General features: G+C 39.6%; 8 protein-coding genes, 1 long non-coding RNA gene and 1 other non-coding gene across 18 annotated transcripts; 5 read left to right on the top strand and 5 right to left on the bottom strand.

Annotated features, from left to right (window-relative positions):
* The first annotated feature begins 3,364 nt into the window (after nucleotides 1-3,364).
* Nucleotides 3,365-8,294, top strand: LOC101171785. 2 transcript variants are annotated; one of them, XM_020713204.1, is made up of 11 exons: nucleotides 3,365-3,696; nucleotides 3,798-3,826; nucleotides 4,190-4,266; nucleotides 4,351-4,412; nucleotides 4,514-4,536; nucleotides 4,670-4,701; nucleotides 4,780-4,832; nucleotides 4,992-5,124; nucleotides 5,654-6,022; nucleotides 6,089-6,160; nucleotides 7,584-8,294. In XM_020713204.1, the coding sequence occupies exons 3-11, from the start codon at nucleotides 4,242-4,244 to the stop codon at nucleotides 7,655-7,657; spliced, it is 843 nt and encodes a 280-aa protein (XP_020568863.1). In that variant the 5' UTR covers nucleotides 3,365-3,696; nucleotides 3,798-3,826; nucleotides 4,190-4,241; the 3' UTR covers nucleotides 7,658-8,294. The 2 variants fall into 2 exon arrangements, with proteins under 2 accessions (XP_020568863.1, XP_011487653.1); XM_011489351.2 differs by having other exon boundaries at nucleotides 4,667-4,701.
* A 1,103-nt stretch (nucleotides 8,295-9,397) lies between these two features.
* Nucleotides 9,398-21,254, bottom strand: rcbtb1 (RCC1 and BTB domain containing protein 1). Of its 2 annotated transcripts, none has more exons than XM_011489350.3 (12): nucleotides 21,121-21,254; nucleotides 19,670-19,904; nucleotides 17,834-17,984; nucleotides 17,593-17,759; nucleotides 16,673-16,831; nucleotides 16,492-16,599; nucleotides 13,520-13,662; nucleotides 13,259-13,449; nucleotides 12,368-12,494; nucleotides 12,126-12,277; nucleotides 11,920-12,050; nucleotides 9,398-10,868 (listed from the first exon to the last, which is right to left on the bottom strand). In XM_011489350.3, the coding sequence occupies exons 2-12, from the start codon at nucleotides 19,793-19,795 to the stop codon at nucleotides 10,728-10,730; spliced, it is 1,596 nt and encodes a 531-aa protein (XP_011487652.1). In that variant the 5' UTR covers nucleotides 19,796-19,904; nucleotides 21,121-21,254; the 3' UTR covers nucleotides 9,398-10,727. The 2 variants fall into 2 exon arrangements, with proteins under 2 accessions (XP_011487652.1, XP_004081521.1); XM_004081473.4 differs by lacking the exon at nucleotides 21,121-21,254 and adding an exon at nucleotides 20,816-20,976.
* A 1,349-nt stretch (nucleotides 21,255-22,603) lies between these two features.
* Nucleotides 22,604-39,979, bottom strand: kpna3 (karyopherin subunit alpha 3). Its single transcript, XM_023951134.1, has 17 exons — nucleotides 39,791-39,979; nucleotides 36,236-36,280; nucleotides 34,764-34,853; nucleotides 33,897-33,926; nucleotides 33,741-33,793; nucleotides 33,546-33,641; nucleotides 32,429-32,514; nucleotides 31,289-31,375; nucleotides 31,034-31,203; nucleotides 30,837-30,881; nucleotides 30,628-30,759; nucleotides 28,322-28,450; nucleotides 28,012-28,116; nucleotides 27,774-27,845; nucleotides 27,335-27,497; nucleotides 25,331-25,425; nucleotides 22,604-25,236 (listed from the first exon to the last, which is right to left on the bottom strand). The coding sequence occupies exons 1-17, from the start codon at nucleotides 39,857-39,859 to the stop codon at nucleotides 25,138-25,140; spliced, it is 1,566 nt and encodes a 521-aa protein (XP_023806902.1). The 5' UTR covers nucleotides 39,860-39,979; the 3' UTR covers nucleotides 22,604-25,137.
* Nucleotides 39,980-44,693: 4,714 nt separating this feature from the next.
* On the bottom strand, nucleotides 44,694-79,088 carry spryd7 (SPRY domain containing 7). Of its 2 annotated transcripts, none has more exons than XM_020713141.1 (5): nucleotides 78,977-79,088; nucleotides 50,007-50,123; nucleotides 49,580-49,746; nucleotides 47,187-47,289; nucleotides 44,694-45,686 (listed from the first exon to the last, which is right to left on the bottom strand). In XM_020713141.1, the coding sequence occupies exons 1-5, from the start codon at nucleotides 79,071-79,073 to the stop codon at nucleotides 45,589-45,591; spliced, it is 582 nt and encodes a 193-aa protein (XP_020568800.1). In that variant the 5' UTR covers nucleotides 79,074-79,088; the 3' UTR covers nucleotides 44,694-45,588. The 2 variants fall into 2 exon arrangements, with proteins under 2 accessions (XP_020568800.1, XP_004081518.1); XM_004081470.4 differs by lacking the exon at nucleotides 78,977-79,088 and adding an exon at nucleotides 54,211-54,428.
* trim13 (tripartite motif containing 13) lies at nucleotides 54,389-57,192 on the top strand. 3 transcript variants are annotated; one of them, XM_020713140.2, is made up of 2 exons: nucleotides 54,389-54,517; nucleotides 55,794-57,192. In XM_020713140.2, the coding sequence occupies exons 1-2, from the start codon at nucleotides 54,488-54,490 to the stop codon at nucleotides 56,967-56,969; spliced, it is 1,206 nt and encodes a 401-aa protein (XP_020568799.1). In that variant the 5' UTR covers nucleotides 54,389-54,487; the 3' UTR covers nucleotides 56,970-57,192. The 3 variants fall into 3 exon arrangements, with proteins under 3 accessions (XP_020568799.1, XP_011487650.1, XP_004081623.1); XM_011489348.2 differs by lacking the exon at nucleotides 54,389-54,517 and adding an exon at nucleotides 55,030-55,204; XM_004081575.4 differs by lacking the exon at nucleotides 54,389-54,517 and adding an exon at nucleotides 55,230-55,714 and having other exon boundaries at nucleotides 55,794-57,190.
* On the bottom strand, nucleotides 59,523-59,626 carry mir15a (microRNA 15a). Its single transcript, NR_107198.1, has one exon. It is a non-coding gene; the product is annotated as a microRNA 15a (primary transcript).
* A 660-nt stretch (nucleotides 79,089-79,748) lies between the features above and the next one.
* On the top strand, nucleotides 79,749-91,051 carry LOC110017391. Of its 2 annotated transcripts, XR_002292773.2 has the most exons (5): nucleotides 79,749-80,220; nucleotides 82,513-82,606; nucleotides 84,763-84,925; nucleotides 86,753-86,933; nucleotides 89,305-91,051. It is a non-coding gene; the product is annotated as an uncharacterized LOC110017391 (long non-coding RNA). The 2 variants fall into 2 exon arrangements; XR_002292771.2 differs by having other exon boundaries at nucleotides 82,513-84,925.
* An 18,632-nt stretch (nucleotides 91,052-109,683) lies between these two features.
* Nucleotides 109,684-123,108, top strand: rnaseh2b (ribonuclease H2 subunit B). 3 transcript variants are annotated; one of them, XM_023951001.1, is made up of 11 exons: nucleotides 109,685-109,930; nucleotides 110,174-110,242; nucleotides 111,976-112,083; nucleotides 117,079-117,155; nucleotides 120,558-120,663; nucleotides 120,737-120,801; nucleotides 120,874-120,979; nucleotides 121,165-121,243; nucleotides 121,321-121,366; nucleotides 122,649-122,726; nucleotides 122,951-123,108. In XM_023951001.1, the coding sequence occupies exons 1-11, from the start codon at nucleotides 109,867-109,869 to the stop codon at nucleotides 123,047-123,049; spliced, it is 897 nt and encodes a 298-aa protein (XP_023806769.1). In that variant the 5' UTR covers nucleotides 109,685-109,866; the 3' UTR covers nucleotides 123,050-123,108. The 3 variants fall into 3 exon arrangements, with proteins under 3 accessions (XP_011487648.1, XP_023806769.1, XP_004081517.1); XM_004081469.4 differs by having other exon boundaries at nucleotides 109,689-109,930; nucleotides 121,162-121,243; XM_011489346.3 differs by lacking the exon at nucleotides 122,649-122,726 and having other exon boundaries at nucleotides 109,684-109,930; nucleotides 121,162-121,243.
* A 328-nt stretch (nucleotides 123,109-123,436) lies between these two features.
* Nucleotides 123,437-127,208, bottom strand: LOC105356763. Its single transcript, XM_011489343.3, has 3 exons — nucleotides 126,490-127,208; nucleotides 126,272-126,416; nucleotides 123,437-124,851 (listed from the first exon to the last, which is right to left on the bottom strand). The coding sequence occupies exons 1-3, from the start codon at nucleotides 126,889-126,891 to the stop codon at nucleotides 124,607-124,609; spliced, it is 792 nt and encodes a 263-aa protein (XP_011487645.1). The 5' UTR covers nucleotides 126,892-127,208; the 3' UTR covers nucleotides 123,437-124,606.
* A 4,772-nt stretch (nucleotides 127,209-131,980) lies between these two features.
* c21hxorf21 (chromosome 21 CXorf21 homolog) lies at nucleotides 131,981-134,531 on the top strand. Its single transcript, XM_004081574.3, has 2 exons — nucleotides 131,981-132,085; nucleotides 132,966-134,531. The coding sequence occupies exon 2, from the start codon at nucleotides 132,968-132,970 to the stop codon at nucleotides 133,913-133,915; it is 948 nt and encodes a 315-aa protein (XP_004081622.3). The 5' UTR covers nucleotides 131,981-132,085; nucleotides 132,966-132,967; the 3' UTR covers nucleotides 133,916-134,531.
* Nucleotides 134,532-136,114: the final 1,583 nt, after the last annotated feature.

The raw sequence follows: 136,114 nt of genomic DNA, 5'->3' as shown, positions 1-136,114 counted from the left end.
AATGGAGCAGAGCAGGGAGCTCATGGTAGGGGCTTTTACATCCCACCATTAAGCTTTTTCTAACTGTAATGTTTTGTCTGCATCCGACCTACATCATTTTGAACAAAGAAATACTAAGAAATGCGGTTTTATTCTTAATATTCTTATACATGTCCTCTACGGTCCTCTCATGAGAAAAATACAGTCACAAATGCAGGCACGAGACATTCTCAGCGCTAAACCGAAAGGTGAATCTCAGGAGAAGAACCTGGCAACTTGGACAGAACCAATGATTGGCCAAACCGACCTTAAACGAACTCTTTAGCGTAACAACCTGGCAGAATTATTTCATAGAATTAGGTCGTTCTCCTGTGACCTCGTGACTAGAAATGAATAAAGTTGCTTGTATTTTGTGTCGGCGGTCTGAAGAAACGGAGGTGACCGGAGCCTTATCGACGAAACAGCTCAAGATCTCGACGAAACACCAAGACACGGTCATGATAGACACCACAGCGCATCAGAACTGTTTGGTAAATAAAAGCCATGTTTGTTTCCCTTTGGATTCGGGTTGTGCCCATGCGCAGATCGCTGCTAACAGCAAAGCGATGTTCGCGTGTTTCAGTGAAGCACTGAGAGACAACAACCTCAATGGTAGCCACTCTACCATTATACCATCGAGTTGACGTGTTCTCCCTACCATGACAAAGGTGGATAAAGGTGGAAAGATTTCATGTAATCCATGGACACCAGTGAAGATCACAAATCATTGAAGAAAAAAGGTTCAGAGCACTGTCTAGTGGGTCTAGATGACCCAACTCCCAACATTAAAGTGCCTAGGATAGCACAAGGGTTACGCTGACATTCACCCCGGAACAACGCTGGTGCCGGTTATTTCCCAGAATGCAACAGTAATAACACATACGACCACTGTCTGTGTAATATAATATAAGTTTATTTTTCTATTTGGATGTCCATCTCCCGTGAACTAGCGAGCAATCACGGTTTATATGCCTTATAAGGTAAACCCATTAAATCCAGGCTTCCGTTTGTTTCACTTTGGGGTAAGTAATTAATTAAGTAATCGGGTTACTTTGGTAACTTTGGTAAATCTGATTAGTAAAAAGGAGTTTACTTGAGTATACTTAGTCCATACTAAAAGCGAGGCAGTACACTTAAAGTTTACTTTTTATATATATTATCTATATGATATCAGTGTGATATTTCAACTTAAAATATGCCAATTTAGTCTGAAGAGGTACTTCCTACATATACTACACGTACATGGTCTACAGTATACTCAAGTATAAACTTTAAGTTTACTACTTTTTGTTTATATATATATATATATATATATATATATATATATATATATATATATATATATATATATATATATATATATATATATATATATATATATATATTCAACTTTTCTAAAACCAGGTTACCAAAGTAACTGTTGCAATAGTACTTTTACTGCAACATTTTTTTTACTTAAAGACCCAATCAGATGGAAATGGTGTTTTATCATGTTCTTGTAGCATTTTTCAAAAATGGAAGACATACATTAGGAAAATTGAAATTAAAGTCGCATTTTTGAGTATTTCTTTATTCAGATTGTTGTAAATCAAAAGCAGATGAAAAATAACACATCTGGTCTATTTTTTTTTGTTTGTTGCATGCAACATTGGTAAAATTGATTCAAATTATCAGTGAAAACTTGCTTATCACAAAAAAAATCTTTTTTTATCTTTTGTTTACCGGCTTCCTCATTGAAACAATCTGAACACAATACAAGAACAGGGTTTAGAAAACATTGATTTATGATGATCAAATGAGTTATAACAGTCATAATGGATTTCAGTTTTTTTTTTTTTTCATTTTTTATGTGGAGCCTTGAGATGACATCAGTTTTGAATTGGAGCTTTAAAAAATCCAGGGGTGCCAAACCAGTGGATTTATCTGTCCTTTTTACTCTGTACATTTGTGATAGAGTACTTCTGAAGTGTTCTCACTTCACAGCAAGAAGGCTCTGGTTCAAATCCAGGCTGGGTCCCATATCTGTGTGGAGTTTGCATGTTCTCATGCAAATGTGTGTTTATTCTGGCCATTCAGACTTCCTCCCACAGTCCAAAAACACGCTGCATCGGTTAACTGGTGAATCTAAATTTCCCCTGGGGTTGCATGTGTTCGTGCATGAGTGTGTGTCCCTGCAACAGAATGGGGACCTGTTCAGGCTGGACCCCACCTTGGCTCTACAGCAGGGGTCGGGAACCTTTTTGGCCGAGAGAGCCATAAACACCACATATTTTTAAATGGAATTTCGAAAGAGCCATACAATATTGTAGCATCCCTTTCCCCCACTGAGGCACGGAGACTTAACCTTCTTTAAGGTTCTTTATTGTGGTTACTGCAGGCCGTAACCAGCACCGTTCAACTTGTTCAGCAACTCCTCAATCTCTCCCGCCCAGAGCGCTTCCCCCAACTTTTTATTCCCTCACTGCAACTGCTGCAACAGCCCTCCTATTTCCCTTATTCAGTCCATAGCTGAACCCCATTGGTCCAAACTCCCCAATGACAGGCTGAGAGCCAATCACCATCACTGCTTGATGCGTTCAATGAACTCCGGAACTTAGAGCGCAACCCAACAGCCACCCAATCCACTAAAATATGTTTAAAAGTAAAAATACAAGTGAATGTGTGCATTTAATGTAATTTCAACACTTTTAAAGTAGAATAAGTCTGTGGATTCTTTTTTTAAAACATTGTTATGCTGTTGCTAATAAATGATGAGTATTTCTTACCAATATTAGGACTACTGGTGCTAATGTTTTTAGATGTGAGAAAGACTGCTCACATGCAGACGTGGACACACACTCACACGCTGCAGTATGTCACGGGCAGCGTGTTTTAAGTTTTGACAATCCATGCGCGATTCACCTTGCTGCCTGTGCCCACTACCCCCCCCCCCTTTCTTCCTCACACATCCCGTCCCTGCAGCTGCAGGCACGGCAATTCACAGGTTTCAGGCTGTTACAAACTCTGTGATAACAGATAATAGTGATCTGATTGTGGCATAGGTTTTTTCTCTCCAAGCGCCGCTACTACTGCGCGCCCCCCTGGCATCGCATCGCGCCCGAGAAGGACTGGTCTAATGAAAAAAAAAAATTATAATTAAAGATTTGTCTGCGAGCCACATGTGACCATCAAAAGGACCATAGGTTCCCGACCCCTGCTCTACAGTAACTGGGATAGGCTCCAGCAACTACAGGACCCCAAAAGGGATTCTGTGTGTTGGATGGAGGATCTTCTTTTCCCTTTATCTTAGTGCACAGTCCATTCAGTCCATTTAAGAAACCAATGACTTGTTTTCTTGTCTTTTAGTTATATTCCTCTGGCATTTTTTGCAAGAATTCGCCGGAGTTTGACGACCTGTTTGGTTTCGCGGTGAATGATGTCTTGGAGGAAGTCCAGAGAGGACAGAGACTGGTAAAGCCCCCTGAAGGCGGCGCTGACTGCACAGGCTGAATCCACTGAGTGCATGCTGGGTTTTGACGTGGACCGCGCCGCTGTCTTCCTTTAGAAATGTCCCCACTGTAGGAAGAGAGGCGCCACTGCAGGCTGTGAAATCAAAAAGTGCAAGAAGTCCTTCCATTACCCCTGTGCTGTTGAGCATGGAGCTAAGGTTGTTGAGGATCAAGTAGATGGCAAATATGGGTTAGTGTGACAGAAGAATAACTCTGCATGTGAAAACATTTATATTAAATGCTTTTTGAAGAAAAAATCTGCATGAAAATGTTCTCTGTTTTATGCGACAGGATATACTGCCCAAGTCACAGTGAGTTGGGTAAGTATTTGTGGAAATATAGTTCTATGTTTAGTGCAAAAGTGGATTCAATTAAATGTTTTATAAACAGTAAATGGAGAGTCCATCAATGGAGTCGAGAACATCTGTGTGTCATCAGCATAAAGATGAGACCCCAAAACAGAACACTGTGGACACCAGTGTTGAGGCAGTGGGAGTTCACCCTAATAGGGAGGATTGGAGCAGGTTGACAGGGAGGCTACACAGAGGGAACGCTGATCCACTGCCTCTGATAGTTTTTTATGTTTTATAGTCGGTGTGGGATCGAGATCGATAAATAAAAAGTTTCCAATAACTTTCTTCTGTATTTATTCATTGTTACTATGCATGAATTCTTTGTTACAGAGAAGAAGAAGAAGTGAATCTCTCCCAAGTGAAGCGTAAAAGTTTAAGAATAATGACAGATGATTCCTCGGAGTCAGGTAAAGCCCTTCGCTCAGAAGACAAAGAATCCCTCTTTGAAGATTTTGTCACTAACTTAAGCTGTGACACCCATTTTCCTGCAGGTGATGGACTCATCGCACCAGTCGGATCGGATGAAAGCCTAAACTCTTCTCCAGAGCAGCAGGTAAGTTCGACCGTCAGTGGTTTCATCATTATGACGGACTGAAGACGTGTCATTGAACGCTGTGTGTTTGTTTTTTTCGATTGAACCTCCTCACCTGTCAGTCACGTGTGCCGCAGCCCTCCAGGTATGACATGTTGTTTTAAAACCGTTAACTTCCTGATAGTGCTGTATGGTATTCAAGTTGAATCAGTTTCAGATTTTTAAAGGTTATTTCAGAAGAATAGAGGATAACTTTTCCTGGTGTTCCGTCACAGCAGCGAGCCACAGAAGTCGTCGTCTGTTGAAACAGGTGAGCTCTCAGGACAACGCCACGGCTAAAACCCAAACCAAGACATCGATTAACCGGCTTTATTCAATCTTCTCTTAGAAGATCGCGTTGATAAAGAAGGATGTGATGAAGACGATGATAAAACCATATCGGTACGTTTTCTAATACACTTTCAACACACTAGAACCCCCCCCAGCTGTTTATGCTGGAATAAAAGGAGGTTATTCTGTGAACTGACCCAACTCCAGGCAGTTTCACTGAAATCCAGCCTCAAACAGGGAGTGGTTGTGATGCAATGCTTTCCCTTTCAGGATGCCGAGTCAGAGAGTTTGCTGAACCATGCGAGGGCTTCCTGCAGCCGTCAGTCCAGCTCAGAAACAAATGAAGCCGCTGAAAACGCCAGATTCAGCGTGGCGGTTCAGACCATCAAGAAGGAATGTGAGGGTGAGGCAGTCTATCACATACGTGTTTAAAGCGCTGCGTAGAAACAGCATCATACTGGCAGTTGATATTTACTTGTTGTGCTACCGAGGCTTAAAATGTTCGTTTACCTACATTTTGCAAAGGTGGATTTAAAACATTAGAAATTCGTCTCTGAATTGTGGACGGCGCCGTTGGCACAGAGCAGTCTGCAGGGGGAGAGTTTGCAGTTCCTAAAGCTGTAGCAGAGGAGGGAAAGAGCTGGAGCTCCTGCTGCCGTCTCTGTGAAAGCAGTTAGGTCCTGGAGAAGAGGTAGTCACCGTGTGCTGACCACACTACAAAGTTTTCTCAGAGAACAGCAGAGCTGCCTCTGGCTCCCCCAATGACGATCAAATGCAGCCCTCCACTAGTGCTGCCTTTAAGACCAGAGATCGTTCAATTCGTAGAAAGGGTTCACAACAGGCTTTGGGATAAACAGGAGTCACCCAGTGAGAACGTCGCAAGATGATGGATTTGTAAACTCATCTGACCCTAGTACGACTTCTGCTTTTAGAGTTCAGTATCCAGGCCAACCATTTTCCTGAAGAAGAGGACGTCAACGGCTCCTTCCTGCAGGAGAGCTGCACTGAGCACGCTCCATCTCCACGTCACTCCAGTCCTAAGCGCTCTTCCGGCGCCGACCTGACCGTTAACCTGAATGGGGTGGCTCCGTCTGAACCCATGAATGTGACCGTCGACATCTATTCGGCCCCTTCCCCTCCTTTGTTTCCACCGCCCCCCCATGAGGATCCTGCAAACGACTCAGCCGGCTTTTGGAGAAAATGCAACGCGGCCAAATGCACGCAGGTCCTCTTCAGTGACTTCATCAGATGGATAACCATTCTCTCCAGGAGAATTCAGGCGGATGAGGCCAGTCAGGAGGGTAAGAGAACACGCTGTAGCCAAGATCTGAATCAAAAGGTGAAGTGTCAATCATTTTCCTGCACAGATTATGAGCGTGCCCTGTCAGTGATGAAGGCTTCAGGTCAGCTGGAGAACATCGTTGTCGCTCAGCAAAAAGGTAACATTTTTAAAGTGGAAGGCTTCTTCTCCATTCACAGCATTGATTGTATGTGAGAACTGGACAGAGCAGGAGTGACGTCACTCACAGGAAAGGGTTTACTTTCTGGTTCCAACAATGTAAAGTCACTTCAGTCGCCTTTTTGTCCCAATATGTTGGAACCACATGAGAGTAAGCAGTGACTGGTCCAAAACCAGTCAAACGTTTATAACTTTGGACGGGGGGGGGGGGGGGGGGGGGGGGGGCAACCTTTTACTCAGGCATCTGATTGGACAATTTATAACTTGAATAACTTGCATTACAGGAGAAAAAAAGTAGGATTAGCAAAAAATGTATCAGAGAAAGAATTAGCAAGAATTCTGATAAATAGAATGAATAAGTCATAGCTTTTTATTTCTCTGTAGAAGTCTATGGGATGTGGACTTTATGGAAGCAGCGGGTATTTCCTGTAAAGAAGGCAGGGGGAGGGGTCGCTCAGTCCAGTTTTCATATACAGTCAACGATTCACAGCCATGTTACGCTAAATAAAGGCTTTATTTGCCTCCTATGTGCTAAATCAACTTCAACACTTGGGTTTGAAATTTGCTCTGTGATTTATTTTCAGTTCCATGTAAAATCCACACATTTTACTCCATTTGTTAGTCTAATATTTTTACACTGAAGGTAAAAGACAAACCCCAGTTTGGCAGTGTAATGCTACGTTCACACCGCCCTCAGCAACGTGCGTTCAAGTGATCACTTTCAGTGAAAAGTCTATCTCAACAAAAAAACAAAACAAAAAAGAGCATTTTGGGCTTCCGAACTCAAAACTGTCATTCACGCATCGCTATGCAAGTTTCTACGACCATTTTCAGGCTCTACGTACAAACTGAATATCAAACATTAAACCCGTTCAACTTTGACCAGTCAGGAATTCAGAAGTGCCGACCGTTTGAAAATTGATCATGGAGGACAAACTAATAATTGCAGTTTGTGCCCAGCGAGAATCCTGACATCAAGTCTTTTAATAGAGGTGTGAAAGAAAAAGCCTGGAGCAAGATTCACCCGATTTGCACCACTTTGACATTTCACAACAAGCCCTTTCCAACTGTAGGTGGCAGACCTGCACTAGTTTTAAGTCCAGTGTGAACGCCATACACTTAAAAAAAGTATTTTCAAGAATGCCCGTTTAGCGCATCCTTGTGAACGTAGCTTAACACTGTACCGGTAAGGGTATAGCAGCTGACATTATTGTTCAGTCAGCAAAGATTTAAGTCAAGTTTTTGTGCAGAAAATGAGCAAAGCCTACAGAAAAGTGATCGCATCTTCTGTTCTAAAAAGCAGGAGATGCACCTTTATCTCAGATACACTTCATGTTAAAAGAAAAACCAACTTGTTTGTAAACTGTGGGAGCTGATTGCAGGTCTGATCACTCTGGTTCCAGACTTACAAAGACGGCTAACAGAGCTGCAAACAGCAGCTGCAGCCATGGAGGAGGTGGTTTCAGCTCTGAGATGAGGCCATCAGCTGCAGTCTTCTTCTTCTTTGCCTGTCAGCTGCTCCCTTTAGGGGGTTGCCACAGCCAATCAACTGCCTCCTTCCAACCCTCTCTTCTGCATCCTTCTGGCTAACACCAACAACTCATCTCCTTCATCAAACCTCCTCTTTGGTCTTCCTCCATGCCTTCTACGGCTAAAAGCAGCAGTCATCTTTCAGGTCTCCAGGAGAAAATGCATGATAATTGGCGCTACAGATAGACTGCCACTGGTGTGAAAGTAAAAAAAAATGAAAATGGACACAAAATTTGTCACAACTGCCTTGCAAACTTGAAATTTTAAGATTGTAGACAACCGGGTGAGCCCGTAGAGCAGCTTATGGCCACTTGAGTAACACCTGCACACCTGGTGCGTGCAGCATTTGTTCAGTAAGGACAGGCACCTTACGAATGACTGGAGTGCGCCATCATTTGTGCATGCAACTTGCATTGTCCATACAAATACATCACGATACACTTACCACACGCATGACAATCATACTTTCTACTTTCATGATGCCTCTTAACCCTTGTGCTATCCTATGACCCCACTCTTCCATTGACGTGTTCTCCCTACCATGACAAAGGTGGATAAAGGTGGAAAGATTTCATGTAATCCATGGACACCAGGGAGGTTCACAAATCATTAAAGAAAAAAGGTTCAGCGCACTGTCTAATGTTGGGAGTTGGGTCATCTAGACCCACTAAAGTGCCTAGGATAGCACAAGGGTTACGGTGGTCGCATTGAACTGGCACTAAAGGGAACTGCAAGACACACCTGTGCTCCCTTAAGATGCGGCCCCTCCTCTCTACCGGCCCAGACAACCCAAAAGCCCGCAGCACGGCACCCGAAACGCTCTCGGACCCTTCTTTGGAGGTGCCCATGGTTTGTTTCCAGTCGTACTGAGCTCCGGTTCGCTCTGAGATTCCTCAGTCTGAACACAATCCATTCCCGGAGCGGAACAACTGAACCAAAACGGCCACCGTAGCCGGTGGTCACGTGATGTAAACACAGTCAGGATGAAGCAACATTTGAGCTGCGGACAAATATAAAGCCTTGATTGTCGTGTGATCATCCAGAAAAAAGGGTCCACATGTTAACTTGTTAGAACGTTTATTTTAATACCGCTGAAAACTCTTCTTATGTGCTTATCTGTGTCTCGTCATGCCACACGCGCCCAGCGCTGCTGTGATGTCATCCTAAAAGCTGCCTTAAAGATCCTTAACAGAATTCTCTTAAAATAATGCCATAACACTACAATGATGAGACAGCACCTCCCTGAAAGGTAGTTGGAACAAACTATTTTCCCCAGTCTGAATACATCCTGAGATGCTATGCTCATTTGCGTTTACAGTCATTGTGGCTATAAGGTCAAGAATATCAGGGAGACTCACTGGCAGAAAAGGATCTCATCGTCCATCTGTGGTTTTAGAAGATTTAAAAGATCTTCTGAAATGTTTTAGATGACTGAACTGAAAAAGGAAGCCCTCACAGAATGTTTGGAATTTGTGCAAGAAAAGCTCAGGTTTGTCATGTTGTCATTATCAATAACATTTAGAATGTACACCTGTTTTTTTACAATGTGCTATTAAATAATTATGTTTTTTTATGACTACATCTTTTGTAACATTTATTTATTCTCTTAATGTTTAGAGTAGAAACCCAGAACATCCAGGAACTGCAGCCAATGAGATTTGAAAACAATAAAAAAAAGATTCTGAAGAAAAGTTTAAATCTTTATTCCTTCAAATGCAAAAGTTACAAAATTGAACTGGCACTCCATAATCCTCAGTACAATAGAGACTATTAACTTATGTATTGTTTGACAGAATAGTTGAATAATACTTTTGTTTGAAAAGTCATACAAGTAGTGCAGATAAAAAATACCTGAAGGTCCAGGCAGCTAAGACGTCTCCAACCTCCATTAACACTTTGTCAACACTTTAATGTTTATTATGTAAAAACTCTACTGTAAAAAACTCATTTCATCTTTAATTTAATGCCCAAAGTGAAACAAAATGAACTATTAACATCAAGGTTTTAAGACAGAAATACATTTGTATTTTTTCACTTCTGCAATTTAAGAATTTGAATTCAGCTTAGACTGCTGCAGGTTCCAAACCCATAAGTGTTCAAATTCTTAGAATTCCAACATCCGAATGTGCAAAGAGGCTCGTTTGGATCCTCAAACCCTGGAGGTACGCGGTGCAATGTTTTCAGGATGTTTTTCATCATAAACAAAAGTGCAAACTTAAGAATTTCTGGAATGACTGAAAAATACCACAAAATTCTAAACCTGAAAGAGCAAATCCCCGTGTAACACCAACATTTCAATAGAAAATATATTTAGCTTTTTAGATTTGGAATAATTAGTTTACATTCCTAATTTCTTTACTTTCTGCCCTAATCTAATTTTTTTTATATTTCTTCAGTTACTTTGTCTCACTTTTTTAGAAGCTCTTTTTGGCTGCCAAGGCAAAAGTTTTGAGATGCCAGCTGGCCTACAAAGGAAAAAAAATCCTCAACTTTACTCTCAGAAAGAAGGGGAGAAAAGAAAAAACATGTTTTCAATTTTAAAAACTAGCAGGCAAATGAGAAAATAAAAAGCTTTGTTTTTTCCTTAAAATGTAGTTTTCATTTTTCTTTGGTTTCCTAAACTTTACAGTTTTATTATTGTGTGGAATTCCAATAATTCCAAAGTAAAGTAACCCAGTCACTACAAATAAACTAAACTATTTAAAAAATATTTATAGGAAGCAACTGGCAAGTAATTTTGCTTTGTTACAAAGACCTAACTTGCTTAAAAAGAAAACTTTAAAGGAAAATCTTTTGTTTCTTTTTCAAACCATAAATGTGTTCTTAGAGGCACAGAGTAAAACCGTTGAGGATCAGCCTTTCATTCCAGAAAGTACATCCGAGTCTATCCAGAACTGGAATTCAAACCAAACCTGATTGAAGTGTTGAACATCGTAAGAGTTTCTGCTGATAGTCGACTTGAGGCGATGACGCAGTCGAATTGACCTCTGGAGTCCAACAGTTGTCCCATCCTCACCTCAGTTCCTGAAGGCTCCACAGCGGCTGGCTCTACATATAAAATCTTTAAGCAGATTTCCATCAATCTGCCAGAAGGCAGCCGTCTGGGTCACCTCAGTCATGTGGTTCACGCAGAACTTGAAGCAGAACTCCTCCAAATCCTGGAAGGCACAACAGAACAGCGAAAGAAACGATTCATTTAATGTCATTTGGGTAAAAGCATGTCACTCTTAGATGAGGTTTACTTTTCATTCCAAACCAGCTTTTGTCAAACAAATAACTACCTTCTTCCAACAAAAATAATAATAATAAATAAACTTATCTTTAAAAAGATAAAAATCACAAAGTGCTTCACAGTAAAACACAGAATATAAAAAGAATTATGAAAAAGTAATTATAAAAAAATATATATATATATATATATAGGTTTTTAGCTGCTTTTTAAAAGAAAACAGTCTACAGATCTGAGGCTGAGAGGAAGGAGTTCCAGAGAGATGGAGTCACTGCTGCAAAGACTCTGTCACCCTTAGTTTTTAACCGGGTTCTCTTAACAACCAGCAGACCATCGTCACATGATCTCAGGGACCTGCTAGGAGTGTACGGCTGCACAAGGTATTTTATATAGACTGGTGCTTGGTCATTAAGAGTTCTGTATGGATTTTAAAATGCACTAGTAGCAGATGGGGAGCCAGTGCAGCTGGATTAACAATGGCGTAACGTGTGAAAACTTGGGTAAATTAGTTAAAAGCCTTGCAGCAGCCTTCTGGACAACCTGGAGTCCTTCTAGAGATTTCTTACTTACGTCATGTAAATACAGTGTTCTCTTGTTTATCGCTGGAGTTACGTTCTAAAAATGAGAAATCTATAAAGTAGTCAGCTTTCTTTTTTTTATAATCCTTCTATATCTTAAGGTTGTAAAACTCCTCAATGCACATTTTTTACTTTTCTCATACAGACATGAACATTTTAACACTTTTCCATCTTGTTAAAACTCTCAAAGTTTAAACCTTCATAGAAAATTAAGTCCAGGAGATTGACAAAGTCAACAGCCAATCAGGACGCAGAACACCGTGTTGTTCCAGTAAGAAAAAAGAAAGAAAACATGCAGAAATTCCCAAAACAGCAAGACCACGATGTAGTGAGGGAACACAGTATACAGAACTTATAAAAAAAAGCGTCCAATCACTCCTGCAAAATAAAGCAAAGACTGACCTCGGCATCGTAGCGCACGGCGGCAGACAGCAGGGAAAAGGCGTTCTCCACGGTGATTCCTCTCTTGATTATGTGCTGACACAGACGTTTCAGACGATTCTCGCAGTACGAGGTGGCCAGATCCAGCAGCCCTGAGGAAACACGAACACACCATCACAGAGGAGACCTCAGCAGAAATCCGGCCGACAGGTGTGTGCCAATCAGACCAATGGCATCTTCAGGAGGCAACTCCACGTGGTCCGTGTAGAGGAACTCCAAGAAGGATCGGTAGACTGGATAGGAGAACTGGTCTACTTCAATCACCTCCTTCATGTCTTCGGTCCAGTGAGACTGGAACATTGACCTGAAGTGTTCGCATCTACAAAGCAGAGGGACAGAATCTAAATGCATGCACCCGTTAATGCAGGCGAGGAGTTTTGAATTCGAGGTCAAGGCGGTGAATTTGAACCTGATTTTGAGGACCGCTTTGTGGACGTAGATGTACTTCCCATCAATGCAGAACTTGAGGTCAGCCGTCTCTGGGTTGTCAAACTCTTTCTTCAGAGACTGAGCCACCGTCAAGAAGTCATCGTGCTCTGGTAGGAAAAACAAGCGCAAATATTCTTTCACCGCTATTGAGACTCATTTCTGCAAACCCTCCCCCACTGACACATTAGCCCTTCAGCTAACTACAAGCAAAGAAACGGCATTCTTCTGCATTCAAGTCGATCAAATGTTCACAAAACATTCCAGTCCTTTAAAGACTCAATCCAATTTTTTTAAGTGTTTTGGGTGTTTCAACAACTTCTTGTAGCATTTTTATGATGATGGAGGACATATGTCAATTAGTTTAAGATTAAAACTGCATTTTTGAGTATTTCTCAGTTGCGATGAACCAGGATCAGATGGAAAAAAAACAATGCAATTAGGGGGGAAATGTAGGTGTGATGTAAAAACTACAACAGCAGGCGACAAGCTCTCTGCTCCACTCCTTAGGGGTTTGAGGGCTTCTGCAGAAACTATGTCTTCGTTTTTAGATTTTGGCTAAAAACGGCACAATCATAATTAAAACACCACAAAAGATCAAAAGCTGATTGGAGTGGGACTTTAAGAAGTGAGTGATAATGCACTTTAATGAACAGCTGCTTTTCTGAGAACAGACCTGAATGTTGTTTTTTTTCTTACACAGAGGAACAAGGCAGTAATGAGCAACACGCCTCTCCTCAGTCTCATTGTGCAAGACCTGTTCACGAGGTCGTGACTGGATTCAGCCTCCAGGAAAGAGTTGGCACACTTTGATATTTAAAAAAAACAAAATTTTTAAATGAGCAATGGCTGAAATTCCGGTTTAGTCTCGTACCCACAGACAGAAGCCGCCACATCACTGAGGGAGTGGCGAAGCACGCAAAGACGTCATCGGTGCAGGAGAAGTGGGTGAGATGCGGTAGAACTATGGACTGGCCCCGGCACTGGCCCCACATGTACACCTGCCCACTCTGAGTCTTTGCAGCTGATGTGTGCGTGGAGTGACAGGCGGCGACCTCCACGATTCTGCAGAAAGGGGCAGAATAAGCTGCTGCAGCGCTGCTGCTGCTGCGGGGAAAGGACGGTCGGCTCTCACCTCTCCTTCTCGGACATGATCTGGACCGGACTCAGCTGGTTGCTCTTGTTGCCCGTGCCCAGTTGTCCGTAAGTGTTGGAACCCCAAGCATAGAGCACCCCTTCATCCGACAGAGCCAGGCAGTGGGCGTACCCACAGACAATCTAGAGAGAAACACAATTCTATGTGAAACTATGCAAAAATAAAAACCTTTATCCTGAAATGTCACTTTGTGCCGACTAGCAAAGGGTTTCATCTAAAAATATAATTTCTGACTGAATTTAGTTTTTGTTATTGCAGCTTTACAAATACTTTTTTTTACATATTCCATACATGTTCCCTAATATTTTATACCTAACATGAACAAAAATACATTTAACAAGCTATTAAGTATTTCCTGTCTGCTGTTCCAGAAGAAAAAAAGCATTAAAACCTTTTGAGAACCATCACCAACTCAAAATGTGAATTTTTATTTCTCTTAATGTCTAAAATGGGGGTAAATTGCTAAAGAAAGTCCCTGGACAGACACAAGAATTCCTCTAAATTAAGAAAAAAAAAAAAACTACAATATTTTGAATATTTGTAACAAATGAATGCACTAAAATATTAAAGCAAAACAAAGAAAACCCCTAAAACGGGAGCAGTTTGTAGCATAGTGAGCGCTAAAAAGCGTGATTGTTGTTGAGCTCTTCTCTGAGCTACACCTTAAAGTTACTGCACATGCTCAGATGAAGCAGTGGGAGAACACTTCCTTTTGGAAGCAGCTCCAACAAATAAAACTGTTGGGACCACTTGTCACGGAGGGTGGAACCAAGCCCCCTGTTTTCTGCACCCAGCAGCTCTTGGTATCAAACAAAGCCACTAAACAAGGTTATGTAATCCAACATGTTTAAATGTTTATGTTCGGGATTAGAACAGTTTATGCAGTAAACGGACAGGTTTTAGACAGAAATAGCTTGAGAAGAATTTAAAAATGTGGTTTTCCTTCTTTTATAAATCAATCTATATTTTTATTGTTTGAGTTGCATCCTAAAGACTGAATTTATTTTCATGACAGAAATTCTATACATGACTTACATGTTGAGTCACAAGCTGCACCCTTTGCCCGATAAACATTTGGGTTGACTCTAGAAATTCAGTTTCTAAGTGAAGACCTTTTTCCATGATTTATTTAACTTTAGAAAACAGTTTTAAACAAGTTGTGATATTCTCCTGATACACACTGCAGTACCATCTGCATACATTTGGATAAAAACACTTCAATATACGTTAACAATGAAGGACCTAAACTTTGGGATGGATGTCTGTTGATAAACTGGCTATGTGCAATTTTTTTAAGATAAAAAAAGTTGACTTCATTAGATCAGTAAACTTCAATGAAACCATTATTCACTCACTGTCCACTTTGTCAGGCATATCTGACCAACTGCTCGTTAACGCAAATGTCTAATCAGCCAATCCCAAGGGATTAACCATGTAGACCTGGTTAAGACGCTTAAACTGAGCATCAGAATGGGGAAGAAAGGAGATGTTGAACGTGCCATGGTTGTTGGTGCCAGACGGACTGGTCTGAGGATTTCAGAAACTGCTGATCTACTGGGATTTTCACCCACAACCATCTCAAGGGCTTACAGAGAATGGATTGAAAAAGAGAAAATATCCAGCGAGAGGCAGTTCTGTGGGGCAGAAATACCTTGTTGATAACAGAGTTCAGAGAACAGCCAGACTGGTTCCAGCTGATAGAAAGGTGACAGTAACTCAAATAATCACTGGTTACAACTGAAGTCTGCAGAAGAACATCACTGAACACACAACATGTCGGACCTTGAGGCAGATGGGCTACGGCAGCAGAAGACCACAGCGGGTGCCACTCCTGTCAGCTAAGAACAGGAAACTGAGGCTACAGTTCACACAGACTCACCAAAACTGGACAATAGTAGATTGGAAAAACCTTGTCTGGTCTGATGAGTCTCCATTTCTGCTGCCACATTCAGATGGCAGGGTCTAAATTTGACATCAGCAACATGAAAGCATGGATCCCTCCTGCCTTGTATCAATACTTAAGGCTGGTGGTGGTAATAACGGAATTGGATTTTTCTGTACTTTTCCAGACGCTCAAAGCGCTTACAGTGAGTCCATTGTTCAATCACTCCTCATTCATACTTGGTGATGGTAAGCTACTGATGTGGCCACAGCTGCCCTGGGGCAGACTGAGAGGCGTGGCTGCCAGTACAAGCCTACAGCCCCTCTGACCATCACCGGGACATTCATACGCATTTACACACCGGTGGAGCCACACTGGAGGCAGGGAGGGTGAAGTGCCTTGCCAGAGGACACGCCAATCATCGAACCAGCAATCATTGGCCAACCTGCTCAACTACCTGAGCCATGGTGGTGTAGTAATGGTGTAAACACCTTTGGGATGTGGTGGAACGGGAGATTGGCATCATGGATGTGCAGCCAACATTTCTGCAGCAACTGTGTGATGCTGTCATGTCAATATGGACCAAAGTCTCTGAGGAAGGTTTCCAGTAGCTTGTAGAATCTATTTCACCAAGGATTAAGGCAGTTAATTCTGAGGGAAAAAAGGAGTCCAAGCCGCTACTAGTAAGGTGTACCTAATAAACGTGGCCAGTGAGTCAATTTTGCAGTCGTAAAAATAGTAACATTTTCACTTTGACACTCAGAATTCTACCTGAGGCCTCTTCAGATTCTACAATCACATCTCAGTAGTTTATAGTTTAAAATATTCCAACTGTTCTTAAATATTATTAGCACTGTTAGTATTATTATTATTTTTCTTTTTCTTACATATAAATATCACATCAGCTATATATGTTACTATATTTCTCTATTTTATGAAATAATATATTTAAAAATAGTAACATTTTATACAGGGAACTTGTTTATTTAAAATTTTAAAAAAGAGAAGTTGTTGAATTTATTTCTTTTTAACCGGCTTCCCTTTCCAACTAGAAAGTGGCACCTCCTACCTGAAGCACACATAAGCCCTGCAGGGCTACAAGCCTGCAGGGAGTGAGCTGGTTCCCATTATTCCCAAGTCCAAGTTGACCGTTCCCGTTGTAACCCCAACCGTACACCTGCGGACAGACAAAGGCGCTGTGAAGGGCGTGGCCGTCAGAGTCGAGTTCCAGTGTCTGAATGAGTCCTTACCTCTCCATTGTCAACAACCGCCAACGAAGACGTCTGACCACAGACGATACCGACAGCCACTTTGTTCTGCAGGCAGCTGGACACTCGGCGAGGCGTGGGCTGGTTGGCTGTGGAGCCTGAGCCCACCTGACCGCAGTTGTTGTATCCCCACGCATACACCTAACAGACGGAAATGTAACCCAAATCTTAGTTTCAATCTTCCAAGTGAAGCGCCCCTTAAACGGGTTTTTCAAAAAAGGGACTCTTATTCTTCAACTGTATTTAAAGCAATCATGGAGCCAATTAAATTGTTGGTGGTCCAACAGCAGCAACCCACAGGGCAATGAAATACAAGAACTCATTCACAAATTTGAAAAAAAAGGGAGTAATCAGCTTTTAAGTTGATTTAATGCAACCAAAAAGCATTAAATCAAATTAAAAATGGGACCTCAGGTCAAACACGAAAAGATTTTCTGAAACCTGTAAAAAAAAAAAAAAAAATGTGGTTCAGTTTTTGGTTCAGTAATGACTTTTTCTGCTGAGCTGGTCTGTTTAACATTCCTAACAAATCAGGTTTAAGTAAATCCAGTTTGAGAAATATAGAGTAAAAACCTATTTGTACCAAGTCTGCTAAAATGCTGCGGAATGCTTCAGATAATGGTGGGAATTTAGATAAATACAGATTTTTTTAATTTATTTTGGACACTTCACGTAGAATCCCTTTTTCCAAGAAGCACAATCGACTCCTTTGTACTCCGATTTGTTGCGTTTTTCTTTTGACATTTCAGCTCAAATGGATCAGCTGCAGATCTGATTGTACTTTGACTCCTGCTAGATTCAGAATGATTAGGTAATACCTCTGGGTCATGCCATTAGAGGATTTCACACTGGTTTTCTTCTGTGGGCATTGTTTTTGTTTTTATAAACCTCTAGAGACCTACCTCTCCTGAGTCCGTCAGAGCCATGGAGTGGTGAGACCCACAGGCCACCTCCACCACCTTCTTATTGAGCATGTTTGCAGACACAAGCACTGGAGCCACGCCTTGATTGGTTGTCCCATTCCCGAGCTGGCTGTAGCCATTATGGCCCCAGGCAAACAGCTCTCCATCTGAACCACAAAGAGATCAGTCATTCTCCTGCATCGTTTGCTCCAACTGTGAGGAAGATCGTTTTTGTGCATACCTTCTGTAGCCATCAGGACGTGAGGTCCACTACCATAGCTGAGGCTCACAATCTTCCTCCCATTTAGGAAATCCAGCTTTTTGGGAACAATGGTGCTCTGGCTGTCCCCCGTTCCCAGGCAGTTACTGCAGTTCAGTCCGAGAACAAACACCTATAGGAGGAGCGAGCACGGACAAGAGAGAGGAAGAGCATCAGGAAAAGACCAATGACAAGAGTCTGTAGACTGCTTAAGGCATGACAGTGTGATTACATGCTGTGTTTCTGCCTAAAGACTCACTCCAATCAACTTTTGATCTATATTCAGAGTGTTCCCAGTGGTTTTTAAATATGATCATTTTGTTTTTAGCATTTTTTTAAAAACATGCAATTTTCTAGGACATAGTTTCTGCAGAGCAGCAGAAGTTCATCAGAAATTCACCACCGAGTTGTGGGCGGGACTGTTGGTGCAGAGAAACCCCGCCCCTCCTTTCCCTGCCCGTTGCTTAGCGCTCGGAGCAGGGAGCTCGTGTCCCACCCAACGTATTTTTCAACATCAGGTATACGATCTTTTTCAATAGCATTTTTTTCGTCTGCTCCCGATTCACAACAGTTTGAAAAAAAGAAATCCTCAAATGTAAATTTAAGCCTAACTTTCTTAATATATGTCCTCCATCAGAAAAAGAATGTTAAAAACACCATTTTCCTCAGAGAGGGTCTTTATATGAGAGTGGAAAACATCAACAGCTCAATTTTTCCTAAGCAGAAGTCCTGTTTTTCCTCCCCACACAGACTCATGGGGGTTGATATCAACAACCAGGTTGACTTTGCAGAAAACATTTCTGCTACTGCATCACTGTTGCCTCGCTTCCACTAAGCGGCCCGGTCCAGTTTAGAATGGTCCTGGCAATTCAGGAGAGTGTTTCCACTCAAAGTTGGACCTTCATGGTGCATACAGGGTGAAGACCAACTGTGTAGCTTGGCGTCCTAGTAGTGCAATCGAGAATAAACCAAATTATCGACAACAACTATGGAGGTGATCCAGCTCTGGTTTTTTAGGAATGGCTTTTGGTACTCCGCATATACAAAGCATTTGATGTTGTTTGAGAAAAGATTGCAGACGGCAAACGTTGGCATTGGTTTTGGCGCCTTCTATTTTTGTAACCTTCCACCAATCAACAGGTGTGACTCTCCAGCAGCTTCCAACGTATGTCAAAATACATCAAAAATGTCAATTCTATCTTACTCATAACCGTACGTACAGCTGAAACATTCTACTAGCAATCCTACATTTACAAATTGTTAGGTTACTCTATTCAGTTGCTTTAGAAAAAAAAGCATTTCCTGTTTAATAAAATATAAATTTGCCGTCAAATCTTAAAATCATTTTAAATTCCAGCTTTATAAAATATCTGAAATTGTAATGCAGTTTAATACAAATATTACCCAAATTTTCTCTAAGTTGAACTGTCCTAAGACTCAGACTAAGCTTCATGAAGCCTGAGATTTGTTTGACCACAGTAACTACTTCAGAAAATGTAAACTCGCCATTAAACTAAAGAACCCTTAATATCAGAGAGCCTGAAAGGATTTTAGATAAAAAGGAATTATCTTTAAATTGTAATTTTCTCATATTCCCATGCTACATGCTGTGCAAAAGTTGCATTTTTTGTTTTTGGCCATTTTCTCAATTTAAAAAAGCTCTAGAGTGAACGTTTAGGTAGTGACATTCACATAAACGACACAACCAACAGTCCAAAAAGCAGCATGACTGAAGAGCTCTTCTTCCTGAAACAACACAAAGCATTTCCTCCTCCCCTGGTGAAGCATGGACCACTCTTCCTCCTCCTTTCCTCTCACCTCGTCATCGTGGGTCACGTAAACGGCCTCGTTAGCAGACGAGCCGAACACACAAGCTTTCCGAATCATGGAGAGTTCTTCCAGCCCCATCAGGCTGAAAATGGGCCACTTGGTCACGTCCACCATGATGATGCGGTGAAAACGGCGAGTTGGAGTGGAGTTCAGAAATGATAGAGGTCCGGGGGCGGGGCCAGGAGGGCAGGCTCCACAGACAACGCCGCCAGCGCTACCACCACTGTGGAGTCAGAGAGTACCAAACATGAAATCGTTAAAGTAAAAGTCATGGAGACCTGGATAAAATAAAAATATATACTTTAAAAACATTCATATCATAAACCTTTCACATTTATATGGAGCAAAAATTTTTGATATAATAAAAGTTGATAAAAATGAAAATTGCTCATTATATTTAGCCAGACTTGTATTTACATCCATCCTCACCACAAATTCTCATCAGGAACTTTTTTTTTAAAACCCACTCCGACAAAAAATGTGTTTTTAACATGATTTCGTAGCATATTTCTAATGATAGAGGACGTTTATAAAGAAGATTTAGCTTAAAATTGCATTTCTGAGTATTTCTACATTCAGATTATTGAGAATCAGGACTTATAGAGTCCCAGAGATGACATTAAAACTTTTTAAATAAATTAAATCTTCCCTGAAATTAACATTTTGTGGCCACAAATTAGCAGTTGGCTATAAAGATACTTAAATACTAATTTGTGTGCACAAAATGCTAATTTGTGCTAATTTATATACACAAAATGATCATAAAACACTCATTTGTGATGACGAAAAACTAAATTGTGGCCACAAATTTTTTATTTGAGGGGAAAACTGCTTCTGAAAAAGAGCGCATTCGTGACGTAGAAAATACGTTGTGGGCGGGCGACAAGCTCCCTGCACTGCTCCGTTCTAAACCACGATAATGAATAGAAATAAAAAGAAATAAGAGATAAATTAAAAGGACTTGAATTTTTGACTGAAGGCCGCTCAGCTCTTTTCCTAAGTTTCCTGTCCTCTGAAGCAGAAGGAGCTTCCGCTTCATAGTTGAGCGTTTACAGTCTAACCAAATTCTATTTTTGGAGAAACAATAGATTAACCTCAGTGACGTCGCTGTACTGACAAAGTTTGACCAAATACCCTAGGTTGGTGTCGTCTCAACGTGGTGAAGCCCTCCCGCTACATCACGAGTGGACTCCAACCTGCAAACCCCGCTGTTACCGCAGCACGAACGCCGTTAACTCGCTGAATCACGTTTGCTTTTGTTCCAGACGCCTTTTTCTGCTGACTGTCCCGCGAGAGACAGCACAACCCAATCGAAATCCGAGCTACATCAACACTGATCCGTTCCAGAATCTTAGCTAATCTGAGCTAACTGCGTTCCACTGTCGTGTCTTAAATGGGTTCTTGTTACTTAGCATCGTACCAGTAGCCGTTTCTCTTACCTGTCTCGACAAACCTGTCGGGGATAGCGCTAACAGTTGTTTCTGCGCGCGACCACAGGTGAGCTAGAAGAACCACTGCTTGGACCGTCGAGTCGATTTACCAGAGGGGAGCGCGTCACGTGATCACAAGACCTAAACAATCGAATCTGCTGATAAGATCAGAGAGCCAAAAATATGGGTCATTCTTCCTTAAAGGAACACTCAGTCGGGTTTGATTTTACAGTGAAAATCGATATTTTTAAGCTTTTTTTTCTTCCCCCTAAAAATGTAAAATAAAAATCTAAATGCAACCTGGAAAAACGCTGAGTTGACGAATCTTTTTCACTGAAATAGGAAGGATTTTCTGATTTTGAATAAACATTACTGGAAAATATTGTTTAATGGGAGAAGCTGCACACCAGAAAATTATATGAATTAGTAAAAATATGATAAAATAAAACATACCCCTTGGAACATTTTTTTTTAATTTATGAATCCCTTAACCACAAAAAAAAACCTTTTCCGACAGAGGCAATTCAAAGCGCTTTACACTGACAGCCATGGGGGAAAAAATATTTTTATAAGAGCCACATATCTCTCATTCAGAGATTTTTTGTTTTTTGCTACTGCAGATTAAATGTGCCAGTTTTTTTTTTTTTTGCCTGATTCCACTAATAGGATCATCGATTAGGAAATACATATAATTTAAAACAAATAATTAATCAGCAAACACCCACCAACGGCTACATCTTTGTATAACTATTTCAAAGATGTTATATTAACATTTCTTTTTTTTTTTTTTTTTTACATTTTTTACAAATCTTAACAACCCTTTGAAACGCAATTAGGATAACATGTTTTAGTACCACAAATCTTGTAAACCAAAAATGCACATTTTTATGTAAAATAAATAAGGTAAAATTGAAATGCAAAGAATGGAGGCTTTCTGAACTCAAAGGATTTTACGATTACCGTAAAAAAAAAAAAATACTAAATCCATCTTAAGTCTCTAAAGGACTTCCAAAAAAGAAGTACTCTGGGTCAAACCACTGCAAGTTTGTTGTAGGTACAATGGAAATGTGGTGCCTTCCAATTCTTTAGAATGAGCCGGAATTTGTTCTGCAGATTCTTGCTCTCAAAATCACATAAAGCTACAGAATTGGCATCGCTTGTGATCCGTAGGATTGCCTCCTTCATGGAGATTGTTAAAAAAAAAACTGATTTGGGAGAACTTTAGACCTGTAGAGAATCCTTTTCAGCAATTTTTGTATAAAATAAGCCTTTTGAACTAGAATTAGAAAACTAGAATTGCAATTTAAACACTTATCAGGTTAACAATAATGTCAGAAATCTTGGATGTGGGGTAAGGAAATCTGTGTTTCACCTAAAGGCATATTCCATTGACTTTTTAGTGCCTCACGAAACCCCTTATTATCTAAGACATTTGGAGATATCTGCACCATAAAGTTTCTAAAACAAGCTCAGAGTCAACAAAATACAGATATTCAATCCAACAGCTAAACAGCAAGTTTATTTTGATCAAGATTAGAGACACAGATGATGTCCTGAGGGTAACATGAAAGGAAATCCCCACATCCCGCCACCATGGGAAGGATGACTTCTGGTACTGAGGATGATGGGAAGGACGGGTGGGGCAAAAATGGCAAATGTACATAGTTCAGGTACTGACCACGTTCATGGCTCATTTCCCAACAGACTCACGTCACACCTCCCTCCTATCCGTGGAGATTTTGCCATTTCAATAAAACTTTGTTTAAATTGAAATGAAAAACAAAAGGCACAATGATTTTCAACTCATTCTCGTCTTTAATATGCACAGGAGTTGAAAACATCAATGAGCCACCTTAAAGAGAAGAATTCAATCTAAAATTTATAAAAAGATATAAACAATCAGAGGCCAAAATGCTGTCTGTTGCTTTTCTTCTATTTTATTTAAAACAACTTTTTATTAGCAAGTAAAAATCTTGCAACAAACAAGCTTGTATCTAAGATCAGACACAAGGCAACAAAATTGTAAATCTTTAAAGTGGCTCGGTCTGGTCTGCTAGTTCATGACTGTACACCCTCAAAAGTTTTGTTTGGAAATAGAATTTGAAAAAAAAGCTAGTCCCATGAGAAAGCCTGGGCTGCTCTCGACAACCCTAATCCATAATTAAAGCCTCTTCGTGACCCCCCCCCGCTCCCAAACCCCTGCAAGTCATTAGCAGCCAAACGAAGGGGCGGCAGATCGGCGAGGACGGCGCGGGGTGTTGCAGGCGAGCTAACGCCTTTAACTCGAACCCCAAAACGGCAACTGAAACACAAGACGGTACATTTTTAACAGCCCGTCACCACAAAGAGGGGAGGCTAAGTCTGTTCCAACTTTTAGAGTGCCACTATATCATATATGCATTTATATGTATACGTCAACCCAAAATAAAATTTTAAAACAAACATTTCTATTAAAAAAGAAAACACCCTGCTAATCATGACAGTTATTGTCCATCTAATGACTGTCAGCTGCAGCAGCTTTGTACAGGCTTTATGTCAAATATATGTTCATTAGATGGCAAAGAGAAACATTGTTTTTACAATTCTTCAAACCGAGCGGTGACATCTGACCTCACTGAAAGCAAAGGATTAAGTTCTTTAAAGATCAGGACCTGTACACCCCCTTACACGAGCTTTCCGTGAGCGTAGGTCCCTTTCTGCAGGCAGGTAAGAGCGTGCCCGTCAGACGTGTGCATAAGACTGAAGAAAAAGTTGAATAAAAAGAATTTCCACAGACTTAACCGGAAAAAAAACCAGGAAACTGAAAGTTGTAGAAAAGAAGATGCTTTCTTTGAGGGTTAAAAAAAAATAATAAAAAAGTCCTCCGTCTGATAACTTCTCTGGGTGTGACTTTTGCGTGAAGGTTTAAGTGGATTGCTCCTTCAAAGTTTCACATTATAGGGGAAGTCCGTTCACTGGATGTGACCAAATGCAGGAAAAGTTTAAAAAAAATAAAAAGCAAACCCAAAATGTCCTGTGGAGGAAACGAACGCTACAGTTGATGTGCTCCTCCTCTTGAGTCTCTGCGACCCGTCCACACGCCGCCGCCTGTTATTTACATTTAATACCAACCAAAAAAAGTCGTCGCCATCAGAAGCAAACAGCTGGCAGGTCCTACAATTACATTATCAAAAACAAAAAAATGGCATTTTTCTTCACATTTCTGATGATTTTTCTAAAATAAAACATCTTGATTATCCAACAGAGGTCACCTTTAAAACTCTGGGGCCAAGTCCGTCACTTTGCCAGAGTCCTCTTTTTTTGTTTGTTTGTTTTTACCTTAGAGCCCTTTCCCCCCTCCACCTGTCCTACGGGAAGGCAGCGAGGGTCTGTGGTTATTCATGGCTTAGCTCTGGGGGAAAAACTCTAAACTAGACAGAGGGGTGCCATAGTTGTGTATACTTTGTTCACATCTCTGTACGTATTTATGCGAACCAAAGTCAAAGGGAAAATCCAGGAAGGGGAAAAGCACAAACAAAAAAGCAACATTTCATCCCCGTTAGTGACAGTCTAATAGATGAATGCAGGGCCTTCTAAAGTGTAAAGAAAAAAATGGTGTCCACTCATCGTACAAATACGTGTGGTGATCACAATGGTGTCATAACATGTGCTTGGATTTTGTCTTTGTGAAGACTTGACATTTGGCAAAATCTTGCCCAGAAGGCAAATTCTTCCTTTCGTTTTTACCTTGGAGTTAACATTAGGACATGGAAGGAGAGGCCGAGGCCTCCTCTTGGTGTTCATGGTGTCTCTTATATAAGCAGGACTCCTGTGAAGGGTTACAATCTTCCGTAAAAGACGGCAATGAAGAAAAAAAAAGAAGAAGAAAAAAAACACCCCACAGTGCAGGAGTAGGTGTGGGTGAATCCTTAAGTGGTGAGTTTGGATGCTGACATGAAAATCCTTCGGACCAAAAGGTGCCAGGTTGTGGGATGGATGGGTTCGTGTCTGTGATGGGGAGCTGGGTGGAACCCCACATCCTGGCTTTTAGAAGTTAAACTTCTTTGTTTGCATGTTAGAAGCCGGGTCAAAATTAAAGGTTCCTCCTTGGGTGGTTTCGGGAATCAAGTTGGGATCTTCATCAAACTGGAAGGCAAAGAACAAAGTAGTAAATTTAGTGTTGGACCAGTATGCAAGAAATGAAAAATCTACAAAAAATGAAAATGATAAATAAACTTACAATATCTCCTGAAAAGTATTGATCAATAATCTCAAAAGCTAATTTGTAGATGTCTTCATTTTCATGCTGCTGCAGCTGTTCTATCTTCTCCAAACCTTAAAAAAGATTCAAAATTCACAATAGTAAGAATGCTTTTCATTTTTTAAGGATGCTACTAAGATCTGTTTCAAGTCCCACTAAAATCAGTTTTTTCATCTCTTGTCAAAGTGTTGTGGGTGAGCAGAGTTGTGGGTGGAACTGTTGGAGTTGAGCAATCCTGCCCCCGTCCCATCATCCATCTGTTTATGTGCTTAAACCCCCTCACACTCCAAACCTCACATTACCGGTGCACCAAAAATAGTGAGCAATTGGCGAGCTATCCAGCTGTACAGTTTTAATCCAGATACCAGCTTAGACACAGAAAACAAAGATGTTCATGGATCTATTCGTCTACAAGTGGATGCATCAGAATGGAGCAGAGCAGGGAGCTTGTAGTGATGTGAAGATGGCTGCATTTTACAGGGCCCTGGGGGGTATTCCAGAAAGCAGATTATGTGAGTTACCACGGTAAGTTTGAGGCTAAGGAAGCGGATAACCTCAGCTTTCTGTTCCAAAAACTGAGGTATGTTTCAGGGTATGTCAAGTTGCCATGGCAACTCATGCTCTGAACATAACCTGGTCTGGAGCAGGTTTAGTTGAAGGTTAGTCTGTTTTCAGAGAGGTGAAGCAGCATGGCGTGTCCATTTGAAGATGATTTAGTGGATGAAGAAGCTCAGATAATACTTTTTCCACCGTGAGAGGGTGATAAGACCACATATGGATGTTGGAAAAATAAACTTTTTACATTAATCTAACTTAATTATTTGCTTCAGTTAAGATAAATAATTTTATGAGTTCAGTCAACTTAAAAATAACACATAGTTATCATAAATTTATTTTACTTTTATTCAGATTAATTCAATTAAGTAGGTGTAACTTTGGTGCTGCTGTTAGATTGGCAGTGCAAGGAATTGTGGGATACCATTCCCCTTGCCAGTCTGGAAGGATTTGGGTTTAAGTGTGGATTTTTGACCAAATGGGTTTAGTTGTCTAGCTGTTTTACTGTGTTTTGTGTAGTTATTTTGTCCTGTTGTGTTTTATTCTCTCTGCACCATGAGTGAAAGGAAGGGAGAGTATGAGTTTATTTAGCACCACTAGTGCTGATTATTGTTGCAACAACTGAAGTTAAAGTCAGTCATGTTAGCTGAGTGTATGTTATATATTGCAAATCCAAACTGCATTTTAATGTTATAAAAATGAGAATATCTGGGGCATCACACTTAGACATTCTCTTTTTTTCTCCACGTGTTTCCATGGTGACTCTGGAAATCGGCGATCCATTGAGAATGTCTTTATGTACCTGCTGTGCACCGGGAATTAACCCAGGGTTACCAAGTCGAGCGTAATTACACCAACTCATATCCGGTCTATTGGAACCGACATACCCAGAGTAAGAAAGTTCAGGTGGATTTCAGCCAGAGTTCAGGGTTTAAAAGTGCCTTCTGGAATACCCCCCTAGATATGGCATTGGACATAAATAAATAAATAGTTTCCCCTTAAATTAATCATTTGTGACCATGCATAGGTATTCAGTGTGCACAAATTAGCATTTGGTGGTCACAATTTACCATTTCATCTCAACAAATTAGCATTTTGTGCACAAAAAAAAAAAAAAGACTAATTTGTGCTACAAAACACTGCCAAAATGCTAATTTGTGGCTACAAATTATTCATTTCAGATTAAAAAAGAATTACTGATTTGTCTTGAATGTCTTGTCCAGGGCTTTGTAGCTTCTGATACAATAAATCCTTGATTAAATATGCTCTTTTCCCAAAGGTATTTTTTCATCTGCTTCTGATTACCGTAATGTCCTTAATATGCAAGTCCATCAATAGAAAAATGCCACAAATGCATGTTTGAAACACACACACAAAAAAAACTTTTTTTTGTTTGTTGGAGTGGGTGTTTAATATAAAGCTGCTAACCTCCACACTCCTCTATGATCTCAGCAATAGTGCTGGCTTCCTGCCCCGCCATGATGAGGATGTTCTTCAGGCCGTCCAGGACGACCTGAACCACTTGAGAGTCCTTCACCGACAGCAGGCTGCAGAACGGAGGGATGACGTTGTGCTCCACCAAGAACTCCACCTACACAAACGCATACACACGCGCCACATTCAGGCCTGGTTACAGCACAGGTACACCGTTCCAAGGGTGGAGGACATACATGCAAATCACCTTGTTACACATTTTCGAACCAAGAATCATCTCATCATTGCAAATCTTACTTGTTAATAAAAAATAAAAGGCAATCAAAGATGTTCTGAAAGATTTAAATATGAATTCTGATCAAATCAAAAATATGTTTATTCCAGCAAATACAAGTAAAACATGCCTGTATTGTCGGTAAAAAGAAAAACAAACCTGATCTTTTCTGCCACTGATGGTGAGGTTGCTGATGGCCCAAGCTGCCTCCTTCTGAGTACCAAAATCCCCCTGCAGAGAGCCAAGCTGTTACTGAGATGTACTACCACACCCTTGCTGTTAGGGAATAGAGGACACATCCCAGTAATTTTCAGTAAAACCCTTTTGGAGTTTTTTTCTGGAGGGGGTGATCCCTCCATACAAGTGAGAAAAATCTGCTCCTCCAGGATCCACAAACCTTAGCAAGCTGATGAATGATCATAGGAATCAGTCCAGCATCAATCACCGCTTGGACCTGCTGCTGGTTCCCAGCTGTGATGTTGGACAAAAACCAGACCGCTTCCTGCAGACAGAATATAGAATATACCCGATTGGAAACAGTCATGAAGAAATAAATGTTCTTCAGCGCACAAACCAGAACTGGCTATAGTGTCAGCGGCACAGAAAGCAAGTCAAATGCATAAAACAAGCAAATCTTTCATGATTTCTAAATTCTTAGCAGTGAATTTGAACCTATAAACCCAACTAACAAAAGGTAGCTGTGTTACCTTGTTGATCTTTTCTTTGGGGTGTGAGAGCAGGTTAGGGAAATGTAGGAGGACGTCGCAGTTGAGAACGACCTGCGTCTGTTCGTCTGTGCCCGTTACTATGTTCCCAACAGCCCTCAGAGCTGCCGTCTGGGTGACGGGAGAGAACAGAAACACGTCAGACTAGTAGTCCCCAACAGTTGGTAGTGAGCCGCAGAAAAAACAAGCAAAAAAAATTCATTTTATTTCCATTAATTTATAATCTGTTACTGAAAAAAGTTTTATTTTGAAAAACTACTGGATTGTCTCCACCACCTCTGACTCAGGATAGACTCATGTCACGTCACTCTGTCTCATGTTCCTACAATCGTTAAATTGAAACCCCCACCCAAAGTTTTTAAAAAAATAATACAGGTATTTGGAACGTTAAAGAGCCGGGGAGGAAACAGAGGAAGAAGAGTCTTCAACTTCAAAATAAAAAAAACTGCATTTAACAAACAAAAACCAAATATGTACAAATTCCCACCCTAATCCCTAACTACTAAAAACAATATATAATGCAGGACTATGTAGTGCCCTTGATTTTAAAAGCAATCCAGAGATCACACTCACTACATTTTCTTTTTTGTTTAACCTGACGTTACCAACATCATCTAATTTAATAAATTTGAGTGTTCTATAACTATTTATGAATCCACTCTGTTCTCTAGAGCAGTGTTTTTCAACCAGTGTGCCGCGGCACACTAGTGTGCCGTGGGAGATGGTCAAGTGTGCCGTGGGAAATTGTCCTCATTAACTGATCTAAAAACATTTCCCATCTCCAGGATTTCAGCTCTCTGTTCATCCAAACAGGCCCTGATAAAACACTGAGGAGTTAGGAATATAAAAGATGTAAAATACATTTTCTTTGCGTTTATTTTATTTTATTAAAGACATTTTGATAAGAATGACTGTACAGTACCGCGATTCAGCTGCACCTTCGGCTGTATTTTGGAAAAGTCCCGTCCCTTTAACTGTCTCCACCAATCATTCTTGGGGAGCTTAATCACATGTCATCGGTCTGACCAATCAGAAGCGGTTAAAGTCTTCACTTCCTTGTCCCGATTTAGCTCGTAAAGTCGCTCAGTTCTAACAAAAATAGCAGCTAAAGCTCGTCTTTAGCGGTGTAGCTTTCCACAGAATCCGGTATCAGACCGTGGAACACGTGAACAAAACACTGAAGCTCCGAAAACCGATCTCCAGCCGTTTTATGCACTACATCTCCCATGATGCATTGGGTCATGAGATTGACAGCGCACAAGGAGATCTGTTGTTAAACGTCTTGAAACAACGAACACACATCAATCTGTTTTTAAATCTTCTAACTTAACTTTTATTGCATTTTTTAGGAAAAAAAACAGCTGCAGTTTCCAGCTTTTTCTGACACAATTATATCAAAAATGCATGTGAGATTGTGTAGGGACTGTAGATCAATACAGACCATGAGTTTCTCCTTTTTTTTTTTTTTCTGGATGCTGGTGTGCCGCGGGATTTTTTTTTAAGGTTAAAGTGTGCTGTGGCTCAGAAAAGGTTGAAAAACACTGCTCTAGATAACAACGTTGATATCTAATCTAAAAAATACATTTAAATACTTTTTTTTCTCCCCACAATAATTGTTCAAACGCAATGCATTGTGGTCTGTATTTGCCAATTTAGTGAGCAGCGTTGCACCCTGGTTTTTGGCTAAGACTTCTGGGAAATTTCTAGGGCACTCGATTTTGGAATTGTAGATTGGGACAGCACTACAAAATGGCATCATAACATTAATTATGTGTCATATTCAGGCACTGGCTGTCTAATGAAACGAAGATTCCCATTTATCTATAAAATGTCAGTTTTAGTGACCGCTTTGTTTTGTATTTATCTGTCGCAAGGCTGAGGTTGGCGTCTGATTATTTAGCTTCCACTATGACAGTTTTGGGTTAATTCAGTTCAGTTCATTTCAGTTTTATTTATATAGCCCAATATTACAACACAGTTGTCTCAACGGGCTTCACTAATGGAAAATCTATATCACATTTGAATGGTTCCTATATGTAATCTCGAGGAAAGGTTTAAACCAGCTGCAGATATTTTACAGAGTATGAAGATAAACTTTACCCTCAAAAGTTAAGGGAAACTGAAAGCTTTAAAAACAGAAAATTGGACTTCAGCCTTATACAGGAAAGTCTGGGAAATTAAATTATTATTAACCCGGTCCTTGGCCTATAAAAGGTTAGAGAGCCCTCTTTTTGACCACTTCATGTACATAATGGCTGATCGACACCTTCGACAAAATTTCATCTCACCTGAACTTTCACCTCCTGATGGCTGAGGAGAGGCACGAGAAATGGAACGACCCCAGAATCTATAACCATCTGGATCTGCTCGTTGCCTCCATCCGTCAGATAAGACAGAGCCCACACTGTGTCTACGAGGATCTAAAACCAGCAAGTTTGTGTTACAAAGGTGACTGATTAAACCAGGAAATGAGCAGCGATGCCAATTGGATACTCACATTTAAGTCAGTGTGATATATGAGCATACAGAGTGCCGGCAGAATCTGTAGGAAAAAACAAGAACGAAAGATCTCGAGTAGATGAGTTGTAGCCATCTCATTAGATGAACAAACAGGCCTTCAAAGTAAAAGACTTTCTAAGGTGATGAGGCTGATTTGAAGCACAAAAGCATGTAATCAGGTCCAGACACACCCACCTCTTGCACAGTCTCCATTGGTGGGGGAGGATCCTTGTTGCGACAGAGGTTAACAATAACCCAGGTAACATTACGGAGGAAAGTAATGGGGATTGATGGACTGATGAAAGAGAGCAGCGGCTTCACCACACCCAAGGAGATGACATAATCCCTGCACTGTGGCCCATCGCCTGACCATACGACAGGTGGCATGTCAACATTGCGCTGGACAATGTCAAATGTTGGTACACACCTTTACCACAGGAAAGCACTTACCTATAATATTTCCTAGAGCCCATACTGCCTGTTCACACACGTTCTGGTGAGGAGAGTGTAGAAGGCGCAGGAACAGCGGCACTGCATCTGGGTCAGCAAGCGTCAACGATCAAAAAACCTAATATGACGTGACGTTACCAACACATGAAGATAAAGCTGCTGCGTTGGTGGAGCAGCTTAACACCCCGCACAGGCAGTAGCATCAAGAAACACCTTTGATTTCACTTTAAAGTGGAAAGTTGATGAAAAGAATGCCAGTAAAGCAGTCCACCTGGTTTCCTTTGATGCCCAAGTGCTGACCAGCGTCATGGTGTTCACATTTAAAGATTATTCTTCTGTTTCCCCCCCCAAAAAAAAGAAGAAGCTAAACAATTAATCAAATCTATTCAGGTCTTTGCCTCAATTGTGTCTGCATTTATAGTTTTTTACAGCATGGATTTTGCTATCCCGAGCATTCATCCATTTGTGACTTCATGTCTTTTTTGTGTCGGAATTCAGTTTTAGACATGATATTAATGTATCCACAATTTAAGTTTCACAAATAAAAATAAAGGTTCTGGTCAACAAATGGTTGATAGATGACTTATTTTCATCAATAAGTTAACAGGTAAAAAAGAAAATGCTATTTTTATTTACTTATTACAACAACATCAAATGTAAGTGAACTTTGAGACAAACAAAATAAGATGAAAGATGAATTGCTTAACAGTAAGTCAATACATTTGTTTTTTGCATCCTAAAGAGCTGTCATCACTAAACAAAAGTAGTCTGTTTAAGTGTACTACAAGTATACGTAGTCTGTATTAAAAGTGAGGTAGTATACTTGAAGTTTTCTTAATATACACTATTTATATATTGTAAACTTAAAATGTTCCAATTTAGTCGGAATAAGTATTCAGTGAGTATACTTCCTACACTACATATACTTAAATTCAAGAATACATCATAAAATAAACTTCAAGTATACTACTTCTTGCTAAAGGCCTAAACAGTACGGTAGTCTATAGTCTAGTGCAAAATGAGACACTGAAGAATAGCTGACTGGGATTTGCTGAACTAGTAGAAGACGACCATGCAGACGGCGTCCAGACCCAGACAGACGGGGAAGCATGTGGAGGACGGCGTATGGGGTCGACTTACTGGATTTAACCACAGCTTGAGTCTGTGCCGACGTCCCAGAGGCGATGTTGGTCAGAGCCCAAGCTGCCTCGAACTGTAAAGAAGGGCTACGTGGTGAAAGAGAAAGAAAACAAATCAGCACGAGAAATGAAAACACTGGTTTCCATGACAACAAACAAACGAAGCAAAAATATGTCAAACTAGAAAAGATAAAAATGGCGTCCACCATGTTAAAAACTGATTAGGCTCAGTTTTGTCTCCTACTTTTATTTTCTGACAATTTTATGCTGATTTTGAATTTTTAAAAAAAGCATAAAATGTTTCAAATCAATGTGTACTATAAAAGGATTCATGTGTTCAACAAAGTCACACATTTGCAGATGCTGTTCCTTAAAAAGGCATAAAGATAATAGTCTGATGTAGAACAGTTAGCCATCATTTACATCGTCTGTCAATTCAGTTTACAAGGTCCTCTACCTTTTATCATTATTTGGTCATACATTTCAGAGTGTACGTCTAAACCTTTCATGAAAAACACTCAAAGTTACCGGTAAATATGAATTCCCCTTTAAAATTAAACTCTAAAACCCCAAATTGAGAATTGTTAAGACAGTTTAGCCTGGATGTCACACAACAGTTAAAATAAATAAATAAATAAAAGACTGCTAACCTATGTGGTTTTCTGTTTTCAACATTGCTAGAAATTCTGTTTTTTTTTTATTCCTTTTTAACCATATAATGTTCCATTTAAAGTTCTTTCTTTCTTTACAGAACAGATCTGACAGATTTCTTGTCTAAATTCTAGATGTTCAAAACAAGAACTAGCTCCTTTCAAGAAAATCATCAACTTCTAAAGGATGCCATCGTCAATAAAAGCCCAACCATTTCTTCCATAAAAGCAGCCCAAGCTTTTCAGTCTGTGGCCCTCGGTGAACCCAAGGTCCTGGGAATTCAGTGAAATGTAGGAGAGAGGAATGCCGATCTATTTGGATTGGCTGAAGCTAAGAGAAGCAGCCAGCTGCTCTGCATGCCACCGCACACGCTCACATGTGGACTTGCAGGATAAACCAAGTAATGCACACGAAGCCACTGCAGCAGAAGCAAAAGATGCATGTAAAAGACACACGGGCAGACTCACTTGTCATCCCTTTCCAGGCATTTGACTAAAATAGGAAGAATCCCAGACTTTATCAAGTCATCGATAGGAGGGTTTCTGTCACTGGACAGCAATTTCCTAAAACACACAGGCAGAGACGAAGAAGAATTCAGCCGATGGCTAAATCAGTTAAACTTTAACTACACAAAGACAGGCTGACGTGGAATTAAATGTTACCTTGCTGCCTGAACAGCACTGAGCTGTACCACTGCATTGTCACTTGTAGCATTCTAAAGGAAAAAAATAGATATTTATAAGAATTTAAGGATCCAGTTGATTGCATATGTTTAAAAAGAAAAGGCAACAGAAATTTAAGAATATATAATGTCATACCTGTAAAATGTCGTCAAGCGTTACATTTTGCTGAAAGGAAAAAAAGTAAATTAATAATTCATTTGCATTAAACACAGCACATAATTGGGGTTTAAATGCAGTAATTTATTTTTATTTGTAAGTATTTTATCAAATAAAATTATTTATATATAACAGGAGATACAAATAATGCTAAACAATGATGTAAATAAAACGAAACTTGAAAAAATGATGGCATTTTTGTAGAATAAATATAGTTTTACTTTATCAAACTGATTTTATTGTTCTAGGTTGGGGGAGTGAGGAGCTGTTCACTAGCAGGGTAGCGTATAAACAGATAGCGCTCAGTTATGGGCGATGGGAAGAGTCTCAGTCCCGCCCACAATTCAAGAAGTGAATTTCAAATGAACTCCTGCCGTTCTGCGGAAAGTAGTCCTGGAAAATGACAGATTTTTTTAGATACTAGCCTAAAATGGTATCATCATAATTAAAAGAGCACTGCGAATGCTTTTCTGATCAGAGTGGGTCTTTAAAGTCATTCGGCTCAGCTGTCAGGAACACGCCGTGGCTCTGCAAACGGTTTTGGAAAAGGCGTCTACAGCACCTACGACATTCATCACTGAAGGGACTTTACAGAGGTCGACTGTAAAAAATAAACTACTTTCAGGTAAGTTTTCCTTCAACAGTTGTGCAAAAGCAAACTGCCATTCACCTCCACATCTTTCTCACAAACATACATCATTATGTGTTTTGTTTGTTTTATAGAATTCTGTCAAAAAGGTTTTTTTTTTTTTTAAGACTCTGGTTAAATGTGATTTTTTCATACAATTTTTTTCTTCTGACAGACAACCTCAGTGCTGTTGAGCAGAAACCCCTCCCCACACTTACTCCTTTAAAGTCTGAGTCGACATCAGAGTCTTCTAGACTCTCCTCCTGAGGGACATTTCTCTTCTTGAGTAGATGTTCGTCCCGTTTGTTCTGACACACACACAAAAAAAAAAAACAACAACGATCGAGTTAGAAGACAAACTACTATTGAACATTTTCAGAATTTCTCCGTCTTCAGCACATTAGCAATCGAAAATTGCATTTACCACATTCATATTTGAGAGTTACTGAACCCCAAAGTGTGTCACACCCCCCCCAACATAAAGCACCTCCCTGAGAAGCACATGTTCATTCATGGAGCTTTGAGGCATGTGAGTCAGCGGTAGGAGGAGATTCCCATGCCCTACATTCCAGCGCATCATGCTGATGTGCGTCATTGATGAGTAATCAGCCGGTGCCGAGCTTCTTGCTGCACTGATCCAGATAGCTGTCCAACAGCAAAACCATCTACAGCACTTTCACTGTTTGGGGGTCATTTTATATAAATACTGTATCTGTCTTTAGGAAAACTCACTATTTTACTGCTACAAGAACTACGGCTCAGTTTTGTCCTGTAGACGGCATCCAAAAAGCAAACAAGGGGATTATTTGGAAGGAATCCTACTTGACCTCTTACCTTCATCAGATAAGTCTAGACTCTTAAACCACATTTGCACGAGGACGCAAAAAACCTCCCGACCCAGGAGGAGAAGGATTGTGATGGTAAAAGCCAAATTCAGCCTCCAACTGAGCTAAAGTTCAAACACTTTTTCTTCAGCTTTATCAAAACCAATGAGAATTAACCTCAATACAGAGAAGCAACCAAACACAGAAGATCAACCAAAGCATTTTTGAAAAAAAGTGATAGACATATTTGGTGGTGAAGGATACAAAATATGTGACAAATACAAATATTTGTTTGTCAAGCACTCTCACAGGATTGTATAAAAATTGTGTTAAATGTAACACAATGAACAAAAATGACAGTCTAATACGTCTATATACATACACAAAAAATAGATGGCCTCTGATCATATCAAAGGAAATTCTACTTTGTAAATCATTTCAGTTGAAATTTAAAGCAAGAAAGTCCATGAATTCAATACATTAAAATGTATTTTCTTTATGATGTTGTATATGTTTGTGATATAAAACCGTAGCCTGCAAATCCTACATTTTTTATCTTTTCAGTGATGTGAGTTTTTCCATGTTTCACTTGTATTTTTGTCTGTACTGAAGTTTACTTCAAACAGGACAATCAGGTTCACCACAAGGTTCAGTGATTTCCTCCAGACTGACCTCACAAACAGGTGTCATTCAGAAAATAAAATGTTGTGCAAGTTCTATCTAAATATCAAATGGCTCCTTCATGCCTTTATAAGAGAATGTCCTTTTTGGAGCAGCTGAACTAGTCAGGAATCTGATGCTGGGAGCAGGAGTGTCCGATATCACCTGGTGTGATTGGCGTCTTAAGAAAAGGAGAGGTTTCTTACCTTTCTTAACTCCACTGTCACTTCATTTCGATGTCTTCTCATAGTCTGAAAGGAACAAAAATATATGTTTTTAATACGTTTAACCATTTCATGGCTGTGTAATTGAGACAATAAAGCTTGCAAAGCTGGAATAACATAAGATGTGAATTTAACAAACAATAATTTGGGGATTTACACAGAATGATCCAAACATGAACTAAACAAAAGTACTCAGTGGTTAGTGAATTACCAGCTGACTTTTAATCAAGGACAATTATATCCTTAATATCAAAGATTAGGCAACATTTTAGTAGAAGAGGTTTCCCAAAATCCTAAACTAAATCTATCACAACAAAACTAAAAGGAAAAATGAGATAAATATTTGTGTCCATTTTTGTTTCCCAGTAACAGAAACTGCAAATAATCTTCAAAAGAAGCTGAGGGCATTTGGTGTGGTTTTGGAGACAGGGTATACATTCACGGAAACACCAGGTGGTTTTCCGATTTTTACAGAGGAAAGCGGCAAAGTGGGGCATCTCAAAGGACATTCTTCGAAACCGTGCAGAAGAGACTCTTCAAGGTGATGCTTTCCATGTAAGACAATGCAAAACCAGATTCAGCACCTCTAATGCCTTCGTCACAACTACCCTTATACTGGCTGAAAAATGGGCATACCTGCAGGTGGCCCGCGAAGCTGTAGACCTTGTGGTATCTTGTGGGGTCAAAATGACCCCACCCTGACATTGACCTGTTATTCCTACTCTGACAAAGGTGGAAAAAGGTGAAGAGGATTTCATGTAATCCATGGACACCAGTAAAGATCACATATCATTAAAAGAAAGAAGGTTCAGAGCACTGTCTTAAAAATTCTAACAAAAATGAAAAGTTACCCAAAAACCTGTTTGGCAGAATACCAAGACTTTTTTTTTTTTAAAAAGCTGTAATATTAATAAATCAAACGATTGCCAGTCTTCTTGATTAAATTTGCCACCCCCATGTTTGCATGGATGTTTACAGCTAAACGAATTCCTATCAGCAACACGTGTACATTCATATGGCTGACCTGCAGCTGCCTGCATTTTATTAATTTGTATTTTTTGCAGTCTTTGCCTTTGACCACGAACACTTAGATTATGTGCTCTGCTATGCAAATACTGGAAACTAGCCAAGCATAAACTGCAATTTAAAAAAGCAATGCATTCCTTTTTCAAAATCATTATCACCAGGGTGAATTAGAGTCGTACTACAAGCAAATGTGACATGACTGTACTCTGCAGCAGTGTTTTTAAAGAATCAGGGAGGTCAGCATCAAATAAAGCAAATGTTTAAATCATATTCTTATAGGAAGCATAATGTCTGGAGTGAAGGACTTTACAGCAAACATGACAGAACATGATTTAGGAGTCACATGAAGGACTACAAATGGAGCCGGTACAATTAATTAACAAATAAATCTACAAAGAAATAAGACATTTCTCATACACAACAAACACACCACTATGCGGTTTGTTTAACTTGTTTCATGTAAATTTTTTATGGAAGGTTGGTGTGTGACTCCATACAGTTTTCCATACCAAGGCCTTGAAGTTTGGAGTGCTGTAAGGCTTCATGAGGCTTCATTCACTCATCACCTTTTTTCCTACACAATGTTTCCGTTCGTCAGACACTGTTGGTCTCACTTTTCTGCATAATTTTGTTTCTTTTTTGTCTCATTTCCTAAATTTCGCTCATCGTACAAAAATCCCATGGTATTCACTTAAAACAGAATCTTACTTACATTCACTCCTGCAGTTTAGTCTGTTAGGATACAGACAGGAGCCTGAAGGTCATATTTTCAGTTATACCAAAGTGATGCCGCATATTCCCACAGAAAGCACCTAACAGGGAACCACACGGATCTATTAACAGGTTTCCTGTTGTTTATCCAAAACACGGAGATGTCCTAAGATCTTGTGATGCTTAAAAAACAGGTTCATGTTTCCTTCTTAAATAGCCACTCACGTAATCAGGAACTGTTATAAATAAGAGGGCAGTGGAGAAGAGAGGAGCCTCCCAATCACTGCAAACATACAATAAAATACAATACTTCTTAGCTTTTCTCTACTTCTCCTGTATTAGTGACAAGAACAAAGAATACATCCAGGATGGCTGACTTAAAAGCAAACAAGCTCAAATGGACATGTCTCTCCCTGATGCAGTATGGGTCACCCACTGAAAAGTCCAGTTCATGCTGGGGCTTTAAGAGGCCCAGGGTCAGACATCCGAGATTCCTGAAATAGCATCAGGAATGCAGCAGGCACCGTCTGTGTGTCATGGTAGCCATGTGCTTGTCAGCCTGACCCAACTTTCAAAACAACAACCTGTGTTGGTGTGTTCAGTTGGGGTACTCCAAACACTGAGGTGGATTTTTCAGACACACTTTTGTTTAGGGATTATCTCAGGATTAGACATAGATCACAATAACCCAGGCACAAGTGTGTCATTGTTATTAAAACCTTTGGCCTAGAGCGCTTTGATAAACATCTTGTGGAAAAAAAAGTTTCAAAAATATGCGTTTAATGAAATAATCTTTTGTTTTCTTACCTAACCTAACATCAATTAATCCAGACTGTTGCCTCATCATGCAGGCCTAATGCAAACAAGAATTCAGAAGGATTTGTCCTCCTAATTTCACTTGTTATGAGAATGATGCAGCAACAAACTTGATTAGATGGTACAGTAGCCTGTGAGGCCCAAAAACAACAGACTGTCTACCACTAAACCCGACAGAATCAAACACTTGTGTGAAAGTACAATTCTGAAATCTGGAATTCCAAACAGTCAATACTATGTTAACCAAACTGTTAGGTAGATTAAAAAAACTAATAATTGAAGAGTTATTACGTTTAGAATTTATTTGTTTGTACAATTTGAAACTAAAAGATAACACGAAAACAGTAAACGGATTGTAATTGTTGATCTGGGTTTATTTCCTTGTAGCCTGGTTTACCTGAACCACCTGGAAATTAATGCAAGCTTGATGAGGTTAGCAAGCTAACGATCAGCCAGGACAGGAGGAGGTAAAAATGTGACCTAGACCGGAAATTGATTACAACATTTACAACTGTTACACAAGGTATGGTGACCGTGTGTGCCGCAGGTAACAGTGACGCAGACTACTGGTGGTTCACTAATATACGGTATATATAACGCTGATGAAGCCGGCCAGGCCCAGCCCCGCCTGCGACCGGTATCCATCCAACCAGCTAGCTAGCTAGCTAGTTAGCCGGTAGTGACAGCTTCGTCGCCTACCGTTAATCAGACTGACTCTGTGAGAGATTGCTGTTCACAGCTACTCATGGACTAAAGTAACACACATTGTGTTAACCAATACCCAATCACAACACTTTGAATACAAAATATTATTACACACAATCGAACAGATTGACAGATTTCATAGCGAATTCTTCCTGATGGCTTGCTAGCTGACTTGTAAGCAAACTGTTTCAGTAGGGGCCAGGGCAAACGAGGCCCTTTTAATACCTGAAAATGGTTCCGTTCGTGGTGTTTAAAAACCACGGGTTTGTCTAAGCTCACCTCGACATCACGCCCTTTATTTTTGAAGCTCTTGATGCGGTGGTTTTCCAAGCCGGCGTTCTCTGCCATGGCTGTGCGGGCTTTAGCTAATATACTCCCGTTTTAGTGGATCTCCTCCGTCAAAGACTAGGCACGGCTCTTCTTGTGCTGCTGCTGTTGCCGTTGGCCCCACAGAGGAGGAGGGGGAGGAGTGATCGTAGCAGATCGCGGAGGGGTGGGAGGAGTCAGAGCATACCGCCCACCACTTACCCCTCCCATCCCGATGGGCTGTCCCTGGTATCCAAGGCTCCCAGGATGCAGCACAGTTGGAATAAAAACCTGCTTTTGGACTAACATGTTCTTGTAGCATTTTTCTGATGATGGTGGACAGAAAATTGAGCTTGAGACAGATAGATCAATATACGTCTTTGTTTTCCTCGTCTGAGCTGACATCTTGATCAAAACTGTACACCTGGATAGCTCCAGTATTGCTCACTATTTTTGTTGCACCGGTAATGTAAGGTGGGGCATCTAAGGGACTGTAAGCTAGTGGGAGAGGATGTTGACAGATGTATAATGGGAATAAAAACAAAACCGTAACTGCAGCCGCACAAGACCCAGTACGATCATCTTTTAAGCTATTTGCAAAACGTTCAGAGTGATCTTTTTATATTGATTATGCCGTTTTTATCCAGCCGTACAGTTTCAAGCCAGATTCTGGCTTGAAACCCTCTCGGGGCCCCCGGTCGCTCTGGGTGTCACCCGCTTCGGCTGCGGGGTCTGGGGTGGGGTGGGGTGGGGGGCTTGTCGGCCCTGTCCTGTGGGGGGGCGTTCTGGGGGGAGGGGGGGCCCATTATTAGTACGGGTCGGGGGGGCTAGCGGGTCGGGGTCTCCGCTGAGGCAATCAGTGGTTGCCTCGGCCGGTTGGCCTCCTCGGTCCCGTCGAGGCCTGACCAGAGCTCTTCTAGGGCCGGCGTCTGGGGGTGGGGGCCTGGGCTTGCTCCGGGGGGGGGCGACGCTTTCTGGCTCCTCTCTCTCTGTGTGGGGTGGGTGGTGCCGGGCCTGGGGTGTCGGCGCCTCCGGGGGTGGGCCCCTGGGCTGGGTGGCCCTGGCCCCTTTGCTGGGGGTGGGCTGGGGGACGGCTGTTTGACCACCGGGGGACAGTCTACCAGCTGTCCCCAACTTACCCCCTTCCTTATATAACCTCATATTAGGGTGAGGGGGTGGGGGGTCTAGCCTGCGATGCGCCTTGGGGGGGGGCTACTTGGGAGTGGCCCCCCTCCTATGGTTGCCGTATGGAGTGGGCCCCCCCTCTTTCGGTTTTATTTGCACCTTAGACATGTAGGGTCCTTGGTAGGGGGGGTGCTTGGACATCACTGCAAGCAAGCAGCAGATGTCCTCCTGGCACCCTACCCGCCAATTTTAACCGCACCTTAGACATTTAGGGCCCCTTGGTGTGGAGGGTGAGGGGACATCACTGTGAGTAATCAGGAGATGTCCCCTTAGTGCCCTACTCGCCAATTTTAACTGCACCCCCCTTAGTACACACACCCCTCCCCCTTCAATATATACATTCAAACATAAACACACACACATGCACACAAACACCCTCTCAAACACCCATACACGCACACACATTTTACAAGGAAGGTGGGACCTGGGTCCATCTGTCCCCTAGCCCTTCCCTGGTGGGGGGTGCGGGCCCCTTGGCGATGGCGGCCGTGTCCCTTGGGTGCCGGCTCCCTGGGCCCGGCGGTGCTCTCTCCGCACGGTGGGGGGGTTCATATTACACCTGAGCCGGGGGTGTTCGTGTCCCTGGGGGGTGGGTCCTGGTCCTTGCCCCTGGGCGCTGGGCCCCGCCAAACTTCCAACATGGCCGAGCCTGGTCGGGCCATATTTATAACATCCCTTGTGGGCCGCCCTTTTTTCCCCGGGGTTCCCCCCTCCTGTGGGGGGGCGGCGGGCCCCTGCCTTGCTCCTACCTGGACCAACCGTGGGCCGGGTGGGTGGCTGCCTGGAGTGCGGAGCGGGTCTCCCTTGGGGGGTCCTGGCTCGTACCTGGGGTCGGGGCGGGGGGATGCCCGGAACTCCTGGGTGGTGGTGGGGTGCTCGTCTGGGGCTGTGGGCGTCCCTCTCCGGTGGGGCCCTGCGTTGGGCTCTTCCGGCGCGGCGGGGGGCTGCTTTCCTGGCTGGGCTGGGGCGGCGCTCTCTTTCCCTCTGCGCCTCCCTGCTCTCTGGCTCTGGGGGCCTCGCGGCGGTCCTGCTGGCCCTGGCCTGGGTTGCGGTCTTGGTCGCCCGGGGGGCGGTTGTTCCCTGCCTGTTCCCGTGTGGCGTTGGGGGAGCTCCGGCTGCCGCTGCTGCTGCGGCGGGGGTGTGGGTGTGGGGGTGGCTGGGCGCTCCTCCTCCTTCTTTTCACATTCCACCATCCATTTTAGAAGAACATAAACACTCACCTGAGCACAGGTGTTAGCTCACCTTTGCACTAATAGTTTGCATGATTGAATGAATGAAAGATTTCACACTAGTTGGTTTAAAGGCATAGGTATGCGTTCGTGAACACTATCTGTTTTGTGTGCATGTTGACATGTGGACATTTTTGCGGCTAGCAGGTGTGTTGATAATATTTGAGTGTGTGTGAACAGGCCCCGCCCTTTTTGTACTACATTTGAACCGTACCGTAACGATAAACAACCAGTAAACCTGTCTGCTCTATGCTGCTTCATGGTCTTACCCCCCTTCCCCTCCTATTATCACCCTCCTACCCCCCCCTCTCTCTAACGTCCCTCTCTCTTCTTCCCCTCTTTCCTTTTCCGTCCGGTCCAACACCAAAGATTTTCAAACATGATTGAAATTAATAAAGTTTGGCCTCAATTACAAAAGGGGTTTATTCAGACATACCTTTGGTTTGTCTGAAGATGAATAACCCCTCTTGTTAAAATAAAATATGTCCAACACAAGAGGCCCTCAGCTCTCATCTGTTTGCCTAGCTGTTGGACAGGACAAGTTAAAAAAAAAAAAAAAAAAAGCCAGATTCTGGCTCAGACATGAAAACCAAAGACGTTCGTGGATCTATTAGTCTGCAAGTGGATGCATCAGAAGGAAGCGGTACATGAGCTTCATGATCATTTCTACGTCATATATATATGTATACAGCATATGTATACAGCAAACCAAAAGTTTGGACACACCTTTTCATTCAAAGAGTTTTCTTTATTTTCATGAATATGAGAGTTGTAGAGTCACACTGAAGGCATGAAAACTATGAATGAACACATGTGGAATTATATACATAACAAAAAAGTGTGAAACAACTGACATGTCATATTGTACGTTCTTCATAGTAGTTACCTTTTGCTTTGATTACTGCTTTGCACACTCTTGGCATTCTCTTGATGACCTTCAAGAGGTAGTCACCTGAAATGGTCTTTCAACAGTCTTGAAGGAGTTCCCACAGATGCTTAGCACTTGTTGGCCCTTTTGCCTTCACTCTGCGGTCCAGCTCACCCCAAACCATCTCCATTGGGTTCAGGTCTGGTGACTGTGGAGGTCAGGTCATCTGGTGCAGCACCACATCCCTCTCCTTCTTGGTCAAATAGCCCTTACATAGCCTGGAGGTGTGTTTGGGGTCATTGTCCTGTTGAAAAATAAATGATGGTCCGACTAAACCCAAACCGGACTGAATAGCAAGACACTGTGGTAGCCATGCTGGTTCAGTATGCCTTCAATTTGGAATAAATCCCCAAGTGTCACCAGCAAAGCAACCCCCACACCATCACACCTCCTCCTCCATGCTTCACAGTGGGTACCAGGCATGTAGAGTCCATCTGTTCACCTTCTGCGTCGCACAAAGACACGGTGGTTGGAATCAAAAATCTCCAATTTGGACTCATCAGACCAAAGCACAGATTTCCACTGGTCTAATGTCCGTTCCTTGTGTTCTTTAGCTCAAACAAGTCTCTTCTGCTTGTTGCCTTTCTTCAGCAGTGGTTTCCTAGCAGATATTCTAGCATGAAGGCCTGATTCACACAGTCTCCTTTGAACAGTTGTTGTAGATGTGTCTGCTGCTAGAACTCTGTGTGCCATTGACCTGCTCTCTAATCTGAGCTGCTGTTAACCTGCTATTTCTGAGGCTGGTGACTCGGATGAACTTATCCTCTGCAGCAGAGGTGACTCTTGGTCTTCCTTTCCTGGGGCGGTCCGCATGTGAGCCAGTTTCTTTGTAGCGCTTGATGCTTTTTTGTGGCTGCACTTGGGGAGACTTTCAAAGTTTTCCCAAGTTTTCAGACTGACTGTCCTTCATTTCTTAAAGTAATGATGGCCACTAATTTTTCTGTACTTAGCTGCTTTTTTCTTGCCATAATACAAATTCTAACAGTCTATTCAGTAGGACTATCAGCTGTGTATCCACCTGACTTCTGCACAACACAACTGATGGTCCCAACCCCATTTATAAGGCAAGAAATCCCACTTATTAAACCTGACAGGGCACACCTGTGAAGTGAAAAACATTTCAGGTGACTACCTCTTGTAGCTCATCTAGAGAATGCCTAGAGTGTGCAAAGCAGTAATCAAAACAAAAGGTAACTACTATGAAGAACGTACAATATGACATGTCAGTTGTTTCACACTTTTTTGTTATGTATATAATTCCACGTTAATTTACAGTTTTGATGCCTTCAGTGTGAATCTACAATTTTCAGTTAAGAAAAGAAAGAAACCTCTCTCTCTCCCTCCCTCCCACCCTAGAAATGTAATTTTTTTTTTAAATATGCCCATCAGAAAAATTCTACAAGATAATGTTAAAAACGCCGAAAACACAATTTTCATCAGTGGGTTTTTAAAAGCACAAAATAAGAGTAAAAAGATAATATTCTATAACCTTCAGGTTTGAAGACTTGTGTTTTTTGTCAAATGATTAAAATAATGAAGCCTTCAAACAAGTATTTATTAATAATTCAACAATAACTGGATTTGAACAGGATCATCAGTAGTGCAAACAAAAAAACAAAAGAGAAGCAGTTTAAATATTTTCACCCTTCAGCAGCAGATACACACTGCCAGTAGAACACAACAGGTTGACAATAATATATATATACTTCCAATCGGACACTGAGAAAATGCTGACAGAAAAAAACAACCAACTGCCAGAAAGGTGAATTAACAAGTAGTTTTTATACACATGTTTTTCCATTTAAGAAGTATTTTACTCTGTAAACGACTTCTCTGCACTCTCCGACAACAGAAGGTGGACTGATTTGCTCAGCCTTACATTTCCTCCCTATGATCTAAAATACTAACAAGGCAGTAAAACGCAGGTGACTTTATATGTATTCACTCAACTCCAAGAATATTGCTAGATACCCACCCAACAAAAGCATTTGAAAAGGAGTTTTTCCTTTGATATGGACCCAAAATAAATATATGAATTAGAAGAATGCACTCTGAGCTAGCAGTATATTAATGAAGGCGGGGTACAATGTGAAAGTAACTCTGAATGACTAGAAGAAAACAGCTTTTGATTGTGAACACGTGTCATCATTGTTTGGCATCCACATACTGATGGATGAAAGCAGCAGCTGACAGTTGTTCCGAGAACAGCTCGGTTCCCCCTGACACAAGGCCATCGTTTTACAGAATTCTATCAGTACACACCTCCACAGCTTTGCCAGAGCAGCATTTAACAAGAGACACAGAGGAGGACAAAAGGAAACAGAAATGAAGAAATGCACTATAGTCACACATGATTGGCTGAAAGTCACTTTAGTGTCACAGAGGTCGCAGGGAAATTCAGCGGTGAACATAGAGGCTGATGCGCTTGTTCAGAAGATTTGTTGCTCAAAGAGGATCTTCTCAAACCCTTGGGGAGCTGTGTGGTAGAAGTCGCTGAACTGACAGTCTAAGATGGCGCTGTCATCCACTGGAATGAGAGGAGGACAAGGCACATCGTCACACACAGTCTGGATAAACTCTGCTGTTGCATTTTGGATTCTAGGAGGACAATAGATTCTTGCTGCAACAAGAAGCAACTTTCTCAGGTTGCTAAACTATTTTCATTATCTTCTTTCTTTAAAAAAAAAAAAAAAAAAAAAAATCTGTTTATGACGAAATCAAAACAAAACCAAAAAACAAATAATTGCTTTAAAAGTGTCAACGTAAATTTTTAAAATTCTTTAAAAATCAGACAATGTGCTTTTCTGGATTTTATTTTTCATTTTGTCTCTCCTAGCTGAGCTCTACCTATGAGGAAAATTACAGGCCCTATGTCATCTTTGTAAGGCGGAGAATTTGCACAAATGGCGGCGGACTAAATACTTTTTGAAAAAGGCCGTATTTGTGATGTAGAAAATATGCTGGGCTGGCCACAAGCTCCCTCCTCTGCTCCATTCCTCGTCCACTGGGAACACTTTTACAAAAAAGCAAAATATGACCGGCGAGGGTCTTTAAATGTTTACCGCTAAATAACCTTTTACTTCTTCTGGATTTGAACTGATGCTAAGAATTCCAGTTTCCACTTGAAATACAGACTTCGCCAAATTACAAACACCCATTGAGCTGTATGACAATGCAGCACTTCCGACACATGACTGCAGCCTGAACTGCTTTAGCACATTAGCTCATGTGCAAGGATCTCGCCAAAATAAAATGCTGGAATTCAAAAAAGATAAAAATGTGCTGTTTTTAAATCCAATTAAGATCATGGATTATTTTAGATTTACTGAAAAGTTTTAAAATAAATAACACTTGACGTGTGTAAGTGGTATTGAATTAATAAAACAGAATAAGTTGTGGACAGTTTTTTGTTCGTCTGCTTGCAGGATTACTAATATGACAAGAGGAGGTTATTTAAATTTTGCCAAAAAAGGTAGCAAGACCTGATCCAATTATTACATGCAATTCATTCTGGGCTTTGAACTTTATTCTAATAAAAAATGTGAATAGTTTTTTAACAAATTATTTTCTTACAGTAATATAATACACAAAAATAAAAGAAAAAAAAGTGTTTCAGAACCTATGTTTGACATAATATGGTAATCTAATTTTTTTAGATCAAACTTTTAACTGATGTATGGAATAGATATTAACCAAAAATTTATGTATTAAAATTAACTATTTAAAAAATTTTTTAAAGAAAAAGAAAACAATAAAAAGTCTATATTGCCCCCTAGTGGAGCACAAACATAACTGAAAAAATGTGTTCAATACTCCAGCCCTCAGCAAACAAAACTAAAAACTTAACAGGTTATTTTTCTTCATGTCACATTTTTATTATAATTAGTATTTATCTTTTTGGTAAGCAATCTTGTTTATCAAATAAAAAATACACTACAATTTACTCGATAGTAAAAAAAAAAAAATCATATTGATTTAAGCTTTTGTTTATTTTGATAAACTGCCTCCTTTCAACATGAAATCTTACCATAAACAACGGGGTAGACTGTACCACGGATCCCTGAGGCCGGACAATGCATATTCTTTCCATTAAGATATAAATTCATCTCCACATGGTCATATGTGATGCCCTGAAGGACACAAGTAGACACATTATTGCATCAAATACCCTGGTGAACCCAACAGGTTGTGCATGCACATCAACACATTCTGTGTTCTTCTTCTACATCGTTTCCTTTGTTTCAAGTAGATAAGATGAGCTGCTGAGAATTAAATACGTCCCGCATAAAAAATGCTTCTAAATCAGAACTTCAAAAAAGTTTAGAAAGAGTTAGTTAGCATAGTTCATAAGTAGTAATAGAAGTTATTTATGGCATGCAAGGCGAGTTATAAAATTCCTCAGAAGTATTTCAGAAAGACTAGAAATTGCAAATATACCTTAAATAATTAGTTAAGAAGAAGAAATACTTGGGCTAACATGTAGCATGACTTCACAGCATTGACTATCAGGGGTGAGTGGGCTCAACAAAGTACGGCATTATAACTTAATTAAAACGTGAATAAAAAGACCAAGTACTGAGGACCTCAATGAATTGTAGGATTTCTTGGATTGATCAGACAGGCAACAAAAACAAAAAAAGGTACATACAGCAGATAAAGAGTAGCATTTTTTCTTCACAGATCTACAGTGATACCTGATTTCTCTCTTTATTTGCTAGTGTGAGTATTGTAAAAAGAAACATTACAGATTATTTCCATTTTTCACATCATAAGGAGGACAGACTAAGGTGAAAGACCCACTCTGATGAAGCTTTTTTATTTAGGCAAAAACGACATGATCATAGTTAAACGGCCACTGGGAACTCTTTTAGCAGAGATGATCGGAGTGGGACTTTAAAAAGACAAATACTGTTGCTGTTTACCTGCAGAACAGTGAGTGTTTATTTTGTTTGTGCTTAATCGACTGTTCTTACTGAAGAACCTCTAACAGAGCAGAAGACTGTTAAAAAATACTAATCAGCTGCGTTTACGTGGGCAAAAGTAATCGTAAAGAATGCCTGATCGGAAGGAAAATGTGTTATGTAAACACGCCGTTCGGAATAGTCTGCCCCGATCAGACTCGATCGGATCAACATTTCTTTCCGATCGAGATCGGAAAGAAATGTCGAGATAGGTGTAAACGGTTCATTCCGATCGTGTGTCACTACTGCTCTGGTTTAAAGTCACGCATAGACGCTGCGGTGCTTCAGAGAAAGCTTTGGAGCTCAAACAGGACTGACCGGCTGCTCTGCGGAGACCGCCGCTCCCCTTTCTTACACCCCTCACGAGGGGGGTGCGGGGGAAGAGCGCTTCGTGCCCCGTGACGTCTGGACCCTGCGTGGTCCGGGTTCGGGTGCCGGTGGACCGAGCGAACTGTTATGTGTGGGATAAGTCAAATCAGACTACGATCCGTCCCGCCGCTCTGGGTTAGCAGCTGCCGGATTCAGGAGAACCGTGTGTCCGGACCCCCAGCTCACATAGCGGCTTTGGGGCGGTGTTTGAGCTTTTCAAAGCAGAAATGTCGCTCAGTCCTTAGAAACCATTCAAACAATCACATGGATTTGTGTTTCCAGTCGTGTCCCGACAAAATAAAGGCTGATGTTATTCCCACATATTTACGTGCAGCCAAGATGCAGATTGCAGCATTTCCACATGGATTTTATGTTCATCAAACAAGGCTAATGTTGTTTGCGTGTGTTAGCCTCTCCTGGGAGCTCCGTTCTTCCACAAAAAAAGCACTGACCACACGAATTAAAAATAAAATGATGAACGAACAGGCGCTTCATAATAACCGTAACATTAATAAAAGCACGTTTGGAAGATTGTCTCATATATTACCGAGCTACTGCAGGAATGTAGGTTTGTTTACTGTGGGACTCATTTCCTCTTCCGGTATTTCAAACACTACTGCCCAAATGATTTATTCTGACCAAAAGTGAGACCATGTGAACGTTTGTTATAATCGGAAAAGGTTTTTCTGTGCCCATATGCACGGTTGGATTTTAATCCGACCATTGATCCGATCAAGATAATTTGCGCATGTAACCGTGGCTAGTTAAAACTGCTGCATTTTTACCAACAACATAATACTTTTCTAATAATAACTGCATACACTATGTGCTTCCCTTAGTCTGTTTGCTGCCTCTGCTTTGGCTCCCTTTTCACACACAGGATCTAAATAGTTAAAGAAATTTGTATTTTTTTCTCCCAAATTCCGTTACAGTTGGAATCCGTTTTTAATATGGAATCAATTTTCAGTCCAAACAGTGATCAATTCATAGATTCATACATGAAAGACTAAGAAATTGTTCTCCTTTTCTGCCTGAAGGACCAAACAAAACAAAAAAAGCTAAAATATGTAACAGGAAGTGGGAAACTTACTATGACATCACCTTCCTGGGGAAGGCTGTTTGCAGGCAGGCGATTTTTCTCTTCATTGTTGTGATAAACAGATCCATCGTGCCTCAGGACCAGGCTGTTTGTGTCTCTGCCCAAAGGCACTTGGTTGAGATTCACTTTCTGAGTGGCCACACCGACTCCCCACACACCTGAACACACAGACAAGAGTAAAGTAACACGTGGAAGAAGAAAAAACAACCAAACAAAATGAGATTCCCCATTAAATTCAAATAATAGTAAATGTGGAGTTACAGATATGCTAAAACGATCAATCTTTTCAGAATAAAGTTCAACGTACTACTAATATTTTACCAATTGAGAGGATTCTCACCAAAAAAGCTCTAATTTATTTTTCTCATTCAACTGGTGTATTTGAAGGGAGAAAAGCAAGGATAAAAATAGTCCTTACCTGTGGATTGGATTTTAAACTCAAAATAACTTTTATTTTGGTGTAAAGGAGCATTAGCAAGGCAGCCTCCTGTGCCACATATTCTTCTGCCACTCTTTACAATGACAACATCAGTGCCTGCAAAACAAATAGCAATGTAGACGTCAGTTTTTTATGTGCTCAAAAAAAAAAAACTAACTAAAATATAAAGTAATAAGTATATTGTCATGGTCTCCCCACCTACAGTTGTTATTATTAACATGTTTTTGACAGAATACGACTTTTTATTTTTACACGTCATGAGTGCAGTGTCATGCCTTCTGCCAAATTTTGGACTATTTTCCACCACTTCTGGGTCTGCGGGGGCATTGTTTACATGATCGCTTGGCAACAACAAAAGGCTGCCGGAGAAGCGACTAGGTCACATGAGAGGCTGAGGAGACTGGAATCCTTCACGGTTTGCAGAAATGGGAACTGCTGGGGAGTCAGATGAAGTGACAGGAACCGGAGGAGGATCGACAAACTGGTGCAGAGTTCCAGCCCCCGTTCTGGGATGTTCCTTAGAATCAGTGACTGAAGTGGGTGAGAGGAGGAGGTTAGAGAAACTGGAATCCATCGTGGACAATCCTCGTCATCATCATCCTCTGCATAAGACCGTGGGTGCACTGAGAAACTCCTTCACTCAGAGACTTGAACGCCTAACTGCAAGAAGGAGATCTTTTGGTTTTTGTACCTGACAAAATGCTCTATTTAATTCATTAATTAGAAATTTTTCTTATAGATTTTGAGTTTGTTTTAAATCAACTTTAAAATAATATAATCTGCACGGTGGCGCAGTGGTTAGCGCTCTTGCCTCACAGCAAGAAGGCCCCCGGTTCAAGTCCCAGCTGGGGGACGTGAAAAACAGAACATCAGTGGGGGACCTTTCTGTGTGGAGTTTGCATGTTCTCCCCGTGTATGCGTGGGTTCTCTCCGGGGTCTCCGGCTTCCTCCCACCATCCAAAAACATGCTTCATAGGTTAAATGGCAACTCTAAATTGACCATAGGTGTGAGTGCGGGAGTGAATGGGTGTGTGAGTGAGGACATTCTACCCTGCAACAAACTGGCGACTTGTTCAGGGTGTCCCCCCTGCCTTCGCCCACAAGTGGCCGGGATAGGCTCCGGCAGCCCCGTGACCCCGAAAGGGATAAAACGGTTAAGAAAATGAATGAATGAATGAATGAATAATATAAAATAGCTTAAAATTTTAGGAAACACAAAATGAACAAAGCCAGAAGCGTTTGTGAGAGCTTAACGTTTCTGGTCCCTGAATAGTTGAAAAGAGTTGAAATGCCTGAGATTTTGTGTGACCAAAAAAATGGACAGAATTTAGAAGATGTTAAGAATGCATTTAGAGCAGAGGTCTGCGACCTACATTGTGGCTCTCCAGTTAAAACAAATTAAATTGTTTCTTATTTTAAAAAGCATTGCGTTTCTGGAACTACAAAGCACATCAAGCAAAACTAAACAGTCAGATAATTCAAACTTTATTCAGCTCATTCACACACAGCTAAAGCACAGTATGTATCACTCCACCAGACCATAATGCTCCAATAATCCATCAAGCCGTGTGGCTTCATTCTTTCCTTAAGATGTGCTAAAACATTTAAACATATTTTTCAACCCCGTGTACCACAGAAAATCAATGGGAAGTCGGTGTACGAAACCGGATATGAATCCGATTTCCTGTTTTTGAACCAACTCAAGAATTTTACGTCTGCCATGTGGACCGAAAAGTCCAGTAAGGGTCCCTTACTTAGCTCTGATTGAATGAGTTTGATTGCGTAATGCGATCTAACTATTGTTCTGTTTTCTTCTGTATGTTTTTGTCCGCGAAAATCTTTTGCATACGTCATTCAATTTCTGCCATTAAAGCATCAAAATGTTCTGCAAGTTAAGGACATTATTGCTCTTTTTCAGCAGTTAGTTCTTCTGCAATTCAACAAAAGGAAGTTTTTACTTCACTGTTTTTAAAATGTACCTCTTACTATTTTTGACCTAGAGACCCATTTCAACTTTTAAAATCGAATGGACGGATTACTGGTATTACTTTTCTTTGGGATATGTCAAATAGTTTCCGAACAAACTGCTGTAACTCAACCACTGAAAAACAGTGACACGAGTTTTTCAGCAAAAAGTAGGAAAATGCCTTTAGTTTTGGTAAATGTGACCCTCAAACCTGTGGGGGCAAACGCTTTTGCCTCTACAGGCCCTAGACTGCGCTAACATAACTTAAATTTTCTATACCCGCCCATATTACAATTTCTTGGCAGCTTCTTATAGCAAGTTACGTTTTGAACCTGCGGTTGAGAGAACATACTAGAACCTAAAGACATTAAGCTTTAACAAATTGTAGCCCAAAGCCTTGTGATTCCTACAAGGGTTCAACATGTTTAATAAGTGGAAGAGTTTTGAAGATAGGAACATGGTAACCTGTTACCATGGAGATGGCAGTCTCTTTAACACACAGAGACACTGAGAGAGGCTTTGCAGAATTCCAGGGGACCATTGACGCTTTCAATGACACATGCATGTTTTTTTATTCACTCTTTGCTGTAAATCCAAAAGAGTTCCACTTCAATTCAATTTAATTGTATTTATACTCCTGGACGCCTCCCTGGGGAAGGTGTTCCTGGCCTGTCCCACTGGCCGGAGGCCCCGGGGAAGACCCAGAACACGTTGGAGAGACTGTCTGTCTGTCGGCTGGCCTGGGAACGCCTCGGGGTCCCCCCGGATGAGCGGAGGAAGATGGATGGATGGATGGATATATTTATATTGCCCAATACATCAACAATAGTTGTCTCAATGGGCTACATAACAGTAATTGTATGATAAAAATGAAGTCATAAAGAACATGAAGTCAGAGAATTCAATAGGTAATGACTAAACTAAACAGACTAAACTAAACTGGGTTTTCCTGCCCTTAGACTTTCCTTCAGTACACAGGTTTGGAATAAATACAGTTTGTATGATTGTTTTTATCTAGATTAGCATTAAGCCTTTATAAAACCATCATGCTAGCTTTATGTGCTTATTTGGACAAACCTTTACATGTTTATGCTGATTTTTTATGTAACCATTATATTTACATTATGCTAGCTGACTTAGCTAATTTGGCATTTTCTGAGTTTTTTTAAAGCTAATTTGGCATTTAGCTAAAAAAGTTTGACATGTTTTCTTAAGAAAATTTAAATTCCAAAGCAACTTTTTAGATACATTTCCTCTTTCAGTATACCTTTTCTGCCATTTATGCACAATTTATCTTACTACTGCATTTACTTCTGTAACTCGTGTTTTCTCTGCAACTTGTGTTTTTTCTGCAAGGTAACAGAATTACAATGAAAACGTTTTTCTGCAGCTTTACACTTATAGCTCTAAAAACATCTGCAATCTTTTTGCTAACAGCTTCAGCATTGTATTCAACAGTTTTCCTTTCAATAAACTAACTTTTACAGCTAAAACTTATGCAATTAGGCAATCAAAAGCAACCACCTTCAGCAATTGCGCAATCAAACATATTTCCTCAGGAAATGCTACTTTTTTAATTTAAGTTGGATTTTCACATTTCTGGCTAAGATTAAACAAAAGAGTAAAATAAACTGTCTATATCGCTTTTTTTAAAATCACTCCTGACGTTACACTACCTACTACTATATTTATATAGGATCATCGGATTATAATTTGAAAAGAAGTCAAGTGAACCCCCGTCAAAAGTTAAAGACTATTCAATATTTAGGGGGGGGGGGGGGGGGGCAGCTATTTTTATCTTCAAAACAGCTATTTTTATCTGCATAATATGTCTTGTTTATGCCAAAAAAATCATTCATATTTAGTAATAGAAACACAAACACAAATCAGTGCATTTATCCAATAATGATCACGACCTAAGTGGCTTAATTAGGTTGTGGTCATTGAGGAATCTACCCTAATGACTCTTGAAGTGTTGAAGGTTAAAGATCCCCTGGTTTAGACAGTTGTGTAAGCTTTAACCACAAAAATAAGGACTTGAGACTGAGATGGATTCGTAACCAGACAAATGGATGCAGTTAACCTAAAAGCTAGCATAACTCAGCTAACTAGCTATTTTCACGGCAGACGAGGCTAAGCTAACCATCATGATGTAGCACAGAAAACCCACTCTGTATATCAATAAAATGTACATCAACTATCGCGAGAGGCGCTTACCCATGTGATGAGTGTCCAACTGAACCGTGGGCATCTCTTTGAGGGGAACATGCCCTGAACCTCCTTCTCCGCAGCATCCAAAACAACAAGTAAACATCGAAGCCATTCTCGATCCGAGCTAAGCTTCCGGGAGGAAATACGTCACTACCCGACCAACCAATGATCGGTGTCACAGTGCAGACCACAGCGACACCACGCGGCGGACACCGGAACAAGCTAAGCCTCCGGTACCGTTACAGCACCCAATCACAGCGGGAACGATAGGCTGCTGCTCCTGATGGCATGGAAACAACGGAAGAAAATCAAGGTCAATGTTTTGTACGTCACTAAGGAACATTGGGGTGTCGATGTTACATAACTACGAATCACCAAAAAGTGGAATATAACGTCCTTATTGAATTAATTTAATATATTGCGAACTTTCAAACATAAAGGATGCGACAGAGTGTGTCCTAGTCATGCGTAAAACAATTTTAGTAAAAATCTTTAATTTATAAACAGTGTTTTGATAGAGTTTACATTGACAATAATGGTTCATTTTGTGATTATGAGGACTGGTGCTTGTTTTTTGTCAGCTATATCACTTTAAAAAAAGTCCAGAACACTTAAGAAGTAGTCAGCACCAGAACATGTGATGTCAGGAGACTCTGAAAGCCAGTTGACAGTTTTTCCACGCTGTAGTGTTTTGCATAGCAACAGCCCCTCCCCCATCCAACCGTTAGGGATCCTCTGCAAATTACGCGCACTGACAAAACCGTCAATGTGGTGCATTTTTCAAACACCCTTTCAAAATAAATCTTGACTTTGCATCGATGTCTGCATCAAAACCCGTGGTACAAGTGGCGTAGTTTACATTTGTGTAAAAACAGGGGGACACAGATGGCCTAATTTTCCGCGCGTGGCTGAAACAGTTAACCGTAGACCCGGAAAACAAGGCGAAGTCTGCACAGCAACAAGCGCCATGATTGCGTTGCGCTGAGCGCCTCAGCAGCTGGTGAGTGAATCTCCTGGTCCAGTAGTTGCATGTTACTATGCGCTTGCTAAATCTGTCACAGCCTGCCTTCGGTACCTTGCCAACAGGACCAGCGCGCGCGCAAATCCTGCTGTCGATAACTTGTCGCATTTGATTCATGCAGGAAGGAAGCTTGAAATTTGGGCTCCCCCCACCTTTTTTTTTGCGAGTGATCCAAGAAAGACAGAATAGCTGTTTTTGCGATTATATTTAAAAGTTATTGACGAGCATATTCACTTTAAAAATCGTTCTGCGTGGTTACTTTTACGCGCAAGAACGTCTTTTATAACGAGGATGTGGTCCAGCGGTGAACGCATGATTAGAGCTCTTGGCAGTGCTGGCGCCGTCTTTTTACGCGGTCTTCAGTTTCACTTTCAGGATGTGAGCTCCCGGGACACATCTGGAACATGACAACAAATCTGTATCCTTTGGCGAATATCTATTGTTTTGATGTGATTTGTTTGCTGAAGGATGGCATCCATGTAAATGCGGGTGCGTATCAGCCCCCTAAATTCATTGGGATCCGAGGTCTTGTTTCATAATTTGACGCACTGTTTTGATGTCTTTGCAGGGAGCCATGGAGGGGCTGGAAGAGGAGCTTACATGCCCGATCTGCTGCAGTCTGTTCGAGGACCCACGGGTGCTGCTCTGCTCCCACAGCTTTTGCAAGAAGTGTTTGGAGGCTCTAGTGGAGGGGAACCGAGGTGTAGTGTTCAGAAATCCCCTTAAATGCCCCACATGCCGCAAAGAGACCCCTCACAACGGCGCAAATTCCCTGCAGGTTAACTACTCCCTCCGCGGAATAGTTGAGAAGTACAGCAAGTTAAAGGTTAAGCCTAGAAACTCTGTCTGCAAGCAGCACTGCAGCCATCCTCTTAACATATTTTGCGCAACCGATTCAAAGCTCATTTGCGGGATTTGCGCAACATCGGGCGACCACAAAGGGCACAAATTCAGCTCCTTGGAGGATGCCTATGAGCAGGAGAACGGGGCGTTTGAAGAGATGTTGCGCGGAGCGGAGAGCTGGCAGAGCGCAGACATTCTCTCCTGCCTGCAAACACTCCAAGCCAATAAGAAGAAGGCGCTCCAGTCTGTCACCAAGGACGCGGAAAAAGTGGCGGAATATTTCGACAAACTCATCGGTGCCCTGGAATGCAAAAAAAGCGAGATGCTGTCCGATTTTGAGACTCTGAAGCTGGTGGTGATGCAGGCGTACGACCCGCAGATCGACAGGCTCAGCGCCGCGCTGGAAGACCAGAGGCGCGCGCTCGGCATGGCAGAGCATTTCAAGAGCGTCACTGACCCCCTGTGCTTTCTGCAGCAGATGCAGGAGTTCCGAGAAAAGCTAAAGGTCCTCAAAGAGACGCCCCTGCCCTCCCGGAAAGATATCAACATCGACCCCTGTGTCCGAAATTTCGATGTGAAAAAGTGGGATTCCCTTAGACTGAGTGAAGTCGACAAGATTTCAGTCCCCCACGAGAATGGCTCTTACCGAACCGGAGGCTCACGGATGCCAGGAGCCAGGCGGGTCGTTTCCTCCCTGATTCTCCTCCTGCTGCTGCCGTTAATCCTGCATGCACTAATGCCTCACATTTTAGTGGCGGACGTGGCCTCGACGTTGGATCACTTCATTAAAGCGCTCGTCTCTCAGACCTCCGCGATTTTGCAGAAAACAACTGATTTGTTCAAAAGTTTCATGGATGCAGACCAGGAGTACATCAACTGGCCAAACATTTGGCAACTGTAAGTTGTCATATAGACTCTAAAATCCCACTAAGTAACTCACGAGATCTGTGAGGTGCGTAAAGCACATTTTGAAACACTTGTTTAACACTTTTTTTTACCTCAGTGAAGCAGTCAAACTAAACCAGTGTCCTTAGGGTGTGCAATCTGTTCAATTTTTACACTAAAGGTTCTTTTTATTTTGTCAAAAGTGATCCTGACAAATAAACTCAAACTGAGCCCCTTTATATGGCTGTTTTCATTCAGGACTGGAGCACTGATGCGCAGTCAGAGGAGTACAGTGCGATCGATGGCTCCCCCCTTTGAGTGCGTGTGAACCAGTGATGCTGCAACCTCCTCAAGGTTACAGGAGTTATGTAACCAGGCCTGCTTGAATATTCAGCACACTCAGAAACGCACTTCGTGTTTTTATGGAAGCTGCGCACATTTCCTCTTGAATCCAGCGAACCTGGTTTTAGAGCATCCGATATGTGCGCATAAATCCGTTTTTGCCCTCATTTCAGATCTTTATTGAATCTCTATAAAGCAGGAACCTTTATAAATAATAATCATTTGGTTTTAGGAAGCTGTCACAGGAAGGAGGTGGGGGTAAAAGATCCTTAAATCGTAAGACGAAGTAAATCCGTGATGTCAGAACCGATAATTAAGGATGGAGCCGCGTCATGACGCGCCTGTACATATATAGCCCTCTGTTACCAGGGAAATATAGGATGAGACTGAGAAGGCCAACCCAAACGTTTAAGCTGAGACTCAAACATAAATGCAAACATAATCAATATTTTAAAGTTCAAACCCACTCTAATGTTACAAAAATGACAAATGTACACACTATTTGTTAACAGTAGACAATTACGCACAACAATGTTAGAAAACGGGACACATTTACGCACTAAAATCTTTAAAAAACCGGACACATTTAAGCATTATAATCTTTGAAAACAAGACACATTCACGCATCAAAAACGTAAAGAAACATGATACATTTACGCCCTGAAATCCAGAAGTGCGTTATTTCAGTTTTTTAAAAATCCTATATGGGCCACACACAAAAAATCCCAACTTTTGAGTTGTCTTTCATCAAACCACGGTCAATATATAAAGAAAAATAAAAAAAATCTTATTTTGATTTATCTAGTGCCCGAGTGTCATGCGCAAATGGACTCTAAAGACGCGCAGATGTCATTTTGTTTTGAGGCGACAAAAGACGGAACCAGTTTTTTTCAAAAGACAAAGCCTTTTCTAATAACCAGACATCGTTTTGAGACTTTTTTTGCTTTAAATACTAAAAATAAATGCGAGCAGAAAAATAAAAATAATTACTCTAATCGTAATCGTTCATGTTATATATAATCATTGTGGCGTAAAAAGAATCTCCAACCAGTATGACGAAATATCAAATTATCAACGTGACCCGCACCGAAATAACATTAATTGCATGAGTTAAAAAGAGTTATTGTAATTGCTTTTTTATGAATAATACTAAAAAGGATTAAAATAAAGCTTTGGAATCCGAATAGCTTTTTTTAAGGGGTGATTTTCTCAGAATCGCCTGATTTTATTTATATTTTAATCTAAATGCAGAACATTTGATGTTTTAACAAGGTCACCTTCTACACGTTATCCTGTCTTTTGTTAAAAATGTATTGTTGAAATGAAATAAACTAAAAACGAACAAAAATGCTGGATTTTTCCCCAATCTAAAGGAAGAATTCAGGGCCTGGGCTTCAAATTAAAACTACTGGCCTGCCAGCGGGAAAGATATAAAAAGCCAATATTTTTACAGAAAAACGGCGCTATTTTGAAGTAAAGAGAATTATTTTTATATAACTATATAAGACTATAACGAGTCTGACTGAAATAATATACTAAATGTCTTTTTAGTTCATGGCCGCTTTGGACACGACGCATGCACAGCGAATGAAAAAAAAAACGTCAGAAAATGAGTTTGTAAAAAAGCCATATTATTTAAAAATGTTTTATAAAGTAAAATAAATGTGCGTGAGCCTGTATGAATGACTGATCCCACTGGAACTGCGCACTCCGAGCTGCAGGCCCGCAGCGCTGCGGCGCAGAGGCTGCGCGCAGGCCGGGATGAACGCTCGTTCCTCCGGAGGTGCAGCCACCAACACGTCGCTGACAATGCGGATCATTTGAAATGGCAGCAGTTATCAGATCATAACACGCATGTTAAATTCTGATTGAACAAATTACATTGAACACAACGGTGACAAAGAAAGTTGAAACTTTTATTGAAGAAAATGGACATTGATGACAGAGAATGGTCCTGAAAATACAGAAAGGCAGAAAATAAGTGCAAGCAAACGAGCAGGATTTGGATAAAAAGGGTTGTAGCATCACCAAGTCAGCTGTGATGGTGAATGGTCAGCTTTGCTTCAGCAGCACGATCAATACTGGAGACTTCAGTTTGTTGACCTCCAATATTTACGTGCTGCTATAGTAAAGCGACCAGGCAATGTAAGTCCCAAACATCCAAATACCCTTCATCATCATCAGAAAATAATGTGAGGTTCACAGACAAAGTGAAATAAGCTGTTGTGTTGTGTAATCGGGCATTACTGCGGCAGCACGGCATGGCCTGCATCTCACAATAACCCACAAACCATTCCGTGCTGCTACAGCATCACCAGAGCTCCGGTCAGCTGCAGCGTGTTTCCCCCCTGCATCCTCTGTAGGTCTTCTTTTGAATGCGTATTTACAGACGACGAATTTCAACAAGCATCTGTACAAATAGTGTGATGAACGATTTAGAGTGTCCACCCTCTTCTGAATACTTCGGAGGATCTCCATCTGGAAAACAGAAAGGAAAGAAAGTTTAATGAAAGTATATCAGGCCATCAGAAAGCAACAGAGAAAAGGTTGATGGAAGCATCCCACCCTCAGAGTTACACCACTTTGAAAACAGTGGCACTCAGCCCTCCTCCTCCCTCCAGCTTAAGTTTGGAATATGTGTTGAAATCGGATCAGAGTTGATTCATATTTGCAGTTGTAAACACAAAATCACTGAATACACCGCCTGTAAGGAGCTCCAAATAGAAACGTAAAGCTAGAACATTTTTTTTTTCTCTAAATACCCGGCTATAGACAAATGACAGACTGATATCATATCTTTTTCATAATTGTGATGTGGAGTCTGCTATCAGCGGGAACTGGAACAACGTTCACAGCAGTGCAGCACGTGCGGTTTATTCCAAAACCACATTAAGCTGAAAAGAATTGACTGTAGTGCAAATTATTCAAAGATGTTAGAAAATGGTGATGCGTTTTAAAGCTAAAGACCAAAGAGTGTGGCTATCCGCATGCTTCATTTCAATGCGAAAAGGCTTTTTGCTGCATAGGATCATGAGGTTTTAATCGTTGTGCGGTTAGCCTGCTTTTAATGACAAAACAATGGTGTCCATAAAGTTACAGCTCAACACAAAGGAGCAATGTGATGTAAAACATGGGTCTCAGTTGCTATTTACACACAGTATTAATGCAGGCACACCACTGACCACTATGTATCAAGATTCCCCATTAAATGGAACAAAGCTGGGAAAGTGGTAGTTATTTTATAGTTTATTTAGTTTTAGAGGAAAATTTAATCAACACTTTATATATATATGTATATATAGTCAAATTTGACACAATCTGAAACGTGCTGCTGCCAGTTCATATCTATTATAAAACATTAGTAATGTTTTAGACAAAAGGTTGTTTTTAAAACTTTCACACCACTTACGAAAGGCTGGTTATGGAAAACATTACCCATCAGCAATGGATATTAAGTGGTACAAAAAGAGGAATTTCCATTTTCAGTGACAAATATTTCGACAGTTTTCCTTGCTGAAAGCTTGATCAAATAAGCTGCTTTGTTCTGCAGAAACCAGGATGATGTGCACACTATAGGGATGCCGCAGTTCTCGGTTTGAAACCCAATCTTATTCCACACCATTGAGCGGAATCATTGGGAAAGTGGATCGCTGCATCCCTCCTGCATAACAGCGTCTTGTACTAAATTTTAGAATTTTTTTTTATCCATTACACCAAGGTTAGTATAAGCTAAATTAAAAAGGTTGTTATTTGCTAATTAAAAAAGGTTTTTCAGATTTTTAGTTGGTAGTTTGACGTACAAAAAATTTGAGGTTTGGGCCGAATGGTGGGGGAAGTGAATTGTTGCATCCCTAGTGTACACACGGTGACATTTACTGAAAAAATTGTATTAAACGCTAAAATGCAGCAAAAAATGTAAAGAATCTGAAGTAAGGTAATTCAAAGCAACTTGGAGTGGATTTCAACACATTTGCTATGTGGTGAGAAAGCAGAGACACTAATGCTCACTTAAGTCAGGCCTGCTGTTTCACATTTGACCTCGAGAGGGAAAAAACAACCACAAGATTTTATAAAAGAGCCATAACATAAAAGATTTGAACTTTTGCAGTTCCTTTAATCTTAAGAAATTGTATGTAACAATTGCACTGCCACTAGAGGTCTCAATGGACCAATAATTATAGCCGTAGACTGAAATGGACCTGAAAGCCAGAATCTAATAATATATCCAACACACTTCCCCTCTAACAAGCCCTGATAAGTCATGTAGTTCTTTATTTTCCAATCTCTCTCACACACCAGCTCTGTCCTGGCTTAGATGATTCATTTTACTCAAAAGAATCTACATTTTTTGGGATTAGTTAATTTTTTGTTATCTAAATTAAACCGCTCAAATAAAAAAACTCATTAGGAACAGAAGACGAAGAGTTTCTTCGTCTTTTCTAACAAACACAGAAATCGTTTTCTTTGCAACAGTTCAACATAACTCAAAATAACCTGGTCCACAGATTTAACTATTTACAGAATAAAAAACATTAGCAGGAACAAGGAAAGGCATCAGTTTAATCTACAAATCAGATTTTGGCAATAAATAAATAAAGGCACCAGAAATGATAAAGACAGTCATAAATATTATGTTGCACAAAACCTATGTCTAAAAAGAGTAAACATGTGAAATTTATAAATGGTAAAAAAATACATGTTTTCCAAAAAATATTACAGATCACAAATCATTAATATAAAAAAAAGGAGGAATTAGCATTAGTTAAAACTTTCAGTTTTATCTAAACAGAAATATCGGCAGGTGAAATTTGTTGGGTCAGAGAAAATAGAAAACTGGTGTGAGAGCACAGCTCAAAGTGGCAGAGTCAGACACAGCAAGAACAAGCCACGATGCATCTTAATTAAAAAAAAGGTTGATAAGGATGTTTAAGGCTGACCTCACAAAACAAAAATCAACAAAATAACTTGATTTAATTTTTTTTTTTTAAGTTACTCAGGAACACAATAGCAGGTAGGCTGCACCATTCCCTTCTCAATTCATTAATCCATTACAAGTCAAGTTGAAAACTGTTGACATCTGGGGTTCTAACCTCTCTATTTTTCTTCTTCTCTTTTAAGAAAGCATGTCCAGACATGCCACCTTCTCCGTGCAGGCTTTTTAACCCGTTCCTGACACTTGCTCCACAAAAAATGCCCTCAAAGAGTCACCTGACCTTGAGGTTGAAAGGTCAAGTAACCTCTTACATCCTGCCGAGTTCAGGGACGTGGACATGACAGCCCATCGCCTCCCCAGATCAAGCCGTCTAGGCTTCAGTGTTTTACAGATTGTACTTGTGTTGCACGAACAAAATGACACATTTCTATTGACATCATTCACTTTGGGGGAAATTTGAAGAAAAAAAAAAAACAAAAAAACATAAAAATGTGACAAAATATTTGTACTTGTATAAAGATTAGTGTTCAAAAAACTAAACAATTTTCTTCAGAAAACCTCTAAATTCAGATTTCCAAGTACACACTGCTAACAGTTACAGTTAAAAAAATGTAAATAAATGTTTTTTCTTCAAGTGGAAGAACATTTTATTAATGCATTCCTCCTATCTTTGTGTCAAATACATTAACTGGATATCATTCAAAAGAGAATGTGAATGTGTGTGTGTATGAAAGATGATGTTGGCATCTATAAGCAGTTTAAGTGATGTGAAGTGCGCGGGGATGCTACCAATGTGAAACATCAGAACAAAACGCAGGTGCTCTGATGGCATGTGTTAATCCAAGAGAAGCGGGCTACATTTACACACCCAGTTAAACAAGCACAGCATTGGAACAGGCAGGGAGGGGTTCACAGATTCTCTGGGAGCTGCCGCCAAACTTTTGTCAGATGAACTGAGATACATCTGACAAAGCTGAAGATAGGAAGCCAAATGTGCAGATGATCCACAAGTAAGTTCACACAAACACACACCAGCTTTTCCAAGAAGGGTAAACAATGGAACACTTCAGGATCATCAGATATACCATGAAATTTCAATTTAACTGAAAATGAGAGACTAACCTTAAGATAATTTGGGGGGAAATAAAACTAATTTGACAAAATACGTATTTTAATTTAATTACTGTTTGCATATGTAACAGCTACTAGGATGACGGTTCGTTATGTATATTCATAATATTTTATTTAAAAAAAAAATTTATGCACTTGTAGGACATCCTCAAAGCTCAGCCATGTTTGTTCCCTTCAACACCCCCAATGTGTTTATTATCTAAAAGTTTTACCAAAAACAATCAAATATTGTGCCTGAATCCACAATAGTGTATTTTTTTAAGTAGAAATACTCATTGCCATCATTTTTTGTCTACTTCACTTCAGACAAACAGAACTTCCTCAAAATCAGTTTATACGCGACATTTTAAAATGATAAAAATTTGTATTTAAACATTTTTGTCAAATATTGCCACAAAACAGCCAGCAAATGAATGAAATGTGTGTTGGTGTCTGTTGCAAATACGTGTTTACATGCATAACGGGCAAAAGAAGAAGCAGGGTGGGAAATTGAGAAATGGAACACAAGAATATACACTTGTGAATCAGTTACTGGAAGCCACAGACAAAAATTTATTTTTGTAACAATTACAACTTAAATTCCTCATTCACCCTATAAAGCGTGTTTACCACAGACAACTGGGACGAATGATAATACGATTAAAGACATGGTAGATTTTGTAGAACAGAATTTACTGTATTTTTTTAATAATGTCAAACACACACACACACACAAAAACACAGGTAATTCACAAGAGAAAAAAACTAGTCTTGTCAAAAAAAAGGAATTACGTGATTATTAAAATATATTTTTCCCCTGTTTTTTTAATCCTTTTTTGTGTTATACAATTGTTAATATTTGTATAGTGAAAAGTAGAAATGATTCAAATGATTCAACTCATTGATCTTACTGCTGGAAATGAACCAAATGATTTTGAAAGGATGTGATGATTTAAAAAAAAATCCTCTGTCAAAACAAAACGTTTCTATTTTTTTGCGCCTGCTTAAAATAAATAGGTCAATAAACAAAATAAAAAACCCACCAAAATCTGTAGGTCATCGTTCACTAAAAACCAATATCAAAAAAAAAAAAATAAGATACTTAAAAATATGTTTACCTAATGTAAAAATAAATAAATAAAGGTATATAGTGAAGAGAAATCTGGTTGCCATTTGGGGAAGGTATCCAACTGTCAGGAAGCACTCCTTAAAATGTAATTTATGAAGGATGTGCGCCAGCACCGGCACACAAACTGACATGTAGTTACATATGCAACAACCTTCAATTATTTACTCTATAACTACAATCACCTGTAACCACCAAAAGTCAATTAGCATCTACACACACACACATTAAAATGACTACAAAAAAAGCAAAACAAATCCTATAAGGAAGCATGAAAGAACCTGGTACTCTCATTTGCTGCTCGGCTGCCATTACTGAAATTACCCTAAACTAACTTTAGGGTAAGACCCATCATACAAAAACAGACTTTTTTACCCGCCCCCAAGATAACATCCAAATCTGAGGCTTAACGGACCACTATCCAAATGATTGCAGAACTTGAATAATGTGTACAGGGAAGCTAACTGATTATTTAACAGCTTCTGTTTGAAGCTGCACAGACAGCGAACTGACTCACGATTCTACACCTGGAAAACAAGCAGCAAGACTCATGAAAACCTGTTTCTATCACAGCAAATTTGAATACTATAGTTTGTGCTGAGTGGTGCAAAAAGGAGGAAGAGAAGGGTGGGGTGGGGGGTGTCTCTGCAGTCTGGCTACAACACATGTAAGCAAGTACATGAAGAGAGGCACAGTTTCACCAGGAAATGGGGGTGGGAGCCCATTTTGCCAGAGGGGTCTGAGAAGACAGAATGATGAGTCACAGAATGTCATGTGGACAATCTGAAACAGCACAACGTTGCATTATGACGAGACTTCAAGGTAAATACTCAAGAATGGAGGAGAGACATGAACCTGTAGCTTATAAAGTACACAACCAGGAATACTCTGTGTGTACTAAAATCTTCTTAAAAATCCACAAAAAATTAATTTGTGTTTTTATTTATATTTTCTTTCTATTGCACTTTTTTTTTTAAATAATTAAAATTAATTGCAGCTATTTAGGCTGGAGTAAGTACACATTACAGGAGTTGGTCAGACATCAAAGTACCCGTGTGAAAACTACTTATAAAAAGTACTTATAACACATCTACATTTTTTTTTCCAAAATCAGAAGCAATACATGGCATTACTGCAACTGACAAATTAAAAATAATTTTAAAAGATCACTAAAACAGTCGAAAGCATATAATAATTTAATCAAAAATATTTCATAATGCATGTATATTTCAAGAAAAAAACAACAATAATAAAAAAGTTTCAATTTTTATTTTATGATAAATTGCTCCCCATTTAATTTTTTAATATTCAGACTTCCATAAAAAAGTAAACTGAGCTGACACGACTGTGTGTGACGAGGTCCTTCTGAGTTTTAGCTCAGAAAAGCATATTTAAGCTCATTAGTTCCCATCGATCAAAAACAATGAGTAGCTATCACAAAGAAAGCAAACAATAATGTAAGCAAGGCACAAGTGTGCACCACATTACCAAAAATGAAGTACACTTAATTTTCAAACACACACTATACTATTTATTTCACTACAAATCAATAAACTATGATTATCACTAAACAACTAAATTAGAAAAAAATAACAAAAAGCGTACAAACAATTACATGTAGAAACAGGGCAAGAAAATGTGACCCTTGAAGTAAAATGGAAGCCTGGTGCAAGTGTATCTTGATCATACACTTTACACCAAACATGTTTTTTCCACCCATAAGCAAATAATCACATGCATGACACATTTTATGGTTCTAATATAATAATTTGAAGCCTTTAAAAACACTACCCACAAGTTTACTTGTCAGAACCACCAAATATAATTGTACTGTAATCTCCCACTTTAGTATAATACTACTTTTGATATTTGTCTGTAAAAGGTCTTTTCATCATGCCAGAGTAGGTTACATCTTACTCAGCTAAACGCCCGCAAAGATAAAAATAATATTACTAAATGAGCTGGACAAGTTTCACAATGTCGTGCCATATAGTTTACATTTTTGCATCAAGAGCACAACCTGCAAGTCCACTAAAACACTCATCTGCCATTTTTGGAGAATTTTTCTCCAGTACACAATAATTAGAAAAAATAAAAAAGCGCAACTCCTGACAATGACACTGAAAAACATACGCAGAAAAAAAAAAATCCAAGGAAAAAAAAAACATGAGAAATTGTCATGTGTCAAATTAAAGCTTTGAAGTGGCAGTTAGAGCAAAGAAATTGTTTGAGTTCCTAATTTAACCCGAAAAATATTTTTCAAAATAACATTTCTAGATTTTACTTATGTGTTAGAACAACAGGAAAAAGTAGAAGATGGGAAGGCCTCGCATTATGTAACACATTAAACCGATCCCCTCTTACAAGGAAGTAGAAGGGGCGGATTTAGACATTATTATATGGAACCTATCTTTTTCTCTTATAAGCTACATTAGTCTAGTAGTCTTGTTCGTACTAAAAAGTCTAGAAAAATGCGCATTTTTCCCCCTCAGCAAGCATAATTTTTAGCACCAGCTCTTACTTTGAAATGTGCCTTCGTCATACGCTGAACTTCAATTTAATCTCAAGGCACAGAAATGGCAACATGGGCAAAAAGGGGGGGAGAAGCCAGAAAAGCCTGAAAGTGTTCTGCATCAAACAGCGTTAGAGAAAGAAAAAAAAAATCCAACGTCACACTGAGCCAAAAGCAGCGCCAAAAACTAGGTTCGATTTTTTTTTTCTTTACCAACAAACTTCTTCACTAATGTCGTTTAAGGCTATGACAGCTTCTCGCCTACATCTTTAGACAGCTTTTTTGAAAGTGAAGCTGTTTGAAGTTAGCGATTGTAGTGACTTGGCAGGGAGCCACATCGATCATCTAACGGTCATCTGTTCGCATCTTTATCACCTCGAAACCCTCCGGAACGCTGGAAAAAAAAGAAATGATTAATTCCGGCACCAACGGCTGCCTTCAGCGAGAGCAACTTCAAAACACGGGTATGATCGTCAGGGGGGAACAACCTCCTTCTCTATCAACGAGAATTTCACGTTAATGCCAAAATAAGAATTTTTAAAAAATAATAAAAATTATCAACGAGCTTTGTCAAATGCATTTGCCCCTCAAAGGCACCGTGCGCGTCCCGGTGTCTTATTTAATTTTTTTCCCCTCTTCCCTCCTAAGCCACTGTAGGTGCCGTGTGCATTTGTTGACACTGCCGTTTCTCCTGCGCTCGAGCCCGGCTGCTTTGCTGCTCCCGCTCAAAACCGGGCTCCAAATGCCAACTAAAAAAAACCTCCACCATACTTTAACTTTGACACAGTACATTAAAGTTCCCAGTTTTCTTATGTGGCACAATCTTATATAAATATACGTATAGTCTAGCCCCCCGCACTCCGCTCCCCTCCCCCCGAAACACCCTGCTGTATGAGCGATTTTTTTCCTCTCGCGCACCAAAGTCAGAAATCCCTGTTAGCCCGCTAAATTAGCATGCTAGTAGCTATGAGTAGTAGAGCCTGCCAAAGCTGGCCAAATGGCTAACGTCTCCCGCCACAGTGGGTCTCTTCTGTTTACCACCTATTCCTCTTGTCGGTCGGTCCGTTTGAAATGAGCGCACCGGCGCACGTCCGCGATTACCTGAGTCTTCGCTGGAAATGAAAGCTGTCCCCCCTCCTCGTGTCTTTTAAAAGCGCAGTTTTATCTCTTGGTCTCTCTCAGCCCCCCTCCTCCGTCTCAGCAGCAGCTCTCTACATTCGCAGCATCCTCTCCCCGCAGCTGTTGAGGCAATCGCTGCTCACTCGAAAATGGCGCCGAAAGATACACTCCTCATTCAAATTCGATAGAGCCTCCCATTCTCCTTATTGGCTCGATGCGAAGGGGATTCGGCGCCGCTGATTGGACGCTGAGAATGCACTCGCAGCCCACCGCAGCTATCAACCGGGAGACAAGTTAACCCCTTCAGGCCCGCGGCGACGCAAGCGGGAGTAACTGACACGTAACTGATACAACTTATTTCAAACCAAGGCTTCGATCAAGCACGAATAACTTCGCTAACACCATAGTCAAGTCAAAACAACTTTTATTTGAATAACTGTAAAGATTATAATGAGAAATTTGTTGCCAATGTGGCCTTACTAAGAAAAAGACAGGCTTTTCTACATGCCTCAAATTGTGTTTTTGAGCTTTTTAACATGTACTTGAGGCATTTTTCTCATTATGGAGGACATTTATTAAGCAAGTAATCTCAAAATTAAATTATTAGTATTTCTTCATTCATTCAAATTGTTGTGAATCCGAGGCAGAAAATGAAGCTGGAAAACTCTAGTAGATGTGATGTAAAATTTACAAGCAACAAGCTCCCTGCTCCGCTCCATTCTGATGCATTCACTTGCAGACAAATAGATCCACGTACATCCTTGTTTTCCTGGTCTGAGCTGGTATCTGGCTCAGAACTGCTTGATAGCTCTAGTATTGCTCGCCATTTCTGTTGCACTTATAATGTTCGGTCAGAGTTATGAGGGGCTGTAAGCTAGCAGGAGAGCGTGTAAACAAAGGGGGAAATGATGGGAAATAAGCACAGGCTTACGTGTGAATTGTAGCACCCACAGAGGTGAACTTCTAATGAACTCCTGCCGCTCTGCAGAAACTATGTCCTAAAAAAACCAACACAGGTTTTTGTTTTTGGCTAAAAACAGCGTAATCGTAATTGAAAGACCACTGGGAACGCTTTGAAAATGGATCAAAAGATGATTGGAACGGCCTTTATCATGTTTTTCTTAAGCTTTTCAGATTAAACCATTTCCATATATATATGATAACATGTTACCCTTTGGCACATTAAAGAACGGCTATTTATGAAAAATGATTTTTCTTTAGGAAAATGAATTGCAAAAATAACTCATATTTCATACACAGCAAGACTTGACAAAACTCTCTAACTTCCACACTAGAAATTTGAGGAAGATATTAAGAATTTTCTGGCCCCGAAAGATCTCTAATGAAGATTTATTGTCCCGCAGCAATCAAGAAGATTTGTCAACAATTATCATCAAAAGACGCTGGACATGGATTGGATATGTACTCAGTGAAGAAAAAAGACAGCTACAAACTGGACGCCGGATGGAAAAAGAAAAAGAGGACGGATGACTGAAGATCCCCTGGCGCTGAACAGTAGAAGCCGTGCTGAAAGAATTTGGACACACCTGGGGAACCATCTTCACCTTCACCCATCAGAAATGGAAAGATTTTGTTGCTGCCCTAAGTGTCTCAAGGTCAGTAAGAAGAAGAAGAATCCTCCTATGCAGATGTAAGACAACTCAATCTCTGAGGCACCAGCCTGCTCCTTGAGGGTGACTCTCATTTCATGACATCAACCTAAAGCCAGCCTTGGCAGCGTCTGCGTTTGCCCACGAAAACAAACAACAACCGAACTTTTGCAAAAGTGGATGTGCAAATTGTGCAAATACAATGAAAGCGTTTTTGCAGATTGCCGCAAACTCAGCGGAGAAAGGGGCTGCATAGACTACAAAAAAAATGGACGAATCGAGGTGTGATGTCACCCATAGCTTCCTGCGCCGCCCTGTTGAAACCAGTTGACAATGATTGGTCCAAATACTTTGGGGGGACTGGTGCTCAGAGCACAGATTTTTAAATGTGTGAACGGATCAAAATACCACTTTTAGGTTGTTTTTTATGTCAAATTAACATCATAATACACATAAAAGCTAAAATCATAATACAGGCCCTTTAATCTAAGGTCCAACCATGTGTTTGTGCTGTCAACTGCCTTGATTTTAAATAACCCATAAAAACATATAAAATAAACAAACTACAAGTTCTCTTGTGAGAGCGTTTCATGTGTGGTGTGCTTTAAGAGTAATCAACAACAAAACAGCAGTGTGCTGGTTTCATTCTCAAGGTTGCAGCTCTCTGCGCTTCACCACGATGACACCAATTAGTCATCAGTATGCCACTTCACTGCCACTCGCTGAATATTATTCTCTTTTTTTAAATGTGTAGGAGAACCTTTCCAAATGGACAAAACCTTTTTGGGGCCAGCACACAATCTGTGTTGAAAGATAGAAACAGCACACCAAGGAAAGGAGATTACAAAACTCCTGGTGTTGTACATGACTTGCCTAAACTTTTCATACAGGCCAAAATGTACATTCATTTCCCAAAATCCTCTACAAACCTAATTCTTCTTTCACTTTCTCCCATCAGGGGTTGCCACAGCAAAACAACCCTTCCTTGAGGATGAGTCGTGTGGTTAACTTGGCAAAGTTTTTACGCCGGATGCCCTTCCTGACGCAACCCTCTCAATCCAATCGGGCTTGGGACTGGCACAGCAGCAGAGAAGGGAATAGGGAGCAGCCCGGATTCAAACCCTGGTTTCACGGACGGCAGGCGCTGCAAACCAGCACGAGCTAAACCCCCTCTACAAACCTAACTAAATGCACAAAAATGTATAACTTAAAGACCCACTCTACTGAAAATCTGTTTTTGGTGTTTTTAACATTTTCTTGTGGCATTTTCCTGATAATGGAGGACATAAATAAAAAAAATGAAATGCATTATCAAATTGCATATCTGAGTATTTCTTTATTCAAATCATTGTGTATCAGGAACAGATGAAAAAATGCAGTTTGAATAAGGTTGTTTTGTTTGGTTTGTTTGAGCTGGCATCTGGCTCAAAACTGTACAGCTGGATAGCTCCAATATTGCTCGCCGTTTTTGTTCTACCAGTTATGTTAAGTTGGGGATATTAGGGGCTGTAAGCTAGCGGGAGAGTATGTATAAGTATGTCTAACAGAGAGATTTCGGTGACGAGGAGGGGAAGTGGGGTTTCTGTGCACCAACAGTCCTGCCTACAACTCAGAGGTGAAATTCTACTGAACTCCTGCCAATCTGCAGAAACTATGACACAGTTTTTTGATTTAGGCTAAAATGGCATAATTAAAAGACCACTAGGAACACTTTTAAAATTAATCAAAAGATGATCAAAGTGGGTCTTTCAGTATCTGATAGGTGCATTAGAGGAAATATGGAGTTCAATCTCACAAAAAAGATGCTTCGACCAACAACAGGCAAGAAAAGACTTGTAGTCGCATTGTGGGCAGTTTACACCACCGACAGAAGTACTGAAATGTATTCCTTGTATGAGAAATAAACTGCTATTTTTTACTTTGTTTACAGTTGGCTCAACAAAGCTTGTCTTGGGTGAGGCCGGCCTATCAAAGGACAGCTCGCGTAGCATAACATCTGCTGCATATACAGTAATCAGGCCATAATGTAAAATTCTGAAGCCATAGATGCAAACTGAATGATGCTGAAAGAGAGAAAACAACAAAAAAAGAGTGTGGTTAGTGAGGCAGAAAGGGGATAGTAAACACAGCCTCCCTTTTGGTCATAGTTTTCTGTCTTATTTTTCCTGCTTTGCACAAGAACATTGATTTCTCAAATTGCGCCAGCGTCGCATTGCCTTTTCTGGTATTAATTACATTTTCTTTTCTGATGCATCATGTTTTTAAAATATTTTATCAGTTGGCTATGCTTGCCTTGTGCAGGAATTTAGGTATAGCTTCTGTGAGTGCTTTCCTTATGAACAAATCATTTGAAATCATCCTGACAAAAACAGACATGGAGAAGTCCCAGTACACATGCAGGCCAGTGCATGCCACTAATTTTATAACTGCATGTCTTTTAAAATAAATCTTTGCACAATTTCAGACCTCAGATGTCTTTTTTCCCTGGTGGCGATGTGTTTTTTTTGTGCGTGTCTCGTAAACTTGTGAGCAAGAGGAACTTTTTCTAGACTGCTGAAAATACATGTAAGACTTTCAGATTCTGAAGCACACAGGCAGGCTGAGAGAGAGAGGGCGCCCATTGTATATGCATTCTGGTGTGGTGTGGACAATAGGGTGGAGAGGAAAAAAACACATTTGTTTACAGATAAACTGGTTTGGACAGGAAGCTCCCAAGGAGGAGCTCCTTGTTGTTAAAAAGGCATGTGGAGAGGCAGAGATGAGCCAGCAAAAACTCAGCAATGAGCAGGAGAAGATTATGATGTGGGCATCAAACACTAGAATATGAAAATAAAATAAAAATCTCAAAGTTTTGATAGTTTACCACAAAAAAAAAAGTGTTGACATACATGTACGTGTGCCAGAAACTAGCAGGATCGCAACGATTTAGAAAAAAAGAAGAGAAGCATATGGGTACTAAATAGCTGAGCCAAAACAGTAGCCAACCTGAGCTGAGTGAATACTATACAGTTCATCCTGCATTGTGTCACCGTCACATGAGCACACACTGCCTTCCATTAGGCAGGAGATCCTTATGACTCACGAAAACACAAGTCACATGTTACTACACAAATGAACCATGCTACTCAGACGGCCCTGCAATCCCACAGGTTTTCTTTTCTTTCCACAGCTAAATGAAATAACATCATAATGCATCTCTTCATGAGGTTGGACAAGACCAGCATGGCCTTTCCCTTGTCTTCTGGTGGACGAACAAGAGCCACAGTGTCGCTTATCAAGATGTTTCAGCCACAGCTTGGCCAATATGGTGTAGTTTTATTCTCAGTGTAATTTGATTTCAAGTTCGATGACTTGCCCACATATTTGGCTGTTAGGGCTCTGCTACTTCTACACTTTTTCTGGGGTTCTCCCTCTCCTTTCGTCAACGGTCCTTCACAAGACCCCGAGCTGGTTAACATCAGGCAAAACTGAGCATCAGAAACAGCAAGAAAATGTTTTAGGGTATCTTTCCACTCTCACATGATTCGACACTAATATCTCAATAAAAATTGATCCATCAAAGAGTTAACTAACTTTGTGGTGATACGATCCACTCCAATTCTTTTACCTAAACAGGTACAATCTAGATATATATTATTTATTTGGCATTTAAAAGTATAAATGAGAATGCCTTTTAAAAAAAATAAACATTTTTTCTTACTGGTACTCTTTATTTTAGGCAACAAAGCAAAATGTCTTTAACATAACAGCTTCATACATTACAACCTCACATTTTGGGTCTCTTAGACTGCTTTGTTCTTTGTAGTTAAAAAAAAAGTGTCATTTTGATTTATTCAGGTATTGTTTAGTGCACACAACACACAAATGTGTAAATGACCCGACGTAGTAAAAGCAAGCTTGTAAGTTAACGTCTTTTTGCTTGCATCACGTGAACATAAAAAGGCAGACAGCAGAGACACTTCAGGGAGAGAAACTAACAGTTTGCCAGAAACCGATTCTTCACTTCCCAATCGATTTTATACCTTTTCACCAACATTATCTTGTCCGTATCTATGGTTTCAAACCTATACTGCTGTCACTCCCTGTGCTCAATTAATTTTTTCGATTTGTACAGTACAGACCAAACGTTTGGACACACCTTCTCATTCAAATGAATGAGAAGGTGTGTCAAAACCTTTGGTCTGTACTGTATCTCTTAGGGGTGAATAGAATCGTTTTAACAATGATTAGATTCATATCATAATTTGTGATTGATGATACAATTACAATCGATATTGGTTCATTTTGAACAACCTGATTCGCTAACCTAAAATCCATCCAGGACATCTTTAGTCCAAAAACCCAGATTTCTTGTGTTTCCTGCAAGATAATCAAGTGTAAATCAAATATGTGCACAAACAAACAATTAAACAAGAATGCATGTCAAATCCATTCACATTTTAGTTCTATAAAGTTCAGCCCACTGTTGTTTTTCCACATCCAAATAATCCAAAAGGAACATTATTCTAGCACCCTTTATGGTCACGTGTCTTTGCTGAATTCAAAGTCTACACATTGGACTGGAATGATGGACTGGTCATTTTTTACTGACATCACGTGTTGTCCGCTGTGATGACACTGTCGTTTTTATGTTGTAGTAAAATCAACCTGCCAGGCCTCAATCCATTAATCATGGTATTTTCCCAATATAGGTATGATCGTTTTTTTCATTTTGAACCGATTTTATAATGGTATAGTCGATTCGATTTACAACTTCCCTCAGACACATCGATCTGGTTGGATCGTAAGAATAGAAATAGGTTCATCCATTCAGCGGATTAATTGTCAAACCCCTATTTGTCTCTTTTACATTCCTAAAATATTAGCAAAAGGCAGACTGAAATCACCAAACTTTTCTAAATAAGGTCAAAGTTAAAATAAACAGTGTGCAGTTTTTATGTTAACCTTAGGACCAGCAGATGCTCCTTAAAAGTGTTTGTCCCCATGCCACATCACAAAGTTATGAAATGTCATTTTTGTCATGCTTTATGTCCATGCACAGCAGAGTTCTCCGTTGTTCACAAACACTCTGGAGAGACGGATCACTTTTTCACCAAGTCCGTCTTTTGAATGTCAGCCCTTGTGACTTTTAGGAACATTAGACACTTTGCAGCAAAAGTCAAATCCCTCTGAGCTCCACTCCGAGTATAAAAGACTACGAGCTTACTTTATTAACACGGCGTATTCCTTAGTCTCGGTCTCTGGAGAATACAATAAGCCCCAAAGAGAACTCCACACTGCAGAGGCTCTCCATTGACGTCTCCGCAGCTCCCCTCCCCCTCTTAGACATCTGTAGCAGCTGCCCCCTTGTGCTCCTGTCAGCAGGGCAGAGTGTGTGCGTTTGTGTGTGTGTACACTGGTCGAGGTGGGGTCGGCTGGGACGTTAGCGTGGGGCGTGTTGTGACACCTCCCCCTTTGGAGGGGTCCAGCCCGCACACTTGTGGGACATCACATTTATCAATGGCTAATAGTCACTAGCAGGTCATCCTGAAAACGCAACACAGACCTCTGACCTCTTTGTACCAGAAGAGCTGCAAGGTGGTCACATTAACCCCTGGCTGCTATAAAACACACGCACACATGCCGCTTGCTTCTTCACATGTAAATTTGCTATGTGTGTGTGTGTGTGTGTCCACTGAAACGTTGCCTTTCGTTTCGAACAGACATTGCCTTAAAAGAAGTCCCATGACCAGCAAAATGTCTGGCAGAAGCGTATAACAGACTTCTACTGCTCGAGTGTCACATGTTGCAGCAGCAAATTTCACGGTTAAAGAAGCCCCCCCCCCCTTTGGTTTGCCTCTGTACACTCCCATGCAGATTTTCACACAGCAATCAAATTAAGTGGGCATAATTCATAGAGCGGCCTAATGGGGGTCAATTATGGAGAGAAAAAGTCTGGAGAGTCCACTGGCGAAAAGAACTGATGAGAATGAGCGTTTTGTAAGAACAAAGAAAAGTGTTCTTTTGGCCTTTTCACGTGTTGTAAAACTTCAGAAAGGAGTGACAAAACATAGTAGAAACATTTCTTATAGAATGCAGTTCTGTTATAACACCTTTTTCAAAATAAATATCAGGTATTCTGCCAAGACGCTGAAGGGTGTGAAGCAGAAGCATAGACTGTAAAAACAGTTTTTACAGTCTATGTGCACAAGGCCTAAAAGGTCTGAATAATAACCTCAGTGATGTGAGTTTTTGCATCCTGTGTAAAACAGCTTCCATTCTGACTCCAATCTTAAGGAAAGATACTCCAGGACACGTTTAAGTCTCACTAGCAAAACACGAGTCGTGATGTTTTCCTGCTGTTGTAGTACTTTTTCCATAACCGAATTATTCACCAAACTCTCCATAAGGACACACATACAAACAAGAACCAGTTCATTGCCACCCAGTAACGGTAATTTGGAAAGGAAGTTTTGGTTAGGTCAAAAGTAACCCCCCCCAACTGAAATACAACATTTTTTGATGAAATGATTAACCATTTCAAGAAATTTTACTTGAATTGTCACTTTAGCTTACTCTAAAAACTGGCAGAAAATACAAGAGAAAGTTAATTGATTTGAATATAGGATGTGTCATCTAATATTGTGCAACGACGACAAAAAAATGCTTAACCCCTAGTGCCTACATTTATTTCCAGTTATGAAAAAAATAAGATCACTTATGTTTTTGCCTTCAATGAGATGCGATATTAGGGCAATTTGGGGCCAAAAGGGTTGCATCCACATTTGCATCAATAGGCGTCAAGGGACTAAGAAATAATCAAGAGGCCGAACAGATTCAGTGTATAGAGTAGTTTTAGGATAAGCCACATAGAGAAATGTCACAAAGACCAAACAAAATACAGGCTCACTCCACAGGTCAAATCCACTGGACTCAGGCAAAAGAAAATGTCTGCACTGCATCCTTTTTCTTTGCAAGGCGTTCTCTGCTGTTTGGGGAGAAACATTGAATTTTCTAAAAATCAGGAGTTTTTTTCCAATCATAAAAGTTGCATTTTGTAAAATATTGACAAATTTGGTCAAATATATCTTGTAAATATTCATTGTTATCTCAATGTAACAATGCCAGAGGTTAAGTTAGGACTATATGGAATAAATTGTCCATACAGACTACAAAGTGCTTTGCTTGTTGTGGAAATGTGCTTCGAGTGAAAGTGCAGGTCTTCATTCTTCAACCCATTTTCACATTCACGCTTCACTTCGTGTTTGGAGCTAAACTTTTCTATCTACTTGAGCCGTCAAAGTATAAACATACATATTGTCAAATAATTAATTCATCATCATAGGCACACCAAAATTTTTGCTCTTTTATTTTACAGTCTTGATAAATATTTGATATTTGATATAGATATATATGACATAGTTTTGAAAGCCTAATTAGAATAAAAACAGATCATTGTGAAAAAAGTTTATCCAAATTGTAGCAAGTCAGATCACACTACCTCATTATGAAGTTTCTGCTATCTTCTTTTCTAAGTATGGAAGAAAATATTTATTTGAATCAAGCGACAGTTTAGTTCTTCAACACTCAGCGCTTACTGTACACAACTTCAAGACACAGAGCACGTTGCCAACAATAGAGATTTTGACTAAAGTAGAAGCACAAAAAATTTAGCTTCAACATGTAAATTTGTGACAGGTATCTCTTAAGTCAATGTTATAATAAACTAAACACAGCATGAATTGAGGGGGGGGATCTTATTTGCAGGCATTACAGAGTTTTAGCATATTAGATCATTTTTAATTAATAAAGTAGGATTTTTTGTATTTTGTGCACACAAATTAGCATTTTTGGGGGACAAACTGGCATTTTGTGGGCACAAGCTAGCAAGTTGTGTGCACAATGTAGTATACTGTGCACTAAAACTAGTATTTTGTTGGGAACATATTAGCATTTTGTACACACAAATTTGCAGTAAAAAATGAAAACACTAAAATACTCATTTGTGGCCACAAAATACTTGTTTCTGTGCACAAAATGCTAATTTGGGCACACAAAAGGCAAATTTTTGGCCTCAAAATGTGCACAAAATACTTATTTATTGCCACAAATGATTAATTTGAGGAAACAATACTTTTTTAAATTTGGGGATAATTTAGTTTTTTTTAAATGTCATGTCTATGGGTTTGTACCAACACAAACTCATCTGGAAACATTATGGCTGCTGTATCACACCATCTATTTTACATTGTGTCATTGCCGCTGTTATTTGTGCAGTTGCAATGAAATGTAACAGCTCAGCTGATTTGGAGTCATTGAAAACAGCTTCCTCCTCAAAAGGATATTCTTATAACATTATTTCTTTTCTTTTGACAGTCCAGAATTTTATTTGATTAAGTGTTACCCAATGCTTAATTTATTCAACAGAGGAAAACTTGTTTGTTAAAAAAAGTGTGAGTAAAACAAACAAGTCCAGCTAATTCAGAGAATTATTAAATCATCAATAAAAGTCTTCTAACACATCACTGTTGTGTGCATTGTCCTGTTTCTGGACTACAAATTGAGATTTACTGCGGAAGTCCCACCTTAAGCACTCCTCTGTTGTGCCTCGATGATGTAACCCCCTTCCAAATATAGCGTGTTGCTGTTGGCCGGGCGACGCTCTGATTGGCCGAGGTCGCTGTCAGTCGTGGTGACGTCACGACTATCGTGTTATTATTGTAAACAGCCCGCCTGCCCTCCACCGACGCTCCGTGCCGAGTCGAGTACTTCATCCAGCCCTTTGTTCGGTGCCGTAAAAACACCGAGGCGACAAAAGCCGAGTGAGCGCGCGCCCCGAACTCCGCATCAAACCGCAAAGTTGCGCTCTTCACCTCAAGCCGTGACGTCGCGTTGACGAAAGTCTCGTTTAAAACGACTTGGTTTAATTCACCGGGTTTGTCTCGGAGCCGGCGACTGAATGTACTGCTGTTGATGATGTACTATCATTCACCCACACTCCCAATTTACACCAAACCAAACATGTCTGCATAAAGCGACATAAAAGCATTTGCGCACGCGACAGTTTACTCATCAATGGTTTAAACGCACTTCAAACGTGTCATATGCATAATAATAACATGCTTAATAATAAACAGGCTTCGTTTATCCACACACGATTCAGGCTGGAAAATAAAACTTTATTCCGCTGCACAAAATCGTTGAGCCTTTGCGGGGTTTGACCCAGCCGCTCACCTCGTCGAGAGGTTACAAAAGTCTAAATGACTCCGGTGAATGTTTTCGTGGCACTTACTTGGCTGCAGATTGGGTGCGTTCCGAAGTGATCGCCCGCACGCATCTCCCTCGCTGGAAGCCGGTGACACCCTGCGCGCGTCGACGTTTCCATCCATGCCGGGAAGTTTAACAGCACGCTTCCATTCTCTGACAAAGTGCAGTTTCAGCAAAGCTTCAAGGAAGTTGTTTCTTTTGTTCCAGTATGTTTGGTTGCGTCAATGTTGCGGGGGGCGGGGGGGGGGGGCGGAGCGGTGGCAGCACAGAGCGACCGAGAGAGGGAGGGAGAGAGAAAAAAAAGACAAACAACAACATCTGAGCGCACTTTAACCGCCTAGATCTCCGGCGCGCAGTGAAGCCCCTCATCCAAATCGCGCGTGTTTGAGTGGTTTCATCCGCGCGGCTCACGTGTTCGGGGCGCCCAGCATCCTTTCAAAGTGAAAAAGACCGCGCAGGACGTAGAGCCAGGTCCCGATGTGATCGGTGCGTCCGAGCGCGCGCGCGCGTATGGAGCTGAGGCATCAACGGCGCCGATTTCTATCCACTGGCTCACACTCCGCGGCGCCTGCATGCATGCATGCGCGCGCCTCCTGTCTTAAAACTCTACGGGATTCTAAGGCGTGCAGTGCAGCAATGAAAACTTCCCCCAGAAGAGCTAAGGGGCACGCGCGAGTGTCCGTTTGTAGCGCAGTTCGGTAAATGTGACTTTTATCCATGCCCCACAAACTAAAAGTCCTCAGGGAGACAAATAAGAGAAAAAAATGCGCAAATTTAACTTGGTTACTCACTGATTTGTGGAATTTCTCAGTTGAAAGCAAATGTAACAAGGTCCAAAATAATTGGAAAATACACAACTACATAAGCAAGAATAGTCTCATTGACGGACAGACAAGTGTTCCCGAGCAGAGGGCAGGGACGTCTGAGACGGCTTACTATGCAGAAATAGGATCATGAAGGTTCATCGGATGAAAGGTGAACACCCTGTTTCCCCGCTCTGTTACAGTGGCGTTGCGTCAGGAAGTCGTTCGTATCAGTGAAGTCACTATCACCACCCACCCCCAGAGTCTTTGCGCGCGCTTACGAGCCTTCAGACAATTTCTAAAGTCACTGCCAGTCTTCTTCCTTCCACTGTTCATCATTTTGACCTCAGAGCGCAGACAGGATTCTTGATGACACGAAGGCCGAGTGAAGAGACAGCGTGTACCTGCAAAAGGGAAGTGAGTTTCAGAGGCCGAGATGAAACTATGGAGGCACGTCTGCTTAACGGTGCGTCTCCAAATGTCTTTAAACCATATTTATTTTCAAAGAAACGGGTCCTTATATAAGTAATGCTTTGCAAAAAGCATTTGAATATATTAAATGTGCTGTTTGACAGCAACTCAAACATGAAAAAAGTATAGGTCCCCAAAGTCTGCACGCGCTTTTAAGTCAACTTTGAGCAGAAGTTCAGGGTGTAAAACACTCTGTACCCGTTAAGCTGCGAAACATAACGGCGCAGAGCTATTCAAACAAGTGTTCAGATGAAATGCACTACTTAAATTCTTTCCCAAAAGATATTTACCGGCATTATTAGGAAGAGGTCAACGCATCAATTGCCCCAAAATTGGGGACTGACAAAACAAGAGGGATAGTTTGACACGCAGAGGCCTTTTTTCAGATGGATTCTCGTTTTTACTGAGAAGGAAACACACGCACAACTGTCAATAACGACACTTCATGCTCAATAAAACAGGAGAAAGGGTAACCAGAGTTTATAAACTCACACTGCTTTAAGTATGGCACGTGGACTGATATAAACGTTTTCTCTGTGACAAAAAAGTTAAGAAAATTAGGTTGAAGCACTACTTCCTGTTGCGCCAAACATTGTTTCTCATAAAATGTATTCCAAATGTGCTTACTTTAACTGCACGAGGACATTTAAAGAAGATGCATTATAATGTTTAAACAGACGGAATGACCCGTTTCCTTATTTAAAACTGGAAATGTGTCATTTTTCCCAGGATTTTTTAAAATTCAAAATTATAAGCAGAAACTGCATTTTTTCAGAATTTTCATCTCCACATTAGAAATATTTTGCGTGGACAAATGGGTTAGGGGATATTTTTTTATTTATCTCAATCTTTATTAAATATCTAGCCTGAAGAAAGCCAAACAAACTGCAAATTTTAGAAACGAGGCGTCACGGGCTCATTTTACTCACTTTGATTATGAGCTTCTTGGCTTGAGCAGTTGTGCAAATGAACACTGAATGACCTGAACACAAACGAGGTTTGTGTCCTGTTTCTGATGGTGTCACGCATTTAGCGGGATTTGAATATTTGCGCGGTGTGTGGGAGTCAGGATGCAAAGAAGAGACAGTGATCAGGCGCAATTATGTGATGGGGCTGCAGTTCTCAGCCTAAATGTCACCGATGAGTAAGATTGCTAAATAGTCATGGATAGATTTTAAAATCCAGACACCCGTTTATTAATTTTGTTGTCATTTAGATATCTGTCCATCATCAGTGGGCGAGAACACATTAAAATGAAAACGTAAATAAAAAAACTCTACTCAAACTCATATGACGCTTTGTATAGCATTCATGAAAGTTTGTGTGGGTTTGTATGCTTGTAATATTATGTCTCCTTGTGTTTCATAATAGAAGTGTGGTCGCCCAAACACTTTTCGACTTACTGAAAACGCGAGACGCACATGCGCAATAACGCGTCCGCGTAAACCGAAAGATGAATTTCTTGTTGAATGAAAATCTCTTGACGGGGAGTTTGTTCTGTAAATTCTTACAATTTTTCCATATATATTAAAAAGAACCTTTAATATTTCGGGTTTGGGATAAAAACAGATAAAAAAATGAAGTTATATTGTTCAAAATGTCCCACATTTCCTTCCTGTAGACGTAGCTGCCTAAAAGCACAAAAGTTGATGCTTCTATTTATCTAAATAAAACTTTACCACCAAAGAGCGCATTTAGTTGTGCAGGAGTTTAGTCTCACCCAATTTGGATATTAAAAATACGAAAAGCCTCTGAAAGGTCATATTGTGTGGGAAGAATCTGTATGAGTCAAAAGAAAAAAAACGCACAAACCCACGTGTCTTTTTGTGTGTTATTGTGGTGTGTTCTTGCATTTTAATTGTCTCAGTCGGTTTCCACGCAGAGAAAATATTTTTTTCTTTTTTTAAAGATCTGAGCTACCTGTTTGAAATAAAAGACATTCTAACTTCAGTTAATGACATTTTGGAAGCAAATGACAAATAATTCCAGCTCAGATTTGAGTGGAAGAAGTGCCCTGCCGGCACCAAAATGAGGGAACATTTCTCAAAGTGAATGCAACACATGTGTCACAACTACCCCATAGTTTACACTCAAGTCATTTTGGATGAAAATACTCGACCAGCTGCAAACAACTGCATTCAGTCAATGCTATCCTTGTCAGCTGGGGACACATAAAAGATCAATGATGTGCACTCAATTAACCTGATGGATAAAATGCCAATGAAGTTATGGATGAGAATGCCTTTAGCTTTTTCTCTGACCGCTTCTGTCCTTCTCTGTCTCTCAGTGACCGTGTTTAAATCCAAAGCATCTATCGGGACCAGAGAGGAGACTTTGGGTGAGGCCTGTCTCTTCTACAGCTTCCTGTGTCCACTGCAGAAGTAGGTCAACAGAGACGGCTGGTTGATGAGTTGGAACAGGGAAAAAAAGGAGGGGAAAAAGTTCATGCCTTAATCCGTTGAGGGGATAATTAGAGACAGTTTCATATGTAACTTTAAAGAGTCTTTTTCCCCTTTTTTGTTGAAGAACAGTAGAGATCTTGAGCTTCTCCAATGACACTTTATGGACTAAACATTTCTGCTTAAGTTACAAGCGTGTCATTCAGAGATATTCAGTTTGCAGCTGCAGCAAGTTACAGTACAGTAAGCACCAATAAAGCCTCCACCTTCTGAATTGTTGGACTCATTCAGGGTTTTTGTGCTTCACAAAACAGAACCTAAAGCTTGTTATGTAGTATTACTTTTACACTGATAAAGAAGATCTATCACCATGTAAAACGCCTGAAGCAATCTCTGCCTTTTTACATATGAGAGTTCAGAAAAAAAACTTTAACGCATTATTGCAAAAACGTTATTAACAGGTTTACATTCTGATAATTTAGAAATTTTATTTTGTTAAAGGCTTGTTTGCAAAAAAAAAAACCAAAACGCATATTTTTTTATATATTCCTAAAGATCCTTTTAAAACCATAGGACACATAAAAACTATTCAAATACGGGTGCTGTTATATTGATTCTTATGTAAATTCATGATCACTTATGCTGGTTTAATAAGAATGTCTTCTCTCCTGTAAATAAGACAGATAGCAGAACCTGAAACAAGTTGACAGGAAGTCAAACATGCATAGAACCTCAATACTCATTGACTTTGCACAAAAGATGCCATATATACAGAGTTTGAGTCCCTGGGGACACCAGGTTTGTTCTGTGAACATTTTTTGTCCTGCCCTGCTTTGTCAAGCAACACAATAGTAATCAACAGGTAACCTTGTGACCCAAGCCAAACAATTTTCAGAGAAAATGTTGACTCAATGACTTACGCCAGGGCCTCCTTTCTGTACATCTACAAAAGGTTCACCTTAATTTATGTGAAAGACATCACACAGTTTGAGTAAACATAGTTTTTCTCTTTCTTTTTCCTGCGATTTTGACAACGTCCCCGGGTCTCAGGCTGCTAAATGACCACTAAAACCCCCCCGCTCCATCTTTTTAAGCACTCAAAACTAAAATGACATGAAAGTTTTCACTTGTAAATCTAAGTTTTCATCTTTTTGGACTGCATCACTGTATGCTTTTTACAGTCAGCAACATACAGCAACCATTTTAATCCCATATGCATTTAGATATACAAGCATTTCTTAGACCCCTATCTCAATAGCATGATCCAAATGTTCCTTGTATATAACTTGGTCCATGTTTTCTGGCCTGTAGTTAATCAGCATTCCACTAGGGGCAGTAGAAAGGCTTTTCCTACTCATTTCAAAATGGCTGCTTCGGTGAAATCTCCAAAACACATTTGGTGGGAAAATTTAGCTTATTTTCCAAACTCTATGGTGAAAATAACTCATCAAATGGTATACATATTTTAAATGACAACTTGCTGCATTAAAATCAAACAATATCTGTTGATAATTAACTCAATATACAAGTAAATTATGTTAAAAAAGTGTGGATCAAATTTGAGACTGCAGGTAAATAAGGTGATAATATTTTTTCGTCTTAAACTAACATTTTAGTGAGCAAAAACTTAAGAAATCGCCAAATGTTTAATCAGTGATGCTGTCTGTGTCTAATAGAAAATGGCATTGACATCTGTTTTCATCAAAGGGTTTAATAAACACTCCTAATTCCGTAAAAAATAAAATTCTGTCTGTTCTTTGATCTACTGGGCTTGACAGTGTTATTACTGAATGAATTCATTACTAATGTTTGCAAAAATAGAATTCACTTTATTGCTCTATAGTTAATTTTTGAACATCATCAAATTTCTTCTGTGATTTTTAATAATTTTTTTTATCCCTCCATCTTTTTTCCACACATACATTCTCCCAAGCAGGATTCTGCTGGAGTCCGTCTTCAGGTAAAGGCAGGGCAGACAGGAATCAGCTGTCACAAATGAATTCTACAGGGTTAAAAACAGTAAAAGAAATTGTAATAAAAATCATTCCTGGCGGATATTGTTCCTGTTATTTCTTTAGACAAGAGTAACTTTAAAAAACTCTTGCAGCTGAATTTGTCTTTATGTTCCAAACCTGCAGAGAAAGATAAAGGCACAGAGGGAAAAATCAAGGAAGTGGCCAAACATGTCATCTGGTGCAAAGCTTCAACTCCTGCCTCGTAAGTGAGGCCTGTGACTAAGATCGGAAAAGAGGAGGAGTGTGCCGGCGTTGCCAAACCAATGCTGCAGAGACGAGAACAAAGGTAGGAATGAGTGGAACGGGTTGTGACAAATATAACCAAAAATGGGCAACGTGTAGCATGGGATGCAATTCAGCAAATATTTACATGTAACTGCGAGTAATCGATCCTCTCAGAGCTTGAAAGCAAAAACCAGCGGGTTCGTTTCTGTGTTCTGTCAAGTAAAAACTAATTTCTGTTGTTGTGAATTATTAACCTGTTATGCATGTGACAGTCTACCTGAAATGTGCTCTCTTTTGTCAGGCATTGGATACACAGTCGTTCCAGTAAAACACTCCATTAAAGTGTGGAGACCTTTAGGGGAAGTGTTCACTAAACTCTTCCACTTCTTCTTTGTTCCAAAACCATATTGCCTAACAACACAGTTTACCAGCACAGCTATTGTGAGAGTAAAGTCTGAGTAATGACAGCTTCTTAAAGCCAGATTGGTTGTGCAGTTTTCAGCTTTATTGTTACTATTTTGGTCAGGTCTTTGCTGACCTTATCTTATTTTTGCCTCATTGTGGAATCACAACCTCACATCACGACGAGCCCTCCTTCGTTCCCTCCCTCCTTCCTGCTCCTCTTTGTCCCACGCAACATGCCTCTCTATTTATACTGTTGAGTCAGTTTGCTGCTAACAGCAGTGAAGGAAGATTAGATCATCGTGTATTAGAAGCTTTCCTCCATCAATTGGCTCTTTAAGGAGCACTTTGAGCACCAGAGGCAGTTCATTAAAGGCATAGTTTTATTTTTTTTATTTTTTACATATTTTAATTTTGGAGGGAAGGTTGTATGATTTGATTCTGAGCAGCTTGAGCCTTGTCTACAATATCTAGAAAAAGGAATTTCTGATGCAGAGAAAGTCAAAAACAGACTTTGCCTTTGTTTTTAATTATAGTTCAAGCTTAATTTTTAAAAAATATGCATTATATTTTGGACAGGTGTGCATTTTTTTTCTTGCAGCAAAGAGTTTTTGGTGTCTCATATTTTTTCTGCAGTAGATAAATACAAAAAAATCTACAAACCATTTGCTTGAATTTATTTTGGGAAAAAAGATGCTGACTTTGCAGTTTTTTCTTATAAACAGAATAAAAAAAAAGGTATTAATGTATAGCACGTGTGTTATCCCGGGGATAAAGTCCTCAGCATCCGCAGTGGCTCTGGAGATGAAGAGGTGTAATAGGCAGGCAGGATGCTTGGTCCATAGGTGTCTGGTTTCAGATGGCAGACATGTTGGGAGCACAGCACAGCCAAGTGGACAACAATGGAAACATGCAGAGGCACAGGTGGCCCCACCACGAACCCGGAGAGTGACAGAGCGTGTTTATCTGTGACTCCACGAGCATGCACGCTTTTGAGTTCTTGGGAGTATACGGTGCATCCGCTGTGAATGTGCTGCTGCAGTAAACATGCACATTTCTGTGAGTGTCAGTATTAGCTCTCTGCTATTGATTCATTTCCACTATGGCTGCACTTTCATTACCTGTTCTTGCTCCTGTCAGCCTGACTGCACCTGCTGTGTATTTCCTTAAAATGTGACATTTTTTCAAACACCAAGAAGCTCCGATTTTGGAAAACAATAGAAATTCTAGTAAGGGGCTTTGTCCCTTTTAAAATGCATTTTCCCTTTTCCCCCCTCTTTTTTCATTTGCAAATGTCTTACTCCGTCTCTTGTTCTCTCGCTTTAACTCACTGGAGGATGCTAACCCATCAGATCTGCTGGCTGTTTTCCATAGGATGATGTCATTTCAGATGACATCACTGTTCAGTGTGTGTGTGTTTGTGCTGTGTGTATGAGCACATGCCCCCCCCCTCCAACACTCTCTCATTTTTCCTCCTCCCTTGCAGTTTTGCTCCTCAGAGAAAAGGTGATGCTCGCCTCGGACCCGCCATGCCAGATGATTGGCCAGACCGCCTTGCTTGGCAAGAACTAGCAGAGACCCGGGTCGAGTGGATGGAGAGTGGTGGATGTACAGAAGAGGGAGGCGGCGTGGTGTTTGGAGCTGGTCTGGTGTGGAAGCGTAGAGAGGTGTGGCGAGGTCTCAGGGAGGGGATGGGCACAGAGGGGCGAGTCAGCTTAATTATACAACATTGCTGCCACTGTAACACCACAAAGCCCAGTCATTAAGACAAAAAAGTGGAGCGTGGAGGAGAGCCACAGACTGTCTGAATTCTTCTTGGCTCTTTTGTCTGTTCTTAACACAGTTATATATAAATCTTAACAGCCTGGTTCAAACTTGTGGTAAACAAATGGATTGAAAGGAGTAAAATATTCCCATTCACTCCCTGCTGTGTGAGCTAATCTATTTCAAATCAAAACTCTTAATATGGGAAAACATTTTCAGCACACGGCGAAGTTACTGATATTGTATATGTTGATTATTAATACATAACTATTCATATTATAGTTGATACATTTATATATTATTAGCATGATCAAAACTTTCCCTAAAAACCCATTGTATGTAACTTGGTCCATGTTTTCTGTCCTGTAGTTCATCATCATTCCACTAGGGGCAATAGAGGGCTTTTCCAGCTAATTTCAAAATGGCTGCTTTCATGAAATCTCAATAACACTTTTGACGGGACAAATTTAGGTAACTTTTAAATTTTTATGGTGAGAATAACTAATCTATTGCCATTAATTTTTAAGGACTACTTGCTGTATTGAATGAATGAAACATTTGTTGATAAAGAATTCTTTGTAAAACAGTTACACCATGTCCAAAACATTTGGATCAAATTTAAGACAGCGGATCAATAAGGTGCTTTTTCCCTGAACATTCTTGTCAATATTTTTGCATCTTAAAGTCTCACTCAGATCTTCTGTTCATCTATTTTAAAAGTCTCTAAGCGGTCTTTTAATTATGATTATGCCGTTTTCAGCCAAAATGACAAAACCTGTGTCATTTTTTTAGGACATAGTTTCTGCAGAGCGGCAGTTGTTGATTCAAAATTTGCCTCAGAGTTGTGGGCCTTGCTTCCCAACATCTTTCTGTTTAAAAACGCTCCCACTAGCTTACAGCTCCTCATACCTCCAACCTAACATTACTGGTGCAAAAAAATGACGAGCAGTATTGGAGCTGTCCAGCCGTACAGTTTTGATCCAGATTCAGCTCAGACGAGGAAAACAAAGACACAAATGGATGTTTTTTCTGTAAGTGGAAGCATCAGAATGGAGCGGAGCATGGAGATTGAGGCCCCTCAACCATAGCACCTACTGTATGTCACTATTCACAACAACATAAATGGAAAAAATACTCAGAAATGCTATCATAACCTTAATTTTCTTGACGTCCCCCATCATCAGAAAAACTGTACAAAAACAGTATAAACAGACCTTTTTCATTGGAGTAGGTCCTAAAACTAACATTGTTGTAACCAAAAGTATAATAATTGATACCATCTTATTAAGATACAGTATATATAATGCAGAAATTCTTTTTGGATTTTCTCAATTGGCTAATAAACATCTTGGTCCTAAAAAACTGTTTTTTCTATCAGTTCTTTGATGTTGCAAGCTTTAAGGTTTAACATTGAATGCCATTTGCCGGATAAACACTTAGCGTACTTGACAAGTTTGTCTTTCTTTCTTTCTTTCTTCCTTCCTTCCTTTCTTTCTTTCTTTCTTTCTTTCTTTCTTTCTTTCTTTCTTTCTTTCTTTCTTTCTTTCTTTCTTTCTTTCTTTCTTTCTTTCTTTCTTTCTTTCTTTCTTTCTTTCTTTCTTTCTTTCTTTCTTTCTTTCTTTCTTTCTTTTTCTTTTTACAAAAAAAGTGCTAACACTCATGTGTTAATCAAACGTCACAAGTTATCATTTTTTAAGATTTCATATTTAACAAAACAATTTGACTCTTTAATATGAGCATTGGTGTTGAATAAATTATAATTGGCATCTGTATCACAGAACACAGCAAATGTGGTCTTATCCAGCTTCAGGTGTGTCGTCTTCTAAAAGAAAGCAGGGGAGGTATTGTTAGGCAGAACTGAGGTGCTAAATTTGAATCTGATTCGAGGTCTTTCATGTGTGCCTTTTTTGTACTGCAAAAATAGGTGCGCTAAATAGGTACAAAATGCTGAAATTTGAAATATAAGCCAAACTTTTACTAATGGGGTGAGAAAAATAGTCTTTCCAAGAATTCTCATTTTAAGGGAACAAATAGTCACTAAGACATGTTTTCTCAAACTAAGATTATTTTGTTATTTGAAAAACTTCCTTAGTAAGATTTTTCTTAAGAGACAAATAATAGAACCCTTTTTCTTGAAACAATATGGCTTTTCCACTTTCATTTTTGCAGTGTGTAATTGCACTGCTTCCTTAGTCCAAAAACATGCACGGTCATGTGATCCTAAACTGAGCATACATGGTTGTCTGATTCTGTTTGTCTTTCTCGGGCCCGCAGGACTCTTCCCAACGTTCAACGTGTGAGACTTGGAATTCTCTCCTGGATCAGTGCTTAGATTTTGGAAAGAAGAGGAATCAACACATGATCACTATCAGCCTGTGTGTTTGCGTGGTGGTTTGCTGTGTGGTCTCCAGGTAAAAAGGTTCACAACTCATTGTTGGCTTTTTTTGTATCTGATGATGCTAAGTTGTGTGTGTTCTCTGAAGCGAGGTGACCCATTCGCTTGTGCAGGTTCCAATTCCACCTTTCCTTTGAACAGGTTAAGTCAAATACAGGAAGTATGATCTTACCCAGCAAGTGTTATGAGCAGGATCAGATCCCCAAATGAATGACTCAAATCTAGACAAGCTGTAACCATTTCCTTAAAAGTTTAGCAGTCAGAATGATCCTGTGAGAGGTCAGGCTACAACATCATAAACCTGTGAGAACTGACGAGAAACCCAATTTATTACATCTCATTTTTTTAAAATCTTTGTCCTCCCTAGTATGTGATCCCCACTCTGTGTAAATCATGTAGCTGTGGGTATAAGGATGCAGAAGTGGCACAAGCTCATCTAATACCTCCAACTTTCTGATTTATTTCCTTTAGAACTGGTGGAGTTCCATGATTTAAATAAAAATTACATTTTAAATACATCATAAATGAGACATTTTCAACCAGTCAGCTAAATGTAGTGTTGTCTATTTCTATTTTCCCTTTTTATTCTCAGTACTGTCTATTTGTTATGAGCAATTATGCTGTTTGGAGGAATCATGTACTTGTTTGGTCTGCTAGAGGCTAACCACAGCAGCTACTTCTTTCTTCTCTGGTTTCCAACATCTGTGAGACTTTAGAAATAAAGATTGTATTTAAACCGATCTCTTTAAAAAAAAAAGTTTTAATTCTGTTTTCCCTTTAACTTGTAACTTAACTTGTAACTCATCTTAGATATTTGGTTGTTCAAAAGTCCAAAAGTGTTTTTCTCTTTTTGCATGTCACGTTTACAAACTGCATAAACTAGGAAGAAATGATGATAAAAGAGTAGAACCAGAGATTAAAGACACATGAATGATTGAAACTGATTTCATTTGATGAAATCTCACTTCCAAATGAACCGATACAAGGATCAAAAGAGTAAAGGTTTTTTTTTTTTTTGGTCCAGCGCGGAGGAGGAGAGGTTGACTTGTAATGATTCATTTTCCTTAATGCTTTCCATCGAACTCTTTAGCAATCCAGCAATCCAAACTTTTAGTAATGACCAATTTTTCACTTTTCACACAAGTCTGTGGAAGAGCCACTCCAACACTGAATCATGTCTGAGTTTTATTGAGCCGAGTTGGCGCTGCAAGAAACCGTGATGTCATCCTGTACAGTATGGGGATCAGCAAGTTGCTTGAACCAGCAGCAGTGGGCAAAAGCATCAAGAGCAGTAGCACTAAAATCATTATGGCAGTGAGTTAAAGCCGCAGCATTTCTGATGTGTTTTTTCTTCTATCGAGGGGACATTAGTGAGAGCTTTGGAGACTGTGCGCCTGTAAAAGCGGCTCCAAAATTACACGTTGGAAGTTTCCAGATATTGAAGCGTGGTTGGGGCTTTTTAATGTGGCGATGCTTAATAGTGGTTTTACAGTCTGCCAATGAAATCTGTTGTTTTCACCATGGGACCCCAACATGGCATCATAATCATGACCAGTTTAAGGCAGTAAAATACAGGTTTTAATGTGTTTTCTGAGTAGGTGATTTAATAAAACTCCTGCAGCTTCTATAACAAGAGTTGTGGTTTTGATCATGGTGTTCACCCGTCTGTCTCTGGAGTACAGGCCAAGGCCCCCGTCACCTCAACCTGCTTCAGCCTCCAAAGGGGACCTGAGCTAAATATAGATCAACGACGAAGCTTGGAAATGGAGACGAGGCAGTCCAGATTTTCTCTGGAAAACTGGAGCCTGGTTTTTTGCTTAATACAAGTGTCTTGGATACGGGTTGTATGCAGGCAAAAAATAGGCAAACCTGTACAGGGCATGCTGGAAGCTCACACGAAAATTTCAGATTATAGACTGCTCTGTGAGCCCGTAGAGTGAAAATGTTCATGCACATTTTTGCTACAGGCATGATGCGGATGACAGGTCGTAGTGAACACATGAAAGGGTACGAGAGTAAAAGTAAGTGTGACGCAAGTGTGTCATATGGATTTTTCATTTTTTTCCACCCCCCATATCCTGCAAACAGTGCAAGGCACCCGTTAGAACTGTTCAGGTACTGTTCAGATGAGGAAATCAAAAATCAGAGTGTAGTATGTGTAGGTGACCTACAGGTGTCCTACAGGTGTTAATGTATCAAAATATACACCCCATGAACGTATGGAGTCAGTATGGGGCCAATACTCTGACCTTACTAATGACTAGACTCTCGATCACATTCACACATCGCTACACAATTTTCTACCACCGTTTTCAGGATTTACGTACAAAACACGCGGCCACTGAATGTGCGTTGAAAGTTAAACCAGTTAAACTTTGACCACTCAGGGACTTGAATTTGGTAGTGACCAGTGGATGCTGTCTCTTTTCGTTCACGGAAGTACCAACCATTTGTACAAGTACCATTTGAAAATTGATCACGACGGAGAAATAAAAAATTGTAATTTGTGCCTGGCCAGAATTCTATGACATTAAGTCTTTCATATTACATAGAGATGTGAAAGGAAAAGCTTGGAGCAAGATTCACAAGATTTGCGCCGCTTTGACCTTTCACACCTCTCATGTCTCGTCAGTCTTATGTTATGTCCTGAGTTGTGCACTTTTGGTCAATTTCTGTCACCTGTATTGTCTCGTGTTGCACTTCCTGTTTTATTTTGAAACACTAACTCTCCTCTCGTTACTTCCTGCCCCGGTGTGTTTCCCTACAGGTGTGACTGTTTAATTCTCCCTGATTGTTTCCACCTGTGATTTCCTTCTCATGTCTTAAATAGTATGAGTTTCCCTTTGTCCGGTGCAAGTGTGTTTGGTATTATCCCCTGTCGCAGCACAAGCTGTTATCTAAAATTAAAAGCTCTTAACCCTGCATCTGAGTCCAGCCCTCAGTTCTGTCCTGGCAGGACCAAACCTCTTCCAACTGTAAGTGGCGGACGAGTGCTCGTAAACTGTAGGAAAAAAAAGCCCCTCCCTGCTCGTCCAGTGTGAACACCATGGGCTGACTGCGCGTTCAAGAATGTGCATTTAGAGCATTCAAGAGCGAGCGTCACATGAACGGTGTGAACGTAGTTTTACGAGCAAGAGGAAAGTCTGAAAGAAAACAATATCATGTATATTCTGTTTGAAAAAAAAATCAATTTTTGTGGTTGTTGCAGTATCCACATTTACACATTCTTCATGTTTTGATAAATCACTCTGCTCTAAACAGTAGAATAGAAAATTACTCAACCTTTCCGAAACTGATTTCCAAAATCATTGCTGATGTTTTGCCTGTATGACATTCTGCAAACACACATCGAGGCTTTTTAATTCCACTGGTTGAAGCTAATCTCTTCCTTCACTTGAAAGCAGTAAGAGACACTTAGTAATGCCTGTGAGTTTTTTACCTTCTTCTTTTCTGGCTTCAATTTGCCCAAAACATAATGGTATGATTAAAGTTTGGGTTGCTATCCCAATTTTTGTATTTTTTAATTGGTGAAACCAAGCTGAAAGAACAGGTTCATTTGCAATTCAGTGTTGAATATTTAAAAATGTCAAAGATTTTTTAATGTATTTGTGTATTGATGAAGTTAATCAATATTATTTTGTTTAAAAATGTGTATTTAATTGTTTAAATGAGCCTTGTGCAGTTAATTAATGCTTTTGTATGTCCATGAATTACTATTACTGACCCTTTTGGTGTGTTCAGGGGGCTGAGCTGTTCTGTTTTTCTTGCAGATCTGAACATAAAGAGCTGCATGTGCACAAGCACATGTACTTTCTCAGACACACACACACACACACCCACACACAGTGCACGTGCACTCCAGCTTTGCATGCACCTGTTGTCCTGCACAGATCATGTAGCTCTCCCTCATGCAGGAGGTAGCTGTGTGGGCGGCATAAATGAAACAGTGTGGCAGATGAAGAGGACAGTCATAACGATGGTGTCAGAGGTGGATAACTCTGAGGAACTTTCACATTTTCAACTCTGTCTCGTGGCCCTCAGTTGATCTCCGCCCACCTCTTACACTTGTCTCCTCCCACTTTTTGCCCAGCCTTCACCCCGTGGGCCTAGATGTCCCCCCTAACGCTGACATGTTTTGGGTCATTTCTTCTGATGGGATCTCCTGGGAGAACTTAACATTTGCAAAAAAAAATTGTCCACAGTTTCAAAAGCTCAGTGTTTCCAATTTGCTCCCACATGCTTTAGATTAGCCACCTATTTACAAAGGTCAGGGACTGGGCACTGTGCCCGAGGGGGAGCCTGCAAAAAGACTTGAGAGAAAGGGAAAGTGCAGAAGTAAGTTGACTTAATAGCTGTCCACAGCTGCGATCATAATTATCCAATTATTCAGCTGAGTCTATGTAAGCAAATGCAGATAAGCATAACAGTTTCAACAAACCACACTCTGAGCTGAAGTTTATTGTAAATCCAAATAACATAAGCCTTTTCGTATTTAAATGCAGCACAATATGTTTTTGCTTCATCACTACTTAATGGATTTTTTAAATTGACTAAATTTGATTAGATATATGATTGTATTTGCAATCAGAAGCTCCCTCTGTGCTTTATGACAATCTGCAGACTGGGTTTTGTCAGAAAAACCTGGAGATTATTATTAGTCGCTTTTTGTTCTGCAGATTTGTTTTATTTGTTCTGAGTCCAAATGACATCCTTATCGCATCTGCTGTGTTTGCCTTGTTTATATCACGACTCGGTCTTGGAAGAGGCTTCTCCTGTTTGTGAGCACACATGCGTGCTTCAGTGTGTGGAGGCACGGGCGCACGCGCGGCCAATGCTTGTCGGTGTGTGCGTGTGTGCAGTCAGGCCTAAAAGCATTTAGGAGGGTATGGGAGAAGGTCTGGAATCTTGGGATGACATCATTATCCATGATGTCATTTCTGCAGGGTGACTTTGGCACATGTGAGAGCCTGGCTGAGGTCACACATTCACTCCTAACACCCTGTAATTGACAATGACACCACGGGTCACCGCTGCAGATTGAGCCATGTAAAATTTACAAACCTATTATGTTGGCAAGAAAAAAAATGTGTTTCCACACTGTTTATTTTAAGTGCTGTCAATGACACAGGATTATCAGATTACACTTCACCATCAACTATTTCAGATAATAAATTGATACCAGGCTTGATATTGATTATATTTATGTCCCACAGCAGTCCCGGACTGCAAGGACCAGATTGTTTTCGTAATTCTGATGTCTTGCTGCGCGTTTCAGATAAAATTTTGCCTCTGCCATATAGTCCAAAGAATTTTGGAAATAGTAAATGACCCCCCCCCAAAAAAAAAAAGTATGACATGAGAGTGGCAGAAACCATCAAGATATAAAATGGGCCAAGTAGAAAAAAAATGAGGCTCAAAAAAATTTTGTCAAAATCTACTAACCAGACCGAAGGACGCGTGTCGGGGATATCTAAAGGAAGGTTTAAAAAGATAATTAAGATTTAACTTTAACTTTACTAATCCCCATAGGAAATGGACAGCTGTTTTGTAACAAAGTGTAAAATAGGAGCATTTTTTACATTTTCGCAGTGTATGTATGCGCGTATCAAACGTTTGATCAAGAGATCTTCACAAGATATCACACACACAACCAGTCTACAACCACAACTAAAGTTTCGTTGACTTTTGACCTCGGGAAAATGCCACCAACTTGAATTTTCAGAGAAACATCTTTAGTAGCTTCTACGAATTTAAACTCTTCCAAGGGATTTCAATCAATCGCCTCCTAACTCATTGATCATCATCGGGAAACTACGTGGAAAAATGTTGGAATTAGAAGTTGTAGATTTTTAACGATGTTAGTGGGCTGAGCTTGCAAAAGTAGCCTTTCCTTGTTTCTCGCATATTTTTAGCCACAATATTGTGAAAATTCAATACACGAAATTCAAGCTGAATAAAACAATATGATATACAATACAAACCTGTTAGGAATGTGGTTGTGACTAACAAAAAAACTCTGTTGTCAATAAAATCTAAAAATGTACTTTTGCCAATTCTTCTAAAAATTACATAGACCTGTTCGTCACCCCAGATGACTAAAAAATAAAATGATTGCTATGGAGGTAAAATCTACAGAAAAGCTGCCATTTTTTTCCCCTTTTTTTTCCTCTTTGGGATTTTTGTGCTTCTTTTTCAAAGTTAGTGGACTGAAGATTGCAGATGATTCAAATTTAATTGATCATGGAAAAAATAATACAAATCTTCTAATTGCATAAAAGTGAACACTGAATTGTAAGATGCAAAGAAGAAAATGTGAGAAGAGTTACAAAAAAAGAGATTACACCTAAAATGTGCCCCAATACAGCCTCTTTGGAAAACATGTAGTGGATATAGCAAGTTTTATGGATTTTATTCAGAAAAGACAGGCAGACAAAAAACAGATAAATAATACAAAAGATGGAAACAGAAAAATGTTTGATAGGTTGCACACTATCTCTTTGTGTTTCATTATTTGAAACTAAATTAAAAAAAAAATCACAGGAATTGAAAAAAATGAGCAACAAACCTTTTTCAGGTCTGCAAAGGAATCAATGAATAATTTTTGGAAGAAAGAAAATCAACATTTAACCAGGTGTTGAGCAGCTGCTTTACACTTTAATATCTTCTTTTTTTGTGTTTGCTTACACATATCACCTTGTTTACACAAACAGCCAATGGCTAACTATAATTCAGTAGACACACATATAATACAGTAACTAACATGACTGTGAGAGATTAAAAAGCTTTTCAATTTAATGTTTAAAATAAGATTCTGGTGGTTAAAATATGTGAAAGTGAAACATCAAAAATACAAAAAAAATACAAATCTAAAAATAGATCAGTATTATTATTGCTCAGCATTATTATTGTTCTGTTAATCTATTAGTGCTGTCATACCATTTAAAATAGATGAAAGTTTTGAATGGATAAAAATTATGCAAAAACTTACATCAGCAGAAAAAAAATCTCTTATTGCACATCTCCTTCTAAACAGCAATACATTGGTTGCTTAGGGCAGTAGTGGCTCCTGAATAAAAACGCTTTTTCTGTCTGTTTGGCTGTGATTTGATGTGTTTGTATTGTTGACCTGATGGCAGCAGTTCAGGATGTTTTTGGCTTTTGGACGCAGTGGGAACTGTGTAGTTCATCCACTAAAGGAAGAAAGCAGTCAACAGTCACCTGGGCCATGCTTGGCACTCTCTGGAGCGCTTTCCTCTGTGCCACTGTCCAGCTGGTAAAGCAGACGGCTGCCGTATGTAAGGATGCTCTCTATGGAGCACAAGTAGAAGGTCACCTGGAGTCTCTTCAACCCATTGTTCTCTCTCTGCGCCTTGAAGACACTACTTCCTTAGGGTGCATAAATAGAGACTTCACGCTCCAAGTTTGGTCCTCAAGTATCCAAATTCCAAGAAATAAGAAGTTAGTCAGTTATTATCTCTATACAGACCCTATTTATGAGTATTTGAAGACATTTCTGTTTCTCTTTTCCAACAGTCTATAACCAGCTCTTTTGTCTTTGTGTTTTTGTGTCACAATCTGTTCTCCGTAGATCATTATCACAGCCACTCTACCTCATCCCTTTAAGCTAATAAGGTTAAAGACCCACTCCGATGATCTTTTGATCTAATTTCAAAGCGTTCCCAGTGCCCAGCCTAGACAGTGCTTGTCTGGGGCTGGGGGTGCTCTCCTAGGGAGGGGCCACGCTTTGGGCCCTCCCGGTATGGTGGGGGGGCTGCTCTCCTGGCTGGGCTGGGCTGGGGCTTGCCCTCTCTGTCCCCCTGTGCCTCCCTGCTCTCTGGCTTTTGGGGGCCCCTGCGACGGTCCTGCTGGCCCTGGCCCGGGTGGCGGATGTGATTGCCTGGGGGGCGGCGGCTGTTCTCTATCTGCTGCCGTGTGGGTGTTGGGGGGTCCTGGCTGCCGCTGCTGCCCAGGCGGGGGTCTTGGTGTGGGGATGACCGGGCGCTCTCCCTCCTTCTTTTCGCATTCCATCATCCACCTTAGAAGAACATGGACACTCACTCGAGCGTGGGTGCTGTCTAAACCTTTGCACAGGTGGTTTGCGTGTCTGAATGAGATGTTTCCCATGCGTTGGTCCACATGCATAAGTATGCGTGTGTGAATATCGGTTGTATGGTGTACATGTTGACATGTCTTGTATGTGAACATTTTTTGAGCCAACAGGAATGTTTAACAGGTTATGAGTGTGTGTGTGGACAGGCCCCGCCCCTTTTAAATTTGTATTACTCATAAACCTGACTGTAATGATTATAAACATCCAGCAACTTATTGCTTTATGCTGCTTAATGGTTTTACCCCCCACCTTCTTTAATCAACCCCCCCTTCTTCTCTCCTTTTTTTTTCCATCCAGTCCAACAAAAAAATTGCCACAAATATGAGTAAGATGAATAAAGTTTAGCCTAAATCAAAAAAGGGGTTAATTCAAATATACACGTAGTGTGTCAAAGATTGATAACCCCTATTGTAACAGTAAAATATGTCCAACACAAGAGGCTTTCAGCTCTTATCTGTTTGCTCAGCTGTTGGTCAGGACAAGTAAAAAAATAAAATAAAATAATAATAAATAAATAAAAGCGTTCCCAGTGCCATTTTTTTTAAAAACTTTGATTATGCGGCATTTAGCCAAAATCAAAAAAGCTGTCGTTTTCTAGGACATAGTTTCTGCAGAGCGGCAGGAGTTCATTAAAAAATTCACCTATGAGTTGTTGGCGAGAGCATTGGTTGAGGAGCAACCCCGTCCCCACTGTTTGTGCTCTCCCGTTAGCTTACATATTTGAGTTATCCAGCTGTACAGTTTTGATCCAGATAGCAGCTCAGAGGAGGAAAACAAAGACGTACATGGATCTATTTGTCTGCTAGTGGATGCATCAGAATGGAACGGAGTGGAGAGCTTGTGGCCCGCCAAGTGAACTTTCTACTTTCACAAATACTATCTTTTTCAAACAGCTTTTTTTTTTATCTCCTCTTGATTCACAACAATTTGAATAAAGAACTACTCAGAAATGCTATTCGTAGGTGAAATCTTCTTTACACATGTCCTCCATCGCGAGAAAACGACCACAACAACATGTTAAAAACACACAAAAACCCCATCTTTATTAGTGGGTCTTCAAAAACATCATAAACCAAAACCATTCAGCCAAATTCTGGATTAAAACATTTTTTCATTACCCATTATTAGAAATGGTTACATATTTTTGTTGCTGCCTTTTACCTTTTGCTCTTTTTTATTATTTTATTTTGTTGGTATGGGGATGGGATACAGAGGTTTAAATTGACAAGAAGCAACAAAAAACAAATGAAGGTTTTTTAAATTGTGTAATTAGATGCGTTTAAATGTACTAAGAATTAGGAAAAAACATCAAAAAAGGTCATTTGATATATTTTAGGACTGAGACTCACCAAATTACTCATCTGCTGAGTGGGTTCCCATTGTCTGAAGCAGAATGTGTCAATGGAAAATGAATCACGCTCACGCCACACTCCAGCGTTCTCTGATGTGTTCTTCAAATGTGTTTCTTCCAAAGTACACTTGTGGACAATTTGCATCATGCCTGTCTTTACTGCATTCTTTAAAGCACATCCTCCTTTTCCCAACAAAAAGAGCAGACACACCCAGGCACACATGGGTGGCTTGAGGGTGGTCATTTATTCTCATTAGTACCCCAACAAAGTCTGCTGACGGTAAACTGAGCATGTGCCAAAGTCATAAACTTGCACACCCTTCCCGCCATTACCTCATTATAATGATATCAGAGTGTCTCAGAGTGATGACATCACAGCACCAGATTCAAAGATTTTCCTTTTTTTTTTGTACTAAATTAGAATGGCGCGGCTCATGCACTTTTTGCCTGAAAAGGCAACGACTAAGTGCAGACAGCATCCGGCCATGAGAGTAATGAGCAATTTTACTTCTGAGATGAAAGTGCTTGGTTCCACCATGGTTGTCCAAGAGTGACAAGAGCACGGCAGCAGGTAATATTCCTGGCTCACACGGCATATAGCTTGGACAAATAAAGTGTTCATTACCTAAAGTATGGAAATTTGCCAAAACCCTGATGTCATGTTGTGTGTTGGTCGTTCAGGTCATGACTAATAAAGTCTGCAGCATTCTGATGCATATAGATGCTGACATGGCTGATGCTCATGAGGTATTTGATGGACTTTGCGTAAAATGCCAATGTGTTTATTGATTGTGTGCATCACCAAAGTCAGCACATTTAATAGTGATGTCATTCAGGGGGATATGTTTCATTTTCGTGAAAAATGACAGTTCTGACATAAAAGCATAAATCTATCATTGAGAATATTTTCCGTAAAAGAGCAGTTGCTTACCTAATGAACTGTCAATCCATCTTCTGAGGTAAGATCATGTCTACATGCAGGACTTTCAGTCATCTTGTACCTGCGCTGCTGTGCCGTTGTGCTGTCTGTGCAGCTGGACAAAAAAAGAGGGAAGGCGTGGAGAGAATTTAATCATTTGAGAGGAGAAACTTATTTAAATACAAAGTTAATTAGATCAAATGTATCTTTCCTCATTTGGTGATGGGCATTTTTTCAAACATAATTTTTGTCCAAAATGTTGCATTTGAATGTTGCTTCATGTAGAATAAATATAACTATGTTGTCAATTGATTGCAGTGTGTTCGCAGAGGTTATATATATTTTAAAGGTCTGAGCTGTTAAATGTGATTATGTGGAGAAGTGTTTGTATATGAAAGTTTGTTTGACTGCTTATAAAAGTAAGAAATGTGTCGGTAAGTGTTAAGGAATGGACAAAGGACTCTTGTTCTGCATATGGCGGGAAGTACGCTGCCACTTGGAAAAAAATATGGGAATCTTGTCTTTTTAACACATTTATCAAATTATAATTCTAAGCAATTAACAAGTAAATATATATATATATATATATATATATATATATATATATATATATATATATATATATATATATATATATAATTCTTTTCCTATTATAGAATTATATATATTTGGGTATATATATCTATTAAAGAATTATATATATATAATTATTTTCCTCTTGAAAAGTGTTGTGGTGGATGTGGAAGTGCTGTGATGGCAACATCAAGAAGGGGAATTATGAAGAAACTGGACAAACACCCATGACACCCATGACAGACACCCATGAACTGGAGAAAGCATGGAAAGTGAATAGTGACAATGGTGTCAGTGGTAAAGGGAGCACTAGATGCCCCCAAAACTGGAGGAGTGGCTACAGCAGATCCCTGGAAAGACCTCAGACATGTAAGTCAGACATGTAAGCAACTGTTCGATCAGAGCTTCATATGTCTCTGATTGGTAGGCCAAATATCGGGGTTTACAGGGCAAAGGTAATACAAAGCGAAGCAACAAAAAAGCAAAGATAAAGTGGTTCATCCAGACAGGAAAACCAGGCGTCTCCTGACCTGTAGAGTCAGACGGCGTGTCTTGTTTTAAATTGTATTTGAAGCTCCTAAAAGGTCTCCTTCTTTTGTGCTACTCCTTAGCGCAACTTTTTGAAATGAAAAGGCAAATTTCTGAAATGAAACCCTAATTTCAAATGATAGAATGTACATATAAAGCACCGTGCTAAAACGTGGGAAAAAAGTTAATAGATTACTCAGTTAATATCTCGTCTTCCACACAACCAAAATGATCTGTTCCAAATTACAAGCCTTAAGCGGGGGGAATTTGTAAACCAAATGTGTCTCTTTAATATTATAAAAATCACCGTTTTGGGTGATGATCTTCCTCTTGGCTCAGAATGAAATAGGAGTATGGAGTTTATGAGATATATGAAAACGATGATCTCAGAAACACTTCCAGCTTCTGAATTTTACTAGTACTTCTGGTACCAGCACCTCCTGACACGACCCAAACTTGGGGAGCAGAAAGGCTGGGACCTGGAATTTTGGGGTCTCATAAATAAACAAATAAACATGTTTCATTCATAGAGTACTTATTCTAATTACAGCCCTGACTTACGCTGTGCAGCCTCTAATTTTTCTGTGAGAGAGCAGAGAAACTTGTGGAGACGTCTGCGGCAGACCAGCAGTCGGCAGATGTAACTACTGCATCATCTCTGTTCCTCTGGACGCGGGGAGTGAAGGATACACTCTGAGGGACAGAAAGAGAGATTTATCCTGGTAAACAATAATTAAGGTTGGGGATGGAGTATTGTGGGACGACGACGAGGCGGGACAGAGCAAGGAGGAGAAAAAAGAGGGTCAGGAGAGAAGCAGCGAGCGCAGTCAGATCAGATTTCAACGACTAGTTCAGTTGTGTGGGATTTTTTTAGTTATTCATTTTTAACAGAAAAGATAAAATCAAGGTTAAATCAGGATTAGCCCAAAGTAAATGAAAAAAAAAGATTGTGCATTTGAAAAATAAAAATCATAAATTTGAAAACAGTTTTAAAAAGCAAAGTATACATTGTAAACTAGAAGGAAATATTAAAAATTTGAATAAAAAAAGGTACATTTGAAATAAAAATCTTTAAACATTGTCAAAATTGTCAAATTGAAACTAAATTGAAAAGAAAACATAAATTAAATACTGGTACTGTTGTTTTTTTATTTTATTTATAGTTCTCACTTTACAGTTTCAGTTCAGACTTGTTTTCAGTGTTTACCCAAATTTCAAGTGGGGGTGTGGCTTTAAACCCCTTTGCAATTTGGACATGATTGACATCAGATGATTATTTCCACTCCCAAACAGTGCCTGTTGCTGCTTGTGTCATCAAATTTACAAAAAATATTTTAAAATCTTCAAAATTTCTTTTAAGTTTCACCCATGGGTTAAACACCCATAGTGACATCAGAGTAACAGAAAAATATCAGAAATGGATTCTGTGGTCCACTTGTTTTGTGGTCAAATACACGTAATTTTATTTTTAAGAAAAAAATGGTCCAGTGGATGGATGCAGATGGATGACGGGAAGTGGGGGAGGGGTTGCTCCTCGCCAATGGTTCCGCCAACAACTCAGAGGTTAATTTAAAGTTCAATATACTTTTTTTCAATTTGTACTTTTATTCCTTTTACTTCCAATATTTTCTTCAAATCTACAATCTGCACTTTTTAAAAATTGTTTTCAAATTTTCACTGTCATTTTAAAACATTTACAATAAGGTTTTTCATTAGCTGTGACAGGCTCCAGCAGCCTAGTGACCCTAAAAAAGGGACATGGTAGGTTAGGAAAATGGATGGATGGAAGAAATGAATAGTTTTTCAATAACTTTCAGCGAATCCTGATTTGACCCCATAGATAAACAAAATAATAAAAAACAACTTTCCTCAATCCAATTTTATGAAAATGATTTCTCACATAAATTACAAAATCTAAATATTGATGGACCTTACCATTGTATTTTCAATTTCTCATCACAGTTTTCGTTTTCTTCTTCTTATGAATTTTTTTCATCATTGTAATTATTTCTGATTATGTCAATGAACTGGGAGGAACCTAAAGTCTCTTATGACATCCTGACATAATGAGATATCATCATCCATTGAAAACATTTGGCTTGTTCCACCAAGCACCCAGAACTGGCACCTATTACATACAGTATGTATGAGTCGTGTAACCCACCTAACTAAATGAATAACAAAGAGAATATTTGAGTTTGAAATGTGTCAGGACAAAACCATGTCTTCAACTTGACTCTGAGTATGCAGCTGATTTTTTCCCATCTTCCCTCATAAATGAAGATGGATTCTTCCAAAAAGGTTCAATGGAATAAATGTTGACATGCTCAGAGTCAGCTGTTGCTTTTCAAGTGGGAAAAATTTGCAAACCAAGTCTGCAAATGATGGTATTTCATCCTGGAAACACTGAAAAGAAAAGCAGTTTTCTCGAGAAGAGAACTTCAAGAGCATTCTCCATAAATTAGCAGATAAAATGAACCTCTGTGAAATAAACTTTAAACTGGAGTAGAAGTAAGTTCAACATCAGCAGGATCCCTTGGAGAAAAACAGCATTTTTTTGTTAGGGGTCTGCAACCTTTAACACTAACTGCTTCTTACTGACCAAAACCTAGTAAGAGCTGTAAGTCCCTCTTTACTGTTTAGAAAAACACACTTATGTTATGTGACCATCAAGCCATTTATTTCAAAAGAACATAGCTTTTAAATATTTACACTAATTGAATTGAAACAGTGTAATTTTTTCTTACATATAACTATTTTAATTTATTTTAGTACTCACAGTACCACACACAAGTTCCTTTCAAAATAAAATACACCCTGTGTCAAATACGATCCTCCTGTGGCAGCAGATTTAGTTAAATTTAAAATGTAAGAAAGTCAGGTCAAACGTGGCATATCCTATCATTATGATGTACCATCATCCTTTTTCTCCATTTACTATCCAATATGAACATGACAACATTGGTGGAGATTGCCGACTTATTTAAAACCCCAAAGGTTACATATAAATGCAAATAACTTAGCCTCAGACCAACAACTCGTCACTTTTTGCAGCAGCAGAAGAATATATGCTTTAAGATAATTCTAATAATGAACCCATCTGACAGTAGAGTAAACCTTTTACTATCAATTTTTTCAGTTTTCAGACACGTTAAAATCTAAACATAAATAAATAAACTTTATTGACTAAAAAATTTGTCAAAATCTACAAAAAACATAATTTATTCAAACCCTTACCATTTTCTTTAAAGCCAAAGAGCCACAATGGAGGGATAAAAGAGCCACATGTGGCTCCAGAGCCTCAGGTCACAGACCCTTGCACCAGCCTATTAGGACTGTAGGAACAAAGTGATGATTTGTTTTTTGTTTTTTAAATCCAAGGACCAGGTGACCTTGAAATTTTAAGGTCACCTGGTGAATCCTTGAAGTCTTTTGCGACACCATTTAATTCTATTGTGAGACCATCCATTCACCAATCACAACTAAATGGAAAGTGCTTCATGCAACAAGTCAGAACGTTGTGGTGTATGGAAACCTAAATGATTGATAAATTGAGCTGGTGGCTCAGACATAATCCAACCCTTAAAAGGCTTGAAACCAATTCCTCAATGAATTGAAGCAGGGCTGCTGAGACCAGTGTGTGAGAATTCCTCGTTAGTGATGTCAGGGACAGATGACATCCTGCAGAAAGCAATTACTTAAGCTTGTAGCTGCTGAAGGTGCTTCTATGAGCATATGAGTCATACACTCATTTTCCTCATTGTGCTATTTGGAAATGTTTTTGGCAAAAGGAATAATGGCCACGTTTGTCATGCATTTTTTTACTATCACACATTTCATTTGCCTGATTGAGACCTGCTTGCGACCAGATGACCCCCTCTTCACCCGCTGCATTAACAGGGTTTTCAAAGTCTACCTGTTAAGTCAGGAGAGTGTACCTATTTTTCAAACTTTAATTCATTTTGGTGCAGTGCATTTGCTAAGTACCGATTCTATGATGTCAAATCAGAGACCCACTCCAATAAAAATTGTGTTTTTAACGTGTTCTTGTAGGGTTTTTCTGATGACGTGGGACAAATATTAGGAAAACTAGGATTAAAATTGAATTTCTGAGTATTTATTTAATCAAACTGTTGTGAATCAGGAGCAGACTAAAAAAATGCAGTTTGAAAAAGAGTTTATCTTATTTGAAACATATGGCAAATACACTGGAAGGGCCACAAGCGTCCTGCTCAGCTTTAACAGAGAGCTCGCAGCAACAATCATTATTTAAGATTGTTTTTGTCCAGTTCAGTCCAAATTATTCCCAAAAAGTCATAAGAGCATTTTAAAGAGGTCTGTAAAAGGGGCTAAATGTTTTGAAAAAAATGTACCCTTTGAATCCTGTATTTGTGAGAATGTGTAGAAGAACAATCCCTTTAGAAGAAACCTCCGGCAAAACCAGAAAGAGTGGGCGACCATCTGCTAGCCTGGGGTCAGAGAGGACAGGAAACTGACACAGAACATCTGTTAAAAGAAAAAAAGAGAGATGGGTTGGTAACTGCAACAATGACCGTTGGATGCGAAAGAGAGCAAGCAGAGGAAAAGTTTATGGTGTGGAAAGTTTGGGAAAGCACTCCGAGCATCTTGAAACGACCCCTACCTGTGTTGGCCTTTAGCAGCATAACTACAGGCGTGACTTCGGGTCACCAAGAGCAAATGCAAATAACACTTTATCAAAAAGGGAAGTTTTAAACTTAGCCTCAAAGAGGGTGTCTGTGTCTTGAACTAAAAAAAATAAAAAAGTTCCACAAGACCAGGGGTCTGCGACCTGAGGCTATGCAGCCACATGTGGCTCTTTGGCCCCTCCCTTGCTTTCGGGTTGAAGACCAATAAAATGCTTTTAATTTTAAAAAGTAACATATTTTTTGAGTATACGGCACATTAATTGAAACCAAACAGTCAAACAAGTGAAACTTCATTCAACTCTAAAAAACACATTTGAAGGGCAGTATGTATCAACCTGCCAGGCTCCAGACCACAGGACCCACAAAACTCCAACACTCCATCGAGCTATGGGGCTTTCTAGTTTAAAAAAAGTTGAACATTTGACACATTTTGAGCACCTGTACCAGAACAAAACATGAAGTCAGTAAACAGAAATAATTTCTAAGGCACAGGGAATTTTAAGGCAGACTGTCTATTACTGAACAATGTTCAAAGACTTTAAGAGTGCCTTATGGTCTAAAATTATGGTTAGGTCACTTAATAAGCTCTGATTTAATTTATGTTTGTTTCATTTACGAATTTCTGGCTAAGATGAACCAACAACAAACAAACAAAAAAACAGTATTTTTTATTTGTTTATCACTGTTAACATTACACCATGTATTCCACATTTGCTGCGTTGAGATTGTCTTATATGGTAAAGGGTGTCCTTTATTTTAAAAGTTTATTGACATTTATCATAATAGTGGCATTAAATCAAATGCAACTTGGTGTTTTATTTTTCTAAAGGTTGAAGTCGGACTTTGTGGCTCCTACTGGGCTGTAGTCAGTGAGAAATTAAGTGTTGAGGGTTGCAGACCTCTGCACAAGACATCATGCCATTAATCCATCTAGTTAACACAACTTCATTATGTCTGTTGTTTTTCCATCCTGTTTTTATCCTGCTTTTATTATGTCCTATTTATGTTTATCTTTATGTTAATTTGTGTATTACTCTGTTAATTTCTTATTGATGTTTTATTCTTTTTTCTTCTTATTTTTAACCTTGTACAGCGACCTTGGGTGACCTGAATGGTGCTTAAAATAAAATGTATTATTATTATTATGACAAAAGCTCTGCTTTCCATTCTGGTTGTGGAAATTCCTGGAGCAACCATTCGCCCTGCAAACATTCGGTTTGGAAAATATGAGTCCTTTGAGATAATTGGAGCTTGTCCGTGTAAACATTCATGTAAAATATTGTGTAACTTAAGCAACCAACACACACAAAATACACGTTTTGGGACATTCGGACAACAAAATGTTGAATGTCGAATTCTGTGTGTGACTGAAAGTCAGGATGTTCCTGATTTGAACAAAAATTCCCTCCGGGAATTAAGAAGCAGTTCCTGCAACTCGATTTATGTGTGAGTGAAGACATGTCCTCACCAAAAGGGACTTTCTCCCAGAAGAAACCCGAGTCATCTTTTGATCTAATGTGAAAGTATTCCCAGTGATCTTTTAGTTATGATTATGCCGTTTTGAACCAAAATATATTTAAAAAAAACTTTTTCTAGGACATAGTTTCAGCAGAGCAGCAGGAATTCATTGGAAATTTGTGTCTGAGTTATAGGCGGGACCGTTGGTGCGGAGCAACCCTGCCTCCACTTCCCCTCCCCATTGCTGAGAGTTCTCTGTTTAGATAATTTGCAGTATTGGAGCTATCCATACGAACAGTTTTGATCCAGATGTCAGCTCAGACGAGGAAAACAAAGACGTACACGGAACTCTTTGTCTGCAAGTGGATGCATCAGAATAGAGGGGAGCTTGAGGCCCACCCAGCGTATTTTCTACATCACAGTATGATCTTTTTCTAACAGTATTTTTTGTCCGCTCCCTATAAACAATGATAAAAAAAAAACAAGAAATGCAATTTTAAGCCCATCTTTCTTCACAAATGTCCCCCATCATCAGAAAAATGCAACAAGAAAAATATTAAAAAACAACACTTTCATCGAAATGGGTCTCTAAAGAGTGGACGTGTTTATAAAAAAAAAAAAGCTGTCCTAACAGAACACATATCTTCCTCCTGAGAGCATCAAGCCCTGAACCGTTAGGTCATCCCAGCAGTCACCCAGGGAGAGGGAAAACACCGCATTCATCCAGAGGCCTCACACAGAGAACACAGTGATGGTAATGAGGAGTCACAGTTTAATGCAGGGGGTCTGGGAAAGAGGAATCAGGCATTACGGGAAGGAATATCTCCCCAGTGAGATTACTGGTGATACACGCCGTTATGAAATGTCTGCGCGCACAAACACAGATGCAGGAGTAAATTGCATTTCATTCTCAAATTCCCAACATTCCTTCACGCAAATTTCCAGGCAGAGGGAGGCTCACAGTTCCTCAGCTCTGACATCACGAGGGGGTTCCTCTGCCTTTCACATTCTTCCATGCGCTCTCTTACAATCCCACCCATATTTGGAAGTGAGAGGAAGGGAATCCCAGATGATGACTCAAAGGTTTCTGCTGCAGTGGGAAAGTCTCCCCACATCTGTGTTTTTTTTTTGTCCATGCCTGTCATGCAGGCATCACTGCTGGCATGACATCCTTGAGTGCTGAAATTTCCCTTGTTCTGGAATAAATATGTGGCAAATAGAACATAGAAAAACCCATCTTAGATTGTATCTATGGAGAAACAGTAGCTTCCTTACTGACTTGAAATTTTTTTATTTTTAAGTTCCTCCCTTTTGGTACCAATGAAGCTAAATGTGCCCTTATCTTCTCTTAGTATTCCCCAAATCAGAAAAAGAAGGGCAGTAAAAGATCAAATGTAATTCACATGGAGAGACACAGATGCTCCAGGCTGACTCATTATGGAAGAAATCAAAAGTCACTTTGCACTGGAACACCATAAATAAAAACACATTAATAGACTAAACCACTACACCAATTCTCTCCGGAGAGGTTTTTTTTTTTGAACCCCCTGTAATTTTAAAAATAGCTTAACATATGGGGAGGGAAAGAACAGCTTGAGGATTGCTTTGCAAGCGCTAGTTTTTCTTTTTATTTTTTTAAATCACTAAATGTGTCAGTGATGGTGAATAAGGATTTAAGTTTTGGCTAAAGCCATATTTAGGCGTACATTTAGATCCACTTTGTTGTTGTCTATTTGTTGGTGACAGTGTTCTTGGCTGTCTGTGTATCAGAAAGCCGGTTGTTGTTCATTCTGGCAGTCAGAAACACAGACGTTCCCTCCAGCAGTCCAACATGAAAGAAAGGCTTTCATGGAATATTCTGTTTAGCTGTGTGGACTCTTGTGGGTAATACTCCCGGGACCCATAAAACAAGCGTTTCACAGACAATATCTCACCCACTCTTTCTTTGCCACAGACTACTGCAACATGAATCCAACTGAAGCTGCATTCAGAGAACATTTGCTGCTTAACAATGGGCAAATGGGTTTGGATAGAGCAGCTTGTCTTGCTCTGTCAATAAAATAAAGAAGATAGATACACACACTTTTACACACAAATGCACCCTACACATCTCTGCTTGAGCATGCAAGTAAACAGTGCTGTAGGTAGAAAAAAAAAGTGTGAGTCACTAAAAAACCAACTGGGACACAGTCACAGCCTCAAAGAGAGCAAGAGATGCCCCTCCTATCATTAAAGCACAGACGGATTCCTCAATCTGTTATGTGCTCGTGTGCCAAAGGGCAACTGGCCACCAAAACAACGTGCACCTGAAAGCACAACCAATGAAAAAATGAGTTAAAAACGCATCGATGTGAAGCAAAGGTAATAACTGTGACCAAAAATGTGCAGATTATATTTATTAAAGCCCTTTAGTGACCTCTAGCGGCAGAGAAGAAAATCTGCATGCTGCAGTGAAGCCAAAGCGGACTGTACCATTCTCTAGAAAAAGGGTGTCCGCTTAGAATCCAAAGTAACGTTTTTTTTGTTTGTTTGTTTTAAATCTTGCTTAAATGCCCATTTCATCCGAAATATATAAAATACATGTTTAGACTTTATCATTGTTTAGAAAAGTTAACCCGTCGGAGTCTTTATTGCTTTAATGGGTTTTCCTGAGTCAGATGACGGAAGTGGACTCACAGACACGCGCCTTTTTCTGAGCTCGCTCATGTTGTTAGGCGAAAAGAAGCTGCTACATGCTGTTTTGTAGGCCGTTGCTGAGTCTATGACATCACACATTTAGGGCCTCGGTTTGAAACGAAGCAACATAATTTGTCCCGCTTAGTTCAACGAAACAACATGACTACCAAAAAGAAGCGAACGCCAAACACAGAGAGAAGCGGTTGGGTTGTTATCGCTCCAGGTACGATGAGGCGACGCACTGCGAGTGATGCTAATTCTGCTCTCCGACTCTGAAAGTATTACACTCTGACGCATTATGGAAGTACATGTTTGTTCTGAGGTTTAATCATACATGTGTACATGTATTGGAGGGTTTGTCACAGCAAACTTCAATCATTGTGGTGCTAAACCTCGCAGATAAATGGAATTATTTTTGTAGTGTTTAATAAAGTTTTTTTTAAAGCTATTTATTCTTTATTGACAGACTCTGTCACAGACAAAAACAAGCACGGCAGCGATCCGGTTTTCCTGAGACTGAGGAACCCCTCCACAGGTTTAAACTTTGATTTTTTTGTATATAATAATACGGTAAACTTTGTTTTTAGAACATCGACCAGCATACAGCTCTACAGCAGTAAATATTCAGTGTTCCATCATGTTTGTAGCAAAATGTAATATATATATATATATATATATATATATATATATATATATATATATATATATATATATATATATACACACAAGATTGTTTAAATATTTATTTGGTTGAATGATTATATATTTCTTCGTCCATAGGCCATGCAATAACATGGAGAAAGGTATCAAAATGAGTAAAAACTTAATGCAATAAAAAAAGAAAAACCCTGAAAGTTTTGGAAGTTCGAAATTAAGCAGCCTAATGGGACGATTTATGGACAATCAAGACTTTGTAAAGTTGTTTTGGTACCTTTTTCTTTCATTCTTTTATGTTTTATGTGAATCATGTTTAATGTGTAAAAATATTTGCATAAAATAAAGTAAGAATGGGGGTGGGAATTAATTTAATACAACCCCCCCCCCCACTCCTTTTTTGAGAACGCTATTTTTTTAAATTAAACTTTTATTTTGTGTTTGATAATTCAATTCAATTTCAATTCAATATTTCAATGGGCCTCGTACCGGTAATTGTAAAGTGAACATATGATCAAAAGGATCATAGATGCATAGAATTCAATAGGAGAATACTAAACTTGAACTAAACTGACCCTCCTTTGCGGTAAGGAAAAACTAAAAAAGAAAAACCCTGGAATCCGGGAAAAACGAAGAAACCTCAGGGGGTGTCCACATGAAGGAGGGATCCTCCCCCAGGACGGACAGGCGATGTACCAGAACTCATAGAGAAGAATTAATTTATCTATCTCTAAAACTACATATTTAAAGTCCAGCAGACGAGCTTCATCCAGATGAAGTTGTGGGATGGCTGGGGGCGCCAGACGAGCCCGAGGCAGGATCCACAGCCAAGTGTAGAAGCAGTACAAAATGAGTAAAACAAAAGGAAATCAATCAGTATTAAAAACATACTTGTTATAATGCAGGGCTGCTCATTCCTGGTTCTCGAGATCTACCACCATGACTGTTTTCCAGATGTCCAAGTCCTGCTAGCTGCTGATTAGCTCCATCAGGTGTCTCCACATTCTGATTCAATGAACACACCTGGTCCAGGTAATCAGCAGTAAGCAGTGCAGGGAGAGCTGGAAAACAGGCAGGGTGGTAGATCTCCAGGACCAGGAATGAGCAGTCCTGTTGTAATGGATTCTTATTTGGTATAAGCAACCAACTTCTTACACATTTGATCTGAAGGAGACGACGATTGTGATTCTAAAAAAAATGTTTCCATCCTTAAAAAAAGAGCCTTGCTGGTCTCTCTAACTCACATCAGCCTTTTTGTTTTAGGTCAATAAATCATACAGGCAATGTGTTAGCATAGCATTTCAATAAAATGGGTGTGTAATTTAATAAAGAAATCTCCTTTACATTTTTAAACCTTGTTTTTGTGCTTAAGGTAAATTACTGGAGTTCGCCATTTTAGAAAAATTACCCTTTGACCACTTTTTTTAAAGCAATGATCCAAACTTTCAGTGCTCAAGAGGAAAAATGGTTTGTGGCTCCGACCAGTTGTCAAGATTTTCAAAATAAACACAAATATCACAAGAAATGTGTCAAGAACATACTCTGTTCCTGCATGAATCGTTTTGTTTTAGCTGAAGTGGAAATAACACTGTTCCTTGTTTTTTGCCTCTGCAGATGGAGCGTCTCTGTATTTGCTGGGAAGTGGTGATGAGTGGCTGTATGAGGTCAAAGCATTTGAAGAAGAATTCCACTCCTGGTTTGTTGGAGAGGCTGTGCAGAGAGGTATGTCTCATTTCCCCATCTTAGTCATCTGGATTGGACTGATGGACCCCCTGTGGATGTGAACATTGTTTAAGACAGTAGGGAGAAAGTATTTGTCACTGATTCTTTAAGTTGTTCCCACTAACCAGAAGAGTTCATCGTAAAAACACTACAACTGTGAGACAGTATTTAAAAATGAAGAATCCAGGAAATCACATTGTAGGATTTTTTTAAAGAACTAATCTGTGTAATGGTGGATAAAATTAATGACAAAAGTTCACTTCAATACTTTGTAATGTAACCCTGGTTGTAAGGGACAGACGTTACCAGAGATTCCTCATTATGTGGAGGTCCAGACACTGACTAGATCACTCCAAAACCTTGACATTTATTTTACATTGCCACTGCTTTGTCAATCAATATCAATCAATTTAAACTTTATTGTCCCGTGAGGGAAATTTGTCTTGGACTGAGGAGCCCACAAGAAGACAACAGAATAAACATGCACAATAAGACAACTGCCACAAAAATAACAACCAGAGTCACTTGCTCTAGATCAGGGGTCGGCAACTGGCGTCTCCGGAGCTGCATGCGGCTCCTTCCTCCCTGTGCTGCGGCTCTCTGTGGTTTTGTAAAATAACTATCATGTTCTCAGATTGCCGTGGTGCCTTTAACACCGTCGGGTAGTGCAAGCGGACAGGAGGAAGAGAGCAGCATGAGCACGCGCAGGGGGCGTGTCCACAGCTGTGAACGCCGACCAGAGGCTGTTATGGGATGGAAAGTTTTTCTGGAAAGACAGTCAGTGGCGATCTCGTATGGGGCACATGAGTGCCCAAAAATAAAAGCAATTTTTAATTCCTAGACTAAAACCACCCATTTCTCATTTGCATGCGGGGGAAACGACTTGGAGCTGCAGAGGTGTGAACAGGTAGAGAGGCGGGGGGCGGGGCTTAGACTCGCTGCTTATGATTCCAGACCCACAACAAACTAACAGCTGCTTCCAAATAAAAAGAAGTTGTCATCCATAAAGTTAATATACTTTATTGGGTTTACTGGATTGAAAGAAAAATAATAATAAATAGACAGGAGTCTGGATCAAAGTGAATCTGTTTCCACCATCTCACTCATCTTAACTCTGGTGTTTGACAGACAGAAAAGTCTATTCAAGGTTTTGGAAAATGGAAAAAATATCAAAGGAAACATTACGCTCATAATTCAAATAAACAATTAAATGAATATCCTGACAGCACTTGGAATCAATACAAGTATCGCCAAATAAATTATCGCGATATATCGGCAAAATAATTTTTCCTAACAACCCTACTGTTGCGGCTCCCTGTGCTTTCATTTCTGTGGGAAACTGATCCAAATGGCTCTTTGAGGGGTGCAGGTTGCCGACCCCTGTTATAGCCCATTAACAGCTTGCTCAGCAGTGTTATGGCTGATGGAAGCAACGTGCTCTTCTATGTGTTGGTTTTATGTTTGGCTGCTCTGAAGCGTCGTCCAGATGGTAATAATTCAAAGTCAGAAAACAGAATATTTGTTTGGGATGATCGTCATGCAAGAAGATCAAACCATGTTTCATCCTCAATCAGGGCTGTCACTAACGATTATTTCAGTAGTCAGTCAATTATTGTTTTTTTCGATTCGTTGATTAGTCAGCGATTATTGTTTACGTTAAGTAATGTGCAATTTTTTTACATTATTTTAAACAAACGGTGATAATGCTGGTAATCAGTCTGTGAAGGTTCGCGTCTTATATTGGTACTGCACATGCATGACATATGGTGCATTCACAGAAATTGAAATTTAACATGTATAGTTTATGAATTTCAATGTAACCCTTTAAAAGATCAAATGTTTAAAGCCCCAGGTTAGCTATATGCTAGCGCAAAAAAAGCCATAATTGGCTCGCAAGATATAGAGTTCCTGATCCCTACACTAAATCATTGACTAAACCTCCCATAGTAAATAGTAAGCAAAACATGTTTCTATGAACATGGGTTTTACTGTACAGTAAACCCTTGTTTTTCGCGGGGGTTCCGTTCCAAAAAGAACCCGTGATAGGCAAAATCCGTGAAGTAGAAACCTCTATATTTTTTAACAAGTATTATACAATTAAATACTCTTATTATACAATGTAAAGAAAGAACAAACCATTTTACAGGCTCAAGCATTTGTTTCACAAATAAAAGTACTTTAGAAAAGTTTTCTTTTCAACAAATAACTTCTGTACTGTACTGTCAAATAATAATATTAATCATCAATGTGAACATAAGGCTTCAAATCGCGGAGATAATCCCCGCCCACCGCGACCCGAGAGTAATTGAATTAAACGGGAGAAAATTTAAAATAATGAAAAACAAATACAAAGTACAGTGGGACAAATACTATTTGAAGCCTTCTGTTCACATTGATGATAATAGTGACTCAGGTGTATTTCACAGCTCCTGAGCCGCTGCAATCTGACTGCGCTCAGCAGTGTTTTCTCCTTTTGAACCCCGCGGTGCAGCTGTGTTTGTTCGGGAGAGGAACATAGTGATAGACAGTTGTTGTCGATCTTTTTTCTATGGGTTTTAGAGATACTCGAAATTGCAAGATGATTTGCAGGTTCGTGTTGTAAATTTGGCACGCTGATTTACGTACGTGTACATGTAAAACTGCAACGTTATTGACGCACAGGTAGAGAAGAAGCGGAGTGACTCTTTAGCCAATCAGAATGCAGAACACAATGCACAATGCAAATCCGTGAAGTAGCGAAACCGTGAAAAGTAAACCGTGTTATAGCGAGGGATCACTGTATTGCAATTAGTGTAAATTAGTAAACAGTAAAATAATTCTACAATAATTTTTCCTCCATTCGTTTGCAATAATGACTTACCGGTAGGTGGTAGCCAGGGTGCAGCAGCCCAATCATGTCTATAAAACCATCCTCTTCAACCATCAACATAGGTCTAATTCCTTTAAGAAACATGTTAAAGATGCTCTGTGGAAGTGTTGCTGCCATCTTAGTGCAAACCAGAATTTCAGGCTTCCGCGTTAGGAAGTGATCGCGCGTCGCTAGCAAGTTTTTAGGTCGGGTCTTGAGCTCTGCGTACATAATTGCTCCAACAGTCGACCTCTTCTCTTCAAGCTGTTTGCCTTTTGTAGATTAGTTCATTCCAGTCTTGTTCCGGAGTACAATCTTTTGTCCTTGGTGTCTTTTGAAAGCTCTTTGGTGATGGTGATGCAGTCTGACTGTTCAAGGGTATGGACAGGTGTTATGCTCATAACCGGTTCAAACAGGCGACTTTAACATGCAGAGGATAGAAAAGCTTCTTAAATTAAATTAAAGCTTCTTGATTATTTGTTGGAGAAACACTTATTTTCTTCACTGTTACACAAAAACAAACAAGCAACCAGTGTGGTTTCCTTGATTCTTTTTTTTTTACATTCTGTCTTACAGTTGATGTTTTGTTATGAGTATCCTTACAGATGTCTCTCACCTGTGACGGATAAATACTTTTTCAGCCGAGCTCGTCTCATTTTCTAACTTCTGTTAGACTGACACCTTGTGGCCAAATTCTGCTCCACAAGTATCTGTCAATTCTGTAGAACTTTAGGGCGTTTGCTTTGAAATAATCAAAACATTGTTTTTTTTTCAGAGGACTTTCTGTGCCTTGAAAAGCATTTTTTACATCACACAAAATAACCTATGCAGTTCCATCTAAATGAAGCCGTACTTTTTAAAAGTTTAACAACAGAAAGTAAATAGAAGCTCTGAAACGAGGCTTCTTCTGGCCACGCCCCTTTTGCTTCAGGCCAAGTTCAAGCATCTCTACTGCATCACCTCAGGTGTGATGGATTTAAAGACAGCAACCATTATAAACAACCACTACATTTAAATGGACAAATCTTAGATACGGCTGTGTGAAAATGGTAGTTGGATTATTTTAGATGTTTCAGGTTAAAAAGAGGCTTTTATTACATTTTGCTCAAACCATCTTTTGTCTCTGACTAAGATATCGACATCAAATGAATGGTTCGTGTCCTTCAGCTGGAGGTGTACTGCAGAATCCAGTATAATAGAGCCGATAATAAAAGTGAATCAAGTCCAATTGATAGTTTTTTACCTTCTACTTTAATGGCATTAACCTGGATGAATGAACATCTACAAAGAGGAGCAGAAAAGAGTTGAATTTGCCGTCAACTTTGAAAGATCCACATGTGCTCTCACTGTCCATCCATCAGCGGGCGGAGATGAGGAATTGAAGCTTCTCTTTATTTGAAATCTTGAACTTTAAACCTTATTTTTGAATCCTTTTTTTTTATTGATTTTGTAATGTTTTTGTTATTTTCAGCATTTTTCTTATTTGATTCTTCCTTTACAGTACTTTGGCTGTGCTGTGTTCAAATTTCCCCCCAAAATAGTTGAAACTTCATTCTTGTCTCATCTACGAGAGGATCAGTGAGGTTCATTGCTCCTCTTGCAGAATATCTGAAATAATGTGTTTATTTTAAGTATTGTAGGACAAAGAACATGTATTAGGCCTCAAGAGAAAACAACAGCGTTGACTTTGCAGGCTGGGAGAAATGCTTTTTTGTCCTGTAAAGACCCGCTCAGATCATCCTTTGATCTATTGTAGAAGCGTTTTCAGTGGTCTTTTAATCAAGATTATGAAGTTTTTAGCCAAAATTAAAAAAAACCTGTGTCGTTTTCTAGGACATAGTTTCTGCAGAGCAGGAGGAGTTCATTAAAAATTTGAATTTCAGCTGATTGATGCTGAGCAAACCCCCCCCCCCCCCCCCCCCTGTTGCTGAGAGCTCTCTGTTTATACTCTCCCCTGCTAGCTTGCAGCCCCTCACACTGCCAACCCGATGCTACGTTCTCTCTGGCATGTAGCTGGAAAAAATAAAGAAAAGCCGATTTGAATACGTTTTTAAGAAAAGTGCTTTTGTGTCCTCTCTTTTTGTCCTTTAATTTAGTATTTTTCCCTGTGCCTTCGTCATGTGAGTTTTTTTTTTTGCATCCTACAGATGGGCGACTTGTCTTTGTGACACCAATGGATCCTCTTTTTCTGATTTTACCGTATTTGATGAAATCTGGCAGAGAGGTAAGAAGCCGTCGCGTGAGTTCTTGCTGAGTTTAACACTCTTTCCAGAAAAAAAACACTTTTCAAATTCCTCACCTGTTTATTAACCTATACCTTTGGTTTTGTCCTTCAAGACAATTATCATAACTTCACTGTAGCAAATTCAAGAGTTCAGGAACTGATGAATTATGCTGAATTTGTGACTTTTGATTTAGTTTTTTTCATTGATTTTGTAATGAGTGACTGAAGATAGATGTAACACAGCAAAGGTGGGACATTTGAGCCTTTTGGAGTTTAAAAATATCCACTTTACAACTTAATGAACAATAAAAGTAACAGAGAAATGGTGAAATAGTATCAGAATATCACAAAAACTGATGTTATTGAGGGAAGCTATGAAGACATTTTATCAATGTATTTAATTCCAACCAACAGTTTGACATGTGAACACATAGAATTCATGTTTTGAAAGGGTTCTCCTCAGGGATCTTGTCCCATTCTTCCATGGGAAATTGTTCAAGCGTGTCCAGACTGTTTGGTTTCCGAGCACAAACATTAACCTTGAGCTCCCTCCTCAGATTCTGCTCCTGGAAGCTCTCTCCAGGAACTTGATAATGGTGGCCTTCAAAACATTTTGGACCAATTTAAAGAACGGTTTTGTGTGCGTGTGTTGCTGGAAGACTCAGCTGTGACCTTAAATCAGATTGTCAGGAGATTTCTTTACATTATTCCTCAAAACAGCGGCGTGCTTCTCTTTTGTTCTTGATCTTCTGAACCCAAACAAGGTCCCCTGTGCCTGAAACAGCCAAACAGCCCTGCAGCATCACTGTGGGAACTGTGTTGAAGGGTGAAGGCTTTTCCTTTGGTCCAAAAGCAGCTGTGTGCTGGAACGGCTGGAGTTTGGTCTAATCTGACCAAAGGACGGATTTAAGGAACTCGCCCTCGGCTTTTTGAATATACGCATGCAAACCACAGTTGAATTTTATTTTTTACCAAGACCTGAGGGAAGGAGAGATTCTTGTAACCAATTTAGGTCATGTTCTTTCGAGTCATGGTCTGTCAGGTGAGATGACCGTGGGCAGAAAGGATTGTCTGACACAAACATTGTTGTTCCAAATCTGAAGAAGTCTCTGACTGAAAACTGTCTGTTGTTACTGGTATAAAGAGGATGGAGTTTTCCTATCAGCTCTAGTGGCTCCAAAGCAGAACCCAGAGCGGAACCAGCCTCCTTCAGCCTCTTTTACCACCTGCTCTGATGTCGCTTCCCCAACAGTTCGACTGCCCACAGCAGATCTGCAGACACTGAAGCTTCCTGGAGAATTACAGTCTGCTGTGTTCAGTCTATTGTCCACTTTCCCTCTAATTAATAATTTAAGTGACTGATCCTTTTCTTGTTTTGGTTCTTCAAGTTATATTTGTCTCCAAAGCAAAAAAAACAAAAATCACTTTGATGCTGTTGGTTTTGAGTAACTCTGAGTTTTTTATAAAGAAAAGACAAGATTCCACAGAGATTGATTGATGAGGTCAACAGCCAATCAGGATGCAGATCACAGTGCACCATAGAGAGTGAGAGAGAAAAATGCATGCAAAACGACACTGAAAAAAATGGCGAGGCTGCGAAAGAGGAACCGCGATATAGCGAGGGAACACTATTGCCGAAACACCCAGTTTGAAAATTCTGAATATTTTGTACATTTTTATGATTAATTATTTAAAAACCCTGATACTTTTAAGATGTTTAGACTTTTGTTAATGAAAACAAAAAATATATCCCATTGATCTAATTGTCCTTTGCTTATTAAAAAAAAGAAGATCTTTATTTTGGAAAAATACAAATTTACCAAAAATTTGGTGGATTTTTGTTACAATTTCTTATAAGAATATGTAAAACCAACAAGACTTTAACCCTTGTGCTGTCCTAGGCACTTTAACATTGGGAGTTGGGTCATCTAGACCCACTAGACAGTGCTCTGAACCTTTTTCCTTCAATGATTTGTGATCTTCACTGGTGTCCATGGATTACATGAAATCTTTCCATCTTTATCCACCTTTGTCATGGTAGAAATAACACGTCAATGTAAGGGTGGGGTCATCTAGGATAGCACAAGGGTTAAAATGACAAACGCAAAAAAATCCAAGAATTTTGAAGCAAAATTATTTCACTTTTTTATCCTCAAAAGAAGCATATTTCAAATATAATCCATGTTAAAGACCTTTAAAATAACTCAAACAGGGCAAACAAATGGTTAAAAAAGCAAGAAATTAGAAAAAATGGTAGCTCTAGTCCACTAAATCACTATCGAGCAAAAAGGAAGCCACATTTGATTGTAGTTCAGAGTCACTGTTGTCATGTGGGCCAAAATTCATCTACAGCAGACTGTTCTAAAACAGTTAAGTAAAGAAGTGCTTCCTGCTCAGATGAGTCCAACTGTGACATTTATGTAGTAATTTCTGTGCTAAACTGAGACCTTCCAGTGTGAAATCAGCCTTTAGTTTGAAGACCCACTCCGATCATCTTTTCATCTATTTTTTTTAAAATCATGATTATGCCGGGTTTTTTCTGCCAAAATCCAAAAACTTTGTTGTTTTTTAGAGCGGCAGTACTTCAGTAGAAATTCACCTTTGAGGTGTGGGTGGGAATGTTAGTATGGAGCAACCCCGCCCCCTCCCCCTCCCCGGAGAAATACAGGGATTTGATTAATTACACCTCAGAGATAAAAAAAGTTGTTTGAATTGAATTAAATTAAAAAATATACTCATAAAAGCAATTTTAATCTTAGCACATGAGAGCCCATGGTGACAGCGGTGCAACAGAAAAATATCAGAAATGGATTCTATGGTCCGCTTGGTTTGTGGTAAAATACACATTTTATTTTTAAGAAAAAAATGGGTCTGGGTTCTTATGGGTTAATTTTGTCTCTATATGTCCTCCATCCTAATAGAAATGCCACAAGCGTGTTGGAAGAGTTTTAAATAAAACATACTTTTTAACCCAACCATACGTACCTGCAGTATGTCACAACGTCACATCGTCTGTCTGGATTCCACAAAACTTACAGAAATATCTTTGTATATTGCTCAGATATACAAGTGTCCTGCTTTATGCTATTTTGTTTATTTTATTCAGAACACAGACAGTGGCAATAAAGTTGAATCTGATCTTAAATTGAGAGAACAAATATTTGAGCTGTTTGGAAATCTGCAGCACATCAAACTTAAAATCAGTTAATTTTCCAGGATAAAATGAGAAATTGCTGATATGTGATTTAGATTTTAAAATGAATATTTTCAGTTAAAAAATAAATCCTTTTGTGAAATTGGGATGAATTTGATGTATTTTCAGCTCGATGCGTCTCGTGTGTGTGTGTGCTGCTGTGCTGCAGGTGGATACAAACGATTGAATCCTTTATTATAATTCCTCAGGGCAAGTTTCAGCCGGTGGATCAAGTTGTTAAAGATGAAGACTTCCCTGCTTGCTCCAGGCTTCTCAGCTGCTCGTGTTCTTTTCTCCACATTGCAGAAGAGAAAGGTGAAGTTTGTATTGTTGCTGCGACTCAGGTTTATGCCACACACCTCACAAAATGTTGTTTTTGTCATTTAAGAGGTGGGGGGCTTAAAGTTTCACCGATACAGCCAAGAGAGGACCATGAACTGGTTAAAGAAAAAGGTGAAGAGTCAGACACGGGACCCTCAGTGTTTGGAAATCTAAGTGGAAAATGAGCATCCTTTTCTGTTGAAGGTGGAGAGAACAGCAGCGGCTCTGAAGACGAAAAATGTCTCTGTGGGAGAAGGAGTTAAATCCACAACATATATCAGAATCAAGTCAGAGTCTGAGGGCCGAGAAGGTATCTCCCCTTCAGTTCTCCTTTCTAATCTGTGTGGATTTTCACCAGTAGATGGCAGTAGAAGTGTGAACCTTTCAAATCATGAAAGAAAAACTTTTTTTTTTTAGCTCTCAGCAAAAAAGTTGAGAGCATGAAGGATTTTTCAGGATGAAAATGTATTTGTTTCTTTTTTTGTTGGACAGAAGACTATCTACGCTACGCTCATGGCCTGATATCAGAGTACATTAGTGAAGCGCTGAGCAAAGCCCTCCTCAAGCATTTGGGGTAAAAGAAGCATTTTAAACATCACCGTCGGTAACAAATGTGTTTTAACGCTGAACATGTTTGTTGTTGCACTTTAGGTTACCTGAGCTCACAAGTCCAAAGGAGGCGGAGCCTCCAGCTAAGGTATGATGGTGTGTAGTAAGTGTTGCTGGTTTTGCTCTGCATGCTGCTCTAACATTGCTGCAGGCCTCATAGGGACAATCCCCGTCTGCCTGCTTGCGCTTTGAAATGGTGGTGCTTTGGGCTGCAGCTTGAGGTTCATGCAGTCCTGTCTCTGGCTACGTTCACACTGCAGGGCTCAATGCTCAATTCCAATTTTTTTGAAAAAATCCGATTTTTTTTTTTGCAAGGCCGTTCACATTTCCAATTAAATGCGAACTTTTGTGATCTCCTGTGTGAACGTGAAATGACCCAGAAGTGACCCACATGCACAGAAGAGTACACAACCGTGAATGGCGTCACTCGTTGTTTGCTGAAGTAGCTAATGTTAAAAATGGATGTCAACAACAGTGTTGTCAACAGCGGAGCTCTTTTTGCATTATTACATTTATTTTCACAAAGGAGCCAGCACAATTACAATCTTCTCATTTTGAGAAGGCATTTGAGCCAGGATCGTCTGTAACCACTGTTGTGGAATGGGGATGTGTATGTGCTGGGACCGCGTGTGTGTGTGTCTGTGTGCGCGTGTGTGTGTGTAAGAGAGAGGAAAAGAGCGTGTGCAGCGAGGTAGAGAATGAGTGGGGGGGGGCAGTGGGGGCGCGCATTCATGTTGTGTGATACGAAGGAAGGAGAACGGTAATAAAAGAAGGCTCCCCCCAGCAGAAATGCCATTGACTCTTTATTAACCCGCTCTTGAGAATCTTAAGGTCCGAACGAGGAAGTGAACCCCGAAGGAGGATCCGCTTTCTGTCCCCCGCACTTCTGACCACGGTTGGACAGGGAAAAGAAGTCATGGCGGGAAAGGTTCAACACCACGCTCTGCCATTTCGCTGGAAATTTTTTTCAAAAACCGTCCGGTTGCGATAAGAGCCTTGAGTTTGGCCTGAATAGAGCTGTCACCCCAAATATGAATCCAATCGGTGACCTCGCTTCCCTTCCACTGACTGGTCTCAGCAGCATCGTCCGCCATGGTTGATGTTTATGATGACGTTTGTAACGTATCAGTGACGTACGGGTCGGATTCATGTGGCCTGGCCAGTTAGACGGTGGTGGCATTTGAAAAGATCGGATACGTATCGGATTCAGAACCACATACCCAAGTGGCCTAGGTCACATTTGAAAAGATCAGATACACGTCGCATAGGGGCAAAAAAAGCGGAATTGGGTCGTTTCAGCCTGCAGTGTGAACGTAGCCTCTGTGGCGCTCTTTATCATGAAAAGCATGTCTCACTTCCTCATTTGGCAGAAACGGAAACTTTCAGACAAACCGGTGGAGGCGGGAGAGGACTACACCAAATTCAACAGTGCAGACTTTGCAAGGAAAGTGAGTGAATGCGGAGCAGTTTGATTGAATGAAGGAAATCTTACAAATACTGATTCAGTTGTGCCTGCTTACTGCTTTCTTTAAGCTTTTGGTCAAAACTTTTTCTAAAAAAAACAATATTTACAGTTTATTACTAAACATGACTTTTTTTTCTGACTAATTCAAAAAAGCTACGTATATTTTACCAATTGTTTTATTTGTATTTTTTCCTTTTCTTTTTAAAGCCTCCCAAAAAGATGACAGCCGCTCAGAAAACTCTGGCCAAAGTGGACAAGAGCGGCATGAAGTCGATGTCATCCTTCTTCAGCCCAAAATCTAAATAAAGGAATTGTCTTCCCTTTTAATTTGTACATGCTGTTTGTAATAAAAGAAAGGAAATATTTCTGTTGTGGTGTTTTTTTATTTGTGATACTTAAAGGATCCATAAAGTTGATTTTTGACTGTTGTTTTTTTTTTTGAGTAAATCGCCAACATTCATTCATTCATTCATTCATCTTCTTGACCGTTTTTCCCTTTCGGGGTCACGGGGGTTGCCGGGGCCTATCCCGGCCACTTGGGCGTAGGCAAGGGATACCCTGGACTGGTCGCCAGTCTGTCGCCAACATTTATTTCAAACTAAATTGAAAGTCCCAGTCCAATCATCTTTTAAGATAAAAGCGTTCCCAGTGGTATTTTAATTAATGATGCCATTTTTAGCAGACATTCATAAAACCAGTGTTTTCTGGGACATGAACATGTTAAAAGCACAATTTTCGTCACAGTCTGGCCTTAAATCTGATATTTAGTTGGACTGCTTAATTGTGTTTTTCCTCAGGATTTCATTTGGCTGTTATGTCAAAGTTGGGCTACAACTCAAATGATTTAGCATTACCTAACCGAAGAGGCTTCCTTTCTCTGCCCTGAAGTGCAGAATGCTGTACTGCAAAATGAAAAGCCTCCACTGGGGGAGTAGAAAGGAAAAACACTGTCTTTGGTTTGCATTTTAATTACATTTAATGAAATCATGAGGAAAAACAGGAGAAAATAGATTGAAAGTAAGACATAAGTGCACTTCAGTACAAAGTTCTTTTTTCTGTTAGTGTTAAGAGCTCAAAGTCATTTTTTAATGCATCTTACACTTAAAAAACAAGAGTTTAAACACAAACGGCATTGCCAGATGCCACAGAGGTCTTCAGGTTAATGCAACAAAACTCTAAAGTTGAACTCTGATTAAATTAAGCAAGATTGGTTGTAATGGAGGCTCTGGAGTCGGAGGCGCTCAGATCAGTTAAGCCGTGAATTCTGCCAGTAGAATAAAACCCTTTTGTGCGAAGGGCTGAGCGCTTAAATGGAAGCCATTTTTGTGTTTTACAGTTGGCATTGACACTTTGAAGCAGAGGAGACGCTCAGGTTGAAAACTTTTAACTGTAATCGGGCAGAACTACAGAGCTGCCACAGTTTTGAACGTTTCCCTTAAATTGTTCAGCTCAAAAAGCCCTTTGACTGGAAGCATCCTTTCTTTTTTCTTTGTGCAGCATTTTCAAACCTCATGCCGTCCTTGTTAAAATCCTAATGTTCATGACTGAAATCAAGTGTGAAAATGTTAATTTGTTCAAAAAAATGTAAAAACTAAGGCCATATCTTTTATGTTCTTGTGCCACAGCAGAGAAAGGCGTTAAACAAAAGTAAAAAAAAAATGTTTCAGAGTCTCTGTGTCCTGGATTTGTGTCCCAGAGTGGAAATCCGAGCTCATTTTGCTCATTGAGAGTGTGATTTTTTTGAATCTTTTCCTTTAAGTAAAATGTTAAATGTTCACAAAGAAGTTTGCTGAATACAACTCCTGAGCAAAGAAGTGTTCAAGCATTGTGGCGGGGGCTTATGTTTCAGATGCCCATCGAGCTTCACTGCTTTTTTAGTTTGGGCTTGAAGCGCAGCGTCTGGAAGGCGCTCTCCACCACTTTGGGCAGGTGGATGGGGTTCCTCTGAAGACGCAGTCTGCTGCTTGTAGATCCGCTCTGGTTCTTCTTCTTTGGGACTTTTTCAATGGCACTGTCTCTAACTGCTGGCTGTGTGGAACCATCTGCAACTCGAGGGACCTTCAACACCCAGTTGGAGTGAAGGTCGTGCTCAGTCGAGCTCGACGCCACTGTGAGAGGAATACAAAGGAAAATTTGGCTCATAGTGGTGCAAACCTAATTTTAAATTAAGGTGGAATGTAAAAAACCGTCAGTTAAAAGTAGAACAATTGTGGTTTCATGCCATGGGGATAACTGTGTAATGGTTGTGCAATTTTAGTGCTATGAACAATTTCCTGCGCTGCTAGATTATTCTGGGAGGACAGAAAATCCTAAATTAATGCAGTTTTTAATCATTAGGCTGAACATATGGAAAAACGTATATGAAGATAACATTTCAGTAAACACTAAAAGATCTGAGAAAAGGCACCAGTGCATCAAAAACCAAATAAATGAAATCAGATTTCAGAAGACAAAGAATTAAGCAATAAAAATGTTGCAATTTAAACAGTAAATTTGAAAACTTTATTAAACTGTGTTAGACAACAAAGAAGAAGTTATAAAAACAATAAAGACACAGCAGAAAAAACACATTTCAAATAAGGTAAACATACTTCATGTTGTATGAAAGGTTTTGGTACTATCACCCTATTTTAATCCTAAATCAAAGGCTGTCTAAAGTCTTTAGACAACCTTTAGTTCAAGCGATCTTTAAAAAATTGAACACACATGGTTAAATCGGCAACTATACTATGTTTACTATGTATACTATAGTATACATAGTATACTATACTAGTATACTATGTATACTATGTTTTGTTGACTGTTGACCTCCGAAAGAGGCCGCCATCTCAAATTTTACACAAAAAAAATCAGCTTTGTTGCTTTCTACAAATGTAAACTTCTGGAGATTTTGATTCATTTCTTCCTAACATTTCCAGCATAATTTGGAAGCTACTAGGGAAGAAATGTTGGTTTTCAGGTTTGTAAAGTTTGAATGACGTTAATGTGGCAAGCTCACAACAGTGGCGTTCCTCAGTTGCTCGCAGATTATTTACCAGAACATTGTAAAAATGTTATACATGAATCCTTGACTCAAGCTGAACAATTCTATGTGACATACTAGATGTTTGTATTAGAAGTGTGTGCATGGTTAACAAAAAATCCTGTTGCCAAGGAAATCCAAAAGTTTACTTTCGCCAATTCTTCTAAAAATTTAACAGACATGTTCGTCACCCCCAGGCATCCAAAAACTAAAACGGTTGCTATGGAGATGAAAACAACAAAAATGTTTTGTAAAAAAGGTTGTTTTTGTCAAGGGCAGTCTGAACAGGACGGCAGGAGCAGAGGCAGGTAAAAAGGGAGCGTCAGGGATAGGGGCAGGTATAGCGCCATGCTGCTCGAGGATTTATTTCAATGTGTTTCCATCACAAAACAAACCCTAAAGCTGCCTTTCTTGTTGAGAAAAACTAAATAAAAAACTAAATCGCATTCTATTTTTGTTTTATCCTAAGACAGGAAGCTCACAGAATCGGTAAAAAATAGACTGACCTATGAAATCCACATCCGCATGTCCATTATCCCTGTAGGGTTTTTGCACAGGTTCCTTGTCACAGCTGGCGATCACTGCATCAAAGAACTGCAGAGTGTCTTCCTCGTTGGGAACCAGAGGGGTTGAGGGTTTGGCTGCTGGTTTCTGTGGTAAAAGATGGAACAGGTCGGACTTTGGTGACTATCTAGAATTGTTAAATATTTGCTTTTATCCTTACAGGTGGGTCCTTCTGCGGTGGTGGAGGTGCCTGTTTCTTCTTTGTACACAAAGTAGATTTGGCCTCTTGGCTCTCGAGGTCACTCACACTCTTGTTGTACTGCCTCCTCAGAGCCACCAGTGCCTCCAAGTACTCCAAGCAGTTCTGACTCTGAGAGTACAGCCAGACCCGGTCCTCCTGTCTCTGATAGTAATACAGAGTCGACTCTATGCTCACCGTACTTTTGCTCCTCTTTAAAGTTGAACCTTCGGCTGTGTATCTTTTCTCCCCCACCACCAACATGGATGTGCTGCGGACCAGTCTGACCGTGCAGGCGCTGTGGTAGTCCTGTTTGGCCCCAGCATCCTGGCCCCTGTGCCCATGGTGGTTGGGACGAAACACATTATTGATCTTCTTGAACATTCTTCAAACTGTCTCTTTCATGGTTTGCTCTCAGACTGCCTCGAGTGTGAGAAGAATCTCCATATCATTGCTGTCCAGACTGCTGAAATTGTCAAAGCAGACGTGTTAGCCCTCAAAAGCCAAAGCGGGTCTGAAACAGATGCTACACCTGATCTCAGTGTTGTCCTGTGTTGCTCAGCAACACTAATGCATCTGAAGACAGTAACTCTACACCCCAGCATTATCCAAAGCAAAAATATGCAATTAAGGAGACAAAGTACATTTAAATAAGAAGAAACCCTTGGTTTTACTCCATGTGAAGGACATTCTTTCATCAAGAATATATTTGGATTTAAGTAATTGAAGCAAAAAAAAAAAAGTCAAATGAATACATTCTTAGCAAAACGTATTTTTTAAAAGTACAAGTGATTAAACTTAAAAAAAAAGTTACTAGAAGACTTATAGAGTTTAAAATTAAGTTGCCTTATTTCTTAAGTTTCCTGTGTTTCAATAATGCAGCACTTCCTCTCTGGTTTCCTTCTGTTGTGTTAGGGAAATTTAAAGAGCAGCGTAGAACCTAAGCCAGTTATAAATTTGAGGGGTTTTCATGTTGGAAAAACCCACCAAACTATAAATACATCCTGAGAAGTTTCACCACATTTGACACATTTCACCTTTTCTGCTATGATCTGATTGTTGTTTTCTTTAATTTCAAAGGTTCCTTCAGACTTCTATGGAGGACCGCAAGAGACTAATTGAATTTTTTTAAATAATTTATTTTCTATAACTAAAAAAATTGGAAATGAATAAATAAATTTTAAATATATGTGAAATAATTAAACATGTCATGAAATATTTAAATGTGCTTTTAAATGGCTATTTTAATATTTTAATGCCATTTATAAATACACATTTATTAATTGATTTCCACTTTCAATTCTTATTTTTTTTTTAAAGATTTTTCTTTTACCAAGGAGTCCTGGCTAGGAGGAAACAATAAATTAGATTTACAAATAAAATGTTAACATTTAAAACATAAAGTAAATAAAAATGAAAGCTTATGTATAACAGGTCCAGTCAATAATGACTTTGTACTCCGTTCCAGCCTGTCTTTAAAAATATTTAGAGGAATGAGAAATTTTAATTTCCATTTTTTTGTAGAGTGATCCATGTGTAGGGGACAGAAAAGACAAAAGCCTTTTTTCCCAGGTCTGTATGAGCAGACGGAACAGCGAACAACAGATCGTCATTGGAACGCACTATTTATTTCAATTCAAAAATTATTAAGAACACATTTATTTAAGAATTTCATATTAAATATATTCATTTCAATTTGTTATATTCAGCCTTTACTTGATTACAAAATAATTAAATATATCATAAAATGTTTTCATGTGCTTTTTAATAGCTACCTTAATATTTTAATGCCATATATATTTAAATATTTATTTATTGAGTTCCAATTTTGTTTAGTGATTTCTAATTTTACTTATTGAATGAAAATTTTAAATAATTAATGACATGTTTATTTAATAATTTAATGGGGTATACATTTATTTCTATTTGTCGCTTGAGGACTTCCATACCAACCCACATTTGACCATGAAATATTTAAATATGTCTTGAAAACTTTAAATTAGCTTTTAAATGCCTATTTTAATATTTTATTGCCCCATATATTTGAACATTTATTTATTGTTGTTCAATTTTATATATTTAATGACAATTTTATTAAATATTGACAATCTAATAATTTAATGGCGTACATATTTGTTTCGATTTGTCTCTTGCGGTCCTCCACAGACTTCTAGTGAAGGAATTAAAAAAAAAAACATTTATTTACATAGCTTTATTTATTTAACATTTAAAAAAACTATTTTTTTGTGGTCACATGCTGACCTTTAATATGAACTTCCAGTTTTAAACAGGTACAGGAGAAACATGTTTTATATACATATCCAAGAAAATGTCAATGTTTTATAAGGATGATAAAAAGCATTTTAAAGGAATTATTTAAGTCTATTAAAATGAAACTTTAGAAGGAAATAAAATATAAAAGACAAAGAAACAGCGAAGAAGAAACTTTATAGGTTGCTAGGAACAGATGCTCCTTATATAGATAGATAGATAGATAGATAGATAGATAGATAGATAGATAGATAGATAGATAGATAGATAGATAGATAGATAGATAGATAGATAGATAGATAGATAGATAGATAGATAGACAACTTTATTTATCCATTTGGGAGGTTCGCGCTTGGAAATTGACATCTCCATCGCATACAGCACTGGTTGACATACATAAAGGAAAAAGGAAAAAGGAAAAAGCAGCACAGTGACTAGAAAAATTAGAAAGATTAGAACAGTAAGAAACAATTTAAAATATCTGCAAAAACAGCATATTCCAAAAAAAAAGGTCATTCAGGCCCTTTCCTTTTCTGTCCCCCTCCCCCCTCCTAAGTGGTGGTTAAAGAGTTTGATGGCCTGGGGGACAAAGGAGTTCCTCAGTCTATTAGTCCTGCACCTTGGGAGGAGCAGCCTCTTGCTGAAGGTGCTTCTCTGGCTACTGATGGTCGTGTGCAGAGGGTGGCTGGCATTGTCCAGGATACCCGTTAGTTTTTTTAGTGTCCTTCTCTCTGCTACAATAGCCAGAAGGTCCAGCCTTGTGCCAACCACAGAGCCAGCCCGCCTGATCAGCTTCTCCAGCCTGGAGAAGTCTGTCTTTGAGGTGCTCCCCCCCCAGCACACCAGAGCGTAGGTTAGTACACTGGCGACCACAGACTGAAGATCCCCAGGAGCTTCTTTCACCCGCACTAAATAAAAACAAGGCTTCTAGCTCTTCTGAGGCCTTCAGGAAGTCTATTCCAGAAGTATGGAGCATGGAAGCTAAAGGCAGCTTCTTCTTGTCTGGGTTACCTCTGCAAACTGTTAAAGAAATGACTCAGATGACCTCAGTGGTTTTGTAGTTTCATTCTGGGTATCTCTGACAAACAGGCAGCAAGAGTAAAGACCTTATCAAATCTGAACCAATATTATCTATGTTTTTGGTTTGGTGAGAATTTAATATCATAATTCTGGATAATCTTCAGTCTAATTGACTTTTAGATAGACAATGTTACAACAATAGACTAAAGATAAATACATGGATTTGGTTAGGTCCTGCTGGGACGTCAAAGTTTTTTAAACGTGACATGATTTTAAGATTATGGTAAGATTATCCTGTTACCTAAATGTTTGTTTTTTTAATTTTCCGGTAGGTCTTTGTCCATCACCACAACCAAATTTCTGGTCTTACTAGTGATTTAAATCATTTTATTAAAGTTCTGTGGTAACATATATTCATTTATTTTTGGGTCCAAAGAGAGTTATCAAACTTTTGTAATTGAAGAAAATGTTGGCATATTGAAGTCCCACCCCGATCATCTTTTGATCTATTTTTAAAGCATTCCCAGTGGTCTTTTTACTATGAATATGCCGTTATTTGAAAAAACAAACAAACAAACAAAAGAACTGTGCCGTCTTCTAGGACATAATTTCTGCAGAGCAGCAGTAGATCATTAGAAATTTATGTCTGAGCTGTGGGCAGTACTGTTGACTGGTGGCATGGAGTAAACGGAGTGATGGGTTAAATGGAACCCAACGTTACTGGTGCGACAACAATGATAAGCAATAATATTGTGGCTATTCAGCTCCACTGTTTTGAGCCAGATACCAGCTTGGACAAGGAAAGCAAAGATGTAGATGGATCTAGTTGTCCACAAGTGGATGCATCAGAAAGGAGCGGAGCAGGGAGCTTGTGGCTTACCCAGCGTAATTTCTACATAACAAATACTTTCCAAAACAGCACTTTTTCGTCTGCTCCTGATTCACATCAGAATCAGATCAGAATCTTTTATTGTCATTGTGCAGTGCACAATGAAATTGTTTCCAGCAGCTCTTTTCTAATAAATATTAAAAATAAATAATACCAAAGACTGTACAGTAAAAAAAAGATAAATATTGCACACATGAAATGAGTTTGAGTACTGTACACATGAAATGAAATATTGCACACATGAAATAAATACACATCGATATGAATAAAGAAATACTTAGAAAGGTTATTTGAGTTTAATTTTCTTAATATATATCCACCGGAATCGGGGAAAAAAATCCCATAAGAACATGTTAAAAACACCAAAAATACAATTTTTACTGGAGAGGGTCTTTAATCTCCTCATTGCATTCACCAAGTTACTGTACAAATCACTGGTTACCTGGTGACATAATGTAAATATCTGTCATTTGCATGTCTTCCAATTTTTAGTAACTAATATAGTGAAAGATTGTGACCGAACAATTGAAGCAGTCTTAGGACAGAACCCTGGGGAACTCCGCGCTTCATTCTTGTCTGCTACTGTTGTTAACATGGGGAATTTCCTGTCCTATAGTTTTTCAAATCAGTTTCTTACAGGACCACAGATACCCACCCTGTTCTCCAGGTGTTAGAGTACTATGATGTGTAGCATGTACACTAACTTTTTTTATATCTGCATTCAAACGTAACTCATAAATCATTCTAGTAATAACAGTCTCAGTGCTGTAGTATTGTCAAAAACCTGACAGGAGGAAGGCAAAGGAGCTGTGTTGCAAAGAAATTTAGATGATGAAAAAACTGCTTTAGACAGCACAAAAAATGAGCATGAAAAAGAAAAATTTCCCCATAACCTCTTAACTATTCTGAATTAGTGGTCACCATTAAGGGAACAAAAAGTGAAATTTATGCTTGTTACTTTCAATTCACTGATATACTATTCATGTGCAGGCTTCTGAATAATCTCTGTGGTTTCTTTCCACAGGCTATTTATTAATGTATTTAGTAAGATTCTCCTTGTGTAGAAAAATAAAGTTGATTGCACTGTAAAAAAATGTAGATAATTCTCAAAGCATATCAGCCTGCAATGCAATATAATTAGAATAAGAGAATTTGGGTAGAGTCCAGATCAGAGCAGCTGTGATATTGAGGATGCAGAGAGAGCATGAAACCTGAGGAAAAGAACCTTCTCACTTCCTCTAAGCGGGGTTTAAAATAAATGAACAAAGATGATGTCCTAGGCACTCAGAATGTGGAAACCATAATACAGGCTTGTTCTTTGTAGATTCATTGAATATTTTTTGTTTTTAAAAGAATATTGAATAATACGGTGAATCCAGATTGTGACTCTTTTTTAAGGTAAGACATGGACAAAGAATTATGAATTATTATTATTTTTAATTATTCTTATTTTATTTTTACTGATTAAACATGTAAAGCCCACTACATCAAAGACTTGACAGAAAATTCAAATTTGTTGGAATTAAGATGTTTTTTCAACCCTTTGATAAAATCCAGAAACAATATATGTTCTTGCGAAATAAAGATAGTTATAGTTATAGTTTTGGATAGACCTGTTAATGTTGGGTGATTTATTAAGTTTTGGGTAGATGCAAAAATAAATGAATTCAGGACTTTATTTACCGTACCCACATTTTCAAATTTGTTCAACCCATTTTTAACATGGTGTAACTGGATTATGACAAATTAATTATCAACAATTTTTGTATTCTTCCAATACAACAAGTAGTAATTTAAAAATGAACAACAATAGATGAGTTATTCTCGCCATAAAGTTTTGAAGAATTAGCAAAACGTTCCCTGTCAAAAGTGTTATTGAGATTTCATAGAAGCTGCCATCTGAAATGAGCCCATCTACTGCCCCTAGTGGAATGATGATGAACTACAGGGCAGAAAATATGGAATAAGTTATATACAATGTTTTTTTTAGAAAAATGTTGATACTGCTTTGAGATAGAGGTCTCAGAAATGTGTATATCAAATAGGACGCAAATGGTTTTAAACATCTAAAATTTTCAACAGTTTTTTATGGTGTATTAAGCAGTACAATATTTAATTGACAGGTGGCCTCTCTCGAAACGACATGGTTCTAAAACATATTTTCAATCAACATTTTCCTTTCCTTCTAGCTTTGACACTTTCCAACACTTTTTTTCAGGTTAGGAAATAAACCCAGTCTGAATGTTTTATTCTGATAATTTCTTTGCCATTTCTGCAGCCATGCTGTGTGAAGGACGACTGCTGAGCATGACGTACTTTGACATGGTTGAGGAGCATGACCCACCGGCTCTTCAGACATCCTTGAAGTGTGCTCATGGTCCACCTGAACCAACCCCTGTGCCTGCCCCCATCAGACTCCCTCCACCTACTGTTCAAAGTTCCCTGGTACAAGCAGGTGCCGCAGACAGCACAGCTTCACTGGAGTTGTACATTTCTCCTTTGCAGTCCTTGGATCTCCAGGGGATCCTCATAGCGAGACAGATCTCTCCAAAAATAGAGATCCCAGCCCAGGCTTGCTCGGGTGGGGAAGCCCCGTTCTTGGTTCCTTCCTCTTGTCAGAGCATCTGCAAAAACTACAGCGACCTCCACATTGGAGGAGACCAGGTGCTGCCTCTGTCAGCCAACCAAAGCGAGCTACGAGTCTGTCCTGAAGCACAGGCTGTCCGCCCTTTCCTCCAGTCTTGTGACGTCCCCCCAGATGAGGAGGATTCTCTGCTCGGACAAGCTCTCCAGGCTGGGCAACTGCATCCTTTAAGAAAAGGTTCAAATCGTTGGCGACAGGGAAGCGGTCGAGATTGGAGTGTTTTGTTTCAAGGACATGAAGGGCCATTTTCTAACTCCCTTCTAAACCATTACCTGGAGCAAAAGATCTTGGATCTGTACCAGCAATACATCATGGAGAATGTGGAGAGGCAAGGAACTCTGGCCTCTGAAGCAGGCAACATTTTCCCTCTTCTGGGCTCAGAGCTCGTCCTGACCAGCCTGGACCAGATCACCTTGCAGCTCAGTCGGGAAGGTAACCTGGAGGCCGGCTTGGCCAAGGACATGGTCCTGAGCTGCTTGCTGAGGGTGGCTGGTGACATGCAGTCAAGTGAGATCAGCACTCCCTTTCTGCAGTTTTCAAATGAAGCATCCGCAGAGCAGCTTGCAGAGAAAAAAGAGGAGTAATCTCAGGGTCAAGGAACACTCAAACAAGTCTCCCTTTCATTTAACTTCCAAGAAAACAAAATGTGACTGCATTTTTTACTCTGATTATCTATTGAAAGGATTTTTAAATCAAAATCTGAGAGCAGACATTAATCAGTTACTGTGAGGGTGTGGTGTAAAGATATAACTACCTTTAACACTCAAACTTGTGCTGGACTTTTTTAATTCTCTGTGAAACTAACGTTACAAAGGAACTGAAAACACAAGCTGATACTTCTCCTTTTTGCTCACATAAAAACAGTAGTTTAGACTGAACAACAACAACACACTTTCAGACTATGTATTTAATTTATGTCAGCTATGTACATCAGAATTTAATTGAAAAAGTTTGTGGAGAAAAAAATGAACATTGTGTCCGTCCTCCAATAGTTTTTTTTCCTGTCTAACGAAATAAAAACATCAGTAGTAAAACTTAGAAGCAATCAACACTGTCAGTATTTACTGGATTTTTTGAGTCATAACACCAAGTATATTAAAAATATTTGTAAGAAAATATTTTTATACTATTGTATTACAAAATAAATCCCCAAAAAACTGACTGAAGATTAATAAATACAACTGTTTGACAAATGAAACATTAATACAGACTTAATTTAATGCAGTGAGTGTCCTTGTATTGCTCGCAATCAACCATCCCCACCCTCTCCTAACCCCCCCCCCCCATCCCTCCCCCTATGCCCCTGCCATCCTGGTCAGAGTTGGATGGGACAAATCCATAAAAGTGTTTTTTTTTCTTTCTTAAAATGGCAGCTTTTCTGTTTGTTTTATCTCCATAGCAACCATTTTAATTTTTGTCACCTGGGGGATAGCATAACAACTGCGTTTTTTTTGCTAACCACTCCCACAGTCCTAATATTATCATGTCATATGCCATATCATTTCGTTGAGCTTGAGCTGAAGATTCATGTAGTAACCCTTGTGCTATCCTAGGCATTTTAACATTGGGAGTTGGGTCATCTGGACCCACTACACAGTGTTCTGAACCTTTTTCCTTCAATGATTTGTGATCTTCACTGGTGTCCATGGATTACATGAAATCTTTCCAACTTTATCCACCTATGTCAGGGTAGGAATAACACGTCAATGTAAGGGTGGGGTCATCTAAGATAACACAAGCGTTAAACTTTCAAGATTTTTTGGTAAAAACGTGTGAGCAATAGGGGAAAGCCACTGCTGCGAGCTCGCCATGCCAACACCGTTCAAAATCGACAACTTCTAAATTCAGCATCTTTTCACCTTATAACGCTCGAGGAGTTAGGAGGCGATAGACTAAAATTCCTATGAGGAGTTTCAATTTGTAGCTGGTATCCTAAAGGTGATTATTTTTGTTGTTGAAAATTCAAGATGATGACCTCTTCCCAAGGTCGAAGGTCAACGAAACCTTGGGTGTGGTTGTAGACTTAAGCTTGTGCTTGTGAACGTGAAATTTTGTGAAGATCGCTAAAAAAACCAATTTTTTTTTACCCTTTATTGTGTAAAATGGGAACATCACCAAGTTCCACAATTGTTATATTTTGAGCCACATAAGAAATGTTGGTCCCATTTTTTTGACGGTTTCTCCTGCTGTGATGTCATCATTCTTCTGGGGAGGGTTTCACTCACTATGCCTAAAATTAACTTTCACCGGGTATTAGGTCCGTGGTGATTTTGGTGAGTTTCTGAGGATGTGACGGGGGGCTTTTTCTTTCTTCCTTTTTTTTGTTTGTTTAGGGATTTTGCTCAAAGGCACTATAAAAAAAATGCAAAACGTAAGATGCAATGAGATAAGTTTGCTGTTTAGTGTTTGCTTTTGCAGGCACAATCATAAAAACATACACATTTAATGAAGTTAAAAAAACTAATTTTTGATAGCTTTGATAACTATACAGTAGAATTTGGAACATCAAAACATGTGTGAACTTTGATTAGAAAATGGAGCTATTTGATATTTTTGTTGTCTGTTTCAAATGACTATTAAAAGAGTTTTTGAATATTTTAATTATTGATGATGATCTATCCTGGAAATCTTGCACTAACTATTTTAAAACAAAAATAGTAAAAACAATTGCTATGCTGTATAAAGTTAAATGGTCTTTAAATAAATACGCATTTTTATCATGGTAATACTCCTTTACTATTCCATACCTTGTTGTTTTTAATTTTTGACACATCTATTCATGG

Source organism: Oryzias latipes, chromosome 21 (assembly GCF_002234675.1).
Source record: "Oryzias latipes chromosome 21, ASM223467v1".
In the NCBI taxonomy this organism is placed as follows: Eukaryota; Metazoa; Chordata; class Actinopteri; order Beloniformes; family Adrianichthyidae; genus Oryzias; species Oryzias latipes.
This window is presented reverse-complemented; position numbering and strand designations above follow the sequence as displayed.

Excerpts from the sequence above, each read along its gene's own strand:
- rnaseh2b (XM_004081469.4), top strand. The coding sequence starts at position 109,867 with ATGACTACCAAAAAGAAGCGAACGCCAAACACAGAGAGAAGCGGTTGG. Across the intron at positions 109,931-110,173 it reads TTGGGTTGTTATCGCTCCAG|ACTCTGTCACAGACAAAAAC; the intron begins GTACGATGAGGC and ends CTTTATTGACAG. Across the intron at positions 120,664-120,736 it reads CCACATTGCAGAAGAGAAAG|AGGTGGGGGGCTTAAAGTTT; the intron begins GTGAAGTTTGTA and ends TTGTCATTTAAG.
- rcbtb1 (XM_011489350.3), bottom strand. The coding sequence starts at position 19,795 with ATGGTGGACGTGACCAAGTGGCCCATTTTCAGCCTGATGGGGCTGGAA. Across the intron at positions 16,600-16,672 it reads CGGTTGTTGACAATGGAGAG|GTGTACGGTTGGGGTTACAA; the intron begins GTAAGGACTCAT and ends GTCTGTCCGCAG. Across the intron at positions 13,663-16,491 it reads AGGGCTTATGTGTGCTTCAG|ATTGTCTGTGGGTACGCCCA; the intron begins GTAGGAGGTGCC and ends GTTTCTCTCTAG.
- LOC101171785 (XM_011489351.2), top strand. The coding sequence starts at position 4,242 with ATGACAGATGATTCCTCGGAGTCAG. Across the intron at positions 4,537-4,666 it reads CGTGTGCCGCAGCCCTCCAG|CAGCGAGCCACAGAAGTCGT; the intron begins GTATGACATGTT and ends GTTCCGTCACAG. Across the intron at positions 5,125-5,653 it reads CATCAAGAAGGAATGTGAGG|AGTTCAGTATCCAGGCCAAC; the intron begins GTGAGGCAGTCT and ends TTCTGCTTTTAG.
- spryd7 (XM_004081470.4), bottom strand. The coding sequence starts at position 54,316 with ATGGCTTCGATGTTTACTTGTTGTTTTGGATGCTGCGGAGAAGGAGGT. Across the intron at positions 47,290-49,579 it reads CCCAGGAAGGTGATGTCATA|GGCATCACATATGACCATGT; the intron begins GTAAGTTTCCCA and ends TGTGTCCTTCAG. Across the intron at positions 45,687-47,186 it reads AGTCTACCCCGTTGTTTATG|TGGATGACAGCGCCATCTTA; the intron begins GTAAGATTTCAT and ends CTCTCATTCCAG.
- c21hxorf21 (XM_004081574.3), top strand. The coding sequence starts at position 132,968 with ATGCTGTGTGAAGGACGACTGCTGAGCATGACGTACTTTGACATGGTT.
- LOC105356763 (XM_011489343.3), bottom strand. The coding sequence starts at position 126,891 with ATGTTCAAGAAGATCAATAATGTGTTTCGTCCCAACCACCATGGGCAC. Across the intron at positions 126,417-126,489 it reads CACCGCAGAAGGACCCACCT|AAACCAGCAGCCAAACCCTC; the intron begins GTAAGGATAAAA and ends CTTTTACCACAG. Across the intron at positions 124,852-126,271 it reads TGCGGATGTGGATTTCATAG|TGGCGTCGAGCTCGACTGAG; the intron begins GTCAGTCTATTT and ends TTCCTCTCACAG.
- trim13 (XM_020713140.2), top strand. The coding sequence starts at position 54,488 with ATGGCATGGAAACAACGGAAGAAAATCAAG. Across the intron at positions 54,518-55,793 it reads AACAACGGAAGAAAATCAAG|GGAGCCATGGAGGGGCTGGA; the intron begins GTCAATGTTTTG and ends ATGTCTTTGCAG.
- kpna3 (XM_023951134.1), bottom strand. The coding sequence starts at position 39,859 with ATGGCAGAGAACGCCGGCTTGGAAAACCACCGCATCAAGAGCTTCAAA. Across the intron at positions 31,376-32,428 it reads TCAAGCTGTGGTTAAATCCA|ATGCAGTGCCGCTGTTCCTG; the intron begins GTAAGTCGACCC and ends TTGCTGACCCAG. Across the intron at positions 27,846-28,011 it reads TCATTCATCAGCTTGCTAAG|GGGGATTTTGGTACTCAGAA; the intron begins GTTTGTGGATCC and ends GGCTCTCTGCAG.